A 118,572-nucleotide genomic window follows, 5' to 3' on the forward strand; every position below is an offset into this window, starting at 1 on the left:
CCACCCCACTGACCTGCTGGGATCAGCCAACACCCGACCCACGACTGGGCATCAGGGGCAGCTCAGGGCAGACCCAGCTGCTGCTGCCGCCTCCTGTGGTGCGAGGGCCACGAGCACCTAGCCCTGCTGACGGCTGCCCACACAGCAGGCTCCCCCTGCCCCGGCACCGTCGCCGGAGCTCACCCCCGTGCATGGAGCGCTCTGGCTTCACACAGGGCCATGGGGGCGGCAGTTCTGCCACACGATCGCCCCTGCTCGCTGCCACTCCCAGCCCAGCGGTGTCTGGGGCAGGGGCCAGACCTCCCGGTCCAGTGAGGGTCTCTCCGGGCTCCCCAGCACAGAGGTAACAAACCAGCCGGGGCCTCAGAGTGGCTGGGGCGCCGGGAACATGCCAGGGCAATAACGGGGCTCGGGGTCAGTGACCCTGCTCAGAGCAGCTGAGCCCAGCGTGGGGTTACAGCGCCCCCAGCAGGGCAAGGCAGGGCAGGGCGCAGACCAGACGTTGCTTCTGCTGCGAGGGGAGCGTGGCACCAGCACGGTCACCCATGAGCCCCTGCAGCCCCCCACACCAGCATCCTACAGGACTCCCCAGTGAAGGGATGGGAGACGTCAGCCCTCCCACGGCAGAGCCCTCCTGGCGGGAAGGACGGCAAGGGAGCAGCGCGAGGAGGGCACCGGGTTTATTTCTCAGCATGCTGGTTCAATGCTGCCGTCACTGTCCTGCTCAGCTCCGCACCAGCCGCAGCTGTGAGCCCGTCAGTGTCCGGAACAAGGGGGGCGCCGGTGGCTCCAAACAAACCTCGCACAATCAGTGTCCATCTCCTCCCTGCCTCTTCCGTGGGCCACGCGGAGCCCCTGCCTGCCCCAGAACCAGCAGCCCTGGGGGGGCAGGTGCCGGGGCCCTGCCTGGGAGGGTGCGTGGGGGGTGTTCAAGGCCTCACACTCGACGCTCTTTGTGGCGGTGCTTGCGGCCGGTCTGCGCGCCCCGCTGGGCCCCCTTCATCAGGCCCTGGAACTGCCCCTGCATCTTTGCCTTCTTCCTGTGGGGGGACAGGAGCAGAGCGCGCAGGTGAGAGCTGCCCAAAGTCAGCTTCACAGCAAGCCACAGAGCTGGGGGGTGGCGTCCAGCTACCCCAGCCCCGGCCTCCCCGGCAGCGAACACCCAGCTGCAGCGCCGACACATCTGGCAGAGCACAGGGGCCTGGAGCGAGCACAGGACTGGGCCCCAGGGCTCTCCTCCCAGCTTCGCTCCAGATCCACCCCAGCCTTGGCGTGGTCCCTCCCCGGCTGACACGCTGCGCGGGCTGCCAGGCGGGCACCCACCGTACCTTCTGTTGAGCTTGGCTCTGTTCAGCGGGATGTAGGCATAGGGGTCCAGCCGGCCTTTCTTCTTCACGTCACCTCGGCCTCTCTGGGGAGCACATGGGGGCGAGGAGGGATCAGAAACCAGCACACCGGGGTCAGGGCGGGGATGCTGACAGCCCCGGGTACGGAGCCCAGAAGGGGCAGCAAGGGACCTGGCTCGGACGGACGCAGCCACGAGGCCAGCGGGGGTCCTGCCCCATCCCTCAGCCCGGCCACAGCCACCTCCAGGGCCACAGTCCCAACCCCAGCCGGGCTGGGCCAGGCCAGACCACAAGGGCAGCGAGATAATCCCGGGGGACGGGCCCCAGGTTACACCACCCCTGGGCACCCCACGCCCATGGCCAGGGACACGCTGGCTTCAACGCAAGCTGCTCGGCTCCCAGCGGTGACATTGGCGACCTGCAGAGCTTCTCAGGCAGCACGGCCGCCGTGCCCCAGCCCCAGGCGTCGCAAACGGGGGGCGCCCTGCCACCTGCTCCCACCCAGGGCCGACGCCAAAGCCTCTGCACACGAGGCCCTGCAGCGGGGGGAGGGGAGGGAGAATCCTCACATTCTCCCCCCCCCGTGCTTCACTCCACCACAGCATGGTGCCCCCCTCCAGCCCCACGCTCGGGCCTTCTTACCTTGGCCTTGTAATCTGCCCCAAGGGCCGCCCCCGTGTCCAGCCGCCGGTGGATGCCGGAGCCCCCAGCTTGAAAACAGCAACAAACGTGCATCAGGGGCAGCGTTGGGGCTGAGATGGGGGAAGGGGCGTTCCAAGCAGGGTCTGTGCCCCGGCTGCAGGAACCAGCACAGAGCTGGGGAGCCGGCACCCCTGAGTTCTGGCCCGGGCCACGTGCCAGGTGGGGGCGATCCCAGGAGCTGGGAGGGCATCAGCGCCCGAGCCCAGCCTGGGAAACAGGCCCTGAGCCCAGTGCTCCTGCAGGGACCTGGAGTCCACCCCGGACCCAGCCCCAGCAGCAGGGGAGACGATGCCTCCAGCACATCCCACCCTCAGGGGGCCAGCCAGCCCCATGCATCCTGGGGGCAGCACCGCGCGGCCTAGAGTCACCTTTGTACTGCACCCGGGTCCCAGCCTCCGGCTCCTCGTCCTCCGCCTCCTCCCGGAACCGGCGCTTCTGAGCCTTCTTCTGCAGAGAGAGAGCAGCTCAGCCGGGAGCCGCTGGGCCCCGCAGCCCCACCGCGGAGAACGAGCCAGTGCCCGAGCCCCGAGGCCCAGTCACTCCCCGGCACAACGCCTGCTGGGCCCACGAGGCACGACTGGCCTGAGCCCGACCCCGACCCCAGGGGCAGGCGCTCAGCCCCCTACTTACGCTCTGGATCCTCACTTCCTGCACAAGGTCAGCCATCTCCTCGTCCACCCCTGGAGTAAAGAAGAGCACGGGTCAGGGCCAGGGCCAGGGCCAGGGCCAGGGCCAGGGCCAGGCACCGAGGCTGGGATTTCCTGCCCAGGCACAGCCAGACAGAGGGCGGCCTAGGGACGGACGCGGCTCCCCTTGGCTGGGATGCCCAGGAGGGACTGGGGGAGCCCCCGGGTGCCTGTGGCAGGAGGGGACGGGAGACCTGCCCGCTATGGCTGCCCCACATGAGCAGGTGGGCATGGCCAGGCAGCCCCACGGCCCGCAAGAGGTGCTGCCCTCCACCACCTGGAGTCGGCCCTGCCCTGCCCTGCCTGCAGCGATAGCCAGACGAGGGGCTGCACCAGACCCGATGCCCAGGCCCAGGAGCCAGTCAGGGCCCCCGCATGCCCGCTGAGGGCGCTGGGGCAAGGAGTGGCGGCTCTCACCGAGCCCTGCATGGCAGGAGAAGCTCCCTGCGAGGGGTGGGCGAGCCAGGTCCCTGCATTCCCAGCCCGGTCGGTACCTTTGGCTCCCTCATCGTCCTCGTCCTCGTCCTCATCCTCCGGGCCCTCGCGGATGATCAGCCGCCCGTCCGCCGACACCTTGAAGTCGCCGCTGGCTCTCCTGGCCCGGCTGCTGCCCGGCTTGGTAGCTGGTTCAGCCGAGAGACGAGGGGTTAGCAGGCCAGCAGGGAATGTGGCCACGCTCCCACCGTCCCCGGCTGCGGCACGGCCGTGGCTCTCCCCACTGCGCACAGCTCCCCCAAAGCCCGGGCCATGCCCCCCATCAGCCCGGCCTGCATGCACTGGGGGACAGGCCTGACCCAGGCAGCGTGGGCAGGCTGCAGGGCAATCCCACAGCCTGGCCCCAGGGCCCCCAGGCCACTCCTTACCCAGCACCCTCTGGGCCACGTTGGGGTCCAGGAAGTTGAGGGGTTCATCCCCTTCGCCCTCCTTCAGCCAGGCCTGGCTCTTCTGCCGGGCCTGCTTCCTCTGCTCCCTCCTGCCGCGCCTCTCCTCTTCCTCCTCCTCCTCGGAGCCCGAGTCGGCCAGGATATCCTCCATGCTGGGACGGGTGAGAGCGGGGAGAGGGCGCTGTGCCATGCCGCCCCAGGGCACAGGACCCGCCCCCAGCCCCGTGCCGCCCCACCACCACTCAGCACAGGACTGGGGCACAAGATCCCCTCCCTCACCACCACCACCATGGACCCTGGGACCTGATTCACCCCCTTGCCACCTCCTGAGGGGCCCAGGCGTCCCTGCCCCACAAGTCTCCCGAGGGAGAAGGCAGGCAGCGCCATGCCCAGCAGAGCGCTCCCCACATGCCACGCCCCAGGGCTCAGGGGCTGCCCCCCAATACCTGTCTCCCCTGGGCTGCGCCCCTGCTGTCTCCTCCTCGCCCACCGCTGCCGCCTGCTTCAGGGCCCGCTGCTTGCGGCTCCGGGCCTCGGCCTTGCGGATGTTGACCAGCACCTTGTGGTGCTCGGCGGGGAGCAGGCCCCGCACCAGCTCGAAGCTGGGGGGCAGAGGGAGCACGATCAGCGACCCACGGCCTGGCCCAGCCCTCCTCCGCCACACAATTCCCCCCCTGCCGCAGCTCCCGAACCAGCTCAAAGCTGCGGAGAGCGTGTGCTCTGTGACCCCAGGCCCAGCCCAGCCCCCCATACAGCCCCCCATCCAGCCCCACACAGAGCGGCCCCCCTCCAACATCCAGCCCCCCTCCCGCCACAGCCCCCACCCCAGCTTAAAGCCAGGGCAAAGCCTGTGCATGGACCCCCCCCCCCCCTCCACAGTGCAGCTGCTCCAGGCCCGCCCTGCCGCCCACAGGCTCAGCAGGCTGCGCCCCCCACATGAGAGCACGGCAGCCCCCCGGACCCGGCCCCGGCCCCGCTCACCCAAATTTGCGGATGAATTTGGTGAAGAGGTTTCTCAGCTTCATGCGGAAGTGACGCCTCATGTCGTCCGTCAGGTGCCCCACGGCCTCCAGCTGCCGGGACAGGGACTGTCACCCCTGCTCTGGGACAGCACCCCCCCACCCTGATCCGCTGCCCCCCCACGATCACCTCCCCCCCCGGGACAGCACCTCACCCCTGCTCTGGGACAGCACCCCCCCCACGTCACCTCCCCCCGGGACCTGCTGCTCGGGATAGCGATCACCTCCCCCCCGAGACACCCCTGCTGTGTAGCGCCCCCCTCAACACCCCCCCTCAGTCTGCCCCATCTCACCCCATCTCCCCCTGCCCCCCCCCCCGTCACAGCTCATCACCCCCACCCTCCCCAGACAGGGCTCATCACACCTGCACTGCCCCCCACCCCTCGCCTAGCCCCGCCCACCTGCCCCCCACAGCCTCCCCTGCCAGCAGGGTGCGGGAAGCTGGAGCTAGGTGGCTGCCTGGCAGCACCAGAGGCCACGGGGCGTGTGTCTACCACGCACTCAGAGCCCAGGCACCAGCTGTGGGCCAGGGCACCGCACCCCAGAGACTGTTCTGGGGCGGGAGGACAGGCCACGCATGGGCCCCACACAGGCGGGGCTGGAAGCCCCCCACACCCTCAGGGCCAGGACTGGCCCCCCATGGCCCAGCGGTGGGGTAGACAGCCAGAGCAAGGGAAGGGCCACTCCCGCTCTGCAGCGCGCGCCGCCCACCCAGGCCCCCCACCCGGGCCCCGGCTCTCACCATCGTGGGGACGTGCTTGGCCAGCTGCCCGACGTCCACCAGCAGCAGGGCCACCTTGAGGAAGCCCAGCGCAGCCTTGACCACGTCCCGCGTGCGCGAGCCCAGCAGCAGGCAGACGTTCTGCAGCAGCTGCTCCACCGCGCTCAGCCCCATGCGATCTGCAAGGGGCACAGGGCTCAGGCTGGGCCGTGGGTTCCCCCGCCAGCCCACACCCCCTGCCCCCCGGGCAAGCCGCGGCAGCGCCCCTGGGCACTGGGGGTGGAGAAGGGGGAGCCCGAGCTAGTGCCGGGGGAGGAAGCTGCTCCCCAGCTCCATGGGGCAGGGACAAGACCCAGGAGTCTCTGGCTCAGGAGACCCATGCCCAGCACCAGCTGTACTCATCTACACCCAACCTCGAGCAGGAGGGCGGGGCCTGCGGATGGGCGGGGCCTTCCCTCTAGCCCCACCTTCTGAGCAGCCCCTCGGCGCCCCCTAGTGTCTGACCCAGGGGCGCAGGGACCCCACATGGCTACATCCCGGCTGCTGCTAGGGGCCCTTCCACCCGCCCCCCACCCCCCCGGCACCCTTCTCCAGGCCCGACTGCGAGCGTCCACGGAGGTACCCTGGGGGCTAGAGACGCTTGGCTCAGCCCTGCTGCCAGGGGAGCTGCACGGCTTCCAGCCCCCCCCCACGGCCCAGCGCAGCCCCCAGGGTCAGAGGCCCCCTCACCTTGGAACTGGAAGAGGAGGCGGGTCAGCGCCAGCACCGTGCAGCTGATCATGGTGACCGAGCCCGTCAGCCCCGCGTAGATCAGGAGCAGGAACCGCTGCATGGCCTCTGGGCGGGAAGGGACGGCCCCTCGTTAGCTCAGCCCACCCCCAGGGCCTCTCGGCTCAGCGAATTCACAGCACAGGGCAGGGGAGTGGAAGGTGCCGGTTGCAGGGGCAGGCGGGGGCCATGCAGGGCAGGCCTTTGCACCCCACGGGGCCAGGACAGACAGACAGGCAGGCAGGGAGGGGGCTGGTCTGGCAGATTTAGCACTGGAGATCCTTACAGGGATAGGGAGATTGCAGGGGGGCCCAGAGCAGGCCCGGGGTGGTGGGGGCTGGGGGCAGGGCCCAGGGAGCGGGGGAAAATGCCTCACCTTGCGGTGTGGGGCCGAAGCGGAGGAAGGCCTGCCCCATCTCCACCAGCAGCAGGAAGGCGTTCTTGCGGGCCCCCACCGACACCTCCTTGGTGCAGAGAATCACCTGGCAGCAGAGACGCCTATCAGAACCTGCACCCCCCCAGCCTAGCCCCCACGCTCCTCCCCATCAGCCCTGCACCCCTCCAGCGCCCTCCCTCAGCACGCACCACGTTGGAGAAGCCCTTTGCAGGGAGCCCGCTCCCACCGGCCGGCCCAGCAGCAGGGCCACCCCACGTCCAGACCCCGCCCGTCCGCTGCGCCCTCACCTCCGGGACCAGGGCCGTGACGAAGTCCTCGTGCTCGGCCGTCAGCTGCTTCACGACGTGGAACAGGCACTTCAGCCGCGGCTGCAGGAAGGAGCGGGACAGCGGCATCACACTCTGAAGGACAAGCGCCCCCTGCCCCAGGCCGTGCCCTCCGCCCCCCACACACAGGTCCCTCTCCCCAGCCTGCGCCCGCCCCTGCCCCCCAGCGCTCTGCCCCAGCCCGCAGCTCACCCTCTTGGCGGGAGAGGCAGCGCTCTGCAGGGAGCCCAGCAGGTCCCTCTCCAGCTCCTCCAGCTGGCTGCGGACGAAGGCCTGGCAGGGGGCCCGGGAGGCAGCGCAGACCTCCTCCAGCACGCGGTAGGCCTTCTTCTGCACGCCGTGCTCCTTGCTCTGCGGGGAGACGGACCCCGCCAGCGTCAGCCACGGAGCCAGCGCCGCCCCCTCCACCGCGGGGCACCCGGCTGCAGAGCCGCTCCGCTCCACAGACCCAGGGAGAGCCGGCAGGAGCCACGCGCCCTCCAGTCAGCCCACATCCGTCCCAGGCCAGTGAGCGCACCGTGAGGGATGGAGGGAACAGGGAGCCGGACCCACCACGATGCCCTCGCAGGGCGCCCAGCCCCAGCCCCCGTCCCCCACCCGGGAGGGATCAGCCTGGGCGACGCACCTGCAGGGAGGGCCGGATGGTGCGGTACAGGGCGCTCAGGGAGGGCTCGTCGGCGTAGGGAGCCATGGCCACGATCAGGTCCAGAATGGAGAGTCTGCGGTGGAAAGGGGGCGTTAGCCGAGGGGCCGCGGGGGGTCCAGGACTCTGCCCGGCTCCCTGCTGGGGTGGGAGGTGCTCAGCGCTGAGCGCCCCCAACACACAGCGATACGCTGGCCGGGAGGGAGGCAGTTTCTAGCCACCAGAGGAGGCAGGCGCCAGACCAGCCCCCCGGTAGCAGTGGGGAAAACAACCCGACTGTCTGACAGTGCAGCTGGATGCGTCTGCGACGGCGATGAACTGCGGGGGCGTCCCCCCGTGCCTACGGCTTCACCCACAGAGGAGCTCAGCTGTGTCCAGGCCTGGGCTTGGAGGGGGAGCCCCCGTCTCCCTCCCAGGCTGCGGGGGGAGACAGCCCCCCAGGGCGCCCGGGGGCACGGCCAGGAGTGCGCCCACCCGCAGCATTACCTGGTGAACTCGGTGCTCTCGGGGCTGCTCAGCCTCTCGCTGGCTTTCTCCAGGAACCCGCACACCGTCTGCAGGGGGACGAGCCGCCGGACCGGGGTCAGTTCACGAGCCACACCCCTGCCTGCGCAGCCCCCCGCCCGTGAACCCCCGCCCGCGGCTGGCACACAGGAGGAGGCGAGCACGCTGCAGCCTCCGAGCAACGCGTGAGAACTCGGGCAGGGGAGCTTTGAGCACCCCAGGGTTCAATCCCCACTGCTGACAACCCCCAGGGTCCTTGCCGAGCCCCCGCCAGCCAGGGGGCCCTGCTGGAGAGCGTCCGACGGCGCAGGCTGCGCAGGGAATTCAATGCCCCCCGGGGCAGGCTCCTCCCCAGCACAGGTGGGGACGTCCCCTCCGTGCTCACCTGGCATCCCGGCTGAGCGCCGCCGTGCCTATGCCAGCAGCTGGCTGTGCGGGGGGGCCCCGATGGTGCCCCAGGGGAGGACTGGCCCCTGCAGGGGGCACAGCTGCCCCACGCTGCCAGGCTGCCCCTAGCCCCACCTCACCTGCTGCTCGGTGATGGTCAGGTAGGCGCGGACGGTGTCCAGCACCGAGCGCCGATGGGCCGCGCTGCCCCCCGCGTCCTCCGGCTGGCTGTACACGTTGAACAGGATAGGCAGGAAGTTCTTGGCAAAGCGGCCGACCTCAGCCCGCTCGGCGTCTAGGGGAGGGGCACACGGCAGTGAGGGTCTGCACCACGCACCCACCGCCCCACACGCGGCCCTAGAGACCCAGCTGCTCTCCCCTGGCAGCTTCACAGCTTGGCCCCCCACAATCCTGAGATCTGGGGGGTTGGGACCCCCAGCCAGGGTGGAAAAGACCATTAGACATTCCAGAATCCTGGGGGGGGGGGGTGTGTGTGTTGGCAGCTCCGTCCTGCTCCCCCATCCCAGCACTGGGCCACTCCACCGCCCGATGACCCAGCCCCCCGGCCGGGGACACCCGGCCCAGCCCTTACCCGTCTCACAGCCCTTGCTGATGAGCGTGCGCAGGGCCTGGCAGACAGTGAGCCGCAGGTCCGCCCGCTCGCTGATGGCTGTGCCCAGCATCCGCGCCAGCCCCTTGAAGGACGACACCACATCCGTGGGCCTGGTGCAGAAACCGGGCAGCAGGGTCCAGATCTGAAAGGTAAGAGAGGTGAGCAAAGGGGCAGCCGGGGACAGCAGCCCGACATGGCAGAGCTGCCCCCTGGCAAGGATCCAACCCGCCCCGCCCAGCCGCAGGCCCCACCCCGCGACCCCCATGGCCGGAGCCTCTCACCTGCCACTGCAGCGTGTCATAGATCTTGGACTCCAGCGTCTTCCCGGCCTGGGCCAGCTCTGTGGCTGCAGCAAAGAGACAAGGGGAGGTGAGCCCAGGGGATTCGTAGACCCCGCAGCCAGAAGGGCCCACTGTGACCATCTCATCCCAGCTGGATAGAGCCAGGGACCTGCCCCAGAATAACCCTGGAGCAGAGCTTTCAGAACCACCCCGGCAGGATTTAAACATGGCCCGTGACGGAGCATCCACCCGGACCAAGGGCGTTCCCAGGGGTAAGCAGGGGGCACCCTGCCATGGGGAAGCTCTGCTGACAGGGGCAGCAGGGTCCAAGAGGAGCAAAGACACCACCAGCCCCTGACCTCCAGGCCCCTCGGCAGCAGCCCCCGGGGCCATGCTGGTTCTGCGCCCCATGATGTTCTGGGGACACCCCCCTGCTCCCCAGCAGCTCACCTCCAGCCTCAGTAAGGGGACGCCCCACACCGCCGCCACTGCTGCTGTGCAGGGCTGAACGGAGGGGACGCCTGCAGCTCTGCTAACGCTGCCGCTCTCTCTCCACGGCCGCGTCAGCCCCGGGGGCCCTTCCCCTCTAGTTACCTCGGTTCTTCAGGGTGGCCGCCAGGGGCAGGAAATAGCTGGTGAAGAACCCGAGGCGCGTGCCCTGGACGTGGTCCCGGATGACTGGCAGGAGCCAGCTGCGGGGAAAATCCAGCGTCTCCCTGCAGAGGGGAATACACAGGTGAGCTGCAGCAGGGACATTTCCGCTGCCCCATCACAGATCCACAGGATCGATGCTTCGCCCCCCGCCTTGGAACAGCCTCTGGGATGACAAGTCACCGACTCAGACTAGACTCGAACGAACAGCAAGAATTGTATTAAGTCCCTCAGAAGCGGAAGGCTGCGAGCAGACAGCGGGGCCACTGGATGGCCGAGGTGCTAAAGGAGCAACTCCAGGCAGACTAGGCTGATGCAGAGAAGCTAAATGAATTCTCTGCGTCGGTCGTCACTGCAGAGGACGTGAGGGAGATTCCCAGACCTGAGTCTTTTTAGGTGACAGATCTGAGGAACTGCCCCAGACTGAGGTGTCGGTAGAGAAAACCTTGCAACAAATTGGTAAAACAAACAGTTATAAGTCACCGGGCCCCGATGGGATTCACCCCAGAGCTCTGCAGGAATTCAGAGACCAGACTGTAGATCTGCTAGCTGTGCCATGTAACCTATCATTCAAATCAGCTTCTGTCCCGGATGACGGGAGAATAGCTAACGTGATGCCAATTTTTAACAAAGGCTCCAGACAGAGGCGATCCCGGCAATTACAGGCTGGTAAGCCTCATTTCAGTACCAGGCAAACTGGCTGAAACTATAGTAAAGAACAGAATGATCAGACACAGACGAACACAATTACTGAGGAAAACTCAACATGGCTACTGTAACGGGAAATCATGCCTCACCAATCTACTAGAATTATCTGCGGTCATCAACAAGCATCTGGACAAGGGTGATCCAGGGGATCTAGTGCCTGGACTTTCAGATGGCCTTGGACAAGGTTCCTCACAAAAGGCTCATACACAAAGTACACTGTCCTGGGATTAAGATCCATTAAGCATGGTGCTGACGACCAGGGCATGGCCAGCTGGTGGTGAAGCAGGCAGGCTGGAGCGGAGAGACTCGGTCTAGGAGGCGGTGAAGCCACAGGGTTTACCCTGACGGAGGAGTGAGACCATGGGGGGCCTGGCTCGCTGACAGGTCCCACCCAGAGACTGTCTGAAGCTGGGGCTGTAAAACCAACCCTGCGGGTCCGCGACACCTGGGACCTGGTTCAGGTTGACCATGAGGGGTCACTACCGCTTGGCCAGGCCCCGCGTTTCCCCGACGGGTCCGTGCTTTAGCCTTCATCGCTCTGGGCTCGGCTAAGGGCTCTCACACCCCGACCATGACCATCACCAGCTCCCTTGGCTGGAGAAGGCCGCCCGTGTCCCTAGAAACACTCAGAGCATCGTCCCCTCAAGAGTGAGCACAAGCCAGCCGCGGGGACTGGCCTGGCCTGGCCGGATGTGCTGCAGGGGGTCCTGGGGACAGGCAGGGAACGCTGGTGCAGAAGGCCCGAACCTGGAGCCCTGCCCCTGCGGAGCTGAGAGAGGCCCTGGGGCCCGACCGGCAGGAGGCGTCACGCTGGGGCACGGACCAGACCCCGGGACTGTGGGTAAAGGTTCAAGGCTCCTGGTTTGGCCCGGCCAGGATCTGGTGCCTGGACCATCCATCCATTCGTTTGCAGGTGACGCCCAGGCCCAGCCCAGGCCCAGCCCCAGCCGGTGGCTGCCCCGCAAGCTGGCGTGGGGGCGGAGGGGGGCTGTACTCACTCTGTGCCGTCTATCTCCAGGTTCACGGCCTGCAGCAGCAGCTCGGGGCCCATGCTGGCCACCGCAGCCCCCACCGCCTGGTCCAGCTCGCTGGTGTGGGGGAAGTGCGGGGAGTGGCGCAGGTCGCACAGGGACTGCAGACACTGCAGGGCAGATGCGGGGTGGTCACCCGGGCACACAGAACCCCCCAGACGCCCCCTGGGCCCAGGAGCAGCCCACACCCCAGGGCAGGCGCGTGTCCTCCCCACCACCCCGCCGAGACACTCGCACGCAAGGCCGCAGCCTGAGGCCTCCTCAGAGCAGATCCCCTCCCCCTGCGCTTCAGCCTGTGGCTGTGGGGATGCAGCCACCCCTGGGGAGGAGCACAGCCAGCCAGAGCCCTGCACCGTGGTGGGTGGCTAGGGAAGCCAGAGCGAGCCTCCCCAGAGATCTCTAGCAGGCAGAGCACCCTGGGGAGGTGCTAGGTCTCCTGTGAAGGACTGTGCCCCAGGACAGAGCTTGGAACCCCCTTCACCCCGGGGGCGGGACGGGCAGCCCCTAGCCATAGCACCAGGGGCACTGGGATGCCATGCACGCGCTCACCCCCGGGCCAGCAGCTGCGAGACTGCTGGACTCCCCCCACCTCCGGAACGGCCCTTTCAAGCCCTGTCCTGGGCATCCCAACACCACCTCCGACGCCGACGTCTGGGAAGCCAGCTCGACCGACCGGCTCTCGGCACTGGCGATGCTGCGGGAAGCATTTGCAAGGCCCAGACCTGGAGCCCCGACCCCACGTCCGTGCCACCCAGCACTCGGCCTGCCGGGCCCCTGAGCCCCAGGCTCTCCCAGCCCCCTTACCTTCCTCATGAAGGGGTGGCACTGCTTCCCACAGGCCTCGAAGAAGGCCCGCAGCACCTGCAGCACGGAGGCCCACGCCGCGTGGAATCGGTATGTCAAGCCCTCCTCCACCGCCCTGCGCCAGGGAGAGAAAACCGGCTCAGCACCGCCCGGGGACACGGGCAGGATGTACCGCGCCCACACCCGGCAGGACGGGGCTCATCAAGGGACAGGCACAAGAGCACGGAGCTGGGGAGGGGCCGGGGCCAAGAGGCAGCCCCATCCCACCGCCAGGCAGGCACGCTGAGCCCCTCTCACCTGAACATCCGGCAAAGGTGGGAAGCGGGTCCAGAGGCGGAGGCAGAAACGGGCCCCAGCTCGGCCACGTGGGGGGCCACGCACTCGCGCAGCAGGGCCTGCAGGGGGCAGTCATGAAGGGAGGGGTTAGCCACAGCCCCCCAGGGCCACGCTGGCCACGGAGCGTGCAGCTCCCAGCACGCAGCGCTCCACCACGACCCGCCCACCACAGACCCAGCCCTGCCGCACGGCAGGGGCGGGAATAGCCACCCCCGGCCAGAACAGCCGGGCCAGGGAGGGGGAGCAGCTGCTCACGGTACCTTGAGGGTCTGGGTCGCAGCTGCCACCACCTGCGGGTGGGGGGAGAGGAAGCAGCTCACAGCGGCCGTGAAGAGGCGGGGCAGGTGCCCCCAGCACAGGTCCCTCTGCAGCCTGCGAGAGAGAAACTGTCCAGCACCCGCACATGCGGTCCCAGCAACCCCCGCCCCCAAAACTCTCTAGCCCCAGCTGCCCACTCCCAGGGCTCCCGCCAACACAGCACCCACACACGGAGCCTCCCAGCCCCAGCACCCCTCCCTCCCCCAGGGCCCCTGCCACCCCAGCACCCGGAGATGGAGCCCCCCCAGCCACAGAGCACCTGGAGACGGGGCCCCCGGCCCCAGTGCCCCCCCCACCCCAGGGCCCTCGCCGCCCAGCCCAGCTCGTTACCGGGCCAGGTTGCTGTGCGCCTTCTCCATGACCGCCAGCCAGGCCAGCAGGGGCTGCAGGTCGCTCTCGCTGGGCATGTAGTCGTACAGGGCCTGGCCGGGCAGAGCAGAGCAGACAGGCTGAGAAGAGCCCACCTCCTCCCCCAGCCCGTCCTGGCCCCCCAACCTGGGACCCCTCCGCCATGGCCCCCCTGCTCCCACTGTGGCCCCGGCTCCCACAACCCCCCACTGCTGCCCACCTGCACTCACCGTGACAATCTGGGCGTTGAGCTCAGCAGACAGGCAGGCTGGGCCGGGCTGGGCACAGAACAGGCTGTGGAAGGCCTGCATGGCGCAAGCCGTCACCAGCTGCAAAGGACAAAGCGTCAGGGAGCGAGACGGGAACGTGCCCCCAACCCCATGGCCTCTCCAGCCCCAGCCGTGGGCAGATCCCAGCTCCAGGGCCGCACTGGGGCCCGGGCCCCACGGGGAACGCCGCACCCCACAGGCAGACGGGGGAGGAACGGGCTGGAATTCCAGCCTGATCCCAGACGGAGCCCCGGCGTCCCCTGCCTGCACCCCGCTACCCTGCAGGGCCCCCGCTGACCCCACAGGGCTGGCCCGGGACAGCAGGGAGCAGGCGGTGTGCACAGCCCTGGCACGGCACAGCCAGGCAACAGCAACTAGCCAGCCCCGGGGCCCACGACGGTGACAGGCCCCCTCGCCCAGGACCCGGCCGGCTGCTCACCACGTGGCTGAGGGTCATGACTCGGAGCAATGTCTCGCAGCAGCTCTTCACCGCGACCAGGGGCAGGCAGGGCAGCAGGTCCCGGAGCAGGGTCAGGACATGCAGGGTGGTGGTGGACTCCTTGGTGCCTGGGAAGAGGGCAGAGATGCACACACAGAAGGTCCACCCTGCCTGGCCCCCCACGAGCGAGGCCCTCGCGACTGAAGCCTCGACACAGGGCTGCTGGGCCCCGACAGCCAGCACAGGAGCCGCCGAGCGGGATCAGGAACAGCAGCACACGGGCACAAGGCCAAAGAGACCAGCAGATCCCAGAGCCCTGTAGTCGCCCGGTAGCCCCATGGCCCCTCCCGGCCCCCTGCACTCCACCCTTAGCCCCACACGCCCGCTCCTGGCCCCCTGCTCTCCTCCCCTAGCCACACGCCCCCCACGAACCCTCTGGGCCCCCTGCTCTCCTCCCTTAGCCCCACATGTCCCGTGACCCCTCCAGGTCCCCATGCGTGGCTATCCATAGCCACGCAGCCCACAGCCCCCCACAGCTTCCCCACCTTGACACTCCCTCCAGCCCCTACCTCCAGCCTTCTCGATCTCCTGCACGCAGAACTTGGCTGTGGAGCGCGCGGCCGGGTGGTGCGCGGGAGCCGCGTCGCCGAACATGAACTCGCTGCCCTTCAGGACGGCGCAGACGCCGCGCTGGGCTTCCTTCCGCACCTGCCGGGCACGGGAGCAGGGTGAGTGGGGGGTGCCCTGGGTGCCCGCCAAGGAAGGAAGCTGCCAACACCCGCGAGAGCCAGTCCGCGCTGGGACACCCTGGGGCACACTTGTCTGCTTGGCCAGCCCCAGCCGGGCCAGGACCCCTGCGTCCCGGGCGCTGCACGGGCCAGGCAGCTCCAGAGAGACCCTGCAGGCTAGGGCAGAAAGGGGGCACCCTCCACCCAGACCCCACAGGGCCCGAGGGGCTCACCTTGGGCTTGGCATGGACCGTGAAGCTGAGCAAGCCATGGTAAACCTGCAGCGTGACGGGGTAGCTCCAGGCGGTCAGGTCCTGCTTCCGCAGCAGCGTGGCTAGGCAGGAGACGACCTACAGGGAGAGACCAGCAGGGACACCTCGGTACGGGCACCGAGCCAGGGCAACGGCCTGCTCCCCGCCGCCCCCCCAAAGCCAGGCTGGACCTGCCCTTCCCCAGCGGCTCCACACTGAGCAGCTTTCAATCCACAGGCGCCGAGGGCAGAGAGCCTGCCCCGGCTCACAGCCCCAGGGACCCCCCCGGCGGCACTCACCCAGCGCACAGCAGAGGTGGGGCCGCTGCCAGCCTGCGAGGCCATGATGTTCATGAACGCTTTGGAGGTGTCCGAGAACTTCTTGATCAGCACGGGCCCTGGCACCCTGCGGGCATGGAGAGGAGGGCGTGGGCACGGCTGGGCGCCCAGCAACGAGGGAGACAGCTGGGGGCTAAGGGAGGGGTCGTGGGCGAAGCACGGCACTGCCTCCGCCTCCCCCCATCCTGCCTGGAGAGCCAGCTTCGACTCCCAGCCCTTCCCCCACCCCGGCGCTGGAGGGCGAGGCCCCTTGCGACTAGGTCACCTGCCACACGGGCCGACGGGACCCCCGAGAGCTTGGCACTGAGCCCCCCAGGTGCCCCAGCTCGGCTCAGGGACACCAGCACATCAGCACCGCCCGGGCCCCTGGGCTCGGAACCTCCCTGTTAAAATGCCTCCTACAGCCACGGCCCAGCACCCAACGCCTTGCATTGTCACCTCCGCTTTGTTTCCATCCCCCGCCCCTCCCTCGCTCTGCCTGGGACCTGGTGCCCCCCACATCCTCCCCCCACCCCCGCGGGCAGTGAGACTTGCCCGGGCAGGCCGACTCACCGCTTCAGCACCAGGTTGAGCAGGTAAGCGACAGCAGCCAGCGACTCCGGCGACTCCACAGCCTCCAGCGTCGTCATCTGGCAACACAGCCAGGGTGAGCAAGGGCGGCCAGGCCTCCCCGGGCTGGGCAAGGGAGCTCCCACGAGGCAGCTGGCATCCCACAGCAGCCCCGGGACAGCAGCGCAGCCAGCCCAGCCTGGCGCTGCACCAGCAGCCGCTCGTGCATCGCTGGCCTATCCCCCCTCCCCCCACGGGTCCCCCAGCCACAGCAGGAGCCTAGCAGGTCCCTAGAACTCAAACATCCCAACACCTCTGTCTCCGTGAAGCTACACCCCTCACCCCGCCCCGGAGCCAGGCGTCAGCCCCAACAAGCTCAGCTGGTGTGCCGCGCGGGGGCCAGTGGAGGGATCCTTGCACGCCCACCCAAAGCTCTCCGACCGCGGCGTCCCAGGCCCTCCACAGCCCCTGGCGACCCCGGGGCAGCACCGTGCAGAGGGACAGTCGCTGCCCCTTCCACAGCCCCTCAGCACGGAGCAGGCTCCAGGCCAGCCAAAGCTGCCCCCACGCACACGGCCTCTCACCAGTGCAGCGAAGTATTCGGTCTCAGTCTCCTGGCCCCCCTGCGAGCGGATCACCTCCGTCACCGCCGCCAGCACCGCGCAGATCTGCAGAGAGCGCGCAGGAGGGAATGGAGTGGGTGAGCCCCAGGGACATTCCAGGGTGGCCAGCGCAGGCCGCATCGCACTCAGGAAGGCCCCAGAGCCCCCAGTTAGAGAAGAACACCCCCTCTCATCCCCCCGAAGCAAAGGCCAGAGTCCGTCCCCGCCCTCCCCCACGCTGAGCGCCCCGTCCCCCCCGTACCTCTTTGTGTGCGGCAGAGCTGGACTCCCAAAAGCGCTGCACCCTGCTGAAGGTGACGTTGGTGCAGTCGCTCAGGCCGCTCAGGAAGGTGCCCGAGGACTTCTCGGTGACAGCGGCGCCGTCGTCCGTCTCCATGCAGGGCTGGGCGCCCTGACCCGTCTGCTCCAGGCGCACGGACCCCGACTGCAGCTCATTGTGCAGCTTCAGGGCATCCACGGTCAGGTCACTCTTCTCTGCGGGACAGACGCGCTCAGTGCTGGCGAGACGGGCACCGCAGCCCCCCCAGGGCTTTGAAATCCCTGCCTTCCCCAGGCTAACCCCTCCCGCTGCCCTGCAGCCACACAGGAAACCCCCTCCCGCAGCTGCTCTGAGCCCAGGCCAGGCCTGCAGCGCATGCCCAGCTCTCACAGCTGCTCTGGGTCGGGGTTCCAGCATGCGGAACGAGGACCCTGGGCCAGAACCACAGAGACGGCAGAGCAGCGACGGACGGAGCAGAGAATCGATACGGCTCCACAGCTGTGTCTGTGCGCCCCAAGCCAGTCCAACCGGCCCAGCCCCCTCCCCAACCAGAGGCAGACCCTTATGAATGCTCGGCTGGGCTGTGTCGCAGGCCGGTGAGTGCCAGAGCCCCGTCGCCCTCTCCTACCCAGGACAACGCGGAGACGCATGCAGTGCCTAGCCTGCCTCCGCTGCCCACCCGGGCAGCTTGCAGCCCTAGCCACCCGTGGAACCGGGCGCTGCAAGGGCAGCACCTCCCCGTCCATGCCAAGAGCTGCTGCCTTTTGGGGACGAGACTTACAAGCCACCGAGCGAAACAAAGCCCCAAGCCAGCGCTACCAGCAGCACCCGCGGTTTTCAGCAAGCCCGGCTCACAGACCCCGTGTACTGGGCCGCTGAGGCTGTGCGGCCTGCGCTTCCCCTCCCGCAGCTCTGGCCACAGGAGTCGGTGCCACGGCGGGATCCCAGCGCTGCCCCAAGGACCCACCTGCCCACGGCGTTCTGAGACCCCAGGGGCACGTCCCTTCCCGCCAGGCTGGGCATCGCCCGCGGAGAAGCTGCGCAGTGGGGCCACGGAGAGACCCCGGCCAGGATCGGGGCCGCTGTGGGCTGCGTGCGGGAAGGCAGCCCTGACCCAGGGACAGCGACCTAAGCGCGCACCGCCTGCGGCCAGCCCGGACAGACGGACACAGACACCCGGGACAGACGGACACAGACACCCGGGACAGACGGACACAGACACCCCGGGACAGACGGACACAGACACCCCGGGACAGACGGACACAGACACCCCGGGACAGACGGACAGAGCCTGGGACACACCCCGGGACAGACGGACACAGACACCCCGGGACAGACGGAGCGGAGGGGGTCCCAGCTGGCCCCCGGCACAGCGCGGCTCGGCCCCTGCGGCCAGGCCCCGGACAGAGCACACCCGCCCGGCCCGAGCCCGAGGCGCCGGCAGCAGAGCCCAGGGCCTGCCCCCGAGGGGCGCCCTTGGCCCCGCGTCCCCCCGGCCCGGCCCGGCCCCGCTCACCCGCGGCCCGGCTGAAGAAGCGGCTGCGGGCGGCCAGGCGGTGTTGGCGGCTCGCGGGGTTGCTGTCGCTGCTGTGCCCCTTGCCCCAGCGCGGCAGCTTGCGGCCGGCCCCGGAGCGGAGCCTGCCGGCCTTGCCCATCCCGAGCCGGACGGACCGGACCGGACCGAGCCGAGCCGAGCCGGACCCAGAGCAGGGGCTGCAGCCACGCGGAGACCAGGCGCGTGCCGGCCACAACACGTCACCAGCTAGCGCGGCCAATCAAAGTAGCTCAGTTCACGCATGCGCCCTTCTGCCGGAAGTAGCGACTCTAGTCTTCTGCCCCCTGTGACCAGCTTCCCGGAAGCGGAAGAGTTCTCTCTCCTTCCCCCAAGGCATCATGGGAGTTGTAGTCTCCCAGGATCTCCCCCACTGTCAAACTCCCAAGGGCCTGCAGTGCAGGCTGCCTGCATTTCCCCGCTCCCCCCGCAGCACTGTCACAAAACAGGCTCCTGGGCTAGACGGGCCCCGGGTCGGACGCAGTGCGGCCATTCTTAGCTAGACCTCCTTCCTTCTCTGCACCTGCACCCCGGATACCCGGCTCCATCCTGGCTTGTTGCTAAGCGCTAGGGCTGAGAGGGCAACAACCAGCACCTGTCCTGAGCGTCGGCAGCCGTGGGGGCCCCTGGGGCTCATGCTGGGCACCCAAACGCTGTGACCACTTTCACGCGGGCTGGAGCGGCTCACGACCCCCCCGAGTGCCAACCCCAGGGCAGGCTGGCGAGCACAGGGCAGATGGCCCAGGCTGGGGTGCTCTATACTTAGATTTAGAAGAAGGAGATGAGCGTTGGCAGGGAGCTCAGGAGGTGTCTAGTCTAATCCCCCGGGTCCAGTTTGAATGGACTAGCTGGGGGAGCTCACGGAGGGAGACAGGCCTGCTGAGGGCTCAGAGGCGCGGGCCCAGGGAGCAGAGGTGTCAAAGGCTTATCCCAGGCAGGGAGCGTGGCCCTGCAGAGGGCTACCACTCTAAAGGGATCCCCAGGGTCCGGGGCAGAGCCGCACAGAGCGCTGGCCTGTGCTTCCCGGACAACTTGTATGGAAGAGGCTGCGCTGCACCCTTGGCTCGGAGCACATCTCTGCACGCCAGCTGCCTGGGGCTAGCCTAGAGGGGTTCCCAGGCAGGTGTCATCCTCCAGGGCTGTGTGCTAAGCAGTGGAGGGGGACAAGAAGCATGGGGGGGCCCCAGAAAGGGGCAGGCCAGGAGCTGGGGACAGGGCAGCGGTGCCGACTCCAGAAGCAGTGTGTTCTCAACCCCACCCAGGGAACCAGGCTGAAGGGGTCCCTGAGAGCCAAGGACAGACAACTCCCGCCGGGGGGGCTGCCATCCTGGGGGGCCCCCACTGTCACTGAGCCCTGCCAGGTGCATGGGGAGCTGTCGCGGGGGTGGCGAGAGCAGAGCTCAGCGGCCCAGTCTGCAGCCAAGCCAGACGTGGGGACTGCGAGCGGTCTAAGCGGTCAGGAAGAGCCTCTGTGCCGCAGCCCAGTCCCCCCCCCACTCCCCGGGTGGGGGGAGGCGGTTGGCTGGCTGGCTGGTGCAGGGGACTCTGCCAGCGTGGGGTGTCTGGCAGTCACACGGGCTCAGAGAAAGGCTTTGTGCTGCCAGGACAATAGAGCAACAGCCGGTCGCAGCCAGGGAGGCAGAAGGGGAAGGGGCAGCCGTGGGGGAGCCATGCCGAGATGCAGTGCCTCTGGAACTCTCCCACGCCGGGGGGGGGCTGGGGGCAGCTGGCATAGCGTGGGCTGCTGCAGGCCAGTTACCCCCCAGCCGCAGTAACTGAAGCCTTGTCCCCAGGGCACAGAGCTTGTTGTAGCAACGGTGAGCAGGGAGGGTTGGTCTCAGCTGGCTGGGCTGGCAACGCACAGCTGGGGAGAGGAGCTGAGATGCAGGGAGGCGTGGGGCAGGGACGGGCTGACGCACACAGAGGGGGCAGAGGAGCTCTAGGCAGGACGGCAGCCCCACCGCGGCAGCGCGTGGGCAGGGGACCGGCTGCTGGGGACCAGCTCGTTGGCAGCGACGTGGCCCGACCCGGGTAGCAGACCCCACGACCAGGCCCGTCTGCGATGGACAGCCCCAAAGGTGCCAGCCCCCGCCCGGGGAAGCGGGGCACCCGCCCGCCTGCAGGGCTCCCCTTCTCCCCGGAGCTGGGGCTGTCCCCCGTCAGCGGCTTGTGCGCAAACATGGGACATCTCAGCTGCTTGGAGAGGTACCCGCTCCCCGTCCCTGGCCTGCCTCCGGCTCCACGCCCTGCCGTAGGAGCGTGTGAGGGCGCAGGGAACAAGAGGGGGTCTGAGGATGGAGGTGGGGGGCTGGGCTGAGCTGGGGGCATTGGGCGGGGCATGGAGCATTTGGCTTACGTTGCTCTGTAATGACCCCTGATGGGCTCTGGCAGAGGCTGGGCCCGGCCACCCACACCAGAGGGCGCTCGCCATGAAGTGCCCCGTGGGGAGCAGACGGGGGGAGCTCATGCAGGGCAGATGCTGGTGGGGATCTATGGGGGTGACGAGAAGCCTGTCCCCATGTGCGCGGGGGGCGTGGGATGGGCCCAGGGCCTGGTACCAAGAGGGAGGCGATGACGGGAGAGAATGGTGACAACAGGCAAGGAGGGTGACGACGGGTGGCAGGGTGACAACAGGCGAGGAGGGTGATGAGGGGTGGCAGGGTGACAACAGGCGAGGAGGGTAACGACGGGTGGCAGGGTGACAACAGGTGAGGAGGGTGATGACGGGGTGCTCTCTCACACAGCGTCACCCCGAGGAGAAGGCTGAGGCTGTCCCCAGACGCCCTGACTCCAAGCCCCGCTGAGTCTCAGTCACCAGCACCTGCAGGAACAGCCACGCCCACAGGTCAGCACCTGCCCCTTGGCACAGCCCTGCCCGCCCCCAGCGAGTGCCCCCTGACCCGCTCTCTCTGTCGCAGGTGGTGCGCGGGAGCCCCCGCCCAGCCCCCGGGCCTGCAGCAGCAGCAGCAGCGAGGGCAGGTACCTGGAGGGGGGCGGCGGGGAGCAGGCATGTCGCTGGCTGGGGGGGCTCCCAGGCCATGGTGGGGGACAGTGCGGAGACCCCGGCTGTGTCTGTCCCAGGGGAGGGTCACTATGGGTCGCCTGCAGCTCGCCAGTCTCTGGGGCTGAGAGCCAGGCCCGGCCCGGGGGAGCAGTGGCTGGAAGGGGGGGTGTCCCCCTGGGATCCCCGACCCTGCTGCCCGTGGAGCCAGCCCTGCAGGATATGTCAGGCCGTCCACGCCGTTCGCATCCCCAGCACCCGCTCCTCGAGAGCTGCCCAGCCCCGCGGTGCCACTGCCCTGCGCTAGGCAGGCTCTGCACACACCAGCCTCTGCCTCCCAGCCACCTTTCCTCCGCCAGCCATGCCCCGCTGGGAGCATCACCGCAGGGTGGCTACAGCATCTGTTGGTGTGAGAGCCCCCCCCACACGAGGTGTTCCCCAGAGCCCTCCCTGGACACGCTGCTCCCCCTGCACACGTGCTGCTCTCCACAAGTCCCCCCGGGACACACTCTGCTCCCCAGAGCCCCCGGCACACTCTACTGCCCTGCAGGGAACTGCCCGGCCCGGCTCTCCCCCCCGGGCACCCCCACACTGCCTATGTGCCTGGCCGGGCGGCTGCTGCCGGCTTGGGGCCTCTCTCACCCGCGGGCTCTGCTTTCTCTTCTCAGCTGCAGTCAGGTGCCCTCGCGTTGCAGCCTGTCCCGCTCGGTGAGTACCCGGGCTGTGCCCGAGGGGCAGGGGAGGGGCCGTGCCGGGTAGGGGCAGGGCGGTGGGTCACTGTCCTATAGCCCATCCTCTGGGCTCACGGGCCCTGGGCCCGGGAATAACACCGCCATTCTGCAGCCCCAGTTCCCTGCCTGGGCGCTGCACTGCCGGGCACCGCCTCGCCCTGCACCGCTCCGGCTCAGGCCCTTCCACTTTCCTCGGATGTGCCCCTGGGCCAGCTCGTTCCCAGCCCCGAGGGGCGGGCACAGGGCCCCTTCAGCGCCTGCCTTCAGACCCTGCCCCACTTGGCTCTCCCAGCCCAGGGCTCACTCAGCAGGCAGGTGCCTGGGGCTCTGCGCAGGGGACGGGCTCCTAGGGCAGCGTGACGGGCGGTACAGAGGCTGGCAGTGCTGGTATGTATTCATACACCCTGCCTGGCACCGGCTCCCAGCACGACTGAGTTACTGCAGGGCAGCTGCTGAGCACTGAGGCAGGAGATGGACCGGGCCGCCCTAGCCCCTCTGCCCCGTGACTGCTCCCTGCCTGGCACCCCCGCCTGGCGCTCTGCTCCCACGCCGTGCCTGGCCCGGTCTGCAACCCCCCTGCACACGTCCTGCTCTGCACCTGCTCTGTCCCTGGCCCGGCTCCGACCCCAGCACGTTCTCCTTTCCCACTCGCCCCATGCCCTGGGTAGCCGTGTCATGGCTCCTTCCTTTCTGTCCCCGCAGAGCAAGCGGCTGCGAGGAGCCGACCGGAGAGCCGGGGAAGGAAGTGCCAGTCCCCAGGGCCTGGGCAAGGTGAGCGGGGCAGGGCTGTGTGATCTGCCCCCAGGCACTGAGCTGGACGGCTGGGACGCTTCAGGATTCAACCCAGAACAGGGAGGGGCTGCGTCACCATCTGCCCTGCAGCCCTGGCACCACAGCCAGCAGACACCAGGCCGGGCACACCCTGGCTGCCACCGCCCAGTTACTGTCCCCAGGGTCACCCCACCACTCCCAGGCCCCCGAACTGGCTGCCCCGCAGCGTCCACCCTCTCCGAGTCCGCGGCTCCTCACAGCAGCTCGTGGCCCCAGCCGGGGTTTGGCAAAGACTCTGGTGTGCAGCCCAGCGCTGGACTGGCTGCGTGTGAAGGCCAGGCGGGTTTATGAAATGCAAAGAGGGCAGGCGTGAGCGACGCCGGGGTGAGGGGTACAGACAGACGGGGGGACGCGCTAGCACAAGCACAGAGACGCTCTGCTGCCTGGAACGTCAGTGCCGCCCGTGCCAAGCACAGGCCAGCCCCTGGCGGAAGAACCCGCCGGGCTGGCATTCTAAGAGCTCTGGGCCCGAGGACGATGCCAGGCTGGCGTCTGTGCTGGCTTCTCTGCCCACGGGGTACTGCCTGGCACCAGGCCACCGGAACGCTGACACCGTGTTCACGTTTGCAGTCTCCTCCCTGCCTGCCGGCCAGTGAAGGGGTGTCTCCCCCCTCGTTAGGCTGGGGGCTTCGTTCATCTTTCATGTCAACGGCCTGACACCAGGCCTGGGGCTGTAGCTAGGGCGGCCCGGCTGGCTCCCGGCTGGTGACGGAGACCTAACTCCAACTCTCCACTGCCTTGGGGAGTCATCCCCCCCTTTGCTGGGTGTAAACGACTTCCCAAGGGGCAAAGCAGAGTCAGCCCCCCACTGTGACCAGGGGCAAGCCCCGTCCCCGCACGGCCCCCATTTCCCCATCTGTGACCTGGGGCAAACCCAGCCCCCAGGGGTGTGGGGCTCGCTCAGCTGTGTACAGACCAGTAACCCCTGCAGCCCGGGGGAGCCCCGCTCGCGTCTCTGCGTCAATGTCCAGGCGTGTGCGGGGCTGGCCCAGCCAGGCAGGTTCCCAGCAGCAGGCTGCAGCGGGTCGCGCTGGAGGGACGAACACACTGACGCTTGTGTCACCCAGCAGGTGCTGCGGACAAACCCGGCGACTCCGTTCCACAACCCGGACGGCCCAGCCCCGGGGAGGACGCAGCCCCAGGCAGGCAAGATGAGGAGGGTGAGGAAGAAGAGCGCAGACCCCCCAGCCCCGCCCTGCCTGTCAGTGACTGCTCAGCCCCCTGGAGCCATGGGCATCTCTCCGTCCTGTGCCCCCCACCCCACGGGAGCCGTCACAGGGGCTGGCTCTGCAGCCTGCTGGGGCAGCGCCAGCCCGGCTCAGCAGGCGCAGGGAAGGGGCCAGCGTCTGGCGCTTGCAGACAGGGCCCACCTGGCTGAGCCATGGCGCTGGTGTGACCCGAGAGCCGGCAGGGAGCAGGGACCGAGAGACGGAGCCGGGCACTCTGCCCTCCGTGCACGTGGGCACAGGGCGAGGCCAGAATGACAGGGGCTGGGGGAGGCAGGGCCAGAGGGAAGCCGGATGGGGTGGTGCTGCTGGCGCTGGGGCTGGGACCCACGGATTTGCCTCTCCCCCCAGCCCTGTGTCTCTCCCCAGGGAAGCTTTGGCCTCTCTCCTGCTCCAGCCCCTGGGATGGACAGCGCAGTGCTGACAGGGGATTTTTCCAGGGTGAGTGGATCGTGCCCCTCCCGTGAGCTCGCCAGCCCCGCAGCCCAGTCGCTCTGAGCTCTGCACGGGCCCATCCCCCTGAAAACCCCACTCCACTGCCTAGATCTCAGGCCCCCGCCCTGCACCCCAGCCTCTCCCCTGGGCCCTGCGAGGCAGCGCTGCTCTCCTCACCCCCGGCCCTTCCACCAGCCTACCTGTCCTGGAGGGACACTGGGGAGTGTTCCCAGCTCCCTAAGGTGAACACTCCTGCCCCCGGGGCAAGTTCCCAGCTAAGGTGAAGGTCTCCCCTCTCAGCTCCCGGGAGGGCTGGGGGACGTGTGTGGGGAGGGCTACGCCCCACTCCCGGGAGGGCAGGGAGTGTGTGTGGGGGGCTGCATCCTGCACCAGGGAGGGCTGGGTGTGTGCGCAGTGGCGGGAGGGGGGATACGTCTCCCCTCCCCAGGGAGAGTAGGGATGACCCTTCAGCTCTGTTTTTGTGCCCATGCCTGTCTCTGTTGGTACCCCCAGCCCTGCTCTCTGCCCCTGGAGGACGGCCAGCACCGGGATCTGCGTTACGTCAGCCCCGACACAGTAAGTGCATAATGCGCCCACTGCTGGGTAATAGCACAAGCGGACCCCATGCTTGTAGAACGAAGCGGACTCTTAAGAAGCACACCTCGGGGCAGCAGCCGCAGCTGGCATTCCAGCCACGTGCACAGACTGCCCTGCCCGTGTCCCCCCCATCGCCCCCCACTCCTCCCTCAGGGCCCTGCAGGTTGACACCTCTTTCCTCAAACCAATGTTTTGTTATTGTGTCTTTTGTGCTGACCTGTTGGTGCCAGAAGCGACTGGTCCATGGCCGCCCGGGAGACCTGGCCTTCACCCCAGCCCACCGGTGCCTGCCCAAGTGAGGCTGGTCTTCGAAGCAGCCTCCCACCTTGTGTGTGTTATCGCGGGGGGAAGGGTCTGTACCTGCTTCCCACCTGGCGCTGCCTTCCTTCTGCTGGGCCCGTGTCGCTCATACACCAGGGTTATGTCAGGCCGGCTGAGGGCGGAGACTCAGCCTGTGCACCCTGGTCCTGGCTCGACCCCGCAGCTGCCTCGGTTTTATCTCCCGTCCTCAGTCTGCAGCTCCCTCATGTGAACTCCTGCCCTTTGCCGCAGCTCTGCGTGGCTGGACCCCCTCTGCACCCCTGTGAGTAGGGCAGTGGCTCCCCACCAGGGGCACGTGTACCCCTGGGGTACGCAGAGCTCTTCGGGGGGACGTCAGCTCGTCTTGTTTGGACATGGTGGGGCGGGGCGGGAGCAGGATGAAAACAGCAGCCCTTCTGCACCGCACACACCATGAACGCCCTGGCCAGCGGCCGCCACTCTCCAGCCGCCCGCGCAGATGGCAGCGTCACATGGCGTGGCGTTGTCACCCTTCCTTCTGCACGGCTGCTGGTGGCGACGCTGCCCTCAGAGCTGGGTGTCCGGAGAGCTTTTAAGTCAGGTGACGCTTGCGGTGTGCCAGACAAACCAGCCTCCTGAAAGGGGCGCAGGCGCCCGGGAAGGTTGCGAACTCCCAGTGCAGAGGGCTTGGGCCCTTGGCTGCCCAGCGTGGTGTTCTCTCAACGGCTTCCCTCCTGCCCACCGCCCGCCCCCGGGCGACAGCCGCCTGCCCCTGCGGGGAAGCACGTCTGGCTCTGTGACTCAGTCGCTTTGCTGGGCGACGCGCTGGTCCCTGGGAGGCTATATTGCTGGGATCCAGCATTGCGCCGCCTGTCTGCCTGGTCTTTGCCGTGGGTCTCCCGGCTGTTGTCACTGCCAAGGGGCCGTCCCGTTGCCTGGTGGGTCCCTGGGGAAGACGTCTTGTGCTCCGGTTCCCCTTTGGTGCTGCGTCGTTTGGATTGTGCTGCGCGACCTACAGCTCGTTGTCCGAGCGCAGCGTGGCAGGGCCGCCAGACCTTGCAAAATGCACCTTCAGTTTCCCCATCACAGTTCTCGCCTGAGTGTCCTCCAGATGGCCGGACAGCGGAGCAGCGACCCACTGGGCCGCATCGCTCTGTCACTAGCAGAGGGCAGGTCTGGGCTGACTTTTCCCCGGGGGTTTCGTGTGGCTGCAGTCTCCTGCCGTGGGGATCGCCGTATTCCTTGTGCAGCTCACGCTGCGCCTGGCCGGCAGGGCCGCTCCCTGGCTCGTCTCAGGCAGGCTGCTGTCCTCAGGTGGGAACCGTCCACCCGTCTCTCGACATCAGCTCCTAAATCTGCCCGGTCCCCGTTAAACAAACCCCCTCTTGTGCACACAGCTCATCCCTTCCCTGGCAGTCAGGGGAGCCTCCTGGGGCAGCTCCGGTGTCTTGGCAATGCTGCCAGCGATGCTAAAGTCTGCATGTGCAGCTGGTGCCCAAAGGGGAACCCCTGGAACTGTTCCTTTCCAAAGGGCCCAGCCAGGAGCTCCCCTCCCACCTGAGCACATCCCCTTCCTGTGCCCGGCAGTGACTGGCATCCGTGCTGCTCCTAGACCTCCTTCTGCGTCCTCCCCACTGCGCGAGGGCCTGGCAGGCCTGCAGCCAGCACTGAGGACTGGTGCCTCCCCTGTGATTCTCACTGCCCTTTCCAGTGCCTGTCTTGTGTCTGCCCTGCCCACGCTGCATCACGGTGTGCTGCTGTCAGCAGGGCTCGGGCAGCTGATAAGCGGGGGCGGAAGCAACCGTCTGATCTGTCCATCCAGGCTGCCGCCCCAGTCGGGCCCAGTGGTCCATACACCCTCTCTCAGGCCCCACCAGTCTGTATCCCCCTCCTGGGGGTGTCACACCACCTTCCCCATGGCAGGTGTGCCGGGTTCCAGCCCCGGGACCCTAGGACAGGCAGTCCAGGGTCACTCCACCAGGCTCCTGGCTGCCGCCTCCGTGGCCTTCTGCCAATCCAGCCGGTCAGCAGGCCTCTCCCAGCCACAGCCTCTCTAGTTCACCTTCTCTCAAACGTACACACTGGAACCGACCCCCCCAGGCTGCACCCGACCTTTCCTGCCTCCGCGGTGCTCCTCGCTCTGTCTCTCCACCCGGGGCTCCCTGCAAGCCCAGATCTGCCTCTTATCAGGGCTGTGCACCGCCAGGGGCTGCTCTGGGTCTCTCCTGGTCTCTTGCCAGACGTCTCTGTGACCCGTCTGTGCCCAGGGCAGCCACCTGACAATGCCAAGGTCAGGGCAGGCTGCAAACGGAGAGCAGATTGTCTCAGCACTGGTGGGTGGCACTGAAGCCCGGCTTCCCAACCAGCCACAAACTGCGCTTCTGAATCCCCACAGAAGCCAGTCCACAAATACACACAGCCCCCTTTACTGCATTTCAGCTCCAGGCTCCCAAATCAGCACCAGGTCCAGCAAAGAGACCAGTTGTTTAAACTCTCTGCACTTTACTAAAAAGGTTCTCTCTGACCCCAAGGGGTCAGCCACAGCACCAGAGCAATGTGAGTTTGGATCTTACCTAAATCCTTTAGCCAATCCTTCAGTAACTAAAACTAAATTGTAAAAAGACAGAAATAAACCATAGGAGAAATGTTAAAGGGTTAAAGCAAATCAGATACATACAAATGATTGAAAGTCCATCTACATCAGGTTTCTGGAAGAAATGTGGAGTTGCAGGCTTGTGTAGTCCCTCTGGTGTACATCCAGTACCTGGATGCGCCTCAGTCTTTCAGTTCAGCTGCAAGTGAATTGATCCAGAGGCAGGTGTATGTCAGTAACTGGACAGGAACAAAGGCAAAATGGTTCCTCTGGTTTGATCTTATAAACCCTCTGTCTTTGGCCATGCGGCCTGTGGAAAGTTACAGGGGCTAAAATGGAGTCCAGAGTCACATGGGCCAATCCTGGTGACTCACTAGGTGATGCAGCTTGTGGAATTTCACAGGAACCAAAATGGAGTCCAGAGTCACAGGAGCAGGTTCTGGTGACTCAGTGGTGATGCTGGCCTCTCCCTCAGGGCCCCTTGCACCTGGGAATGCCTTAATGGACCATTATGCAGGCCATTGTTCTGCAGCCTTCCTGTCCCGGGTGTGTCCCAGGCAGCACCATTTGAAATACAGATCTCTCAACCATATCTAGAACTTCCATTTCCCACATCAGACATGAACATAGGTATTATCATCTTACTTAGCACACCATAACCTCCCTAGCAGTACCTGCCATGGCAGATCCCACGTGGAGTACTATGATTTTGACATACTGATGTCAAACAATATAACCGATGCTCCCCCCATCTACGCAGCATGACAGGCTCCACTCAGGCGAGGGTCCCAGGACAGTTCTGCCCTCGGGCTTCCTCCCTGATCCGCCCCGTCTCCCCACCCTGCGCCCAGCCAGGAACCGCGGAGTGCGTCCCTCCCTCCCTGCAGCCCCCCTCTGCTCCACAGACACTTCTAGCTGTACTGACCACCCACCACTGGGCCTGGGCCAGGTCTGGGGGATCAGGGGCAACTGGCCTCTCTTGTCCCAGTTAACTCTTTCAGAGCCACGACGGGGCACATCCCATCGCACCCTGTGCACGGATTCCCTGGTGCAGTGCTGGGGACTCTACACCCTCCTTCACCAGCACGAATAAACCAATAAAAAGGGCCCAGTGCCCAAAGCGAGGGGCCCTGGCAGGTGGGGGAGGACAAGCCCAGAACCCCCATGACACAGCATCTCGGGAGCTCACCCCTCGCCCCATCTCACCCCCCTCCCCAGGTGGCTTCCCTGCTGCGCGGCCGATTCGCGAGGGTGGTGGAGCAGTACGTCGTGGTGGACTGTCGCTACCCCTATGAATACGCTGGGGGGCATATAAAGGTAAGAGAGCCTCTCTCTGTCTGTCCTGCACCCTGCACCTTCAGCCAGGCAACGGGATGCCTGCTCTCCAGGGAATGAGCGCCCAGCTGCACCATTTCAGGGGGTGCCACAGACAGCAGGGCAGGAGGGCTGGCTGCATGGGGAGCTCCTGACCTCTCCCAGCTGGGGGTGCCGTGGGAGCAGGGCAGGAGGGCTGGCCGTGGGGGATGTGCCATGTCATTATTTTATTCAAATCCTAAAAGCCCCATGCCAGACCCTGGCCTGCCCAGGGGGGAAGGGACGCTCCCCCCGCCCTGAAGGTGAGAGGGGGAACACTGAGGCTCTGGCCCTGCCTGTCCTGCCTGCTGCCCCCTCCGACCCTCTGACCTCCTTGCTCTCATCCAGGGGGCCCTGAACGTGTACCGAGAAGAGCAGCTGGTGAAGTGGTTCCTGCCGGATCCCTTGGGCACGACCCCGTGTCCCCGCAGCAGCGTCCTGATCTTCCACTGCGAGTTCTCCTCCGAGAGAGGCCCCCGATTGTAGGTGCCTTGGGGGCCCGCCCGGCTCCCCCGACTCCCTCACCGCTCATCGACCTGCCCCCTGGATTGCCGCCCACCCTGGTCTCTGTGACAGAGAGGGGGCCATTTCCCTGCACCCACGCGCTGCAGAGTGGGGGCGCTGGGACGCATACCAGGCTGGGTCAGGTGGACCCCATGCAGCAGAGCACCTCGCTGAGCCATGCTCTCGGCCAGCCCTGCCCCAGGCGCAGGGCAGCAGGTGCAGGCTGAAGTTGCCAGTGCCCCCCAGAGGCTCTGTGTCCCCTCGGGGTCAGGCCCGTGCCTGGCTCCGGTGGCTGGGGCTGGCCAGTCTCGCTGGCTCCGTGAACCCCGCAGTGCCTCACGCTGCGCCCATGGACCCCACCCGCCCTCAGAGGCGACACGCTCACTTCAGCCAGTCGGACTCACCCGCCCTCGCCCCGTCCTGTGGGCTCTGGGAGCACAGAGGGGGTGTCACTGGAGTGACGATGGGGGGGGGGGGGGTCAGTGGTGAATTCTCTCTGTCATCGGGCAGGTGCCGCAGCCTGAGGAGAATGGACCGAGATGCCAACCGGTACCCGGAGCTCTGCTATCCGGAGCTCTATGTGCTGAGCGGGGGCTACAAGGAGTTTTACCAGCACTTCCAGGTACCCAGGGGCTGCTGTGGAGGGGCGGGAGGTGGCATAGCCTAGAACAGAACCCAGGAGTCCTGGCTCCCAACCCCTCCCCCACTCTAACCACTAGCCCCCCCTCCTCTCTCAGCTCAGCTAGAACCCAGCAGTCCTGGATCCCAGCCCCCTGCTCTAACCACTAGACCCCCCCTCCTCTCAGAGCCCAGGAGTCCTATCTCCCAGCCCCTTCCCCCCCACTGTAACCCACTCGGCCCCACTCATCTCCTCAGGGGAACATCACGTGCTCTCGCTCTCTCTAGGGTCTCTGCGAGCCCCAGGGCTACGTTCACATGCGGCACAAGGACTTCCGAGCCGAGCTGCGGAACTACCAGCGAAGGAGACAGCCTTGGAGCCTGCGCAGGATCCGCAAAGAGCTTTTCAAGCCCCTGGCTCTGAAGCAAACCCCTGTTCCCAGGGACTCCCCTCCCACAGCAACCCAGAGCCCATTCCTGACCCACAGCGAGGCACCCACGAACCCCAGCCCTCGCCTCTGAAATAGAGCTGCTGCCCCTTGCCCGCATCGCAGCTGTCATTTACAACTCTAGCCTTTATGGTGGCAAAGAAAACCTTCAAAATACGACTCTGAGAGTGTACCCGATGCAGCGATGTCTTCCTGAGTCTGCAGCCAGCCTGAAACAAGCGCTCTGGTGGGTTGAACTGCTCCATTCAACTCACTGGGTGTTGACTCTGGAACCTAGTGATGCTGATTTGATGTCAGCATTGCTAACTATTTCATTTCTGATCCAGAGACACAGGACAGAGGAGAAGCCACCATTTTATGGAGACCTGCGCAAGTCGCTTTTAGGGGTGTCACATTTTAGTACTTCAAAAGGGAGGAGCTTGGTTTTTGGGGGGAGCTTGGGTGAACAGCACTACTTCCCCTCAATTTGAGCCCTGCCCCTCCTCCAGGGCAGTGTTTGACAAGAGATTCACCCCAAGGCAGTGACTGACAGATTTCCCCTTACGGTAGGGAGGCTGACCAGATTTTTGGAATGAATCGGAGGACATATTTTTAGGGGCCGGGGTGGGGAAGTAGGGGGTAATTACTGCTTATGAGAAATAAATGTTATGTAAAAACAGATGTTATGAACATATTTTTATACATAGCTATAGCTAACTGAAATATGTCATATTTCTCATATTCAATCTGCAAACACAGAAAAAATACTTACCGGTCTCAGCCTTAAGGCTGCCAAGAGAATGGTAAGCTTGCGTTAATTGGGGTGTTTCTCGGAGGAATGTATCTGCTTGAGAATATCATTATTCTTGGTGAGTTTGTCCATGAATTCTAGACAGGACAGTTTAAAGTTCGTTTTCACAATGAGAATGGCTTTCACAGATCGTACATTGAATCTTGATTTCTCTGCCGTCCACATGTCATTCACCAGTGAGAACACGCTTTCAGCAGGTGCACTGGTGCCTGGAAGACAGAGCATCGCTTCAGCTAGTTTTTTCAGGTTAACGTGGGGTACCTCGGATTCTGTGACATGTGTCATGACTGCGTTCAAATTGTAAGCAACCAACACAGCAGCTGCATTCCATTCGCCTAGCTCCCTCTTAAAAATTCATTAAGAAAAATCACTTCCATCAAACAGAGAATCTTGATCAATTGTTACGTTTTGGCATTTCATTTGCAGAAGTTCGACTGCCTTCTCAATCTCAGATCTTGCAGGCAAAGCAGAGGTCATTTGTGTGTTATCCCCATGTGTGTTATGTATTTAACTGACACGTCAAAAAAGGACGAGAAACATTAAAGTATGATTCGTGTGTCGAGACCACAGCCCCGCTAGTAGTTTTCTCACTAAACCTAGCACAAGGTCTTCCTCGCAGACAGCTCCAGATTGTTAAGGATGTCAGCGGATTCCACTGCACAGTGAACTTCCCCCTCCAGCAATTCTATTGTGTCATGGAAAAGAGACAGATTAGCTTGAATGAAAGTGAGCCAGTTCAGTCATAGAGTCTTCAAATAGCTTCTGAAGACACTTTTTTTCTTAGAGAAAAAATGACGTAGGCGGCTTATATAATAGGACGACTCCTTCTAAATCAGGTACCATTGAGAGCCACCTGACATTGCTGTGCCCCAGGACGTTTTGGTATTCTTACCCCACAAACGCACAAAAGCTCCTCAGTCTTTCAACTTGAATACTGAAATTGTGAAAATATCTGCAAATCTTGGTCAGTATACGTTCAACATCCACCGGGATTGTACCCAGTGCAGTTCGGGCACTGTTGTGGACAGTATGAGTGGGACATCCGAGGGCTATCACCTCCCCTTGTAAGGCTGCCCTGACTTTAGTGTGCACATTTTCTCTCCCTTGCCTGCATAACCTGCCAACGTCTGTGTTTGTATTATCGGCAGAGAAAGCCACAGCCTTATTTTCCAGCTGAAACTTTTCTATAACAGCAAGTATCTCCGCTGCAGTTAGTTTGGCTGTTTCACCTTTTAGTTCAACAAAGTCAAGTAGCTTTGTCTCCAGGGACGTGCTTCCATCGTGTACCTGGAAGTGACGAACCAAGACAGGCAACGATTTTACATCTGTGGTTTGCTGCATCACCCGAAAGCGACACAAACTCATCATTGCCCAGAGCCCGTTTCAGTTCATCCGTTGCCCCAGGTGCGACAGATGCAGTCACAGACATTACAGGCTCCTGTTCAGGGCCTTGACCCCTGGAATCATGTGACTGGAACCGGAACCAGGCCCAGCCCCTGCGGGTGGGAAGGAAAGGCTGGAAATGTGCATACCCCGAGTGCGTGTGTGGGGCAGCGCTGCCGCCTGCCTGAGGCTGCAGAGAGCCTGAGCCCATTGCTGGCTGGGTGGCTGGGGAGAGGGCAGGACTGCGCTGTTCCTTCCCAGGGGGGCTAACTCCCAGACCCCCCCCCCCCCCCGCGGGGACCCTAGCCCCACCCAGCAGCGGTGGGAAAGGGACCCCGCCCCTTTGACAGGACAAGGGTCACAAGGCGGGCCCCACACCAGGAGGGTTCAACACAGCTGGTGTCTGCCAGGGATCGTGTACAGCGCCGTGCGCGCCGCGCTGCATTGTGGGTGTCCTTGGTGCGGCAGGGGTCGCGTGCCGCATGTTGCCTCTGATTGGCTGTCCTGCCCCCAAGAGGCGAGGCCCTGCGGCGGGCAGCCAATCAGACGGCTCAAATTCGGGAGGGGGCGGGAGCCGGGCAGCCAAATTCCCGTCCCTCGAGAACAATATCGCGAGAGTTTCTTGGCAGCCGTCCCGGTGCGTGGGGTGGGCGAGGCTACGGCTGAAGAGAGTGGGGCGGGGTGGCGGCCGTAGGGACATTGATATGGCGTCTCTGCTCCATACTTTACGGTAAGGCGGTTACGTCTACAGTGACGTCACGGAAGCTGAAGGTCACGTTGCCCTTCACGTGCGCTCCGTGCTCTCCGTGCTCCACCGGCGGCCCTCCAGGACGCACGCGCAACAGCTTCCCGCCCACATTGCGCATGCTCCAATTGGCGGGGGTGTTGCTCCGGGGGAATGCGGTGTGTGGCACGCAAGAGGGTGCGCATGCGTCCTGCCCCCACGCGGCGAAGGTTGGAGGGGGACGCCCGCGCGCGGCTCGCGCAGGAGCCAGTTTGCGGCTCGTTGCGCCTGCGTGATAGGGCCGGGGGGCGGGGCCGAGCGGACAGCGGGTGCAGAGGCGGAGCCGGGCCGCTTCCGGCGCACGCGCAGTGAGTCCGTTCCGCGCCGCGAGTGGCTGCAGAGCCGAGCCCCGTCCAGTCCCGCTGCGCCATGGCCGCCTACCGCCTCGTGCTGCTGCGGCACGGCGAGAGCGCCTGGAACCTGGAGAACCGCTTCAGCGGCTGGTACGACGCCGACCTCAGCCCGGCCGGCCGCCAGGAGGCGCAGCGCGGCGGCGAGGCGCTGAGAGGTACGGGCCGGGGCCGAACCGAACCGAACCGGACCGGGCCGGGGGGATCTGGGGGCACGGTGTCGGGCCGGGGGTATCGCGGGGGGGGGGGGGAGCAGTGCTGGGTTGGGCCGGGCCGGGCCGGGCCGGGCCGGGTCGGGGGTGGTACCGGGCCGGGAGGAGGAGTGCTGGGTTGGGCCGGGCCGGGCCCGGGTCGGGGGGTGGTACCGGGCCGGGAGGACCCGGGGGGGGCAGTGCTGGGCCAAGCCGCAGCCGGGGGCGGCCCCCGGGCAGGTGCGAGGCGGTGGGGCAGGGAAAGGTGCTGAGCCCCAGGGCGGCGGGGAAAGTGCAGCCCGTCACCCCGCGCCCCCCGTTCTGGGCAGCTTGCCGGGCGGGTCGGGGGAGCCCTCGGCGGCGTGTCCGGCGCGAGTAAAGCCGGCCGGTGCGTGCCAGGGCCCAGCCTGGAGCCGGCCCCGCCCCGGAGCATCTCGCCCCGAAGGGCGCCCCTCAGCCCGGACGCCGGGGTCCCGTTCCCAGCTCTGCCACGGACGCGCCAGCCGCTCGCCGCTGCACAGCGGAGCAGGACGGGCCGCTCTGCCGGGGGGCTGCGGGGGGCAGGACTGGCCCCTGTGCGCTTTCTGGGCTGCGGAAACCACCCTGGCGGGCCCGGCGGCCTAGGGCACTGGCAGAGCCCCGCGTGCTGGGACGAAGTGTTCAGAGCGGCTCTGACAGACGCTGTGGCAGGGCAGAGGCGGTGACCGGCCCGCCCAGCACGTGTCCCCATCCCTGGGCAGCCCCGGGGATGCTGTGCTCTGCCATGCTGCCTGTGCCGGGAGCAGGAGGCTGAGTCACTCAGGAGTGCTGCAGCAGGCCCGGCTCAGCCCTGGCTGGACCGCGCAGCGGGGAGCGGGGAGAAAGGAGGCGCAGTTCCCTCCCCCAGCCCTGTCAGAGAAGCAGAGTCATTGCAGGAAATTGCAGGACCCGTTTTATCCCTCTTGCTTGCTAGACTCGGCAGGAGGCAGCGGAAGGCCTGATTCATTCTGCCTGCAGCCGTGGGAGGCGCTGGGCCGGGGTGTCCGGGCTGGGACAGAGCTTGGTTTATCTCCTCACGTTGCCGGGGGAGAGATGCCCTGGAATAGAAAGTGTCTGAGCAGATCTCCGTGCTGCAGCCACCCTAGCCCAGCCCGAGCCACAGCCCACGTTGCTGCTCCCGGAGGTGGCCGGGTACCTGGGGGACGGGGGGACGTGTGCAGGGTGATGCTGGGTGAGAGGAGTCTGGTACCTGGCAGCTGTTGTATCACCCCCTTGCACTTCACCTTGGGACCCAGTCAGCACCTTTGTGCCACCCTATTCCACCTTCTCCTCAGAGCCCTGGGTATCTTCAGTGTGGGGCGTGGGTGTGGCGCTGTCCTTTGTACTGACGGGCCCCAGCCCGGCCTGCGTCAGCCGCTCGCACTGCATCCTGCTGCCCGCCACTGTAGCCGTCTGCTCCACGTGGAGGTACGGCTCGGCCTGAGGGTCCCTAGTCACCCACTCACTGCTGTGCAGGCCCAGAGCCTCCAGACGCTTTCAGTACGGAGATGGGTTCAAGTCAGGGATGGGCCTCCTCTGGTCAGGGAGCGGATATGTCCTCCAGCCCTGCCCCGTGAGCCTGCCGCTCTGCCCGCACGCTGCCCTGTCCTGCCACGGAGGGGAGCGCTCCCCTGAGCTCTGGAGAGGAAGCAATGGCGCCCAGATCTCCACGCCGCTGCGGTTACATAAGCATCCTGTCTTTCCGCTTCAGCGAGCCGAGCTGCCGTGCGATTGGCAGGCACAGCCTGGCCGGGCTGCAGAAGTGGGGCAGCGTGTGGAGGGGCCATTTAGCCCTCATCAGGCGCTGCGGGGAGCAGAGGACCTGCGGAGCCTCAGGGATTCGTCAGCGTAAAGCCCTTCTGAGGCAAAATCCTCCCTTTCCGTGGTGCCCCGTGACTCGCAGGCGGCTGCTCAGCCTGAGGACAGATCAATCCGGGCGCCTGAGACCAGATGACGGGAGCTAATGTGACCTCCCAGACCTGATGCTGTGGTGGAGCAGATTCACCCAGGTGCACGAAGCCTGTACCTCATTGCCTGCGGTGAAACCTGAGTGCGCTGGGGGACTGGTGGGCTGGGCGTAAAGCAGCGGCTGTAGACAGTGGAGCCTGGAGATGACCAGGAGCAGGGCTGGTCTCTGGTGGGTGGGGTGAGACAGCCTGACGCCGCGGCCGTGCTTGTTGGACTGAAAGAGGGAAGTGCTGCCACCATGAGACTCTGCCCGCGCCATCGTGTGGGCGCTGTGTGCTCATGGCTCGGGGTTCTCCTCCGTTCCAGATGCTGGCTACGAGTTCGACATCTGTTTCACCTCTGTCCAGAAGCGGGCAGTCCGCACCCTCTGGCTAGTGCTGGATGCCATTGACCAGATGTGGCTGCCCGTGGTGAGGACCTGGCGCCTCAATGAAAGGCACTATGGGGGCCTGACGGGCCTCAACAAGGCTGAGACAGCTGCCAAGCACGGGGAGGCCCAGGTGAAGATCTGGAGGCGTTCCTATGACATCCCACCACCTCCCATGGAGCCAGACCACCCCTTCTACAGCGCCATCAGCAAGGTAAGACGGGGCCCTCACAGCTCTGCCTTCGCCCGCTTCCCATGACAGGCGGATGTGGGGCCCCGAGCTGGGCTGGGGAGAAGGTTGGCTGGCCCATGGTCGCTGTTCTGTGTCCCTGTGTGAATAGGGCCGGGGGAGGGGGCACCACAGCACAGTTCTGCCCAGAGCTGGGCAACAGGTTTTGGATGCGTATTTTATTCGCTGAAAAATGCAGCTTTGGTTCGACCAAAACGATTTGCAGATTTGGCAAACAGTTTGGCCAAAAGAAATTCAGACTGGTCAGCGTGGAAACGTAGGTAGCGACTCCTGGGCGTGAAACGCTGTTCTCCACCCAAAACCATCTTCAGTTCCTTACTTTGACAAAACCCCCAAACTGTTTTAGCTCAGCCCAAAACGAAATCATTTCCCAGCTGGTTTGGCTCGATGGTCAGACCAGGCAGTTGCTGGCCCTGTGCCGCTCCTGTTCCCGCCGCTGCTGCTCTCAGCCTAAGGCTGGGCTGGAGGTGCACCTGACATGGCCCTGGGCGCCTCTTCCCCCTGCACCCCATTGTGGTCTCTGGCCCCATGTTCCGCCCTGGCTTTCTGCTGCCTTACTCCATGTCACCAGTGGCTATAATGATCTCTGCAGCCAAGCCCTCCCCCGCGCCACCCCTCCAGGATAACCCTGTGGGGACCCAGACCAGAACAGCAGAGTGGTGCCTGGGGCTCCCTGCAGGAAGGGAGCTCCCAGTTCCAGACTGTGGACTGTAGCAGTGAGCACACTGACAGTGCAGCTCCCCGGGAGTCAGCAGCACTTCACTAGCTAGGCACGCGGGACGTGCTGACAGCCAGCTCTTCCCCAGGACCGTCGGTACGCTGACCTGACCGAGGACCAGCTGCCCAGCTGCGAGAGCCTGAAGGACACCATTGCCCGGGCCCTGCCCTTCTGGAACGAAGAGATTGTCCCGCAGATCAAAGAGGGCAAGCGGGTTCTCGTCGCTGCCCACGGCAACAGCCTGCGAGGAATCGTTAAGCACCTGGAAGGTACGGCAGCCCTGTGGCCTCAGCATGGCCTGCAAATCAGTGGAGCAGCGGGCAGCTCGGCCCCGGGCTCAGCGAGGTGGCCGCAGCTGCTGGCACCGGGCGGGGGTGTCTGTCTGTCCCCAGTCCTCGGCCCATCACTTCCCTCTCCCCGAGCACTAACCTGGGGGCTGTCGATGGGACTCGGCCGAGCAGCGAGCGCTCCCTGCTGGCGCTCTCGGCCCCGGGTGCCTGACGTGGGGTGGGCAGCTCCCTGCCGAAGCAGCGCTGAGCGTGGGGCTCGGTGCCGGGCGCTCGGTGGGTGACTGGGCCTTGTGTTCGCAGGCATGTCTGAAGAGGCCATCATGGAGCTCAACCTGCCCACGGGCATCCCCATCGTCTACGAGCTGGACAAGAACCTGAAGCCCATCAAGCCTATGCAGTTCCTGGGGGACGAGGAGACCGTCCGCAAGGCCATGGAGGCTGTGGCAGCTCAGGGCAAAGCCAAGAAGTGAAGGCAGGCAGGGGAGGCTCATGAGCAGTAGATGAGCCCCCTTGCCCCTCCCCCCCCGCACCCCCGGACCACAGCCATAGAACAGAGCCAGCCCCTGGGACCTGCCTTTGCCACGTGGACCATGCAGCCCTCTCCAGCCACCCCTGCAAACCACAGTCTAGCTAACACCTACCAAGGCGCCTGGGAGCCTCTCCTCAGGCCAGGGAAACCCGACGACCACAGCCAGGAGTAACTGCCTCTGCACGCTCCAGCGAGCGCTGGGCTAGACAAGTGAGTCTGAAAGGCATCGGCCAGACAGTTACCGCGGCCGGGCTCCCCTCGCTGTCTGAGCTCACGGCGCAGCCCTGGTCATTGTCACGAGTTTTATTTAGTCATTTAATGATTTAGTCATTCCAGGCGGGGGAGCGGGGGGGGGACGAGTGTGAGTGCTGCTGTCAGCCAGGGACCAGCCGTGTCTGACAGGCCCTCGCAGGGTCTGTCCCCATTTCCTTTCCACAAGGCCCATGTCTGGAGCGCAGCTGCTGTAACTGTTCTGGGGGGGATGCCCGGGAGCCAGTGAGTCTGTACCGAGCTCTCCAATGGCCAACTCTAATTTATTGCCTCAAGCCCCGGGCTGGGGAGGGGAGCGTGTCCTTGCAGCTAGCACTGCCCTGTCCTCTAGATGGCCTGTGGCCACAGCCGCCTCCTCGCCTGCTGCGTAGTGCTGCTGTCTGTCCACCCACGTGCGTGTGTACCGGGCACTGGTGCGCTGGCCTCCCGGGAGCTGAGGTTTGCACTGGGTCTAGTGTAATGGTCCAATAGTTGTCTTGTGTCAGTACAATAAAGGAGTGATGTGCAATAGCTGCTGTGTCTGTCACTTCCCTGGGCAGGACCCGCTAGTGCCAGCTGGGGGCACAGGCAATGACAGAAGTGGGGTGAGCAGCCCCACAGGCACAGTCTGTGCAGGCCAGGCTCTAGGACCATATATACAGACCACAGACCAGGCCATTGTCTAGCCTAGTGGGGCCGCCTCATTAGGTCAGGTTTCCCTTTTGTTCTCATCCAGCCCTGGCACAGCCTCTGATCTCTTGCCCTGGGAATGGCAGTGGGATGAAGTGGACATATTCTTGGGGCTCCTGAGCACCGTGTGCGCGCCTGTCTCCCCCATATGTTACTCATGCTTTCCCTGAGGAGACCCAGCTGTGTGATCAGTGGAGAGACCATTAGACTCACAGAAGATGGGAGTTGGCAGGGATCTCAGGAGGTGCCTAGTCCATCCTCTCCTCACAGCAGGACCAACCCCAACTAAACCATCCCAGCCAGGGCTTTGTCAAGCCAGGCCTTAAAAACCTCTAAGGATGGAGGTTCCCCCACCTCCCTAGGTAACCCATTCCAGTGCTTCACCACCCTCCTAGGGAAAACTTTTTCCTAATATCCAACCTCGACCTCCCCAACTGCAACTTGAGGCCGTTAATCCTTGTTCTGTCACGTGCCACCACTGAGAACAGCCTAGCCCCATCCTCCCTGGAACCCCCTTTCAGGTAGCTGAAGGCTGCTATCAAATCCCCCCTCACTCTTCTCTTCTGCAGACTAAACAAGCCCAGTTCCTTCAGCCTCTCCTCATGAGTCTTGTGCTCCAGCCCCCTATCATTTTTGTTGCCCTCCACTGGACTCTCTCCAACTTCTCCACATCCTTTCTGTAGTGGGGGGCCCAAAACTGGACACAATACTCCAAATGAGACCTCACCAGTGCCAAACAGAGGGGAATAATCACTTCCCTCCATCTGCTGGCAATGCTCCTACTAATGCAGCCCAATATGCTATTAGCCTTCTTGGCAACCAGGGCACACTGCTGACTCATATCCAGCTTCTTATCCACTGTTACCCCCAGGTCCTTTTCTGCAGAACTGCTGCCCAGCTCGTCGGTCCCCAGTCTGTAGCTGTGCATGCGATTCTTCTGTCCTAAGTGCAGGACTCTGCACTTGTCCTTGTTGAACCTCATCTGATTTCTTTTGGCCCAATCCTCCAGTTTGTCTAGGTCACTCTGTATCCTATCCCTGCCCTCCAGGGTATCTACCACTCCCCCAGCTTAGTGTCGTCCGCAAACTTGCTGAGGGTGCAATCCAGCCCATCCTCCAGAGCATCGATGAAGATGTTGAACAAGAGGGCAGATGGGCCTTCGCCAGCCACATGTACACAGATCTAGGGGAAGGGGGTGGCTGGGGAAAGAGGCCAGTCCCCCGAGAGGGGCAGCCCTGCCAATGGGGCTCTCAGGTGGGCACTGGTGTAACTCCTAGATTAGCTGCTATGGTGTGATCCTGAGAACTAATAAACCCCTCTGAGTTCCCCACTGGCTGGGAATCGCTTCTGACTGCAAGGCGGGGGCATGGCCTTTGGGGGGCATGGAGGGCTCCCCAGAGCCCCAGCCAGGGGGCTCATAGGGGCAGCTTGGGCAGAGCAGGGATGCTGAAACAAGTCAGGAGGTGGCTGCTCAGCTGTGTGGAGACCAGAGGTGGGGTGAGGGACTCCGAGCAAGAGCATCCTGACTGGCTGCATCCCAAGAGATGCCTGGGCCGGGAGGCTCCATCACAGGCAGCAGCCCCCATTTCCCTTGGGCCTGATCCCCGCCCCTGCTGCTGGCTCTGTGCCTCCAGCTGCTCCTGGAGCCCAGAACAGCTGCTGCGAAGGGGCCTGGCTGGCTACACTGGTGCCAACAGAAAACAGCAGCAGGGCTGCTCACAGCTGGACCCGGCTGCTCCACAAATCCCATGCAGGGGAACGCAGCCGCTCGAGCTAGCAGCCCTCCGCGCTGCGGTTACTGCAGCCAGTGCCAGACTGCTGCCGGGGGAGCCAGACTGGTAGGAGGCTGCCCCAAAAAACCAGCACACAAAGGGGCTGCTGGTTCCCGCGTCGCTCCAGCCACAGCCAGGCTGTTGCCAGGGTGACACCGGGGCTGCGCAGGGGGTCTGGGGCTGCAGTTAGAGCAGAGAAGCAGCCCCCCTTGTGTCAGGCTCTGGGCCACTGCCGCTTCCCCGGGCCCCCAGCTCAGTTACAGAGGGGCAGAGGAGACGGGGGCTGGTATCGTAGACTGCAGGCAAGGGGGTCATGAAAACTGACTCCAGAAAGTGTAAGAGCCACTGTCAGACACCCCCTTCTCCAGGGAGGGCAGCTGCCCCCTGGCTGGGCCCTGGCTGCCCACACCCTTGAGGCTAGTTGAGTCTGGCCTCTCGCTCCTGGATGGTGGCGCACCTGCCCCTGCGTCAGTGCCCAGGGGAAAAGCCAGGGCTGGGCCATGCGGGCTGGATGCCCTGACGGATGAGGCGTGTGGATGCCAGCAGCCGCGTGCCAGGCAGCACCCACAACCAGCCCAGCCGTCCCCTCGCCAGCCCGAGAGGAGCACAGAGCCCTTCAGGAGAACGTTTATTGACAGCTGAGCCATTTAAAAAGTGAGTCAGAGCAGGGCCCTGGCACGCAGTGGGGGCAGCACTTGCAGAAGGGCCGGGGGGACCCGATCCTCCCCCACTGGCCTTAACACAATCCAAAAATCCAGCGGCTGCTCTGGACCAGCCTCCTGCCCTGGGGTGGACCAAGCCCCGGGTCCCTGGCCTGCAGGCTCTGCTTGAGGGGTGACAGCAGGAGAGCTGAGGCAGGCTGGCTCACAGCCCAAGCAGGCGCCGTGCCAGGGCCCCAAAGCAGGCTTCTCCCCGCCGTGGCGTGGTGCTGGCGGCTCAGGCTGGCCCGCTAGGTCTGCAGGAACTCGGGCTGCACGCGGGCCACCTTGCGGTGCTCCTTGGAGTGCGTCCGGGGGCACTGCATCTCACACCAGCTGATCGGCACCATCTGTGCCCCTAGCGCCAAGAACAACAGGTCACTGCTCAGCGTCCCCAGGGGCCGGGATCTCCCTGCGCCAGCAAGAGCCCTCTGCTCCCTGCTCGGGCCAGCCCCGTCCAGTGGAGAGGGACCGAGACTGAAGCACGTTCCAAGCAGCCATGGGACTGCGGCTCCCTCTGGGGAGAGCCCACCCCAGCCTCTGCCAGCACCATCCGTCAGAGCTGTGCACAGCCTCGCCTCCCCTGGCTGGAGATCGGAGGGGCCTGCCCCAGGCAATGGAGCCCAGCCACTCTAACCACTAGTGAGCAAGGCCAGCACCCGCTGCGCTGTCAGCTCCACGGCTGTTCACCGGCTCCACTGTCAACGCCTGGCCAGGGTCCACCCACTGCCCAGCAGCCAAAATCCTCTCCCCCCAGCGTCGGCCATGGGGACCGTGGGCCAGCGGGAAGGTGGAGGCGGGGGGCTGCGGGCCAGCTCACCCTGCCAGGCCTGGAAGTCAGCCGTGGCCTAGACAAGGCCAGCTCCTGGCTCTGTTTCAGGCCGGGGCAGCCAGCGGCTCTTACCTGCCTCGCTGTGAGCCACCACCACGCCCAGCTCGTTCTCCGCCGTGCTCAGCAGGTAGTTGGACTGCACGTCCCCCAGGGAGATCTAGGCGCAGGTAGGCTAAGGAAAAGGCTCCAGGGCCGGCCACTCCCCCCCCAACCCCCAGCAGTGCAGCTCAGGGAAGGATACCACTTTGGCCAGGACTATGTCCCCAGGACGGAAACTCTTGTACACTTCCACCTGCCAGAGAGAGCGCAACGTGCCGGTCAGTGTGGCGGGGGGAGAAGACAGTCCAAGCCGGAGAGCAGCCCTGGCCTGGACCAGTGCTGGTGGCGGGGAGGAGCCATAGAGCCCGTCGAGCCCCACTGCCCTTACAACAGCCCCAGCTCAATGGCCACAGGCTGCAGCAGCCTGGCTCACACCCCACCCCGCTCAGCCTCCCTGGCACCTATCCACCTAGCCCCACGCACTGCCCCCTGCTCAGCCCACGGCTGCCCCAGCGGCAGACGTAGGGAGCCCCAGCCCCAGCAGGCAGGTGGGGGTGGAAGGGGCTGGGAGAAGGGCCGCCAGCTGCTGAGCGCAGCGGTGTAACCCAAGCAGGCAGCACCCCACTGACCTTGTCTTTCTCCGTGGCTCGAATGTCTTCTCTCCTGCAAGAAGAGACAGAGGGATCCATGATCTGGGCAAGCAGCCGGCAGGCTGACCCTCCCCCGCTGGCCAGCAGGGCCCATGGCCACACCCAACTTCTTCAGAACTGCCCCAATGGGGCTTATCCATCCCCCACAGGTCTGGGGCAGCCCATTCTCCACGCCAGCAGGAGGGCCCGGGAGGCTGCCAGGTGCTGGGGCTGGGCGGAAGCACTAGCCTGCAGGGGCCGGTTCCTGGACAAGGAAGCACTGGGATTACAGAGGCCAGCCCCAGCACAGTTGAGCCGGCCCCGCTCCCCTTACATTCGCCGGGGGCGGGGTGGGGCAGGGCGGGGCGGGGTCCCAGGCCTACCGGATGGTGCCTCGGAAGGCGGATTTCAGCGGTGTGGCGCCGATGTAGAGGATGTGCACCTTGGCAAAGCGGGAGTTAACGCTGCAGACCTGTGGGCAGAGAGTGGGCGTGAGCTGCGGGCCCAGCGCTGCCCCGAGAGGTGCCCGCATACCGGGCAGTGAGAGCAGCAGCGACTGGCCCCTGTCCCTGCCTGGCTGGGCGCCACCCACGGCTCTATTCCCAGGGGTCTAACCCCACCCGGCCTTCTCCAGCCAATCAGGGCCTTGTTCTGCACCCCCAGCCCGATAGAGTCACTACTGCAGCAGGGTGGGGCGCGCCGTACCTGGCCGAACCTGCAACCCCTGGTCACCCTGAACCTCAGCCACCCCACCCCCCACCAGCCAGGCACCCCAGGTTTTAACGCCTGCACTGCAGCCCTGGGCACAGGACCCCCACCCCCCAGAGCAGAGTCTGGCCTGGCTGGAGGCTGCTGGAGAGCCAACCGCCCCTCGGGGCAGCCCGGCCGGCGCCAGGGAGGGCTGTGGGACCCGGCTCTATCGCGGGCGGCACCGAGGGGAGGCGGGTCCCACGGGCCGGGGGGGTTCGGCGGCTTCTTACCTTGCAGGTCACGACGGCCCCCACGTCGGGCAGGAGCTGGGACTCGGCGTCCCGCACCACGGACACCACGGGCAGCTGCGGGCGCAGAGGGGAGCCGCGGTTAGCCGGGGCCGGGCCGGGCCGGGCGTGTCCCCCCCCCGCAGCCAGCCGCGGCCCCACGGGGCGACCCCCCCACCCGCTCGCTGTGGGGCCCGGCCCGGCCCCGGGACCCCCCGCACTCACCGCTCCGTCCTCGCTCGGCGTCTCCCGCAGGCAGCCGGCCAGCGCGGCGCACACGTAGCCGTGCCGGGCGTAGGTGCCGCTGCCCGCCGCGCCCTCCTGCAGGCTGCAGAGCCGCTCGCCTAGGGACAGCGCCGTCAGCGGGGGGGAGGGGGGGGAGGATCGGGGGGGGACCGGGGGGGGGGAGAAGCCCGGCGGGAGGGGCGGACAGGCAGGGGGGGGTTGGGGGGCCCGGTGTGGGTGGGGGGGGCTGTGCGGGTCCCTCCGGGGGGGCCCGGCGCGGGGGGGGCAGTGGGGGGATTGGGGGGGCCCGGCGCGGGGGGGGGAGGGGCCGTAGCGCGCCCCGCTCACCTGGGACGCAGCACCGCACCGGGGCCATGCCTGCGGCTCCGAGTCCGGGGGGGGGGGGGGGGAGCGCCCCGGTGAAAGCCGCTTCCCCATTGGCTCCGGCGAGAAGGGGTGGTTGAAAGCGGCGGTGCCATGGGCCGGCTCTCGCACGTGATCTCCGCCCGCTTTGGGGGGGGGAGGGGGCGGAGACACGTGCCGTCTAGGGGGCGGGGCCTACTGCTCCCAGCGTGCCCCGCGAGGGGGGCTCCGCGCAGGCGCCGTGGGGCGAGAGTACCGGAGAGATGCTGGGCCGGGGTGACGGCTGATGGAGGCGGGGCGCGGGCCGGCGGGTAAGGGGGGGAGGGGCGTTCCGGGGGGTGTCTCAGCGGGGGAGGGGCGCGGTGTCGGGGGTTTGAGGGGGTCTGTCCGGGGGGGTCGGGGGTGCCCCGTGCCCCGCCCCCCCCGCCCCCCGCAGCGCCGGTGTTGGGGCGGTCAGTGTCCCTGTCGCGCTGCCCTCCGGGGGTCTGGCTGCCGGGGGCAGAGGCAGGCGCCAGCCTGTCCCGTGGTGCAGCCGGCAGCTCGGGGGGGTGGCAGCCGGCGGCTCTCGGGGCCCGCAAGCCCCCCCGTGCCCGGCGGCCCGGCCTGCCCGTGCCCCGGGGTCTCGTTCACCCCCGTCCCCCAGTCTGCCCACGACGCCCGGTTTCAGCGGGACACACACGCAGCGCGGTGTGGGGCCGGTCGGTGTCAGAGCTCAGAGCACGGGCCATGAGTGGGGCGGCCCGGAGGGAGCAGCGAGGATGCTGGGCGGGAGGCGGACGTGGGTCCGAGGCGGGCCGAGGCCCGGTCTGGGGCACCAAGTGCTGGCAGACGGGCGGCAGGGCGGTGACAGGCTGGGCCGAAGCTCATGCTGCCCCTTCCCCGGCCTGCGGTGCTCAGCCCTGCCCCAGGGGGTGACCCCAGGGGTGACCTGGGTGAGGGGGGCCCTGGGTGGCCTCGCCTGGTTAGCGCTGGGCTGCTGGGTCTGCTCTGGTGCGGGGCCTGGCTCGGGCGCCTCCTCGTTCCCGGGCCTGTGGGGGGGGCTCAGCAGGCTGGTGAGCCCACCCAGCGTGTCAGGCCCATTCACCCCATGCCCGCTGCACCCATTGTGGGGCCCCCCCAGGGTCTGTGCAAAGGGAAATCAGTCCAGCCTCGTCTCAGCTGGATGGGGGGGTGGAGAGATGGGTAAGTTGGGGGACGCCTCAGGCTGGGGCGAGAGGGAATAGCCCCCAGTGCTAGGTTCAGAGGGGGCTGGCGTGGGGGATGGTGTGGAGGTTTGCGGGGCTCCCCAGCACTACCCGGCGGCTGGGCTCTCGAGAAGTCGCCAGGCTCAGCTCCCGCCCTGGAGCCGGCCCGGCAGCCCTGCCTCAGCTCGGCTCTGGTTTCTTCACCCGCCCTGCTGGGAAAGGCGAGATGGGCCGGTGAACACCTGAGCCGGGAGCAGAGCACTCCGCGCTCACCCTCCCCCAGGCAGCGACCCAGGGCAGCCCCAGGGGCTGGGCGAACCGAAGGGCGCTGGCTGACCCGGGCTCCGCTCCGCAGGCGCTGCGCGACGGGGATGAGGAGGAGCCGCCGGCGGGCCTTCTCGGCGGTGATGCGCCTCTTTCTGAGGTGCCTGCGGGTGGGCCGGCGGCGCAGGTTCCGGCTGGCGGGGCGGGTGCAGCAGCTGTGGCGCTATGGGCACCTCTGCCTGCGCTCCCTGCTGTACAACTCCTTCACCAACAGCGACGTGCTGCTCGACTCCCTCTTCGAGCCCATCTACTGGCTGGTGGATCACGTCACCCGCTGGTTCGGTGTGGTGAGTGCCGGGCGGGGGCGTGAGGGAGTGCGTGGCGGGGGGGGGGGCACCCCTCTTCTCAGGGCCAGCAGCCAAGGGAGGGAGTCGGGCCGTATCCCCTCCCCACGCTGGAATCCAGCTGCCTGTGCCAGCCCCAGAGCCTGTCCTCCCCCCTGCTTGACGCTGGCCTGGGGGGTTCCCAGCCTGCCTTGCCTGTTCCTAGACCCTGCTCAGCGGAGCTGCTGCCAGAGAGGGGGACAAAGGAAATGTGGGGCCGCCGTGAGTCATGTCCCTGCCCCCCGGCTCAGGGAGGAGTGGGCAGGGGCTGGGCAAGCAGGGGCAGTGCGCACAGAGCCGGGGCTCAGCCCTCTCCTGTGTCCCCTGCAGGTGTTCGTGGCACTGGTGATCGTGCTGACGAGCTCCATCGTGGCCATTGTCTACGTCTGCCTGCTGCCCCTCATCCTGCAGACCTACCCGCCCGGCTGGATCTGCTGGCACCTCACCTACGGCCACTGGAACCTGCTCATGATCATCTTCCACTACGCCATGGCTATCACCACCCCGCCCGGGCACCCCCCGCAGGTAGGGCAGGGCTTGGGCTCCCCGTTGCTGCAGCCCCAGGGAGCACTGTGGGGGGGGGGATGACAGGAGCTGGCTGTGGGGCAGGGGGCTCCGGCTATTCCAGCCCGGGAGAGGTGCTGCGGACAATCAGCGAGGTTCTTGGTGCAGCTCCAGGAGCCGTGGACACACCTCGGTGGATTTCCCAGGGGCGTCTGGCCCGGCCCCTCGGAGCCGTGGGGCGAGCGGCTCTCAGGGTCAGGCCTGCGCTGGGACTGGCTCGCAGTCGCCGGTGAGCTGGGGTGGCAGCGTCTGCCAGTGACGCTCGCTCGGGGCAGGCGGGCAGCACCCTGGCCAAGGGACCCGGCGCTGAGCGGTGACAGCCCTGCCCGCGCTTCCCTCCGCAGGCCAAGAGCAACGCCGTGGCCGTCTCCATCTGCAAGAAATGCATCTCCCCCAAGCCTGCCCGCACGCACCACTGCAGCATCTGCAACAGGTAGGGGCCCCTCCTCCGGTCTCCCCAGCCCCCCGCCACTGGGCACCTGCGACACGTCGGGGCTCCCCGCCACCCCCTCTCTGACCCCCACCCGCAGCGGGTGAGCAGCTCCCCTTTCCCCCCTTGCTCTGCCGGCTTCCTGCCTCCGGCCCGGCGGGCTGTGCTGATGGGAGACCCCCGCTGGTGCCCGTCTATGCCCCATCGCGTGCTTGCTGCCTGGGGCACTCAGCGTGCGCTGTTCTCCTCCTGCCAGGTGTGTGCTGAAGATGGACCATCACTGCCGTATCCTTCCACACATACTGACCCTGCTGCCCCCCGCCCCGCACGGGGGAGCAGAAAGGGGGCAGGCGTTGTGCTGTCCTGGCACTTGGGGCCCGGTTGGGCGCGTCCCCGCAGGGCCAGCTTCTCATGCCCAAGTGGTGCTGATGAGGGGTGCAGGGGGTGCAGCAGGCAGGGCTGGGCTGATCAAGGGCAGGGTTTGCCCCCACACTGGTGCTCGTGGGTCCCGGCGCAGCTGCCGGTTAGTGACCCCGTCCTGTCAGACTGGCCCAGGCTGGGGCATGTCTGGTTTGTAGGTGACAGGTCCCAGCATGCAGGGTCAGGGAGCAGAGCCCGTCCCGTGGGGCGCAGCAGCTTAGCTCCTGGTTTAAACCCGGGGGCTGCTTTCCTGCCCGGAGGAGCACCCGCTGCAGGAGCACCCCTGGGCTTGGCGGCGTGGGTAGTGGGAGGCCTGTGGAGCTGGACCCTGGGCAGGGCAGTGGGGGGCATGGCCAGCCCGGCTCAGAGGGGCTCTGAGCCCCCGCTACACGTCTTTAACCCGGGCGCAGCGTGGCTGAATAACTGCGTGGGACACTACAACCATCGCTACTTCTTCTCCTTCTGCCTCTTCATGACCATGGGCTGCGTGTACTGCAGCGTCAGCAGCTGGGCCATGTTCCGGGAGGCCTACGCGGCCATTGAGGTGACCGGGCCCCCGTGGCCGGTGGGGAGGGGCTGAGCTGAGCTACCCCCTGGGCGACGCAGGCTGGCCGAGGGCGTCAGCTCTGGCCCTTGTCCTGTGCCCATCCCCCCTCGCTGGGCCAAGAGGAGCAGTCAGAGCTGGGGGTTACCCCTGCTGGGAGGCCAAGGCCCGGTGCCTGCTTTCACACTGCACTAGGTCCCCCCAGGCCCACTTACAGGGCAGAGGGGCACCCCTGGGCCACCCAGCCCGGGTGAGCAGGTCCGCAGGGTGCTGGGCACAGGGAGGGTGCTGGCGCCTCTGCGGGAGACGTGTAACTGGCACCGTGTTTTCCGTCCCCATAGAGAATGAAACTGCTTGAGAAGGCGAGACCGCAGCTGGCTGCCAACCAGGTGGGCTATCCCGCTCCCACGTGGGGCAGAGCTGTGCCGGGGGGCAGCCGCAGCCCCAGCTTCTGCAGCACGCTGCCCGGGAGCACGGCACGCTGGGCACTGGAGTCAGCCAGCTGCACCTCCTGGTTTGTGTTGAGGAGGGCCTGGATCTGGCCCACACCGGGCCGCGTGGGGAAGCTGGGCTGGGCCTCGCCACTGCCGGGCCATGGTCCCAGCGGGCGGCTCTGCCTCGTGTGCACAGCTCTGCCCCACATGCCCCTCGGCTTCCTGTTGTGGGGGGCGCAGCGGGCACCAGCTGTGTCGTTTGCTCTGAAATGCCTGCGAGCCCTGCTTGGCCGTCAGCAAAGGCCCCGTCCCCCTGGGCCAGCCACACGCCCAACGCTTTGTGCTCCTGCTGTCTGTCCGGCTGTGCCCTGTCTGTCCATCCAGCTGTGCTCTGCCTGCTGGGTTGGCTCCTTGGAGCCGGCCCCCTCTGGCTGCCCAGCCCTGGGGGGTGAAATAGCCCCTTAACGTGCCCTTCCTTGCAGACGTACCACCAGACGCCACCCCCCGCCTTCTCCTTCCGCCAGAGGGCCTTCCACAAGAGCATAGTCTACCTCTGGGTCCTGTGCAGGTAACCGGGCCGGGCCGGGCGGGCGGGCGTCCAGGGCTGGCTCCCAGGGCGAGCGCAGACACGTCGCCCCTCGCTGCCCTGCCGGCAGCACACAGGCAGGCAGCAGCCCTGGCCGGGGGGGTGGGGGGTGAGCGTGGCATAGCGTGCAGCGCGGCTCGTGTTGGCCGGGGAGCTGGGCTGGGCCTTTCCCGCTGGCACTGCAGCGAGACGAGCGCTGGGTGGGTGCTGCTCGTGGCCAAGCCTGCGGCGTTCCCAGGGCAGGGGGCGGCTGGCTCTGCCCTGCTGGGCCCCGCTGCCCCTCAGTGCCCCCCTCTCCTCTCCAGCTCGGTAGCGCTGGCCCTGGGTGCCCTCACGCTGTGGCACGCTGCCCTCATCAGCCGGGGGGAGACCAGCATCGAGAGACACATCAACAGGACGGAGAGGCAGAGGCTGCAGAAGAAGGGCAAGGTGAGCGCGGCCCTGCTCCGGGCTGGGGTGGGGGGCTGGGGGGCTGGCCACGCTTAGGGAAGGTGTCTTTGCAGGCACTGGCTGAGTGCGGGGTGCTAACGGTGCGGCGCCCCCCTTCTGTCGCAGGTGTTCAGGAACCCCTACAGCTACGGGGCCTGGGCCAACTGGAAGGTCTTCCTGGGAGTGGATGCCCGCAGGTGAGCTCCCTGCTGCGGGCTGGGTGGGGGGCAGGCAGCGCTAAGGGGCCGTGCTCAGAGAGCTGGGGTCACGCCTGGGGCAGGTCGCTGCAGGGCGCGTGCCACCCCCTCCTCTAGCACGCAGGGCATGGGGCCCACTAGTCACCCCTAGAGGACGGGCTGGGGGCCTGGGAGACTGGCCTGGGGCCACTGGCACGGTCCCGGGGGCTGGGGGCACCTTGTACTGCACCACGGGGGGCTCCAGGCTGGGTGGATCCCAGCCCAGCCCTTACAAAGCTGGCGTGGGGGGCAGAGGGGCTGGAACCCAGGACAGTCTCTCCCCTGTGTAGCGAGCAGCAGCCAGGGCTGGGCTGGTCCCTAAGGGGCTCTGTTCCTCCCCCAGCCACTGGGTCACCCGTGTCCTGCTGCCGTCCGCACACCTGCCCCACGGAACCGGTCTGAGCTGGGACCTTCCTCTGCGTGGGACAGAGCCGCGCGCACCTCTCCTGGCCCTCTAACGCAGGGGGGCAGAGGCCCTGCTCACAGGGCATGGTACCAGCCCCTCAGCGCAGGCCAGCCGAAGCTGCTGCCCCGTGGCTGCAGGCCCCGCTCTGCGTGGACACAGCTGCCTGTGGGGCAGCCAGCAGGAGGGAACGTGCTGGCCTGTTCCAGGCTCCTGGAACCTCCCAGGGGGAGGCTGGGCCCAGCTCTGCTCAGCAGGCTCGAGGCCCGGTCAGAGGAGCACCTTGGCCAGGTCCCAGCCCCACGGTGGCTGCTGGCAGCCTGGGGGTGACTATGCTGCTTTCTGTAGGGGGGGAGGGAGGGCAGGCAAGGTCCCGGTGGGGGTGACTCTCCTGGGGCTCAGCCCACACCCCAGGGTGGCTCCTGGGCGCCTGCACGTGGAGCAGGGCCCAGGGCATCCAGCTGTAGGGGACAGCGAACTGCCCAGCGGCGCTCAGGGCCCGGGGCTGGCAGCGCCACACAGGCCGGGGCCGCGCCCCTCCCGCCAGGGGTTTTAAATGCCGGAAATAAACATTTTTAAATAAAGCAGCTGTAGTTTTGCTTCCTTCTGCCCAGCCCTGTGCACACGCTGCCCCAGGCCGCTGGAGAGCAACGCTCCCAGCACAGCCCCACAGGACGGGGGGCAGCAGCACAGTCCCTGCCCTTCTGCTTGGCGGAGACAGCCACAGGCCTGACACCAGCTCGGAGGGTGCGGGGCAGAGGGCCCAGCTCTGGTGCAGGGGGACCTCAGCCAAGCCGGGGGGCAGCTGCTGGCCAGAGCACAGGCGTGGGGCAGGCCAGCTGTAGAAGGGCCCTCCCCCACCTGCAGGCCGCAGCAAGGCCCTGGCAACAGCAGGGCCCAGCCCCTGGAGGCAGCAGGAGGCAAATGGGGCCTAGAACCAGACTGGCCCAAGTGCCAGGCCCCCCTGTGGCCCCTGGGAGAGATGCAAAGAGCGCTGGGGCCCACTCCGGCCAGGCCAGGCCAGGCCAGGCACAGGGCACCTTGTGGGCTCAGGTGTGTCCCCCCCACCCCCCCCCACTAGGACGCAGCTGCAGCCCCCCCAGCCATCTTCCCACACTGCCATTAGCAAAACGTGTTTATTCGGCTGGCCCATGGACTCCACGCGCCACCGACACACGTGCACGGCCCCGGCGCCTCCACCTGCAACAGGGGGGCAGGCCCCACGTTCCCGCCGTGTCTGCCGCCCCACATCGACTCCCCCGCCAGACGCTGTGCGTGGGACAGGCTGGCCTCAGGCAGGGACTGCTGTGGGGTGCCGTCCTGCCAGCCCAGCCCCAGGCGCCAGCCCCCGGGGCCGTGGGCAGCTGCGAGGGAGGCTCGGTCCAGGGCAGCGGCTGAGCGGCTTGGCTGGATTGTCAGTCAGTGCAGGGGCTAGTGCGGCAGGGCCTCACCTGCCTGGGCTGCCCAGCAGGAACCTGCAGGGACGGAAGAGGCAGCACAATGAGGGGGTTCTCCAGGCTGCCCCCGCGGCGCCCCCCCACCACACCCCACACTCACCATTCCCCACGAGCCACCACCGCCTCCTTCCGCACCAGCCGCTTCATGTCGTCCAGGGGCTTGGCCAAGGCCCGGATCACCCGCGGTTTGTAAGGCAGCAGCTGCAGGGGAGAGTCGCCCGTCAGCCAGGGCCGGAGCCGGCCGTGCCGGGGAACGCGGCCAGCCTGGGCTCTGCGGGCCGCCTGAGGGCAGGTCTGCGCTGCTCGGGGCAGCATCCCCTCCCCACACATGCTGGGGGTCAGGGCAGAGTGGTGCCTGGGCCTGCTCCAGGCAGGCTGCCCCACAGGCACCCATAGCCCCCTCCTCACGCCCAGGGACCCCACCTCTGTGCAGCAGGCTCTACCCACGGCTGACTTGGGACATCCTTTTACACTGGGGCAGCCTGGCCCCGCTTCCCTGGTGTCCCCCTGAGCGCAGCGCGGCCAGACTTCCTCCGTCCAGCCGGCCGGTTACTGCCGGCACTTACCGCAGGGGGGGCAGGCTGGCCAGCGCGTGGACACACTGCAGCGCCGCGATGCGGACGGCCTGGAAGACAGAGCGGGGGGTGAGTGGGGGCAGGCAGCGGGGCGGGCAGCGGGAGGGAGGGGCAGGGCACGCACCATGGCGGGGCTGGCGGTCAGGCTCAGGAACCTGGTGACCAAGGTGTCGACGTGCAGGCTCATGACGTGCGGCGCCTCCAGCAGCAGCGGCTGCAGGCAGCGGAGGGTGGAGAGCTGCACCACGCGGTCCGGGCAGGATAGGGCCTCGAGCAGCAGAGACAGCAGCTGGGGGGACGCAGAGAGTGAGCGGCCTGGCGGCTCTGCACCCCCATCCCGCCCCGCCCCGTCCTGCCCCACACTCACCGTGGGCAGCTCCGGCACCAGCACCGGCCGGGGCAGGTGGTTCAGCACGTGGGACAGGCCCTTCAGGTAATTCGCCTGCACACCTGGGGAGAGCCGAGGGAAGCTGGTCACAGCCCGGCCGCCGCAGTGGCTGCCATGGGCAGGGGAGGGGTGAGCCAGCCTTGACGCCCAGAGGGGCGCAGCCCAGGCAGCGGGGTGGGGGGGGTCGCTCACCGGGGCCGGCGGCGTGGAAGGCCTGGACCAGTTTGGGCGCGTTGTCGGTGAAGAAGCGCTGGCGGAACATGATGCGCACGTCGGCGTGGCAGCCCCTGTGCAGCACGTCGGGGGAGTCGGCCATGAGCAGGGAGAAGCCGTCGGCCACCGCGGGGCCCAGCTCAGCGTCGCCCAGGAGGCCCAGCAACTGCAGTGGGGGGAAGAGGAACCGTGAGGCAGCAGCAGTCTGGGGCCGAGCAGGGGCCGGTGCCCCACGCCAGCAGGGCTGCGCCTAGCCAGAGGAGCGGTGTGAGCTCAGGGAGGGCAGCGGGCAGGGTGCCCAGGGCATGGCGTTCTGGCAGTGGACGGCTTCCCGCAGGGTTGCCGGTCCCGGAGCCCCACCAGGGCTGGCCGGCTGCTCACCTTGTCCGTCAGGCGGGAGCTCAGCGGATGGTAGCGCAGCAACAGGGCTTTGGTCACCTGCAGGGGCAGAGGGAAGAGTCAGCTGGCCCCAGGGGGCAGGGAGCGCCAGGCGGGCACAGCCCGGGGTTCTGTCCTTACCCAGAGCAGCAGGGTGAGGGCCTGGCTTCTGCATGGGCCCGTGGCCAGGGCAGCCTCCACCCTGTTCACCGCTGTCTGCAAGACCTCGTCCAGCTGCGGCCCTGGGGGGACAGACGAGACAGGCTGAGCGGATCCCCACGGTGGCCCGAGCGCACCGGGTCAGTGCTCGCCCCGCCCTTACCTGCTGGGTGCTTGTTCACCAGCCCTGCGAAGCACTTGGCAGCCACTGTGGCGGAGAAGGGGCAGTCGCAGGAGCAGCTCAGAGCCAGCAGCTCCCGCAGCAGCCGCTGCTGCTGGGGAATCGCCACCTGGAAGAGAGCAGAGCCCAGTCCAGACGCTGGGAGACCAACGCCCTTGCAGGGAGAGCGGTGCCCAGGGGCTCAAACCCCAAGCTGCCAGCCCCGGGGCGCTGCCCACGCCCCCTCCACACGGCACCCTGGACCCCCTGGCTCAACCCCACCCCCACCCCACGAATCCAGGGAGGGGTGCCATCCCCCGACTTACGTCCCTGGGCAAGGAGCAGACGAAGGCCATGAGGAGGGCGACGAGGCGTCTCTGTGCTGCGGTGCACGGCCCGCCCTGCAGGGGAAGAGCAGCGCCAGTGTTACCGAGAGCAGGCGACTCACCGGTGGCGTCGTGGCGGGGGATCTGCGGCAGTGCCGGGCTGGGTCGCACGTGCGCCGGGCCCATCGTGCGCTGCTCCAGGCGGTGACAGCGCTGTGCGGTCAACCGCCCCGGTTATTGCAGAGCATAGATTGCAGGACAAGGCGGAAGCAGAGTGGAGGACGGGCAGTGGAGCACCCCCAGGGACGACCGCCTCGAAGAACCTGTTACTGCGCAGGCTGAGTAGCCGTCTCTGCCTCGAGGAGCGTCCCTGCGGGTCCAGCGGGGCCCTCAGGGGGAGGAAGGGGAGCAGGGCTGCGGTCGCGGCAGCTGCTCTGCGGCATCGTGCTGGGTGGATGTCTGGGCTACGCCGGGGTTGCTGCTTTGCAGAGGTCCGTAAAGGGGGCACGGCTGGCGACGCTGACGGCATTCTAGCAGAATGTGCGCGGGTCCCCACGAGACCTGGAACTGTGGATGTTGGTAGCAGAAATGGATGCACCCGGATAGCCATTTGGAGAGTCTCTGATTTGCTACGGCCTGCCCTTTCGCCGGGTCTGTGACAGAGGAATCGCTGGTGATTTCCTGAAATTGGGCGGTGTGTCCATGCAGAAACTAGCGCTCTCCAGCCGTCTACGGCCGGCAAGCTGCTCCCGCTCCTGTCCGTGGGCACTTCTGGAATGAATGCAGGACGTGAACGGGTTGATTTAAATGGAAGGGGAGGCACCCTTGGGTAGGAACTCGGGGGCTGGTCTTAAGGTGGCTGCTTTCAAGAACAGTGTGTATGGGGGGGTGCCATGAGGGCCCCTAGCTCCCTCCTGCATCTAGCAGACATGATGGCGAGGAGGAAACCACCTTCATAGATGGATGAGTACAGACCACGTGGCTAGTGTTTCAAACGAGGTCCCTGCAAGACCCGCAGACTAGACTGAGGTCCCCTGGAGGAGCTGGAGTCCTTGTTTTGGGATAGGTGTTACGGATGCCCCTGAGGAAGCGTTGGGTTGTTGGCGGGTGACTGGAGACCCGTGGAAGGCTGTGATGGCTGCCGGGGGTACTCTGGGCTTCTGGGGAGTCCCAGCTTTTCAGTTCTAATACGCAGGCAATTCCCTTGGTAAGGGAGATGGGTTTATTCCGGCACCGTGTACTGAACCACTCCCATTTACGAGTACATCCTCCTTGTAGTGGGTCTTCTTCCTCCGACGCTGAGCTGGGCCCCGCGGTGGCCAACAGCTTCTCCCTGCTCATGGCCGACTCCCCCGACATGCTGCACAGGGGATTCTGGTGTGGACGAGACCACGAGCTCTTTGTGCCGGGAACGGGGAACCCGTCTGCGTGGTGATGGTCAGTGATGCCGCTGTCTGCAGCTGTGCCGAGCTGCTCGGTGCCAAGTGCCTCCTCGGCTCCGGGGGGACCGCGGCAGGGAGTTTTGATTTCCCTTTCGTGCCTCTGTCAGAGCTGCCCGCTTAGGGTCTTTCACTCTCGGAAACCCAGATGGTCCCGGCGTGTTGGAGTCAGACATCCCGGTCCCACCGGTACCCGTGGGGTCTCCAGGGTCGGAGACGCCGTTTCTTAGCTGGCTCTCGCAAAGGTAAAGTTGGAGCCCATTTTTCTGTGGCCTTCTTGGCCAGGTGCGCTTTAGCACGAGCTCTTACAGCAGGGCCCTGCGAGAGGCTGCCCGTGGCGACCGTTAGCCGGGGGGTCTTTGACTCGGGGTCCGAGGCTGGTCGCAGAGATTTCTGCAGCACGAGTAGCTGCAGCTGGAGATCTCTTGCCTTCCTGGCTCTGGCTGTGAGGTTCTGAGGGACGTGTCTCGCCCAGGCGCAGACACACTGTGCGTGTCCATCAGAGACCAGGATGGATAATCTGCACATCAGGCAGTGTTACAACCCGGGGAGCCAGGCAGCTTTTGTCCTGCACGGGGGGAGGGATGGACACATGCTATGCCAAGGGGTAGGAGGAAACAATTTAAATGTTCCTTTTTGAATAGCAGTCGGGGGGCGGTGAGTGCACGCATAAGTCACTAACGAACCGCTATCATTAGCCACTCACTCGAACTCTCTCACGCTGCCTGCTCCGACTCCAGCCAACGGCAGCGGAGAAGGAACCAGGGGATGGTTGGACGCACGGCGCCATGTAAGGGCCTGAGGCGGTGCGAGACAGCGACAGCGCACGTGTGACCCAGCCGGACACTGCCAATCTCGGATGACAAGCGCAGGGCACACGGCATGGAGCGGAGCGGAGCGCCCGCAGGGACGACACTCAGAGAGCTGCCCACGCCCAGCCCCCACTCACCTGGAAAGGCTGGAAGAGGCAGGGAAAGCTGTCCTGGGGCAGGAAGGAGACCTCTCCGTCTAGGAAGAGGGGCACCACCTGAGAGACACTCTGGGCAGCCAGCCTGCAGGAAGGGAGGGGGAGACAAGCAGGAGGAGCTCAGAGGTGCCAGCAGAGACCCCAGAGCTGCCATGGGGCTGGAGGCAGCCTCAGAGCCACGGCCCAGCAGGCCAGGAGAGCGGCACTCCCCCCCAAACTCAGCATCCCAGCGTCCCCCTCTGTGAAGGAAGAGCCCCTCCTAGCTCAACCCCCACTCCCCAAGAGGTAGAGCGGAGCAGCAGCGGGACAGGCACAGCTGTGACAAAGGGGGACATTTGTGTCGTGCCTCAGTTTCCCCTGTGCCGTGCTGTTACCCAGTGGGTGGGAAAGGCCTGTTTGCTCTCAGGGCAGGCAGACAATGGTTGGGGGGGGTCACCTGGCCCCCACATCAAATGGAGACGATGTCAAATCCAGTGCTCAGGACGTGGACACCGAGCACCCAGCACCCCGGGGACAGGGACCCCACCTCTCCACAGGGGCGGGGGCAGCACCCCCAGCTGGAGAACGCAGGGCTGGGGGGGGAGGTGGGGATCAGAGGTGGCTGCTGGAAGGAGTCGGGCTTTCACTGGGAATCTGACCCAGGAGGTTGGTCGGACAGTCAGACAGACAGAGCTTGAACCAAGGGGGTTCACCACAGCCTGGCTGGGCTCTGGGCTGCCAGCCTGGACCGTGCCGTAACCTTCGGTTCTCCGGGCGACCCTCCGGCCTTCCTGGGCCACATTCAGCTACCGGCTGCACCCGGCTGTGGCCGCGCTGGGCGAGCGTCGCTGCAAACGCCAGACGAGCGGCATTAATCCCTGACCCCGTGACACGCCTCCCCCCGCTGGGACGCCCTGTTCAGAGCCCCACGTCCGCCCACGGGGTGTCAGCATCACTCACTCAGGGCTCAGGTGGGTGGTGGCCGCGCTGACGACGGGCACCATGGCAGTTAAAGTGTCTTCCTCCAGCAGCAACTTCCCCGGGGGCGGATGGGCCTTCTCTGCAACCAGCAGCAAGGAAAGGGCCAGGTCAGGGCCTGCCCGCAGGGCCAGGGCGACACAACGGGGCCTGCTGCAGCTCCTAGCGCTCGGGTCAGGTGCCCCCCCCCCGGCACTGGCAGGGTTAGGAGAAGGGCTGCCAGGCTGGCACGGCCATCGACAAGGGCTGAGGTGACTGGGTGGGCGGGGAACTGCCCCCAATGGGCGAGACCTTCCCTTTGGCGCTCCGGGCTAGACGGGCACCTCCCCGAGTCCCTCCCAAGGGGCGCCCGCCTGGCAGGGGAGCTGGGTCCAGCCCCTCTGACTCCCCCTCCCCCGGTGCCCTCGTCCACGCGCGGGCCCAGGCCTCACCGTGCATGGCGGCCTGCACCGCCACCGCAAGCAGGGAGGGCACCACGGCCTGGTGATAGAACCAGCAGCTCTCGGCATCCCGCTGGCACTGCACTGCCACCCGCTGCAGGCTCTGGCACACGGCCACCACCTCGCGGGCATCAGCTGGCATGCTCCCTGCAGGACAGAGACCCATGAACCCCGGCATACACAGCGCCAACACACCTGTGCCCCGCCCCATCCCGCCCCCGGGCCACGCAGGGCCCAGCATGTGGCAGATGCCAAGCAACCTGCAGACACTTTATCCAGTGCCACTGAGGCAGCTGCCAGCTCTGCTGGTGCTCCTCGGCCCCGGCTATCACCACCCCGGGGCTCTGCTGCTGCTCCTCAACCCCGCCGGGAGGGGCTGCCTTACCTTTCTGCACCTGCCGGAGCCGCTGCAGCAGGACAGGAACGGTCTCTCGCACTATGCTGGGGTGCGTGGACACTGCCGCCAGGGCCTGCAGGCAGCACGCCCGCAGGGAACGCCCGCCCGCCTCCTCCCGCTCTGAAAGAAGTGCAACAGGGCTGAGGCAGAAGGCTCAGGGTGGGCATTGGTGGGGGAGCAGAGGGAACGGGGACCCGGCCCAACCTCCTCAGCCCGGGCCCCGGGGAGCACACCCAACGCGACCCTAGGAGCTGCTGCCCGGGGTGCCAGTGTGCACGGAGCCCCGGGGCCAGGCACAGCAGGAGGGCCCCAGCCCCAGGTGCGCCTGTGAACCCCGGGGGGCCTGGGCCGCAGGGACCAGTTCTGCGTCACATACCTAAGCGCCCTGCCCACGGGCCACTGACAGCCACGGAAACCCTGGCACCAAGGCGCATTGGGCCCCGTGCTCCATGTGGGCAGGGGGAGCAGACTGGGCACCCCACCCCCCCAGGGCAGTGGTTCCCAACCTGTGGCCCACACAGGGGCTCTCAAAGTGGCTCACTGCTCCCCCCCCCCCGCTGGCTGCAGAAGGGAGCCGCTGCCTACAGACCCAGGCGGAGCACGTTGCCGCGGGGCTACAAGATCAGTGCAGGCTCCTTGCTGTAGCCAAGGGGACAGGAGATCAGCGCTGCCCTCCCCCGGCTGGAGCAGGGCAAAGCGCTCCACACGGGTCCCTAGGTGCTGGGGTCCCTGCTGGAGCCAGAGGCAGGGCAGCACTGATCTCCCGTCCCCCTGGCCGCAGAAGGGAGCCACTGCCTGGGGAGCCAGGTGGAGCGCACGGGGCTACGGGACACGTGCGGTTTCCCTGCTGCAGCAGGGGGACGGGAGATGAGTGAGGAGGGAGGCAGCCTCCTCGCTGAACTCCTTCCGTCTGAGTGCAGTGGGGCAGGCAGGGGGCTGCTGGTGGAGACTGGTGACCCTTCAGGGTTGTAAAATGATATCTGTGGCCTTCGAGCCAAAAGGTTTGGGAACCCCTGGCCTAGGTGCTGGGGCGGGAATGGTGCCGGCAGCTTCCGCAGCCCAGAGCCGTGCGTGCTCCCTGCCACGGGCTGCGTGAGTTGAGGGCTGCTGCAGAGGGTCCCCCAGCACAGGCTGGTCCCCACGTGCCTGGCAAGGCTTGCCCAGCCTGCCCACTTCGCCGTCTGGTGCCAGGGTACCGGGAATCACCCCGCGAGGGGGGCCCAGCTCCGTTCAGCGTGGCACGGCCCTCTGCAGCGACGGATTCCCAGTCTCTCCCAGGGTGGAGGGGACAGGACCTTCCCCCAACCGGAGAGTCACACACCAAGCAGACCCCAGTACCTGACTGCAACTCCTCCGCTAGCCGCTGCACCATGCGCCCCGAGAAGGCCCCTGGGTAGAGGGGGGCCAGGGATCCTGCCGCCTCCATCGCTGCCATGCTGCCAGGGAGGAAGGGAAGAGGTGAGAGCCGCGGTCCCAGGAGAGCACGCCCAGCCTGCTCGCCCACATGCAGCGGAAGAAGGGCTCAGAGCCATGGGGAGACAGGCTGGGTTGGCAGCCCCACAACAAGGGAGCTGGTGGCTTTGCCCTGGAGTGGTTCTTGGGGGTGCAGGCCAAAGGCGTGCTGCGTTTGTTCTAGCCAGGCCTGCCCACAGGCAGGGTCCCCCCAGCAGCTCCTCACCAGCTCTGGGACTCATCCGCGTGTAAGATGAGCCGGGTCAGATGATCCACGACCAGCTCCACGTCAGAGGGAGCCAGGAGCCCTGAAACCAGACAAGGCTCAGTTCCCGCAGCTGAACGCCTGCTCCCGCCCCCTCTGCCTGCAGCACCAGCTATGATGAGGGAACAGGGGGGCACGGCCCAGCGCTGGTCAGGAACACCATGAGACACCCACCACTCACAGGGACCCCGCGCGCCCCCATGGCCAGCACCCTGGATGGAAGGGGCGAGGACTGCCCGTGCTGCGCCTGCTAGGCTCCTGACGGCCCGAGCCCCCCACGGCAGACCCCCGCCCTGAACTCCCTGCACCAGCGCACCCTCCTGTGCCCCCGAAGGGGGAGACAAACCTGGCAGCGAGCCCAGGACAGTCAGGGCTCGGATCCCCACCAACTGCAGCTGCACGCTGCGGTCCGTCAGCGCCGAGAACACCACAGAGCACAGCGGGGCGCGGGAACGCAGCAGGGCGCTCTCCTCTGGGGACGGAGACACAGCGTAAGAGCCGCTGGGCTCAAGTCCCAGCACAGCCACCCCGCAGGCACCCGGGAGAGGGGTGGATGCAAAGCCGCCCAGGCCCAGCACAGATTTCACAGGCCGTACACCTCACCCACTGCAGAAGTGCAGCCACCTCTGGGGTGGGACACAGCAGCTGCTTCATCTGCCCATCGCTTTAAAACAAGACTATTGACTTTGCTGCCCAGCCCGTCACTGCAGAGTCCAGGTGCCGGGCAGCACCGAGGACCCAGCTGGGAAGCAGGCAATGGCTCCCCCACGCTGGTGGGGTTGACAGCCTCACCTTCATCCTCAAGCCCCCACTTCTGCTGTAGCTCCAGGAAGCCCAGAAGCATCTCCAGGATTGTCCTCCGCTGGCTGCTCTACAAGGGAGCAAAGGCACAGCCCCGGTGAGAGCTCCTCCCAGACGCCCACGCCCCACAGCTGGGAGGGGGGCCCATACAGTGCAGAGAGCCGGGGTCTGCGCACACAGCCCTTGTGGCTGGGGCCCCCCGGTGCAGACTAGGCCCTGGCGGGCACCCCCACCTGTGGGTGTTGGTTGTACTGCTCCAGCAGCAGGGGCACGACGCTGCTGGTGATCCGGTGACCGGCGCGGAAGGAGGCGCCCGCCGCTGCCTGCAGGAGCTTGGCACTTGGCCACACCAGCTTCATATCCGGCTCGCACAGATGGTGCCTGCAGTCTGAGAGAGCAGGCGTCAGCCACCCCCCGCAGCCCCGGCAACGCTGCGGCTCTCTGCTCACTCAGCTCACAGACTTCCCTACACCCCAAACCCACGGGGTCACCCCACAGAGGTACTGCTCAGCAACGGGCACCCCTGCCAGCCCAGGCCCCGGCAGGGAAGGGAGCAAACCCTGGCAGCTCCCCAGGACTGTCCCCACAATCCATGCGTCCAGCCACATCCTGCTGGGGGCCCGTGAGGAGCCAGCATTCCCATAGGCCATGGGGGGGAGGGCAGAATACATAGGGGTGGGGAGAGCTGGGTGGGGACGTTCAGCCCACGCAGTCCCCAGACCGAGGTGTGGGGAGGGGGCCCGTGCAGGGCGCCTCCAGGGAGCACCTTGCAGGATGCCGCTCAGGAAGGAGTCCAGCAGGTCCTCGGTGTCCGAGCTGAGCAGGGAGCGGGACAGGCAGGCAGCCAGAGCATGCAGCGCAGCCAGAGCCTCCGCCTCCACCTTCTCGCTGGCCGTCTGGAACACCTGCGGGGGGGAGTCACACATGCCCAGACAACGGCCCCAGTCCCACTCGCTTTCCACCCACAGAAACAGAGCCAGGGACCCCCCCCAAACCCCAAAGAGCCCTGATCGGGTCTGGGCTTTTCCCAGGTTCCCCCCAGCCCTCGTGCTCCGGACGGGGCTGCCCGAGGCTCAGCCAGGGCCTCCCGCAGTGCTCTGGGGCTCTCCTGCGAGGACGACTCCTCTCCCCAGCTGGGAGCCCCTGTCCCCAAAGGTTCCCACGGGGCCCAGCTGCACTCACCTCCCTGCGCAGGGACGACCAGAGGCTGGGGAGGAATTCCTGCAGCTCCTTCTGCCCGTAGACGGCGCAGCAGGCGCTCTGCAGGATGGAGCCAGGCCAGATGTTAGGTGAGAGCCAGGCAGGGGGGCAAAGAGCAGGGATGCTGTCACCCCCACCCCCCGAGGGCTCGGCTTGCCAGGCTCGCTGTGGGAACAAGCACACTAGGGCCAGGGCCGGAGAGACGCAGCCGGCTGGACGCGTGCCCCAGACTGTCCCCAGGAGCAGGGCCGGGAGCTCCCACTCCCCTCCAAGCAACCCAGGCCTGTGGGGCAGAGGCAGCAGTGAGAGGAGCCCTGGCCCCGTACCAGAGTCTGCAGGGAGTCCAGCTTGGCGCTCTGCATCTCCGAGTCCATCTTCTCGATGAGCAGCGGCAGCAGGAACTGCAGAGCAAGAGGCGTTTAGTCTCCCTGGACCCCCTGCACCAGCTCCCTGTCTAGGACCCGGACAGAGGCGCAGCTGTGGATGCAGGGCCCCACCCAATGCCCGGGCGGGTGACATGGGGGGCCTCTGAGGGCTTGCGGCCCTTACAAGGGAGTCCCAGCCTGCCAGCTGCCATCTTCCTCCCAACAGCAGAGACAGCGCTGCTTCTCCAGAGCAGGCCTCTGCCCACTGCACTCAGCGTCAGCAACAAGCAGCCCGGAGTTCCCAGCTCCCAGGCCCAGCCATCCCCACTGGAAAGAAGGCATGCATTTGTGCTGGAGGGTCAACTCAAGGGGCAGGGGGATTCTCCGGCACTCACCATTTTAAATGGAGACGGGATGATTTTCTAGCGAACCGGCCCCAGGGATTATTGCAGGGCAGGCCTCTGGCCGGCGTCACACAGTTCAGATTAGATGACAGCAAGGGTCCCTTCCGGCCCTGGGATCTATCAATTCCCTCCTCCCACCAGACTGCATCACGCAGGGAGCCGGCTCTGCGCAGAGATGCCGCCCGCTGCTCTGGAGTGGCAGAGCACACAGCCCTGGGGTGGGGCCAGTGCCCGGAACAGCACGTCCGGCCTCTCACAACGCAGAGCCCAGGGCACGGGAATATCGGCCTCCCTCCCTCATGGAAGCTTGACACGCCACAGTGTAGCTGCTGCTCCCCACCCGGGAAGTGTCCTACCTCGGCAAACTGGGGCGTGGAGGCCAGCACAGCCCGGAGGCTCACAATCAGGTCCTCTCTCTGAATGCCATGAGGGTCACTGGGGGGCTGGAACAGAAGCACACAGAGCAGGAGGGCTGTTAAATAGCTTCCCCAACGAACAGAACAGTACGAGCACCAAAAACCATCACCATGGCTGAACAACGCAGTGAGAGAGGCAGCTAGAGAGAAAAAGGCATCTTTTAAAATTTGGGAATCAAATCCTACCCAGGAAAATAGAATGGAGCACAAACTCGGGCAAGTCAAGTGCCAAAGTATCATTGGGAAGGGGCGGCGGGGTGTCAAAAAGAATTTGAAAAGCAACTAACCAAAGACACACACACTAACCGCAAAAAAACCATTAAGAAGCAGGAAGCCTGTCAAACAGACAGTGGGGCGACTGGACAATCGAGGTGCTAAAGGGGCACTCAAGGAAGATAAGGCCATTGTGGAGAAATTCAATGAACTTTTTGCATCAGTCTTTCCAGCAGAGGATGTGAGGGAGAGTCTCAAACCTGAACCGTTCTTTTTACATGATAAATCTGAGAAACTGTCCCAGATTGAGGTGTCAGTGGAGGAGGTTTTAGAGCAAACTGATAAATTAAACAGTAACAAGTCATCAGGACCAGATGGCTCCACCCAAGAGTTCTGACGGAACTCAGATGTGAAATTGCAGAACTATTAATTGTGGTATGTAGCTGGTAAGTCTAACTTCAGTGCCAGGCAAACTGGTGGAAACCACAGTAAAGAACAGAATTACCAGACACCATGGCTGATATATGAGGGAAGAGTCAACATGGATCTGTAAAGGAAATCATGCCTCACCAATCTATTAGAATTATCTGAGAGCGTCAACAAGCACATGGACAATCCAGTGGATACAGTGTACCTGACTTTCAGAAAGCCCTTGACAAGGTCCCTCACCAATGGCTCTTACGTAAAGTGAGCAGTCAGGGGATAAGATCCATGATCCTCTCATGGATCAGTAACTGGATAAAATACAGGAAACAAAGGATAGGAAGAGATGATCAGTTTTCACAGTGAAACAAGGTAAATAGCAGTGATCCCCAGGGGTCTGTACTGGGACCAGCACTGTTCAACACTTCACAAATGATCTGGAAAAGGGGGTAAACTCTGAGGTGACAAAGTTTGCAGACAATACAAAATTACTCAAGATAATTAAGTCCAAAGCAGACTGCGAAGAGTTACAAAGGGATCTCACAAAACTGGGTGACTGGGCCACAAAACGGCAGATGAAATTCAGTGTTGATAAGTGCAAAGTAACACACATTGGAAAACATCATCCCAACGATACATACAAAATGATGGGGTCTAAATGAGCTGCTGCCACTCAAGAAAGATCTTGGAGTCATTGTGGATAGTTCTCTGAAAACATCCACACAATGTGCAGCGGCAGTCAAAAAGCTAACCGAATGTTACGAACCAGTAGCAAAGGGATAGATAATGAGACTGAAAATGTCGTAATGTCACTATATAAATCCCTGGCACACCCACAGCGTGAATCCTGTGTGCAGCTCTGGTCGCCCCAGCTCAAAAAAGACGAATTCGAATTGGAAAAGGTACAGAGAAGGGCAACAAAAATGCTGAGGGTATGGACCAGCTTCTGTTTGAGGAGAGATTAGAGAGACGGGGACTGAGCTTGGAAAAGAGACGACTGAGGGAGATGGCATGAAGCAAGCGACTAGGGCAGTGTCATTTACCGCCTCACAACACAAGAAGCAGCGGTCAGCCAATGACATGACCCGGCAGCAGGTTTAAAGCAAACATAAGGAAGTGCGTCACGCGGCGCACAGCCGGCCTGCAGAACTCGTGGCTCAGGGGTGTTGTGAAAGGCCAGAGTATATCTGGGTTCCAAAAAGACCTGGCTACAACGTGGAGGACAGGTTCATTAAGGGCTCCTAGCGAAGATGGTCAGGGAGGCAACCCCAGGCGCTGGGCGTCCCTAGCCTCTGGCTGCCAGAAGCTGGGAGTGCATGACGGGCTGGATCCCTCGCTAACTGCCCTGGTCTGTTCATTCCCTCTGCAGCACCTGGCGCCACGATTCTGGGGTAGATGGACCATTGGCCTGTCCCAGTTTGCCCATTTGTATGGCTCCCATCCTGCCTCAGGTGCCATTGGCAGGGGCCAGGCTGCACAAACCCAGATCCAGCCCGAGACCAGCAACACCAGTCAAACGAACCAGGCCTCTCTGACGCCCTCCTGCCCCCAAGGAAGGTCCTCAGTCATGGGCACTGAGAGCACAATGGGATTCTCGCCAGCTCTCACCTTGCCCTTCCTACCCCCAGCCGGGACACGGTCCCAGGGGATGCGCTAACTGGCAATGCAGAAGGTTGGGGGGGGGGGGTGTGAACGACTCACTCACTGGAGTAAAATCAATGGGGAAGTAGCAGGACGTCACTTCAAACAGCTCTTCCACGAAGGGACCTGCAGGGAGAGAGCAGAGAAGGCAGGAGTCAGCTCCAGGATTGTACCCAGAGCCAGCCCCATAGGAAACCAGGCCAGGTGCCCGAGGGGTGCATCACCCCAGGCCAGGAGCCAGCAACCCTGGAGCCAGCCTACATCAGCTCAGGACCCCAGCGGCCTCCAGGAGGCATGGGTACCTAGGGGGCAGGCCCCTCCAAAGGCAGGGGAGAGCGTCCACAGCCCCTTGGGAGCCTCCTGAGCCGCCTGCAGGGTCAGGGGCCACAGGGTGGCAGGGGCAGGCAGGCTCTTACCCAGCGCGTAGTCCCTGAGGATGAGATCGCGGACGATCTGGAAGGCAACCAGCAGATTGCGAGGGTCCTTCTCCCCGTCCATCACCTGGATGAAGCCGAAAGTGAAGTCGGTGCCCAGGCCCTTCAGCTCTGCAGAGGAAGGAGCATGCACAGCGATGGCCCCAGGGTCCCCACAGGCCGACGCTGGGCCAAGCCACGGAGCACTTCCAGAGGGCCAAATGGAACCCTCCCGCATGCCCCCAGCCCAGCAGGCCGCTGCCCCTCTCCGAACAACACCCCCTCCTCCCGCCCAGGAAGGCCACAGCGCTGCCCCTCTCCACTTACAGCGGGTCAGCCCACCCCCCGCCACCCCCTCACCTTCCTCTCTGGTGCGCATGAAGCTGGTGATGATGCTGTAGACCGTGTGGCGCTCCAGCTGCGGCAGGGACTGGGGGAGAATGGAGGAGTCAGTGGAACGCGCACATGGGCCGGAGCGGAGGGACAGCATGCCAACGGAGAAATCCATCCACCACGTCAGCGCCAGCCTCGCTGGACAGCAGGGCTCCAGCAGCTAGAACCCCGCCCCTGCTGCCCTCGGGTGCACAAAGCCTCTCGCCATGCGCGCACACGCTGCTCCGGTGACCACGCTGGGGGGAGCAGCGCTGTTTGCAGTGGCACATGTGCGCCCGAGCCAGGCACAGCACCAGGGCGATGCCAGCCTGAACCCAGCTAGGTCCAGGACCACGCGGGGCTGTGGAATCACGCCCACCCCACATCCCCCAACACAGCTGGACGACAGCACTGCTGAATGGGGGCTGGAGGGACTAAGCCGCCTGGTGCAGGGATGCCAACACAAAGGGTGTGCACACCCGGGGGCGGGAAGCTGGCATGGCACACAGGGGTGCGAGGGCATTAAAGCAGGGGGCCAGTCTACGCTTCCCCAGGACACAGCCTCAGGCTGGGCACCTGTCTCCCAGGAGAACAGCTGGAAGCCTCTTTGCTTGGAGGGTCCGCAGAACAGCCTGCTGGGCTCGATCCTGCCCTGGCCAGAAGGGAAGGGGGCACGGACCAGATGGGACCCAAGGCTCTGCTCTTGGAGACTTCCCCAGCCCTCGATGCTGTTCCCGCACACCCCAGGAGGCAGCAGGCTCCAAAGCGGCCCTCAGCCGCCAGCCAGCAGGGAGTGCCCAGGGACCAGCTCTGCCCTCCCCCAGGCTGCGGCGGAGCAGGAGCTGTGCCTCTAGCCCACAGGTCTGGCCCTTGCATAGCCTGACCCGCCAGACCATGCCCGCAACGCAACGTTGCCCAGCCCCTGCTGGTGCCATGGGGCCACTGACTGCAGCTGGAAAGGGCCCGCGAAGGGGTAGGGCAGACGGGGCTCTGGCCACCCACCTGCACGTGCACCTCCTGGAAGACGGCTTTGAGCACAGACACGGCCAGGCCCGGGGCCAGCACCTCGCACATGCTCTGGGGACACAGGGAGAGAAAAGCCGGGTAACAGCCCAGAACTGCCATCCATCAGCAGCAGATGATCTGCAGCAGAGCAGGGTGCGGTCACCCCCGGAGTGCCCCTGCGCTATCCCACACACCCAGGACACCCTGCACTCTGCAGAGCCCACAGGCTAATCACACTAACACTTTGGTCCCCTCCGCTCAGCCAATCCTGCCCCAGAGGGACCCTCCCCGGGGAGGAGCTAGTCTGTGTCCATTAACATGTAATGAAAGTGATCCAGTCTCATGCTTCAGGGTCTAAGATGCCCCTCCAAGGGGTCAGGAAGGAGTCTGCCCATCCCCTCCCCCCAGCATCATGCCCATGCATTAGAGGTCGCTTCAGCTTCTTCAGACGCATCCGACTGGCCACAGCCGACCGGCTCGTGGAGGAGATGCTGCAGCGCAGACAGAAGGGGGCTAACAGACTAGCAGGCCGCTATGCTCCCCCGGGCCCCAGACAGATGCACGCTGCTGGTTTCCAGCTCTGCCCTGGACCCTTCTCATGGCTGGCCAGCGAGGGGCTGCAGCAGCCAGAGAAGCCAGCTCACCAGCGCACGGAGTCCCTGCAGCACAGCGGGGATCACAAGGTGATGATCCTTCAGCCGGTTCTCATAGAACCGGACCAGCTGCGTCACTGCAAGGAAACCAAGGGCAGACGAGTTAGACCCCACAGCCGCCGCCCCGCAGGCTGAGCCCACACCCCTCTGAAGTGGCTGCAGGCTTTCTGCCATCGTCAGTGGCACCACCTACTCCAAGCAGCCAGGGAGACATTGCAGGGAGGGGAGCAGAGCCAGAGCGGAGGCCTGGGATTCCCCTCCCCTGGTTCCACAACACATTCCTTTGCCCTGAATCAGTCGGGGCCCTCGGGCTCTGCCGAGGAAGCAGCCGGGACGTGCCAGCTCACAGCACCCTGTGTCAGAGCCCTGTACGAGAGCGCGCCTTGGAAAACAAAGCGTGAGCAGCAGCGAGCCCAGGACACTTCCCCGCCCCACACAGCATGCCGATCTCGTGGGGCAGCTAGGGGCCTCACCCAGTGCTGCACTATGTGCCATCCAAACCAGCCCCCCCTCCCTGGGGCAGAGCCCAGCCGCCCACTCTGCAGTGGCTTTGTGCCGCTCAGACCCTTTGCCCAGACGTGATTATCTGGGCAAAGCCCTCCTGCCCCTTCCCCCTCCCCCAGGCCACACTGATCCCATCTCGGCTCCCAGCTCTAAACACGTGTCCCTGGGAGGGGGTGTCTACGCCACACAGGAGGGCAAAGGTTACAAAGAGCTGCAGGCCTCAGTTACCCCACAGGGTTGCACCTGGAGGGTGGGCCAAGCCCCCGAATGATGAAAGCAGCTGCGGACGGGTTGGGGCTATAGAGAGGCAGCAGGGAGCAAAGGGGCTGCAGGGAGGAGCTCTGCACTCACCACACCTGGAGGGAACGGGACGCAGGATGGCGAGGAGGGAGCCCCGGGAAAGGCTGAGTGGGGAGAAGTCCAGGGAGGCGGCAGTGAGGAGTCGGGGCAGGGACCTGGGGCTGGAACCCAGCGCAGCCGGCAGGCCCAGGCTCCCCTACCTGCCTCGGGGAAGGTGGCGTCAAGCCCCGAGACGGGGATGTGGATTGGTGGGAGCCCTGAGAGAGGGTGTATGGACCACTGGGCTTGGACCGGGCACTGGGATGGAGGGATCGGAGTTATTGTATTGGACTCTGGTACCCTGGCAGAGGTGGCACTGGACGGGCTAGGCCGAGAGCTGGGCCTCGAGAAGGGGCCGAACGTCGTGGGGCCAGAGTGACTGACCATAGGGGGCACAGGCCTGCTGCGCTACACCCAGATACAAGGGGGCGAGCCAGTGGTCCCCAACAGAATCCTTTTGTTGCCCCCAGTTCCCCCCCAGCAACTGCCCCCTCCTGCAGGATGCTGCCCACCCCACGGCCCAGACTTCCCCACTACGATCAGCTCCCGCCAGCTGCCAGGTCTCCCAGTCCGTTCTTCGCGCTGGCTGCTGCCTCTGACACCAGCTCTGCCTGGGTCCTCACCCAGCACGGGGCGCCCACGTTCCACCCCCACTCCACCAGCCCCAGATAATGTCGTCCTCACTCTGCCTCCCCCAGTCCCCTCATCCAATGAGCCCTGGTCTCCATACCTCCTTCTCTGCCAGCTGACATGGCAGGAACCGCCTCCCCGTGCCTTCTGCTCTGCCATGCCCCTCACCCAACGACCCCTCGCCCTCCTGTGCGTGACTCCAGACCCCATCCGAACGAGGCTGTTCAGGCAGCCGCTGGACGTTACTCTGTGGGCTGGAAGCTGCTGCGGGGCTGTCTGGTGCTAAGCAATCACCACACACTCTCGATCCACTCCCACCTTCCCCTGAGCAAACCCGGGCATGCGGCACCCATGCACACCCAGGGTCACCAGCAGTGTGTTTTAAGCCCTGGGTAAGCTAAATCGGTGACTCAAGCGCTCTTGGAAGGGGGTGAATGAGATGGCTGCGTGGGGCAAGGTCCAGCCTGGCCTCCCCTCCCCTCCTGTCCCTCCCGGGACACGCTGCAGCCTATCGTATGAATGCACTGCCCATGCTGAGCTGCGCCCCACTCCGGTGTCTGGGATGGAGTGACCCAGGGAGATGGGAGCAGCCGGGGGCTGGCACATCCCCTACCTTCTTCTTCTTGGAGCAGGGCGTGACACTGCAGCAGGACCTGGGACAGCAGCTGAAGGCCTCGCCCACGTGTCAGAGGCTCTGTGCTCTGGAGGCAGGACCTGAAAGGGGACAGGGCCCGTTCAGTGTGGACAAGCCAAGGGGTGCCAGAGTAGGGGCTGGCAGCGAGAACCACTCTTCTCTCTGCCCAGTTCTGATGCGGACTGCGTGGCCCTGGCCAAGTCTCTTCCCCTCCCTGTAACCTCCCTGCCAGCCCTCGGGGGAGGGGGACTGGAGGCCCTTGGCTCACTCCCGTCTGGCCAGGGCTATGGAGGGGGTAGCAGGGCCCCCACCAATGCAGAAACCTCCCTCCCCCGTTATCAGCCTCTGCCTGGAGCCAAGCAAAGGCGCGGCTCCCAGCTCTGCCTGGCCGCAGGGGCCGGGGAGCAGCACGCTGAACTGCAAACCCTCCGGGAGAAGGCCCAGCCAGCAGCTCACGCCAGGAGGGAGACGCGGGGTGGGGCAGTTCCTCTGGATCCGGCCAGGCAAAGACTTGCTGCCGACTCCTGCTCAGTCTGGCTCTCAGAATTCAGTCTCCTAAAGCAATCTGGCATGCCGGCACTGGGCAGGGGAGGCGCACTCGACCCCAGGAACAGGAGTGCTCACGGGGTCTCGGGCACCTACTGGCGCCAGGCCCAGGGAGCAGCGCAGAGCCCCTGCTGCCTCAAGCACTCCCACTACGGAGGGGAATCCCACTGCAAGCCCCTGACTTTCCCGAGCCGGAGGAGGAAGAGGGAGAATGCATGTAAAGTTCCTCTCACCCCAAGGCTTCCACGATCTCCAAGGTGGTCCAGCTTCCTGCTTTCACCCCTACGAAACAAGAGCCAAACGATGAGCCAGGGACCCCCCGACACCCCCAGCCAGACAGGACCACAGAGAGCAATGCTGGGCTGCTTCTCCTCCCCAGGGAAGGAGGCGCAGGCCTAGCGGATGGCACCAGGGCAGGGTGTTTCCCGGGCACCCCATTCAGTACTGGGGGATTATGGAGAACACGGTGCAGCCTGGCAAGCGCTGGGAGACTAAGCCAGCTGGACACAAGCCTCCTGAGGAGACGGGGGCTGGGGCGGGTGTTACAAAGCTGCTGCATCGCCCGCTGCAGGGTAACTCAGTGCCACACCAGGGTCTGAGCTCCAGTACCTCCTGGACCCCTCTTCAGACTCCCTCTGCAAACACCCCTGCAGGCTCACTGGGCCAAGGGGTGGAGTACTATTCAGTCCCCTGCCCGTGGCTGTGGGACCCAGGGGCTGGCTGCCATCAGCAGAAAAGTCCAGCCCGGGGATCCATCTTCGCTCAGAGTGAGGGACAGCCTCAGGATCCCCAGCTTGTTTCTAGCTTTGGATTGGATCCCTCAGGAAGGTCACATCACTTATCCATGCCTCAGTTTCCCTCTCAGTAAAGGCAGGGTAACAATCACCAGCAGGGGACTCACAAGGCCTCTTTAAATGTCTGTAATGCACTCAGAGAACTATGGCAGGACGGCGCCAGAGAAGAGCTACTATCGCACTACTGACGTCGTATGCTGGTGTGATTTGCTGTCCCGGAGAGCGTTCTGTGTGTGCTGTCAATTACTGCAGCACGGGGGATTACCTTAAACGCACTCCTCTGGTATTCCCAAGCAGCCAGGGCCCTATCCCGGGAGAAGACACTGCTCCCCTTCCTCCCCAACTCCAGGGGCCGCATCCTCACCACAAAGCAGTCTCCCTCAAGCCCGGGGTAGGGGACAGTGAATCCCTGTCAGTGCAGTATCATTACAATCAACCCTCTGTCCCCACAGATCCCTGCCTCCATGTGACTGGCTAGGCAGCCACCCCCAGAGCACGTCCTGGGTCACAAGTCTGTCCGTTTCCCAGGCTTTCAGGCCCTCGCTCTCGTCTGTCTCTCACCCTGCTGCAAACATGCATGAGATTCTTGCGAGACCAGTTAAGGTTACTGTTAAGTGGTCCCGTCTCGTTCTCCTGTTCGTGGGGGCCCTGCTCTCTGGGGCCCAAGGAGGAGACTGCGTGAGTCAGACCCTGAGAGAGGTGAGAGCTGCCCGAGGAAAAGAGCTGCCCAGCGGCCGCCAGCGAGGCGCCTGGAGAAAGCGGTTGTTGAGAACTGACCAAAGCTGGGGACCCCTGACGAGCAGGAGGCGGGGGCAGTGGCCCCTAGGAAAAGGGGAAGAACCAGCTTGGTCAGGGACAGCCGAGCCCAGAAGCAAAAGGATCCTTGTGGGAGGGTGGATCCAGCTGAGCAGGCGTAGGACTCACAGGCAGGGTGGAATGGGACACCATAGGACAAGGGGCCCCCTGGGCGAAGGCCAATGAAGGGTTGCAGGAAGCCTGGAGAGCAGGGCCCTGGATCAGGAGCAAAAGGGCCTGGGAACAAAATAATAGCACTGCCTGTCGGCTGGGTGACCTGATGTCAATGCCCCTGAAGAGGGGAATGGCAAAAGCGGCGGCACCTTTCTATTTTTATTGTGGGAACTAGAGATTGGTTTTTACCACAAGGTTTCTGGGGAATTATTACACAGGTGTACGTGAATAAATCACACCCAGAAGCAGGCTTCATACCAAACAATGTGAAACTTTGTTCCCGTCATGAGTGGAAGAAAGGGGAAACTGAAGTGGGCACACCTGTCATGCCACAGCCTGCTGCTGGAAGGCACCCACCCGTTAACCTGCACCTCACAAAACAGAGAGTCTGTAATTCAGGCCTGAGGAGCACCAGTAGAGCCCTGGGGGCAGGATCGGAATAGTGGGGGGTGCAGGTCAGAACTGACTGGCATGGGGAGAGCTAGGAGAAGCCCAGAACTGGAATAGCAGGGGGGTGCCATGGGTTGAAGGGCACTGCCAGAACTGTGTGCGGAGAAGCAGAAATGGATCAGCACAGGGGTGGGTTAGGACAGAATAAAGTTGCATCAGGAGCTCCAAGAATGAAACATGTCACATTTGCAAATTTTAAAAAAAGCTCAGCTGTCCAGTTTCCTTCCTTAAACTCTTTTAAAGGCCAGGAACACCACACCTGCAAGAACCCTAACCCTGAGCGACGAATCTCTCTGCACTTGCAAATGCAAGATTTAAAATAATCTCTGCAGAGAAGAGTCTGTTTCCTCATAAACAGGAAAAGGCTGAAGTACAGTGACTTAACCATGACCAGTTACGAATGCTTTTGAGGTTAAGATATGTGCTCATTCTACTATATTCTGAGGCCAGAGAGTTTGCTCAATTCTTGGGGGACCGGAGACTTGAGTATTTTCACCTAGTGCAAAGTAACCGCATTCCCCTGTCTGAAAGGCACCTTTTGCTGACTGTGTGGGCAGTGGATACTGCGATCGCGTTGAACATGGTATAGCTGTAAGGACAAGCAAGATCAGTTTGTGCTCAGCACTGTTTCAGAAACCATGGTTAACCTGTGAAACTTTTAGCATCATCAATAAATGGTGGTGGCAGCGAGTGTCAAAGGTTAATTATCCATTGTGTAAAACAGTATTTCCATGTATCGGTTTGTGCTACCTTTCAGCATTGCCCTTCTCGGGAGCTTTGAGGGCGAACAGAAGTGCAGGATTTATCTTCTCTGTACCATTTATTATCTGTCACTGCTCTAAACAAAACAGTCCCAGCCTTTTACTCTCTGAAACACGCCGCCTTTCCAGACCTCTAGTCACTGCTGCATCCTTTCATTTCTTTCAAACATGGTGGCCAGGAATGAGCACAGGACTCAAGGTGAGCGTGTGATGGATTTCTGTAATAGCAGTATCGTAGCGCGTGGGTAGTTCAAATTGTTCCTTCCAACAAACATCACCTTCAATTTCACTTGCCATCACCTTGGCCAATCACATTCTGCATCATCTGTTAGCTCACTGCTCACCCCCTGCTAAACTCCAACTCCCTGGTAAACATGACACAAACCAACAGTCCCCATATAGGCCTTTCAGGCACTCCGCTGCTAAGCCTCCATTGACCATGTCTCCCTACTGGTCTATTAACTCCTTCGCAAACCATTGCAAACGCATTCCCTAGACACAGCCACACACCCCTGAATCCTTAAGAGCCAAATTCCAGCTGCTGCAGAATCCCCTAATGTAACAGTCACCAAATTACTGGTACAAACAGAAAGGCAAGTTCTCTGGGGAACCAAGCAGCACACACCTTCTCAAGAGAATCATAGACAACCACAGAGAAACGCAGGGCCAGAAGGGACCTCAAGAAACCACAGGCCAGGCCAGGCCACTCTGCTCAGGCAGGACTAGACAAACCTAGACCATCCTGGACAGGTGTTTGCCCAACCTGTTCTTGAAAACCGCCAATGATGCAGATTCCACAATCTCCCTTGGAAGCCTGTTCCAAAGCTTAACTATCTCTGTAGTAGACTGAGCCCCTTGCTTTCGGTCCTCACATTGGTGCACATGGGGAACAGCTGATCACCATTCTCTAGAACAACCTGACCAGATCTGAAGACGACTATCAGTTTCCTCTCCGTCTTTTCTCAAGTAAACTTGCCTTTTTCTAACCTTCCTTCACCGCTCAGATTTTTTAAACCTTTTATGGTTTTTGTTGCTCCCCTCTGGGCTCTGTCTCCTCTACCTCTCTCCGGAAGCGTGACGCCCAGACCTGGACACTGCTTCGGCGGAGGCTTATCGGTGCCCAGGGCCGTGGGGACATTACTGGGCATCTTACACAGGAGATAACTAGCCCACCACGAGATGAGAGGTGCCGGGACAGGCAGCCAGGGACTGGGCCACATTAACCCCGGAATGGGCAGACTTCACCCAAGGTGCCGGGAGCGCGCCTAGCTTCCCTCTAGCCAGCTTTGCTCACCCTCCCCAGGCACGTGCCCATCACCATCCCAGCCCAGGTTCCCACCACACCCACTATCCGCCCACTGGCCCCAGGGCCCCGTCTCCCAGCATACTGCCCCACAGCCACCCAGCCCTGCCCTACATCTGCCCCAGCCCCACACACCCCCTCCCACACACTCCACTCCCAGCCCTGTCCTGCCCTGCCCACATCTGCCTCACCCCCAGCCCCACACTCACCACAGCCCCACACGCCCCACGCCCAGCCCTGTCCTGCCCTCATCCACCCCACACTCCACATCCACCCCACACTCCACATCCACCCAGCCCAGCCCAGTCCTGCCCCACCCCAGCCCCACACCCCGCCCCGCCCCACACACCCCACGCCCCACACCCAGCCTGCCCCACCCCGCAGCTCAATGACCAGCCCCTCGCTGGGCCCCGGCCCGCCGGTACCTGCTGCCACCTCGGCCGCGGGACCCTCCTGCTGCCCGGCCACGAAGTCCCGCACGCAGCCCCGCAGGCCGCCGCCCGCCCCCTCAGCCCCGGCCGCCGCCATGATGCGCTCTGGCGACCCCCAAGCGCCGGCGCATGCGCGCCAGAAACACCCCCCACCCCCGGAGCCCGGGCAAGACCGACCACGTGACAAACGGGGCCGGATGGGCGCGGAAATGCCACTGCGCGTGCGCCGAGGCGGGGTGAGTTCAGCGCCTGGGGGAGGAGCTTGGATAAAGGGCGGGGCTTGTGACTCGAGGGGCGGGGCAGACAGAGCGGAGGGGCTGAGGTGAAAGGGAGGGGGTGTCACCCTAAGCTCCACCCCCTTCCTCTCATTGGCCTGGCTTGGGTAGGGGGCGGGGCTTGGGGAAGGCGGAGCGGGGGGGCCCCCCCGGGGCTCGGCCACAGCCGGTCGGGCGGGCAGCGGCTGCAGGGCCCGGTCCGGGCAACCCCCGGCGGCCGGAGCCCCCGGAACCCCCGGGCGGCGCCTCCGCCATGGGCAGCTGCGTCGGGCGGCCGCGTGGGGAGCGGCCGGCGGCCCCGGGCCCCCCCCGCAAGCGAGCAGGTGAGCGGGGGGGCTGCAGGCGGGGGGGCGCCGGGGCGGCTGGGGGGGCTGCAGGCTGGGGGGGCGCCGGGACGGGGGGGTGGCTGTCTGTCTGGCTGGGGGGGCTGGCCCGGCCCGGCCCGCTGTTGGGACTCGGACCCGGCTCAGCCTCGGGCGGGCCGCCCGTTTGGCCCCCCAGCGGGGGCTCTGCTAGGGCGGGGGGCCCGGAGCGGCTCCCGGCTGCGTGTGCGGGACCCGGCTCCCCTGGCTGTGCGCAGCCCGCTCTGCCCGGCTTCCTCCCCGCCGGCTGGGACACCCTCGCCCGCTCTCCTGCCCGCCCTCCCTCCCTCCCTCCGGCGGGCTGGGGGCGGTTCTGTGACCGGTCGCTACATCCCTGGGCTCCCGTTTCAGGCTTGCGGCTCCTTGTCCGCCCAGTGCCCGCTGGGCACAGACCTGGCCTGGCAGCGCTGCCGCCCCGGTGCCGCCCCTCGCGGGAGTCAGGCAGCGTCCCTGTCCGGCGAGCAGGGCACAGACACGCTAGCCCTGGGAGAGAGCAGCCCAGCCCAGCCCAGGCCCCCCGACTTCATAGCTGGGTGTCAGGCCGCTCCGGGCCCCGGACAGCACCGAGCCGTCGCCATCCGTCCTCTGGGACGGCTCGGCCTGTGGCCTGTGCGCACCCACGTCAAACACGCTGTGGAAGAGCGCGGGGCAGAGACGGGACCGTTTCGTCCTAGCGCCTGTGCCAGCCAGAAACGCTGCGTTCGCTGCCCCAGAAATGGAGAAGTCCGCTCTTAGCTAGTGTCACTTCCCTGTGGGGACAGCTTTGCTGGGGAGGGGTGCAGAGCGCTAGCAATGAGCTGTCCCTTGTGTCCAGGAGCTGTGTTGGCAGCGAGGGTGCGCTCCGGTCTGGGCCGAGTATTGCGCTTTAGCGAGAGGCTGGTCTTCAAGAGACAAAAGCCGGGCAAGTCCGAGAGACAGCCGGCGCGTTGGCTGCCTCTTGTCCCGCCGTGCCTGGCTATGGCAGGACCTTCCAGCCCGGGCCGTGGGGTCGTCTCTTACGCCACAGCAGGCTGGTAGTGCTTTGCGCCCGGGCTGAGTCATCAGCCTCTCCTATCCTCATTGCCCAGGGAGCAGGATCCAGCCCTGGTGTGTGGTGTTGCCTGCTGCCTGGGGAGCCTTTCCCATGCGGAGCAGGGCTGGCTATGAATTGCCGGCTTTCATCCGGCCCAGAATGTTGTCTGAATCATCTTTCTGTGGGGGGAGTTTGGGGGGAGAAGGGAAGAACTAGCAGAGCTTTGGGATTACATGGGGAACATGAAATCCAAGTGCCCTTCATCCTCAGGACCCAGGCTGGCAATGACCAGGGGGCAAGGAGAAATACCCCCTTGGGGGTAGAATTGCACAGCCTTGCACCAGGCTTCACGTGACGCTTCACACGTTGGCTCCTGCTGGAGACAGAACCAGCGACTCAGGTGGGCCGCTGCTCTGTACAGCTGGGTGCTGGCGTGCCAGGCCATCTGCCTCAGCGTTTCCTGAAGACGATGCAGCAGATGCTGTCCCAGCGCTTTCTCGGTTTACAGGAAAATAGGGTCACCTCTGCCAGTGCTTCAGGTACCTTAAACCGTCACTCCGTGAGCAGCGGGGGATGTGTCCTGGGCACGCTCGGAGAGGCGTTCCTGTTGATGTGTTGTCAGGATTGTGCAAGTGCAAATAGTGTGGACTAGACTGAGCCACCTAGCAACAAAGCCAGATACCTGCACAACACTGATGATCTAAGGCCGGTCCCCAGGAAATAGCCGTGCAGCACGGACCTGCAGGCAGGCTGTCACCTGCTGAGAACCTGCCAGATCTTGGGCTAAGCAGGAGTGGGCTTGGTTACTTTGGATGGGAGACTTTCAGGGAAACCCAAATGCTGGGAGAAGTGGCGTTGTGCTAGTGATTGAGTAGCTTGCCCTTCTCTTCGGGGAGGAGACCCCAGCTGCTCCTGATCCTTAAAGATCCCCTGGGATTCTGGACAGTTGTTTTGTGAGCCCCGGTGTGCTGGCTGAATTCTAACCGGAGAACTGCTCTGTCTCGAAGTTCTCCTGCTGTTTCAGCTGAATGTGGTGTTCACGGCTTTGTGTCCGACGCTCTTGGACCCTTGCTGTTACACAGCTGCCAAGCCGCACCTCAGAGGTGGATGCCTTTCAGTGGTGGGCGAAGTGATTCTTGCATGTCCCTCCCTCCTTCAGAGAGGTGTTGTGATGTTTAGTTGGCAAAGCACCTGGGGACTGTGGGAGGCTCGATCAGCTGCAAGGTGTGACTGCATGTTACGCCTGTGATAAGCAGCTCCATACATTCCATGCACCTGCCCCCCCCCAGGACTGAGGGCTGGGTGGCTGCGGGGCTGACTCACCCCTTCCTTCCTGTCACAGTCCTCCCGTGCCATGCATCCAAGGTAACGCCCGCCCGGGTGTGTGTGTTTATAGGAAGCAGGAGAGGAAAAACAGGAAGTGGGAGTCAAGGGGTGCGGGGGAGCAGGGGCTGTGAGTGCCACCCCCCACCCACCCAAAGAGGAGAATCCCAGCATGGCTCCGGGACTGAGCACAGACAGGGCTGGAGCCAGAGTGCCCCGGGCCCCAGACTGGACCGGCCTCCAAATCCCTCGTGACCTGCCTCATAGCAGCTGGCATGGCGGGGGGGTAGGGGGACAATGGTGGGAAACGCCACTGGAATCAGCTGGTGGACCCCCGGCAGCCCCACGGGTTCTGCATACCTAGGCACGGAGGGGCCTGCTGTACCACTGGCAAAGCAAACTGCGCTCCTTGGCCTTCCCGGCCGCATGACCAGGGTGGTATGCGTGCTGCGGCCCGCCTGAGCAAGCGCTGTGCGTGCCGGCCATCTGGGCTCCGGTAGGCAGGAGCGGTTCGCAAAGGGACTGGCTGTGACCAGTGGGAGGATGGTACTTATGGGTCCTGTCAGCATTCAGCCCCCCGCCCCCCCCAGAGCCTGGCCGCCCGCGGTACCTGCAGCCTGGAGAGAGCATGGGGACGTCGTGGTTTAATGCGTAACGTAAAGGCCCTGCAGAGCGAGAGACGCCTGCCAGGTGCTCAGCACCCCAGGGACGGGTGCAGAATGAGCTGGGTAGGTGAGGCCTGGCTAGGGAGGCCGCAGCAGCTACTGGGCCAACGGGAGAGGGGTAGGGCCTAGCCACCGTCACTGGGGCGGTGGGGCTGGGCGGGAGCGTGGGGCAGCCGGTGAAAGCAGCGTTGGTTACCCAGGCTGTCCCCAGGGCCTGCTTCTCACCAGCCTCTGAACCGTGCCGTGCCAAGGGGCGCTCCCAGCTCGGGTCTCTGCTCGCCGCCTTTCCCCGGCGTGTGGCAGAGGCAAGGGGATTCGCTGGACCTAGCTCTGTTCTGCCCCCCGGCGAGCTTGTTGCTGGTGCCGTCGGCTCAGCCCTCCTAGGCCTCTCCAGCTCTGCGGCACGTGGCGCTGGGGTGTGCTGAGGAGAGCCGCCCCTCTCCAACGCAGCATCCGTGCCGCTGGAGGGCCCCGGCTGGTGCGGCTGCAGGGACGGCGCCCCACGCAGCTGCCAGCCTGCCCCTTCCCCTCCTGCCTCCTTTCCCCCAGGCCCTGCCTCCCCACCACAGCAGGCAGCAAACCCCCTAATTATCCCCTCGGCGGAGCCCTGCCGGCGCGTGGCTCCTCGCAGCCCCGCGGGCGCTAATTAGCCTGGGGTCCCGGCTCCCAGCCCGGGTTGTTTGCGCAGCTCTGTGGGCGTGGGAGCAGCTGCACAAACAGCTCCTTGCTGCGGAGCTCCCTGGGCCGGTCGCTGGGTGACCCGGCCCCGCTGGGATCTCAGGTGCCTGGCCTCCCAGGCGACCAGGCTGCTCCCCTGCAGGCTGAAGGTCTAGGCCTTGGCCCCCATGTAACTGCTGCTGTGACGCCCGGGTGCTGGCCTGCCCCATTCCCAGGCCGGGTCGGGAGGAGCAATTTGCTTTTCCAACTCCAGAGCTTAGCAATGGGCTGGTGCCTCTGAGCTGGGCCCTGCCTGGCCCCTCGGGGCATGCCCCAGGCTGCCCTTGGAAGGCGCACGCCGCCCCTTCGCCAGGGGCCCGCCTCCGCCAGGGGCAGCACTGGGGAGCAGAGCCCAGCCCGCGGGAGGCCTTGGCTCCTGGCAGGGGCTGGATAGATGCCGTTCAGGGCATTGGCAGTGACTGGCCTGGGCTGAGCCTTTTCAGCCAAAAGCCGGGGAGTCCTCGGGGGCAGGGGGGTGACCACGATGCACCATCCCACAGCCTAAGGTAGGGAAGCCCCTCAGGCTCCAGAGGAACCAGCTCTGCGTTCCTGCTGGCCCCAGCTGGGTCCCCTTCCGCTTTCCCAGCCTGGCACTTCCCCACCAGCTGTGCCGCCGGCTCCTGTCTTACTGAAGGGAAGGCGGGCGTCCAGGGCTGCCCGTTCCGGCGCTGGCCCCGGGGCACTGCCCTGCGTTCGGCGCTAGGAAGCTGAGAGCACAGAGCCCCCGGGGAGCGTCTCTCCCTGGGCGCGGGGCGGTCCCTGGAGCTGCGTGCATGGGAGGCAGGTCCGGTTCCTGGCCTCTGGCCCCGGTGCTCTTGCTGCATGCAGTGGCCTGGGGTGCAGCTCACGGGTGGCCTTGCCTTTAGTGGGGGGCAGCCCATGCAGGCTACAGGCCTCGCCAGGCTGACAGTCAGGGCGGAGCGTTGCGTGCTGGGATCTGTTCTTCCTGGGTCGCTCTGTCGGGCGCCCGGGGCGGTCTGCTGCTCCCAGCCCGGCGGGAGGGACTGGCACCGCAGCCAAACCTGCTTCCCCGTGGAGCAGGGAGCAGCCTCTCCGCCCTCCCGCAGCCCTGTGCTGAGCTCTGCTGCCCCGGGAGCGCCGTGCTGCTGTCCTGGCCAGAGGCTGCCCGGGGCTGTTCCAGGCGGGCTCACGGCGGGTTCGGAAGCTCCCTGCACCTACTGCAGACGGACAAGCTGTTCCCGGCTCAGCCCGCCCCTCAGCGCTGCCCCCGCCCCCACCTTCCTCAGCGGGGTCGCGGGACGGCTGCTGTCACCCCTGCTCGTGACATAGAAATGCCACGGCCAGGCCGGCGACCTCCACGCAGCGTGCTCTGTTCCCTGCCGGGCTCCCAGCCGGCAGTGACAGGAGGGGCCGTGCCCAGCCGCACAGCCATAGACTCAGCCGCTGCGCCTGAGAGGGGAGCCAGCCGGGGGCACTGCTCCCCTGGAGCCCCCCCTCAGAGCTGGTGTGCGCCGGGGGTGGTTGCTGGGGGCTCACGGCGTCCCGCCCTGCTCTGGGATCTCCCCACACCCCTGGGTACCTGCCTGGGGCTGCTGCCTGCTGGTGAGCGGGCACGGGGCGGAAGGGCTGAATTTCCATCTCCTCCTCACGTGCTGGGGAAGGCGGCATGTAAACCCCACGGCCTCACCCCCGGCCCCTGCCACAGCGGGACACGCTTCCCCCCGCGTGCCCTGCAGGAGCCCAGCCCCGGCCTGCCCTAGCCTTTGCTGCTGGGCTCGCCGGGGCAATGACTGCCAGCAGCGAAGGCTGTCTGATGTGGCTGGAGACCCGGCCGGTCAGCAGCCATTGTGTGGGGCCAGCCGGGGGCAGAGCTGAGCCCCTGCCCTCGCTGGTGAGTGCCAGGCTGGGGGGCCAGGGGCAGACACTGGGTCTCCACCTAGCCGCTCTCATTCCATAGGGGGCAGGGAGCAGCCGCACTTCGGGATCCGGCCGGGCTGCTGTCAGTGACGCCAGGGCTAGGAGGTCTTGCCCCTGCCCCGGTGGGGGGCGGAGGGCAAATTGCCGGCACCCTGGATCCTGTTGGCCTGGCCCCGAGCGCAGGAAGTGGCCCAATCTGTCTGGGTTTTCCTGCCTGAGGCCCGGGGTCTGCCCGGAACGAGGCGATTCAAGGCAGCGATAAGTAACTCCCGTGTCCCTGTCTCCCTGGGCACGACTCCCTGCGGGGGGCAGTGGCAGAGAGCTGCCAGGCCGTTCCCGCGGGCCCCTCTCTGCGAGCCGGAGCCGACCGTGGCACCTTGGGCCCGTGGGCAGGCTGAGCTGCCACTCGTCGGCCGGGGAGGCGCGTGCACGCCCCGTGGCCATGGGCTGGGGGCTGCGCTGTAGCCAGGCTTCCCTGTGGGTCCAGGGAGCGAGGCATGTCTCCTTCGCTGCCCCACACAGGTGCTACGCCAGGCTCCCCTGGCAGCGTGCCGGTGTTCCCTGCCCAGTCGGGACCGCACAGCTGGTGGGGAACTGCCAGGCCGGGAAAGCGGAAGGGGCTGGGCCAGGCTCCATCCCCCTTCGGAGGGGCCGGGGTGCCCAGCTCGCCCTGCCCCATGGGCAATGCTGGCACCCGTGGTGGGGTTCGAGGCCCCGGTCCCTCGGCGCTGGGTGCGGGAGGGCAGTGAGCACAGACTGCAGCAGTGCGGGGGGCTGGCCCAGCTGTGCCAGGGCAGGGGGTGTGTGGGGGGCTCCAGGGCCCCGGCTGAGCTCTGCTCCCCTCCCCCAGGCCGCAACGAGCCCCTGCGGAAGGAGCGGCCCAAGTGGAAGAGCGACTACCCCATGACGGACGGGCAGCTGCGCAGCAAGCGGGACGAGTTCTGGGACACGGCGCCCGCCTTCGAGGGCCGCACGGAGATCTGGGACGCCCTGAAGGCGGCTGCCTGCGCCGTGGAGGCCAACGACCATGGGCTGGCCCAGGCCATCATCGACGGCGCCAGCATCACCCTGCCCCACGGTAGGCGGGACGGGGCCGTGGGGTGGGCTGGGAGCACATGGGGGGCGGGGACGGGGACCCCTGGGCGGGGACGGGCCCGCGGTGCTGCAGGAGTGGCAACTGGGGGGGGGGGGGGGGGGGGTCCTGGTTCCCGCACAGCAGGGGGGACACAACTGGGGGCAGCTCATCCCGGGGACCAGGTGACACTAAGATGTCAGCGGGGAGGCCAGGGCGGGCTGGAGCCTGGCCAGGGCGGGGGTGACCCAGGAGTGGGCCCTGCCCTGGGGGTGCCCCAGGCAGGGAGGGGGTCACCCCGGGCTGCCATCGCCACCGCCACCTGGTGGCCAGTTGGCACATCACACCCCATGAGCGGGCTCCGGGGGTTCGAGCCCCGCTGGCCCCAGGGCCCAGGCAGGGCTCAGTGCTTAGGGATGGTCACTGACCGGTCACCCCTGGACCGAGACCCGGACCATCCGCCTGCAGAGGCTCTCTGGGCCCCAGCCCACAGCCAGCCAGCCCTGCTGTGGGGGCAGGGGCTCCCGGACCCCTCACCCCACACAGGGTCAGGGTCTCCCTCAGCTCAGATCCAGGCACGGGGGCAGGGGGCTTCTCCCTGACTTGGACGAAAAGCTGGGGAGGTCGGGGGGGCCTGACTGTGCCTAGTCCTGGACCCCCAGGTCCCCCCAGCCGGCTCCGTGGGGCTGAGCCATGGGGGCTGAGCCTGCGCTCCCCGTGGGGCAGGAGCACAGGGGCTCTGGGTGGTCGGACAGGAAAAGGAGGTGGGTTTGAGTGTGCTGGGCTGGAAAGCCATGGGGCTGAGGTCTGCGTTGCTGGTGGCTCCTGTGCGCTGTCCCTGCCTCCGGTCCCGTCGCTGCTTCCCCTCACCCTTTTGCCGGCATGGCCGGCTCCCGCGCAGGCTCCCTGACCGAGTGCTACGACGAGCTGGGGACCCGCTACCAGCTGCCCGTGTACTGCCTGGCGCCGCCCGTCAACCTCATCCTGGAGCGGAGCAGCGAGGAGAGCGCGGAGCCCCCGGAGCCGGCGCCCAGCGCCCGGCGCGAGTTCCCGCTCAGGGTGCGGCTCTCCACCGGCAAGGACCTGAAGCTGAGCGCCAGCATGGCCAGCACTGTCGGGCAGCTGAAGAAGCAGCTGCACGCGCAGGAGGGCATCGAGCCGGGCTGGCAGCGCTGGTTCTTCTCCGGCAAGCTGCTGACGGACCGCACGCCGCTGCACGAAACCAAGATCCAGAAGGACTTTGTCATCCAGGTGATCGTGAACCAGCCGCTGGCGCCCAGGAACTGAGCTGGGCTGGGGGCGGGCGCAGGGGACAGCTGGGGGGGGCCCTCAGAGCCAGCGAGCGGGGACGGCTCCTCCCCAGAGACGCTCGCTGGCCGGGCACGGCTGGCCACACAGCCCCGGGCAAGGCGGGACTCGCACTCGCCTCTGCTCTGCGTCGATCCTCCCCGCTCTCTTCGTGCCTGCTGCTGCTGTCCCCGGGGTGGGGGGCTCGCTGGCACCAGAACATGGCAGCCCCCACTCAAAGCCCCTTCCCGGGAGGAGGTCTGTACCCAGCAGGCTGCCCCATATCTCGTGTGAAGGCCTGTTGGGGTGGGCGGGGCCTGTCTCAACCAGTCCACACTTGGATGCTCTCGTAAAGCGGTTTCGAGGTTTGAGACCAAATTGCTTCCTGTGGGAGCCGCGTTCCCAGGGCGCAGGGAGCCTGCCATGCCCACAGTGCCTGGTGCCTCAGGCTGCCCTCCCGAGCCTGCTTCCACGGCGAGCAAGCGTGGGCACTAGCCCCTCCGCACGTCGCCCGGCCAGAGGCGCAGCCAGCGTCCCCCAGGCAGGCGGGGCGTGGGATGGGCTGGGGGCAGCTCTCCTGGCGTCTAAGGGTCTCTGCATATTTATCAATAAAGCCTTTTCGGCTGCCCCCAGCCCTGCTGCCTCCTGCGCCTGCTTTTGCGTCTGCCGGGGGCAGCCGGGCCAGGACGCATTGCGGGCCAGGGACTGGTCCTTCAACGCTGCCCCTCCAAGCCCAGCCACTGGCCCCTGCTGGGCGGGGTACCCGGCCTCACCCCTGCCCCTCCATCCCAGTAGCTCTGAGCCATCCCCCTGCTGCTTCTCCCCCTGCAATCTGGACTGGTGTGTCGCTGTGTCACCCCAATTCTCACTCCTGGGCCCCAACTTACCCCGCTGTGCTGTGTGAACCACCCACTCCTGGGTCGGCCCACACCCAGCCTCCCGCGAGTAATGGGTCCCTGGCCCAGTGAAGGAGTACTTCTGGCCAGCCACTCATGGGATAGACCCCAGCCACCACCCCCAGTCCCAGATGTGACCCTGAGAACTGCCGTCTGACAGGGTTCAGTGCTGCACCCTGCCAGCTCCTGTACACTTGTCTGTCAGTTTATCACAGACATTGCTAGGCACCAGCTCTGTCCCTGCGTGAGGTCTCTGCGCACACTCAACCCACACGCCCTGCGTTAGATAAAACAAACATAAGTTTATTGACGACAGCAAGATTTGAAGTGACCCTAAGTCCAAGTGATATAAACCAAGACATTAATCATGCGTCAAGGAGCTGCTCACAATTAACTGAAAGGTAACGCGCAGCCGGAACTGAGATGACCATTGCAGTGGTTTATCTGTGATGCCAGCTTACCCCACAGGCCGGCTGCGATGCCTCCAGCTACCAGGTCCCCCCGGGGTAGATTCTCAGTCTTTGGTGTGGCTGAGAAGATGGGTTCCCAGGGAGACTCGAGCCTGAGATAAAGACACCCCAGCTTTTAACACGTTTCCTCGACCCCTGGGTCAGGTGATCGGCCCTGTCCGGCCATGGGCGGCCAAAGCGCTCACAGGTGCTCAGGCCAGTCCAGCGTTCCTGTGTGCAGGGCTCTGCGGGGCTGTAACCCAGCTGTGTGTCTGTCTGCAGCTAGTCCAGCCTGTCAGACACACGTGGGGGCTATGACACAGCGGTTTCACATCTGTGCGTGTGTGACACTGCAGGAAATGTTCAGTGTGTCGTGGGCATCCCAGAAAGACCTGCCATGGCGCACTCTGCGTCAGCCACACACGGTTACACTGCCAGGGTGACCACGAATGAGACACAGATCACACCCTGCGGGTGCACATGGGGCACAGCGTGTCACACCTGCCCTGGGGCAACCTCGGGGCCCACGGCGTGACCCAGCTGCCCCACTCCACTCACCTGTGCAGCCCAGGACAGCCCGCCCTACATCTTGGGCTGCGGCTCCGTGGGGTAAGTGCTGCCGCCCTCGTCACATCCCATGAAAAGTGGGGGTTGGAGAGCCCCCCCCGCTTGGTGTTTCACCAGCCCCCAGCGTGTGGGGAGCAGAACCTGTGAGTCCCCAGTGACCCGCGCTGACCCCAGGCATGGCTTCTGCCAACACGGGTTAGCTCCCGTGTGTGACCTGCCCCTGGGCACAGCCCGTCCTGCCTCCCCGGGCCCCCCCTCGGCCCCTGCCCAGGCGGCCGCTGGCCTCATCTGCCAAATGGGGAAATGAAGCAGCGAGAGCTGAGCAATGTGCCCCGAGCCAGGAATAGCTCCCACCCGCCCCAGCCGGGCACTGCCCGCAGCCCGGCCCGCCTGGCTTAGCACCAACTATTCCTGGCTCCCCAGGCAGGCGGCCGGGGGGGGCAGGCCGGGCAGCGAGTCCTGGGCTGCGTCTGAGCCTGCAGCTGGCTCCTGGCACCTGAGATTATCCCTCAAAGCCGCCCGGAGTGGCCAAGGGGATCAGAGACGCTGCCCCCTTCTCACGTGGGGCCACATGTGCCACCCTGGGGCGTTCCTGAGCTGGCAGCCTCACAGAAACACCCACGGGCTGGGGGATTCTCAGGGGCTGGGGCAGCCCAGCCAGCCAGGGCCGTGCTGTGCCCATCTGGGGCTGGCACCGAGCGCCCCAGTGTGACCCAGCCTGCCCGGAGGAATGCGGGCAGCACCTGGCCCCGCGCTGTCTCCCCTGCGCAGCCGAGCGGGTGGAAGCGCTGGGCATGCTGGCCAGGCCGCAGGGCGCTTTAAGCCATGCCAGGCGCTGGTGAAGGTGACCGATGGCCGCGGGAGTGAGCGAATGCAGCCGGCTGAGCTCATGACAAAGGCTCCTGGTCATGTGGGCCAGGCCCACCTGTCGGCTCCCCGGGGCGGAGGGGCCGCTCCACCGGCAGCGCATAAAGCTCTGGTGCCGGCAGCAGCGTGAGCTCCGGGACAGGGCCCCAGGCGGCTCCGTGGCACGGCCAGCGTCCCTGCCCAGGAGAGGAGCCGGCTCGGGCGCACGCCAGCGCCTGGCAGGGGGCGTGTGGCGCGGCCCACGGAGGAGGCAGCCATGGAGCAGGGCGTGAAGTGGGCGACGGATCTGATTGACCAGAAGCTGGCGCAGGAGCAGGAATGGGAGGTGAGGGACTGGCGGGCAAAACGCGGGCCCAGGAGCTGGGCTGGGCTCTAGGGACCGGGGGGCTGGGCTGGGCTGGCAGCTCTCTGCAGGGCTGCATTACCGCTGATTTCTTGTGCCTGTCACCATGGGCCCAGGGCACCTTGGCTGGGTCCCAGCCCGGACTCACCAACCTCCAGGAGCCGGGGGCGAGGCAGGCGCGGTTCTGTCTGCGCTGGACCCAGGCCAGGGCTCAGCCCCTGCGGGGAGGGCAGCAAATCCCAGCCTGGGCAGCAGCCAGGGACCATGGGGGGCAGGCCCTGCCCCAGTGAGGGTTTTGGAAGCTCTTGAGACAGGCGGGTGTGGGGCGTAGGGTGTGGGGTGCAGCACGCAGGGGGGGTCACTCCCAGGCCAGCAGTGTCATGGGGTCTCCTGCTCGGGGTGGGACCCAGGCTTGGGGTGTCCCCGGTCGGGGTCCTCGGGGAGACGAGCCTGGTCCCGGCCAATGAGCGGACCCCGCTCAAGCCGCTGGCAGGCCCCCGTCCGTTATGGGGCTCCCCCTGTTTGGCAACTCAGGCTAAACCTGCTGCGGGTGCGGTGCCCATGGGGCAATGGGAGGAGGGGACCTACGCTGAGCCCCAAAGGTGGGGGAGGACTCCTGAGGGGGGCACAGGGTGTGGGGCTGGTCGAGGCTTAGCCTACAGCCCGCTGGCTTGTCTACTTGGCTTTACAGCGGCTCCAGAGCCAGGCCCCGGAGACGCCGCCCGTGGTGGCCAGAATGGACACACCGGAGCTGCAGGACGAGAAGCGCCGCGGCCCCGTCCACTGGGGCATCGAGGGGCTCAAGGTGAGCAGGCTCAGCCGCCCTGCTGGGGACCCCACAGATGGACCCCACGGCTGCCCCCAGAGCCGCCCCAGCCGGGCACACTGGGCCCTGCCATGCCCCATGCCCTGTCTAGCTTGCACGGTCCTGGCCCCTGCCTGCCCATCAGCCTGTGCCAGGAGCGTCCAGGTCTGGGCACTGAGGGGTACCCGGGCATGTGCTGGGCACGGGGTTCAGCAGGGAATTGGCCCCACGTCTGGGCTCTTCCCCTCCCCCTGGAGCACAAGACTTATGAGGAGAGGCTGAGGGAACTAGGCTTGTTTAGTTTGCAGAAGAGAAAAATGAGGGGGGATTTGATTGCGGCCTTTAACTACCTGAAAGGGGGTTCCAGGGAGGATGGGGCTAGGCTGTTCTCGGTGGTGGCAGATGACAGAACAAGGAGCAACGGTCTCAAGTTGCAGTGGAGGAGGTCTAGGTTGGACATTAGGAAAAAGTTTTTCCCTAGGAGGGTGGTGAAGCACTGGAATGGGTTACCTAGGGAGGTGGGGGAATCTCCATCCTTAGAGGTTTTTAAGGCCTGGCTTGACAAAGCCCTGGCTGAGATTATTTAGTTGGGGTTGGTCTTGCTTTGAGCAGGGGGTGGGACTAGATGACCTCCTGAGCTCCCTTCCAGCCCTATGATTCTCTGATTCTCAAAACCCAATCACTGGGCCTTTGCTACCTAGCAACCAACGACCATGGGTGGCCCGTTTCTCAGCAGAAACCCTGGCTGGGATGGTTTAGTTGGGGTTGGTCCTGCTGTGAGGAGGGGATGGAGTAGACACCTCCTGAGGTCCCTGTCAACCCTCATCTTCTCTGAGTCTATGATCCATGTCCAAGCTGCAGGCTGGGTCGGGGCCAGGTGAGGTGGGGGCGATGGGGTGCGGAGAAGGAACCCATGGCAGTCAGGAGGCAGTGCCAGCCAGAGGACCAGCCAGCCGCCTGTTGGACAGACAGAGGGGCAGGGGCTGGCCTGGATGGACCCGGGGGCAGGTCTGCCCTGCCCAAATTCTGGACACTGAAATCCGACTGCATCCCAGCAGCCCCTTGCTCAGAAGGCTGGGGGTGGGGGGGGGTCCCAGTGCTGTGCAGAGCCCCATGGGGACCCCAGCACAGGAGCGGGGCTGGGCTCTGCCCTTCTATGCTGATGCCCCCGCAGGCCTGCCTGGCTGGGGCTGGTCTCTGCACCCCCAAGCCACGCCACCTCCCATGGGGTGTGGGAGCAAACCGCGGGGTGTTGGGCAGGGACCTCCGCCCCCCTGCCAGGCAGCCGGCGCTGCCCCATGTGGCTTCCCTCTGTTGGGCTTGGGCCCTGCCTGGGCGGCTGGGGTCAGGCTGTCTGTGATGGGAGGGATCAGCTGGTTGGGGGTCAGGGCTGGGGCTGGGCGGTCAGCGAGGGGGAGGTAAGAGGCCAGAGGTCCGGACCAGGCATTCGGGGAGGGGTTAGGCTGAGGGTTTGATGAGGGCCAGGGGCTGGGTGGTTGCCAAGGGGCCAGAAAATTGAGAGGAGGTCGGGGGGTGGGTTGGGGGTCAGGACCAGGGGCCAGGCAGTCTGCGAGGGGCTGGGGTCCCTTCCCACATCCTGCTTGTTTAAAGCCAGGAAGTGGGCGCTACTGGGTAGGGACCCAGGCGTCCGGTGCCCCCAGCAGGCTGTGCCCACAGGGGCTCCAGCACCGCTTCGCCCGCGGGCCCCACGCTCAGCCGCCCCCTCTCCGCAGGGCCAAGGGCGGGAGCGGAAGAGCTCGCTGGACCTGCGCCGGGAGATCATCGGGGTGGGCGGCCTCCAGTACCTCATCGAGCTGCGCAAGACACGCAGGAAGCGCAAGGAGGAGAAAGCGGCGCCGGAGCCAGAGCCGGAGCCGGAGGAGATCGTAAGGGGGAGGGGAGGGCTCCGGGGGGAGCAAGGCCCACGGGCTAGCGGGGGCGACGTGTCCTCTGCCCAAGCCACGCAGGGTGTGGGTCTGTGCCAGCCGGGCTGTGGCACACAGAGTAGACTAGCCCCTTCCCAGTGAGAGCACCTGGGGGGCTGGGGCCAGGGCCATGGAGCTGCCCCATGGGCACAGGCCCCCTGAGCCGCCGTCCCGTCCATCCCGCAGGTGGGCCCCGTGGAGGAGGAGGCGTTCCTGCGGGCAGCCGTGGAGGGCAAGCTGCGTGTCATCGAGAAGTTCCTGGGGGACGGGGGCTCCCCTGACACCTGTGATGAGGTAACAGCCCCTCCCTCCCTCCCTCGCCCGGCCCAGCCACCCCGGAACCGGGCGGTGGATCTCGGGGCCCTGCCAGCCTGCGCCCGACACCGAGCAGGCCGGGCCCGTGGGCGGGACACGGCTCCCCCGTGGGCGGGCTGGTGGCCGTAGCTGCCCGGGCTGGTGTTGCAGCGTTGGCTCGGAGCGCTTTGACGCCTGTGTCTCTGCCGCCTCCCGCCCCAGTTCCACCGGACGGCCCTGCACCGCGCCTCGCTGGAAGGGCACGTGGAGATCCTGCACAGGCTGCTGGAGCGCGGCGCCGCAGTGGATTTCCAGGACCGGGTGAGACGGGCTCTCTGCCTGCCCGGGAAGCAGCGCCGTGCCCAGCACCGGGCCTGGCACCGGCCTGCAGCCCTCCGGCCAATCCGTCCCGGAGCAGGGGGCAGAGCAGTGCACTGGGGTGGGGGGCGTGGGGCCGGACAGCCCAGGGGGCACCCTGATGGGGGCAGGCTCTGCCAGGCTGCCACTGCCCGGCTCTTCCTCTGCACAGCTGTGCCAGGCACCGACCTGGTGACACCAACCCTGGCCATCTACACCTCGACTCACACCCAGAGCCAGCCTGGGAGGCCGACCCAGGGCTGCCCATGCACATTCTGCCCCACGGCAGGGGCTCCCCAGCTGCACCCCATCTCCCCCAGCCCCACATCCCCCGGGGCAGCCTGCTCCTGCTGCAGCTCTAGGGATCAGCAAGCTGGCCCCAGGGCTGGGAGTGGGGGGCTGGGAGCGGACTGGCCCATTGCTCACAGCGGGGGAGGGGAGCAGGGAGCGGACTGGCCCATTGCTCACAGCGGGGGAGGGGGAGCAGGGAGCGGACTGGCCCATTGCTCACAGTGGGGGAGGGGTGCAGGGAGCGGACTGGCCCATTGCGCACAGCGGGGGGGTGGATGCAGGGAGCGGACTGGCCCATTGCTCACAGCAGGGGAGGGGTGCAGGGAGCGGACTGGCCCATTGCTCACAGGATGGGGGGGTGGCGATGGCCTGAGCTGCTGGGCTCTTTCTGCTCCCCCTCCTCTACCCCAAGCCCCCCTGGCTCCTGGGGGAAGGGAGAGCGCCACCTGCCTTCTGCAGCAGCTCTGATTGGCTGCCCTTCCCCAGGAGGCGGGGTGGCGAGGCAGGCAGCCAATCCAAGGGTTTCCCGGGCTGGCGGCGGGCCTGGAGGGGGCAGTGCTAGTGTGGGTGAGGGGTGCAGGGTGGGGGGCTGGCAGGGGCAGGGGGCGCCGGCATTGCTGCTGCCGTCCTGAGCGGGGTCTGCCTCTTGCTGGTGCAGCTGGACTGCACGGCCCTGCACTGGGCCTGCCGGGGCGGGCACCTGGAGGCGGTGAAGCTGCTGCAGGACCGAGGCGCCAACCTCAACCTGAAAGATAAGGTGGGGCCGGCTGGGGCCATGGCAGCACTGGGGGGGGGGGGTGGCTGGCATAGGGTGGAGGGGGCCTGGCAATGGGTGTGGGGGGGCAGGGTTGTGATGGGTGGGTAGGGGTGGGGGGCCAGGACTCTGGTGAATTTGTGGGGGGGGCAGGGTGGGGTGGTGGGGGTTGGAGCAGGGCTGTGGTAGATTTGGTGGGGGGCAGGGCTGTGAGGGCAGGGGGCAGGGCTGTGGGGTGAGGTGGGGTGGGGGGCAGGGCTGTGAGGGCAGGGGGCAGGGCTGTGGGGTGAGGTGGGGTGGGGGGTGGTGAGGGCAGGGGGCAGGGCTGTGGGGTGGGGTGGGGGGGCAGGGCTGTGAGGACAGGGGGCAGGGCAGTGGCGTGGGGTGGGGGGGCAGGGCGGTGGCACTGGGGGGGCAGGGGGCCTGTGGGGTGGGTAGCGATGAGACTGCAGCACTTTGCTGTCTGGAGGGGTTGGTTTAAAGCACTGGGAGCTAACCCCGGTGCCCCCCCCCCCCCACACCTCCTATACTCAGCTCATGAGCACCCCACTGCACGTGGCGACCCGGACGGGGCAGGCAGATATCGTGGAGCATCTGATCAACGCTGGGGTGGACGTCAACTCCCGGGACAGGGTAAGAGCCCCCCCCACATCCCCCCCAAGCAGTGCTGCCCCCACACGGACATGGCCCCGCTGTTCCCCCCAGCAGTCCCCGTGGCACCAGGCCTGGCGCATGCGCGTGAGCTGCGCACTCAGGGCTCTGCCTTCCTGCCCCAGGGATCCAGGCCGGGCTCCTTTTGGGTGTGGGGGCGGGGCAGCTGCACCTATTGCCCCGGGGGGGCTGCAGGGCGGGGGTGCCTCGTGACGCCCACGCGCTCTGTGCCTCGCAGGAGGGAGATAGCGCCTTGCACGATGCCGTGCGCCTCAACCGCTACAAGATCATTAAGATGCTGATCCTCTATGGGGCGGACATGATGGCCCAGAACCTGGTGAGTGCGGCACGGGCTGGCCCCCCAGCGGGCCGGCTCCCCCTGCTGCTGCCTGGGCGAAGGGGGCGGGAGGGGGGCAGCCCCATGTGCTGCGATGAGAGCCTTGCTTCTGTGGCCAGCGGCGGATTCTCCTTCGGGAGGCAGAGCCTGGGGCGGGGAGAAGGGCCGCGGCTCAGTCCCCAGGGCCGCCCATGTGCCGTGCGGCGGGAACCTGACCCCTCTTCAGTACTTGGAGGGTGGCAGGTCACGGCATCTCCCACATGTCATGGTCTGGCCCCAGCTGGGCTGCTCCCTGCTGCTGATGTCTGTGGAGCAGGTGGGGCCAGCTCGTCTCACCCTCTGCCCCCTCTCTCCCCCCACAGGCAGGAAAGACCCCCACAGATCTGGTGCAGCTCTGGCAGGCAGACACCCGGCAGGCGCTGGAGAGGCAGGAGCCTGGCGAGACGGAGGCCCCGGTGTGAGGGCTGGGCCGCAGGGCGCTGGGCCGCAGGGCGCTGGGCCGGGGATGGCGCGGCTCTGGGGAATGGGACCCGTCGTGCAACTCAGCTGTGTGAGCCTAGGAATAAACCAGTAAATGAGTACGCAGGGTCCGGAGCAAGCTGGGGCTGCAGGGGCAGGTGTTACCCTGCCGGCCCGTATCGTCCCGCAGGGGCAGGGGGGGTTTGCTGGGCTGGGCCCGTGTCGTCCCTCGGGCTGGGCTGCGCCATTTTCTCTCTGGATTCTTTTTCCTTGCATCAGTCCCATCGGATGGGGTCTGCTCTCCTCATCCTGCCCTCCCCAGCGCTCTGGGCAGTGCCAGGCCCTCCATCGCTGGGGCAAACCAGGTACAACCCAGCCCAGTGAGAAGCTGGGTCACCCCTGCCCTCCAACCTGGGGGCCCTTCAAAACACCAGGCTGTTGTGTCTCCAGCCTGGACTGCCAGTGCCGCCACACAAACAGCCTCCAGTGTGCAAATCACACCCAGCTGTGTGTGCTGCAGCCAGCCCGGTTACACTGCAGAGTGACCCCTACGCCCCCAGCTTAGATCCCCCCCGAAATGTCGTCCTGCGCTACCCAGCCCTCTCCCAGACAAGACACCTGTACAGGCAGTCCGGTATGTCTGTCACAGAAATGTTACACGCACAACTTGCTGCCCCGAATGGAGTTTCCCAGCCACTTCACTTTAAACACACTGGAGTAGATAAAAGAGGTGTATTGACCTCAGCGGGAGCTGTGCAGTGTGTCCCAGGAATGGGGCCTGAAAGTCAGGAGGGTTCCAAGAAAATGAAGTGTAAACACGTCTGGTGCCGAACGTAACAAACGCTCCCAGATGGAAGCGAAGTGTCTCACCACCTGCCCCTTCTCTGGTGCGTTAGGTGCAGAGACTTGCGGGGCAGGACCCGGCCTCGGGGTGTTTGCCCCTCCTTTTTAGAGTTTGAGTCCCTCTTTGGAAAACCAGATTTGCAACAAGGGAACCAGGAGACAAAAAGTCAGTGGGGAAAGATGTTCCCTGCTGCCTTTTCCTCGCCTGTCTGAGCTTCCTTTGCTTCCCTTCCTGCTTCCTGAAATGCAGACTAAGCCGAGCCCAGACGCTTGGTGTGCGACAGATCGTGTGTTACCCGCCCACCCCCAACAGCGGCATTTCTAACTTCACACAACGTTGCCACAGGACAACACTGAGCAGCAAACCAGGAGTTCCCTGACAGGCACACCTGTGCGCAGGTGGGGGTGGGCGGTAATAAACACAGATTATTACAACAGTGGTAGGGTGTGGCCACGGCACATTCTGTCACAATCACCCCACTCCTCTGGGACGCCCCACCCCTCCCTCTTGAGTCGTCCTGTCTTTTTCCTTCAGTCTGACGTGATGGCCTCTCTTAGCCAGCGGGTCTCACGCACCCGTTCCTCACACGGGCTGTCTCCCCTACCCCCTCGTCCATCTGTGGGCGCATCTCCATGGAACAGAACGCGTGCTCACGCGGCTCCTTGGTGGCCTGGCTCTCAGTGCCGTGTGAAAGGTGGCCAGCCCAGCCGCAATTGCCTTCTCTTTTAACTGTCCGTGTGTGCGGGCTGGCGTAGCGGTGTAGGTCCAAGGCCATCGGAGAGCCCAGGCGGGGGCGGTGATCCCTTTTACTGGACCGGCGCCTGGCGGGGAGAGAGGCCAGCTCTCGAGATACACACAGCTCTGCCTCGGGGCTGGGAAAGGCACTCCGAGGTCCCAGCTCAACACCAGGTGAGGCAGATTGTTTAGCACAAGTCGTTAGCGTGCGCAGGTGTGACAGGAACACACCTGAGTGACAGACGTCACACTGGTGTAAGTGGTAGTGTGCACAGCTCCGCCGCTCCCAGGGGAGGTTCATTCTGTTGACGGGAGAGCGGCTACACCGGAGACCGTCCAATGGTGCAGCTGCATCAGCCCAGCTGGGTCTCAGCTGGCTAGTGTGGACGTGGCCTTAGCTGGGACGTGAGGGAACATGCCCTGTCGGGGCAGGGCAGCGCTGGAACAATGGCCTGAGGGGCCAGGGAGGCTCTGTCACGGGAAGTTTTGAAGAGCAGGTCGGACACCATCAGGGCTGGGCTAGATAATAAGTCCTGTCTAGCGCGGGGGCTGGACCAGCTGACCTCTCGAGGTCCCTTCCAGCCCCACCTTTCCCTGGTTTATGGCTTGTTACGAGTCTGAAACGCGCTGTCCCCCCTTTTCTGTCCTCTGACTGTGACGTGTTACCAGGCTGCTCCACTTTGCATTGTCTCGTCAGTGTGCGGGAACTCCTTACGCTGCCCGCTCTGTGCCCCACGTGCACAGCCCACGCCCTTCCCAGCTAGCATCTCCCGCTGGGCCTTGGTTCCTCCTTCCTACGTGCAGCACTTGGCATTTGTCTCTGCTGCGTTTCATCCGATGTCTGGAGTAAGACCAGGATTTCTCGCGGCTCGGCGAGATGTGCCCTGAAGGGGCCGGGCTCGTCTTTGGAAGGTGCTGGCAGGTTTCTTTGAGGAGAAGGACAGAGTTATGATCTGGAGTGATCAGAACAGGAGAGGGCAGCTTGTCTCTCACCAACAGGGGTTGGTCCAGTAACAGATATTCCCTCTGGCATCTTCCTGTCACACACAGCGCACGTCCCTCGCCCCCGTGGGGCCAGGCACTGAGAGGATCATTCTGCAGTGAAATGGCACCGTCCTCTCGGTTATTCCGCGGCGTACGCTGACCCCATCTCTCCGTTTGTAGCTGGCTGCACACAATGCGATCTCTGCAGCCGGCACACGCCAAGCTGCCGCCTCCTGGCCGGGTGCTGCCGGGAGGTGCCCAGGGCAGGGACGTGCTCTGGGCCGAGCCCGCCCGCACTGAGCGTCGCTCCGTTTTCAGTCTGGATTCCTTTTGCTGAACCCGTCAGTGCCGGTTATTCCAAACTGATCCTCCATGCCAGCATTTACAGGAGGCCCTATAATAACACACCAGTCCCAGCCCTGGTACTTACCCCCACCCCCGGTGTGGTGGTGACATGCAACCCCTGGCACGCGCACTGAGTCTGTGATAACCAGCTAGCCCGGCGGCTTGTGAGACCCTACCATAACAATCCAGGCCGTCTGGCTTCAGCGCTCCTGGGAGAGAGCCTACACGAACAAACCCTCCTACAGGACTTCAGCCGTTAGGGGAGGCCTTACCAGCAATGAACACTTGGAGCCCTGGGATGCGCATCTCTTGAAATACAAACTGTGAGTGCAAGTGTGACCAAGTGCAGGAATTCCTACTCTTTTCTCCGAGGGCTGTGTGCGTGCCTCAGTTTCCCCTGTGTGTTACTCATGTATGTCGGTGATGGCACCCGGGTCTGTGGTCATTGCAGAGGCCACGGGAGGGCGGATGGGCCCCCCCAGCCACACGTCCACAGACAATAGCCAGGGCCCCTCTGCCTGGGGTCAACCAGCTACAACAGGTTGTAACAGGCAGGGACGAGGAGGGGTGCCCACCCTGCCCAGGACAGAGCCGTAGGGCTGGGGAGGGGCGAGGGGTGTGTCTGGGGGCGGCTGGGTCAGTCCTCTGTGGGGTGGATCGGGGCAGAGTCTGAGAATGGGCTCTGGGGCTCCCCGGTCGGGCGCGGCTGTAACTCCTAGTTCAGCTGCTAGCAAAGTCTCTGTGCTGTGACCCCGAGAGCTCGTAACCCCCCCCGCCGGCTGGGAATCGCGTCCGGCTGCCAGGCGGGTGCCTGGCCCCGTGGGGAGGATAGGGCTCCCCAGGGTCCCGGCCGAGGGGACTCACTGCACAGATCTCAGGCAGAGCAGGGAGCTGGACTCTCTGAAGCCAGAGTCAGGGGGCAGCTGTGCGGGTGCAAGGGGACCTGAGGGGAGACCCACCCCCTTAGAGTCCTGCCTGGCTTCGCCCCGGGTGGTTCCAGAGCCCCGCTGCTGTGGGACTCGGTCACAGCCCTACAAGGTGTTTACAGAAGACCCTACAATAACAAACTAGTCCATGCTGCCCCAGATCCCGGGGGAGCCCCTGGAGTGCACGGCGCCCCAGCCCAGCTGCCCCAGGATCCCGAGGTAGGCAGAGTACACTCCTGCCTGCTGAGAGTGGCTGCAGGGGTAGCTACAGGCGGGCCCCGGGCCCCAGCCATGCCCTGCAGACTCAGGCGCCCCCTCCCCTCCGCCCGTGCGGCTGCGGCCCCTGGAAGGGAGCCAGAGGGGCTGCTCCGGACAGGGTTTGGCTGCCGTGGCCTGGAAATCTGCTGGGGACAGGGGCAGGCAGCATGGGCTGGGGCGAGCCCCGGGGGCCTGATCCTGAGAGAGGGCCCCACAGCTCCTTGAAGACACCCGCCAGCTAGGCCCCCAGACCCTGCACCGGTACCAGGCGCTGCGCCGCACCGCTGCCCGGCCCACGGTGCCCCCGGCAGGGCAGGGACGCTCCCCACCCAGGGGCCCTGGAAGAAGCAGCCCGGAGGGGCCTCCCGGGAGCAGCGACTCCCCGGCCAGGCCTGTCAATGATTAACAGCCCCTGTGCTGGAGGCCCCGTGGGGCAGCAGCACAGATCGCACCCCCGGCTCGCCATGGCACCACGGCCCGGGCGTCTCGCCCCTTTCGGGCTGGGGCTGGCAGCGCTGCGCCGGTGTCCCCTCGGGCGGGGCAGGGGGTTCAGCACCCCTCCCACGCCAGGGACCAGCCTGGACCTCCGGGGCATCTTCCCCCCCCTTGCCACCCCCTTCACAGCCCGGGCGGAGGTGGACTACGGCCGGCTGGAGAAGAACCTGCACCGCTACGCCGGGATCCCCTTCCGAGGTGAGGCCGGCCGGCGGGGAACCGGGCCCTGGGGGGCCACAGCTCAGCCCCCCCCAGCTCTCGGCTGGGCTCTGCACAGTGGGGCCTGGTTAGATCTGAGCAGGGCCAGCCCGGCTGGCACAGGGTGCTAAATCCCACAGACCCCCCCAGCCCTACTGATGTGCCCCCCGTCCCTCAGCCCTACCCTCCACACTCTGCCTTGCCTGTGTGCCCCATGTGCCTCCACCCCACACACCCCGGCCCTGCCTACACATCCCCACCCTGCCCCCCCACTCCACTCCTGCCCCTAAGGCTGTGGGGCATGCGACTCCTTGCCCCATTTAGTTCCTGGCTCTCTGCTGCGGCTGCCAGTGGGGCGGGTTAGCCCTGAGTATGGGGCAGGACAGCCCCCCCGGCTCCTGTCACGTGGGGCCCCTGAGCCGCCCGACAGAGCCCCATCGGGTCGGGGTAACGGGCTCGGCTGAGGGGGGTCGACAGCGTTAGTGGGACGGGAACCCCCACCCACGGCACACTGGCTTTTTCCTGCAGGGGCGAGCGGGGTCAGAGGCCCAGCTGGGTCTGGAGGGAGCCAGGCCCCTTGGCATGGGGGGGCTGGGCCCTGGGGCCGTGCCGGGCTGAGCCGTGGGGGTGGGTGGGCGCGAGGGGATAGGCCAAGGCGCCTTGGCTGGAACTGGCTGCGGGCTGCGGGCAGGGAACCTGGTCCCTGGAGGGGTCTGGGCGGCTGGAGGCCGACCCGGGGATGGAGCCAGTCGGGGGGAGAATCGGGGTCTGGCTCCACTGGCCTCTCGACCACCCACGAGACCCTCCAAACTGCCCAGCCCCCGAACGTGCAGAGGGCCCCAAAACGGCCCCCACCCTCACTGCTGAAACAGGCTGCCCTGCCTGCCCGCCACCAGCCCCGGAAAACAGCCCCTGTCCTGTCCCCCCCCCGCCCACCGGGGCCCCGGGTAGCTAGCAGACGGGCGCTTGGCTCCGGAACTGTAACGAGGCACTTCATTGCCCGGGCCGCGCACGCCAATTTCTGAGCCCTGCCCGTTTTCTTCCTCACTTTCCTGCCCCCGTGGCTTTGTCCCCTGGGCGCTGCCCCGCTCACCCTGCCCTGGCCCCAGCCCTGCCGTGCTCATGCAGACGCCCCCCGACGTCTGGGCCGCGCAGCCTCGGCCGTGCTGGGGTCGCCCTGCCCCGAGGGTCGCTCTCCCCCAGCGGGGAGAGGCCTGGCCCCACTCCCTGCTCACGGCTCCCGCCCCACAGCGCGACTGGCATGTCCTGGGCCCCCTGCGGAGAGCACTGCTCGGGCCGTGCTGCCTGGAACTGGCCCAGGGCAGTAGATGGCCGAGGGTTTGCCTTTGGGATTGGCCCCCCAGCAGTGCCCAGGCAGACGGGGGCACGCGGGGCAGGCTGCTGGCCCTCTGCCGCTCTAAGCCAAGCCCGGAGCCGGGGGCAGCGTCCCAGGGCAAGGTGCACGCTGCTCGGAGTCTCGGGCTCTCAGCACGCAGCTGCTGCTGGCTCCGTGCCCCGCTGCCTGCGCCCGGCCCTGTGCCCAGCCACTTCCACCCTCGGGAATCCTCTCGGAGATGCCCAGGCCCAGAGCCCGGCTGGTGCGGGCCCTGTGCTCTCCCCTGCCCCTGAGACTGGCCAGGCAGGGCCAGGTGCTTCCCTCACAATGCCCCCCTCACTGGTGACCCGGGCAGCTGGGACCCACGCCTGTGTCCTGCCCAGCATGGCCCCTGAGCCCCGGCCCCCTGCGCTCGCCTTGCCCTGACCGCAGGCAGGCCCATGGGCTCGGCCCAGGCCCCATGCGGCTGGAAGGCGGCGCTGGCGCTGGGCGCTGCCCTGCTGCTGGGCGCCAGCGCCCTGTTCCTGTGGAGGTGGCGGAGGGGCCCCGGGGGGGACCCGGCTCCGGAGCAGGCGCCGCACTGGATCAGGTCCTACTACAGCTGCTTCCCTGAGGAGAGCGAGGCAGGAGGGGCGGAGGAGAGGCCCCGCGGGCGCTGGCGGGCCTGGCAGCACCAGGAGGAGGGGAACCACCGGGGCGCCATGGCCCAGCACGCCAGGGAGAGCAACGGCCAGGGCAGGCGCCGAGCCGAGGCCCTGCTGCTGCGGGCCACCTCCCAGCGCCTGGGCCAGGCCGCAGCCGCCAGGCCCAACCCGGACGGGCTGACGGGCACCGAGGGAGGGAGCGCCCCGCTGCGGGCGCACGCCCCCATCCAGCGAGGCGGCGCCACGGCAGCTGCCACCCACGTGGGCCGCGCCAGGCTGGCCCATCGCCACCGGGACTGAGCCCCGGCCCAGGGGGCGGCTGGAGGGGAGCCGATCCTGCCCGAAGCACCGTGGTCCCCAGCACCCACCGGTCCCCAGGCTCCCTGCACCTCCACGCTGACAGCGGGGGCGGCTAGCCAGGCCCTGCCCTCCGCACGGGGCTGGCCGCAGGGCGGGACCCGCCGCTGGCGTCTCCGCACGTGAGGGGAAGCAGCCGAGGGCAGCACAACGGGTGTGACATGTGCCCCCTGCCCAGCACCCCGACCCGGCAGCCTCTCGCCCCCGGCACGCTGCAGCCTCCTGGCTCACGGGGCTGCGTGGGGGAAGATGGGGGCCCATTCCCGGGCAGCTGCAGCCGGCCGCCGAATGCAGCTCGTCCCCTGCCCACGGGCAATAAACTCTTTGCTAGCATCCCTGTGTGGGGTGATTTGTGAGGGGTGACGGGCGTGTGGGGGGTGAGCACATGGGGGAGAGTTGCTCCCTCGGGGATTCGTGACTGGGCCGGAGGAGGCCGTGTGCACTGGCGCACCCAGCTTCTCCGCCCGGCTCTGCCACTGCGTGTGAGTGTGACCCTGGGCCAGTCACTGCCCCCAGCCTTGTCTCGATGCGGCTCCAGGGAGGGCCTGGCTCCCACTGCTCTGGGCCACACATGGCGTGGCAGGGCCTGATCTTGGGGCTAGTGCTGCTGTGACCCATGTGGGGCCCCAAAGCAAAGGGGCTCTGTCGATTGCCCCCAGCTGTCGGACTCTGGGTTCTAGGCAGTCAGGCCTGGTGGTTGGAGCAGTGGCTGAAGCTGGACAGAGGGTCAGGATTGGGCTAAGCGCAGCGCTGAAACTGGGGTCTGGGGACAGGCCGTGGGTCAGTCCGTGGCCAAGCCAGGTCAGAGTCACAGGCAGACGGGTCAGGCAGTAGGAGGGCCAGGGGTGAGGAGATGGGTGTGGGGCTGGAGCAGGCTGCGGTCTCCTGGAAGAACTAGCAGGGGAAGTAGAAGTGGTGGTAACCGGGGCAGCAGTGACCATGAGATGGTCGAGTTCAGGATCCTGACAAAAGGAAGAAAGGAGAACAGCAGGATATGGACCATGGACTTCAGAAAAGCAGACTTTGACTCCCTCAGGGAGCTGATGGGCAGGATCCCCTCAGAGGCTAATATGAGGGGAAAGGAACCCAAGAGAGCTGGCTGTATTTTAAAGAAACCTTATTGAGGGCAGAGGAACAAACCATCCCAACGTGCAGCAAGAACAGCAAATAAGGCAGGCGTCCAGCTTGGCTTAACAGAGAAATCTTCGGTCAAAATACAAAAAGGAACTCACCAGAAGTGGAAGCTTGGACAGATGACTAGGGAGAAGTACAAAAATACTGCTGGAGCATGCAGGGGTGACACCAGGAAGGCAAATCACAATTGGAGTTGCAGCTAGCAAGGGACGTGAAGGGGAACAAGAAGGGTTTCTACAGGTAGGTTAGTAACAAGAAGAAGGTCAGGGAAAGTGGGGGCCCCTTACAGAATCGGGGAGGAAATCTGACAGAGGCTGTGGAGAAAGCTGAAGTACTCAATGCTTTTTTTGCCTCTGCCTTCACAGACAGTGTCAGCTCCCAGACTGCTGCACTGGGCAGCTCAGAATGAGGAGGAGGTGAGCAGCTCTCAGTGCTGAAGGAACAGGTCCAGGGCTATTTAGAAAGGCTGGACATGCACAAGTTCATGGGGTCAGATGCAATGTATCCGAGAGTGCTGAGGGAGTTGGCTGAGGTGATTGCAGAGCCACTAGCCATTATCTTTGAAAACTCGTGGCGATTGGGGGAGGTCCTGGATGATTGGAAAAAGGCAAATACAATGCCCATCTTCAAAAGAGGGAAGGAGGATCCGGGGAACTACAGACCGGTCAGCCTCACCTCAGTCCCCGAAAAATCATGGAGCAGGTCCTCAAGGAATCCATTTTAAGGCACTTGGAGGAGAGGAAGGTGATCAGGAACAGTCAGCATGGATTCACCAAGGGCAAGTCATGCCTGACCAACCTGACGCCTTCTATGATGAGGTGACTGGCTCTGTGGATGTAGGGAAGGCGGTGGACGTGATATACCTTGACTTTAGCAAAGCTTTTAATACGGTCTCCCAGAGTAATCTTATCAGCAAGTTAAAGAAGTATGGGTTGGATAAATGGACTATAAAATGGATAGAGAACTGGCTAGATCATCGGGCTCAACTGGTAATGATCAACGGCTCCATGTCTTGTTGGCAGCCGGTCACAAGCGGAGTGCCCCAGGGGTCGGTCCTGGGGCCGGTTTTGTTCAACATCTTCATTAATGATCTGGAGGATGGGGTTGAACGAGGACAAGTGCAGAGTCCTGCACTTAGGAAGGAAGAATCCCAGGCACAGCTACAGACTGGGGACTGACGAGCTAGGCAACAGTTCTGCAGAAAAGGACCTGGGGGTTACAGTGGATAAAAAGCTGGAGATGAGTCAGCAGTGTGCCCTGGTTGCCAAGAAGGCTCATAGCATATTGGGCTGCATTAGTAGGAGCATTGCCAGCAGATGGAGGGAAGTGATTATTCCCCTCTATTGAGCACTGGTGAGGCTGCATTTGGAGTATTGTGTCCAGTTTTGAGTCCCCCACTACAAAAAGGATGTGGACAAATTGGAGAGAGTCCAGCAGAGGGCAACAAAAATGATTTGAGGTGGCTGGAGCACAAGACTTATGAGGAGAGGCTGAAGGAACTGGGCTTGTTTAGTCTACAGAAGAGAAGAATGAGGGGGATTTGATAGCAGCCTTTAACTACCTGAAAGGGGGTTCCAGGGAGGATGGGGCTAGGCTGTTCTCAATGGTGGCAGATGACAGAACAAGGAGCAATGGTCTCAAGTTGCAGTGGGGGAGGTCTAGGTTGGATATTAGGAAAAACATTTCTCCTAGGAGGGTGGTGAAGCACTGGAATGGGTTACCTAGGGAGGTGGTGGAATCTCCATCCTTAGAGGTTTTTAAGGCCCGGCTTGACAAAGCCCTGGCTGGGATGGTTTAGTTGGGGTTGGCTTTGAGCATGGGGCGGGACTAGACACCTCCTGAGGTCCCTGCCAACCCTCATCTTCTGTGGTTCTATGGAGCTGGCAGGGCAGGGCACAGACAAGGCTGAATGAAGGGCCAGGATCGAGGCTGTGAGGTGCCGGGTGGGCTCCAGGCTGGTGGGGCTGTCACCCAGACTGGCCTGCGTGGTGGGAGGAACACCTGTGCTGGGATCACCTGTCCCTGCCCTGGGCTCTCCTGGAGGGGATGTCATGGCGGCTGCGTGGGCAGCCCTGGGCCAGCTGCAGGTTTGCCCCAGAGAACCACTCATGGGTCTGCCCAGTAAGGTCCCCCTGTGTCCCTGGGGGGGGTCTGGGCAGGCTCCTGGGAGGCCCCTAGACCTCGGTGAAAGGCCCCAGCGAGGGCATTGGTGTCCTGATGGCTCCGCTCCCAGCAAGACCCCCAGCTTGGCCCTGCCTCTGCACGGGGTGGGTCCCGGGAGAAGGGGGGGGGATTCCACTGTTGGGCTGCAAGGGGGGATGCCCCCTGGGGCTGGGCACCACCCGGAGCTGTGCATCACCCCACACTGCACCCCCCATTCCTTCTCAGGGCTGGGCACTGTCCCCCACACAGCCCCCTACCTCTCCACCATTCACCCCTGCTGGCCCAGCACTGGCCCCCTTGCGTGCAGGCTGGCCTGGGCCCATCGCGGGTGCGGGGGTGCCCTGACGGCGGGGTGCCCTGTCTTGCAGGCTTCGTGGTGCAGGGCTCCACGGGCGAGTGCCCCTACTTGACACCCCAGGAGCGACTGGCCGTGCTGAGCCGCGTGCGCCAGGCCGTGCCCCGCGACAGGCTGCTGCTGGCTGGGTCTGGATGCGAATGTGAGAGGCGGGGAACGGGGGCAGGGGGGCAATGAATGTCCCAGCTGTAGGCCACCCCCCCACCCGGGTCATGCCCCCTTCGTGCTGCACCCCCAGCCGCTGACCATGCTCTCCATCCCCCCCTCCCCACCCACAGGCCTGGCCCCTCCCCCGTCATCTCCCTCCCCCGCCAGGCCTGGGCCCTGCCCCTGTCTGGGTCCCTGCCCCAGGCCCGTGCGGTGATGCTCCAGCGCGGCCCAGCCTGACCTCCCGCTTCCCCGCAGCCACGCAGGGCACCGTTGCCATGACCGCCAGCGTGGCGGAGGCGGGCGCGGACGCTGCCCTCGTGGTCACCCCCTGCTACTACCGGGGCGCCATGACCAGCGCGGCCCTGATCCACCACTACAGCCAGGTACAGGGGGGCCTCGGGGAGGCTGGACATGGGGGGCCCTGCAGGGGGAGGGGCCTGTGGGGAAGGGGCGGGGCCTCTCGGCTGAGCACGTGTCACCGACTCTGGCCATGTTTCAGCATTGCAGTGAGAGCTGGAGCCCCGCCAGGGTAACACCCGAAGTTCCCGCCCCCCTAGGATATCTGAGCTGTCTGATTGGCTGTCTGCCCCATTCCCCCGCCTCCTGGGGCACAACAACCAATCAGAGCTCGCCCCTCAGTGATTGAAAGCCTCTTCCGGGGCGGGCAGGGGAGCAAAGAGCTCAGTGGCTCTGGATGGCCCCATCCGCCCCCCTGCCCCGCTGCCCCTGGGGGAGCTGAGCTGGGCTGGGGGGTCCCACAAGACGGAACCGGGGGGGGGGGGGGGGCAGGGGGCCTGGTCCCTGACCCCACATGGGGCATGGGCGGCTCTGGGTCTGCGCACATGGGGCCGGGCAACAACCGACACGCAACAGCACACGCGACATGACACGCTACACGTGAGCCACGCGACACGACACGCCGGCTCCGTCACACGCCTGCTCTCGGCCCTGCGGGCTGGCTTCGCAGGGCTGGCCTTGGGGGAGGGGGCAGGGCGTGGGAGAGCGAGATGCAGCCTCAGGCTCGGAACAGCCAACGCAGCCTCGTTTCTGTAGGCCCTACACAAACCAGAATGGCCGCTGTTTCCGTAGGCCCTGCACAGCCACGGTGCAGGCTCCCCTGAAGATCAGTGCGGTGGGCACAGGGCAGAGCTCCTGGCCTGGCCGCAGGCTGTGCCCCGTCCCGGCGCTCTGGCCCCATCCCCAGCGCCCCTCTCTGTGTCCGCAGGTGGCAGAGGCGTCGCCCGTCCCGGTGGTGCTGTACAGCGTCCCAGCCAACACGGGCCTGGAGCTGCCCCTGGAGGCCGTGCTCACCCTGGCTCAGCACCCCAACATCGTGGGCCTCAAGGACAGCGGGGGGGACGTGAGTGGGGGGGCAGGGGCTAGGCCTGAGCCGGGGAGAGCTTGCCCTGCCTGTGCCCCTGTGCCCCTGTGCCCGGCCCAGACTGGCCGGCTCCTGCTTCATAGAGGGGCATCCTGGCCCCGGCCCGGGGAGAGGGTGAAACCAGGGTCTGGGCCAGGGGCTCGCCAGGCGGACACGATTCTGGGAGACTGCTGGGCTCAAAGCAGCCGCTGGGGCGACAGGGCAGGAGGGGCCCAGAGGTTGGGGCTGGGCCCAGGGCACATCCCACCCAAGCCTGGGGATGCCTCCCGTGGCTCTGGGGACAGGGTGGTGGCTCTGCCAGCCGGGCACCAGCACAGCCCCTGAGCGGCTGCTAGGTGAGACCTTCGGATCCCACTGGGGTCCCCTCACACTGGGGCCGCCTGGGGCATCTGCACTGGTGGGGCCCAGCCCCCATCACCCCTCCCCACCCCAACTTCCTGCCCCAGCAACGCCATCCTCCCTTCCCGGCAGCCAAAAGTGCATTACAGGCACTAGTGACTGACCATCCCCCGCCATCAGACAGGCAGGGAAACTGAGGCATGGCACAACATGGGGAAGGAATTCACAGCAGAGCCAAGATAAGAACCCAGGAGTCCGGCCCCTTTCCTCGCCATCCTCATAGGCTCTCCCAAGAGCCAAGTGCCCCGGGGTGGAGCTTGTTAGTTAGTGCTGCTGGGGTGCTGTGGGTGGGCTGTTTGTGTAGGGCCTACCCCAATGGGCGTAGAAGCTACGGTGGTTTGCTTGGCGGCCTAGTTCCACTGTGGTCCTTGGTGCCCGTAGGGGCCTGGCCCTCTGTGCTGGGCACCTGGGGTGGGCCTGGCTCCCGGCAGGACGCTCTGTGTTTCCCCAGATTACCCGGCTGGGGCTGATTGTGCACAGGACCCGGACGGAGGATTTCCAGGTGCTGGTGGGCTCGGCTGGCTTCCTGCTGGCTGGCTACGCCGTAGGTAGGGGCAGCCTTTCCTCGGGGGAGGGTCACGCCCGAGGGCCCGGCGGGGGCCTGGTGATGGGGGCAGCAGGGGGTGTTGGCTACAGCCAGCTGCAGGGGGGAGTGGAGGGTTTGGGGGTGCAGGATGTGGAAGTGTCGGGGGCAGGGTGGGGTGCTGGGGAGGAGGGTGGCCAGGCCCTGGATCCTCTGCTCCCTGCTGACCCCCCGTCTCCCTGCCGTCAGGTGCCTGCGGGGGGGTCTGTGCGCTCGCCAACGTCCTGGGAGCCCCGCTCTGCCAGCTGGAGCGCCTGTGCCACGAGGGACGCTGGCAGGAGGCCCGGGACTTGCAGCTCCGCCTCATTGAGCCCAACGCAGCGGTGAGAGACGGCCCGGGCTGGGGAGCAGGAATCGGGTTGTTCCCTTGGAGCGTTGGGATGGAGGGGCACGGGCAGAGCTGGGGGAGGGGGAATCCCAGGGCTGAATCCCAGGGTGGGATGGAAGGCACAGGCAGCGCTGTGTGGTTCCACCCCGCGCTCTTACGCCTGGATGTGAGTCCTGTTCCCCGTTACCAGCAATCCCACGGTGGGGCAGGGTCTGGGCGCCCGGCAGTGGCAGGGGATGTGGGGAGACGTCCCCAGCTCCTGCTGTCCCGCGGAAGGCTGGACTGGAGGCCAAGCGAGGGCAGGCTGCCCAGTCCCTCCCCACCCCGATGGGAAGGGCCAGGAACAGCATGTGTTCTGGCACCAGACCGGCTGCCCCCCCCCTGCAGCATGGCTGCTGGCTCACACCCAGAGGGGCTGCACTGCAGCATCAGGGCCGGGCGCCAGGATCGGGGGAGCCCCCTGGGGCCAGGCAGGAGGCAGGTGATGGCTATAACATGAGGCCTCCACCCCCCACAGCTGTGCCAATGTTCCTGCAGCCTGAGCCCTGCTACCCCGGCTCGGGCCACTCTCCCACGCAGGTGGCCAGACTGTGCCGGGCGTCAGCCACGCTCAGCCGCCTGCTGCCAGCGCAGCCCTGGGCTCCAGCGAATACGCGGGGGCGGCTCGGGCCCCGCTCCTGGCACAGGCCGGCCGGGCTGGAGCTGGCCTCGCGACACCGGTCACCTGCTCCCGGGAACCCAGCCCCTGCTGCCCACCCTGAGATGCTTTTGCCCTGCCCAGGCTGCAGGCAGGGGCCTGGGGCGCTAGGTTGGGCGTGGAGGGGGCCAGCTCTGGGCAGCTGAGGGGGACCCGGGGGGGGCAGGCCAGCCACTCACTGTGTCTCTGGCTCCGGCAGGTCACCCGCAAGTTGGGGATCCCGGCGCTCAAGCAGGCCATGGACTGGTTCGGGTACCACGGCGGCCCCTGCCGCGCCCCCCTGCGCCCGCTGAGCGAGGCCGAGGTGCAGGAGCTGCGCAGGGACTTCAGTGCCAATGGCTGGCTGTGAGGGGGGAGGGGATCCATGCCCCCCCCCCCCCAATCACCTTCCCCTCACGGGCACCTTCCCTCTCACTGCTTCCCCACGAGCCCCCAAGCTGCCTGGGACCCCCAGCCTCCTCCTTGGGGCGGGGGTGTAGCCAGGGCCCAGCCCCCAAGCTCGCAAAGGGGGCACCCCCACCCTCACGAGCCCCCCGGCGACAGGACAGAGCCGACCCATGGGTCTCCCAATGAGATGGTGGAATAGATTCTGAGCTCCCTGCAGCCCCCCACCTCCCGTCACTGCCCCACGGAGAGGCCCTGGCTGGGCTTCCTGCCAGGTTGGCCCCCTCCCACGCCCTGGCCCCCAGGACCCTCCCGCTCAGCCCCTGCCCCCGGGGTTAGCTGGGGAAGGGAAACACCCATTAACCCTTCGCAGGCCACGGCCCCCTCGTGGGGTGGCAGAGGCAAACCCCGGCAAGAGGCAGCATGGCTCAGCTTTCGCTATCCCGCATCCTGCCGCTAGCCCGGGCACTGCCCCGTGCAATCACCCCCTCGGGGACCCGTGCCAGAGTGCTGGGCTGCCAGCCGGCCCCGCCCACAGCAGGGCCAGGGGGGCCCCCTGCTCTATTCCCCTCTCCCCAACTTCCCCTGCCCAGCACCAGGGGGTGACAGCCTCAGTGCCCCTCAGATTGCATGGGGGCTGCTGCAGTTGCTCCCTGGCCCTGCTTGTCCCCCAAGCCAGCTCCACGCCACCCCGGGGCAGCACCAGCGCACCCACGTGCCTGCGCCCTGCCGCCGTGGGGGCGGGGTGCACAACGTGGCCAGGACCCTGCAGGGCAGAGCCCAGGGGGCGGCTGTGACCTTGGCAACGCTGGATCTGGGCAGGAGGGCAGCCGTGTGCCCGCCGGCACCCAGCACGGTTATAACATCAGCCCGGCCCGGCTGTCGGTGGGTGTGGGGAGGGGCAGCTCCCCCACTGCACCGTGAGCTGTCAATAAAACCTGTCCTATGGCATCTGCATTGCACCCGCCTCACTCCTGGCACCCAGTGGTCTGGCGAGGGCACGACGCCTCGGCAGCGGGGGGAGGCCAGCAGGAACTTGGGGGGACCTGAGCTCCTGGCTTGGGCACCGATGGAGGTGTGCCCCCCACCAGCTGCCAGCTCCCCTGGGAGGGGCGGGGAAAGCAGCGTGGGCAGACAAAGCGCAGAGCAGGGGAGCGCTATGCCAGCACCTCAGTGCCTGCCCCGTGCTCTGAGAGGGAGGAGAGGTCCTGGCAGTGGGACATGCTGCCCTTTCCCCACGGAAAGCCAAGCCCCTGCCCCACGCACCAGGTGCCCAGGCCCAGTGTCCACAGGCAGAGCCGGGCTGCCCAGAACTGCCTGCCACCGCCACAGCCTCTGAAATGGGCCCAGGGCTTTGTGGCTTTGTCCCTCCCTTACTCTGCTACCAGGGGCAAGCTTTGCTATTGGGGATTTTGGGACTGCAGCTGGATTTGAGGCCTGGGTGCAGACAGGGGCTTCCTGGGGCCCTGGGACGGGTGGGGGGTGTAAGCCCCTGGGGGCGCCGGAGCTGAGCTGAGGAGTGCAGCGGGCTGAAGGGAGGGGCTGGCAGGGGCCCGGCGCTGGCTCGCAGGAGCTGCCCTCACAGAACCACACAGCAGGGCAGGTTTGGCACCGTGGTTTATTGGTGAGCCCGCGCAGGACGTCGCGGTGCAGGACACAGCAAGGCACGAGGGCGGCGTCACCACAGCCAGTGCAGACGGGGCTGTTCACAGGCACCCCGCTCTGCGAGGGGAGGGGAAGCTGTGCTGCCCAGCTCCCCAGCCGCAGCTGGGCCAGGCCCCGGGGCCCCCCTGTACCGGCAGAGCCAGCGCCAGCTCCCAGCAGAGAGACGGCTCTGGAGACATGCTGGGAGTCCTGGGTGCAGCTCTGCTGGAGCCCCCCTGCTGCCCGGTTAGCCCAGCCCTGGCTCCCCCCACAGCCCCTGCTCTTCCTAGGCCCCCGGGCTCCCGCCAGCTCTGCCAGGGCCCCTTCCCCTGACCTGCAGCCCCCGCCACCCCCATGCCACGCTCTAGCAGCGCCAGGTTTGAATGAAGACTAAGCCCCAACTCCCTTAAAGGGGCAGCGTCACAGGGGGGAGCGGCGCCCAGCGGCCTCAGGAGCCCTCGGCCCCGGCCCCACAGTGCAGCCCGGCGGGTGAGCACGGCCCCCAGGGAGCTGGCTGAGAAGCGGAACCGGGGGCACGGCTCGGGGCTGCGGCCATGCCCATGCAGTGCCCCCGGCCCTCTTCACGCTCACAGCCCCGCTCTCCCCGGACCTGGGCCAAGGCACTACGGCAGGCAACAGCCACCAGCCAGCCACGTCTCGCTGCCCAGGGCGTGGCTGGGGGAGCCTCGGGAGAGCGCTGGCCGTGGGCACGGGGCCAGGACCCCCAGAGAGTGGGGGGGGGGGGGGCCTTGCCCTGCCTCCAGCATTAGCAGAACTAGTGAGCAGGGGTAGGCAGACACCTAGTGAATTCAGGCCCGTGCCAGCTGCGTCCCCTCCTAACTGGGGAATGAGCCTTTCCCCACACAGTGCCAAGCCCTGGCAGACTGTCAGCTCCACCACGCAGACAGCAGGGCCTGGACAGTCCTGCGGGACCACTGGCCCCCAGGGCAGCGAGCAGAGCCCCAGGGAAAGGGGTCTCCCGCCTCCCCCCCGTGGGGAACAGCACGGGGAGCCCCGGGGATCCGGGACGTGAGCACTGGGAGGAAGTTCTGTAGCCAGTGGGGCCGGGGCCAAGGGGACCTGCCCTCGGAGCGTCTCCCCACCCCCTCTGGCCTGGCTGGGCACAGCGGCTCTCGCCCCGCAGGCTGGCGCCAGGGCGCTCTCGGAGGCCGGGCGGGCGGCGCGCTCACACCGCGAGGTTGTGTGCGGACTTGGAGGCACTTTGCGCTCTCTGGATCACGGCCGGGCACTTCTCCCGCCGCAGCAGCTTGTTGTTCTCAAAGAAGCCCTCGTTGCGGGGCGCCCCGTGGGAGCCGTCGGGGAACGTCAGGAGACCTGGGGGCAACAGTAGGGAGTCACGGGGAAGGGAGCCGCACACACCAGGGAGGGGGCAGGGTGGAGGGGGAAGCAGGGGCAGCGAGGGGAAGAGGGGGCCGTGCTGGAGAGCAGGGGGAGGCACTGGCAGGGGCGTTGGTCCCACTGGTCCTGCTGGGCGGGGCTGTGGCTGCTAGCGGGGGCTGCCCGGGCACTCACCAAAGCCGGCCACGCGCCCGCTCCTGAACTCGCCCTCGAAGGTCATGCTGTCGTAGCGCGTGAAGACTCCGACGCCATTGAACTTGCCCTGCACAAACTCCCCCTGGTACCTGCGCAGACAGACAGCCACGCAGCGTCAGGCACCCCGCACCGCTCGCGCCCCCCGCCGCCCGTCCCCGCTGCCGCACGGCCGCGGCCAGGCATGGGACGCCGGGGGCGATTCTTGCTGCCCGACGGAGCAGCACTGCCGGGGGAGGGCGGGGGAAGCAGGAGCAGACACAGGAGAGGATCTCTGTGGGGTGGGTGGTCACAGGTACACACACGCCTGCTGGCGGGGCAGGGACAGCACCGGCACCGCTCGGCCACTCTCAGTCCCCACGGAAGAGAAAGGCCAGGCCCTGCAGCGGCCCGTTGCCCCAGGCTCCCCGCGCTCTGGGGCAGAGGAGACCCCGGTGCGTGTGCCCGGCTGCAGCGAGGCACCGTACCCACCTGGAGCCGTCGGAGAAGGTCAGGACTCCACAGCCATGGAAGAGCCCGTTCTCAAAGTGACCCCGGTAGGTGCCGCCGTCTGCAAACGTCAGCTGGCCCACGCCGTGCCTGCGGCCTACGCAACGACAAGGGCGGGCAGCGTTACCAGCGCCCGCGGCCAGGGGAAGGGGCCACGCTGCCCGTCCGCCCAGAAGGGGAGCAGAGGGACAGCCGCAGCTCGCCCCGTGGAGGGCTGGGCAGGGCAGGGCACTGCTGGGACGTGGCCAGGGCTCGCGGGCACATCCCTCACCGAAGGGAAAACCCAGGGCTAGGCCAGCTGCCAGAGCCGGGGCTCAGGGAGTTCAGCATCCAGCTATCCACAGACAGAGCCCGCAACCCGGCACTCATGCTGCCCCGGGAAGCCAGGCCTGGGCTCGGAAGGTGCTCTTTGGGGTCGGCTGGTCTGAAAGACTTTGCAGCCCGTCTGGGTGGAGACAGGGGAGGGTGATGGCTGCAGCCCACTCACCTTCCTTCCACTCCCCGCAGTACTCCTCCCCGCTGGAGTAGGTGAAGGAGCCTTTGGTCAGGGTCATGGTGCCAGCTCCCAGGAAGGCAAGACGACACCTGCAAGGAAGGGGCAGGTGCTGGGGACAACGCAGGTGGCTGGCTGGGAATGGGGCCCAGGCCTGCAGCCTGCTGGGTGTGCCGGGCCCAGGACACGCTTCTTTGCCATGTTTGAGGCCTCCCCCTGACCCCGGAGCCCTGCTGCAGTCCAGGCCGAATGCTGCTGCGAGTTCCCTCCGCCCCAGGCACGTCCCACCCCGACTCCCCATGTTCCACACCCAGGTCAAGGCCCTTGTCCTCGCACTCAGGGCTTTGCCTCCACCTAGCACCAGCTGGCACGTCCCCGTTCCCGTCAGATCCCTCTCCTGCTCCGAGCTCCCTCCGATCTCCTCCCCATCCCAGCCCCGCTCCTAGGGAAGCCTGTCCCTAGGAACCCACCAGCTGGCCTGGCTTGCCAGGGATGCCCTCCTTGCATGGCGCTAGCCCACAGCATCGGTTCTGCAGCAGTCCCTCCAGTGACCTCATCTGGCATCTTCCACTGCCATGATGCACTCAGGGCACCAGCTGGCTGCTATCTGCCTAAAAGCCATCCCTGCTACCGAGGGGATGGAGGGAAGGAAGGAGCCCTGCAATTGTGCAGACCTCCATCCCCTGAGCAGAAAAGGCGCCTGCTTAGCCAGGAAGGTTAACGAGCTCCGGACTGAGAGCTGAGGAGGAACGGACGTCTTGCTGCGAGTTAGAGACTCTCCTTTCACCCGGATACCGCGTGGCAAAAGAAGCTGTTCAAAGCCAAGCTGCTGAGCCCCAAGGTCTATGCACGTGTCTGTAGAACAGCCACATCCCTCTCTGTGCATGGCTGGGGGAGCGTGTGAGCCACGTCTGCCCAGCATTTCAGTGCCAGCTCTCTGCTAGCTTCACAGCTTACAGAGTCAGAACCTTCCCAAAGCCCAAACGTCCTTGCCTAGGCCCACGCGTACATTTCCTGGGTTAGGAGCTGTATGTTTAATGCTGGGAAATGGTGTTGTTTTCACCTATATTTGTCATTTGAACGGTAAATGAAACGTCCTAAAATAACCCAAGCCAACACGGCGTGTACTTGGCCAGGCTGCCACCAGTCAGTGGAGCTGCAGCCTCAACACTAGCTTCATCTTGGGAGTGACTTTGACCCTTCCGGACTCACTATTCGACTGGAACAAATCCAGCGATTGGCACCGAGATCCAAAATGCTGCACCTTGGACGGCTGCCTTCCCAACGATCATACAGGTCTTAGAGGGAATTGTTGGGTTAAATAATCCTGGTCATTAGGTTAGTTTGCTTGCTACGAACCCACTTGCTGAAGGTGACTCGGTTCATGCATTTCACATTATGCTTTCTGCTGCATCGAGTTAATCAAATAGTCACCGGCTTTCTTCCCCAGGGATCAGGTCCCATCTGTGAAGTCCCCAAGTAAGTAAGGGGGGGACTGTGCCCCGCCTGGCGGTGGTCCCTAGAACTGCACTATAGCCTCCCGTCAATGGGGCCTGCACAGGGACACTGCTGGCTCTTGAGGGGAAAACTGACTTCTGTATTAACCACAACACAGAACCAAGCAGTGAAGGCCTGGGGATGAGTACCAGCCAGTCACGCTGCCCGCTGACCAGTTCTGCATAATAACTGTGAACTCCTCACGCCCCAGGGGCGAGGCAGGTCGAGAGGCAGGACGTTTGCACACAGCCAGGACGCGTATCAAAGGCCGAGGGGATCAAGCACCAAATACAAGTCTGGGGAGAGCACAATAAACCCGAACAGCTGGGCAAACGCCTTTTGTGAAAGGCTGGATTTGACAAGGAACTCCATGGCCGCTGGGATATCAGCCAGCTCCTCAAAAAGGCCCAGGGTCCTGGCACTGGGGACGTGCTGGAGGAGGAGGTGGCCTGACATGTCCACACTAGGTGCTAAGGCCCTTTGTGGCTCCCAGGGTAGACGTGGCTCGCAGCAGGGGCATGGTGAGGGAAAGCACTCCCCTGGATTCACTCGCTCACCAAAGGGCCCCGGGTGCAGGGCCCAGCCACATCCTGCGTGTGACTGACCCTCCCTCAGCCAGGCTGGCTTTCAGAGGCTGTGTGTCTCAGACTGCTGCTTGGGGCATCTCGCACATTCTGCCCCAGAGAAGGAGAGGAGGGGCCCAACGTCTTGCCCCACTCAGGCCTGGCTCAGAAGGGCACATGCTATGGGCTCCCGTCCCATGCCAGGCCTGGGATCAGACTGGACTCCAGGAAATGCCGAAGGCCCAAAGAGGAGACGTGAGTTTCAACCAACCAGCGAGACTGAGAACCTGGCCTCCCATGCCTCAGTGCAGTACTGGGAGGGGAGCTTCCAGCACCGGACTAACCACCCCCCTTTACTACGCCACCTCCTCCCGCCAGCACAACTAGAAATGCTGATCCCAGAGGAGCCAGGTGGGAGAACCAGGTCCTCCTGGGGATTTCCCATGCATTTCTTTGGGTCAGGCTCTTGGGCAGTAAGATCACGGAGGGCAGAGCAGAGATTTGCTGGTGTTGTTACCACCCATGTCACACTGGCCTCCAGGGCATGGAGAGCATCGAACAATGAGTCTACAAGTCCCAGCTGCACTGTCCCCTGGAGACAGAGGACTGTTCACCCGGCTCATTTCCCTGAAGAGAGGGAGTGGGGGAAAAGGACACTGCAGGTAGCTGATTGAGGAGTCACAAATCCACATACTCACAGCTCAAGGAGCACGCTGCTACCGTGAATGGCTAGGATGGCTTTAACCCTTCCCCTGGTTTCTCTGCTCCCCAGACATTGTTCTGGTGCCCAAAGCCTCGGAAGGGAAGCTGCCTGCTCTATTTTCATTGTCCACAATGCGGGAGGCAACACAGCCGCATCCATGGTGAAAAATCAGAGACCGTTTCCCTGGTTCCCCAATCTTGGGCAGGTGCCAGTGTTTGTCTCACAGGCACTTTGGGATTTTATCGTTTTACCTTCACAGCATCCACGGTCTCATTTTTTCCCTTTAGTTACTCAAGAAACCACAATTCCAAATCGCCATGATGCAATAAGTGACACTAGCACTCACTTCAGTTTGTAGAACCAAGAGCCAACACCCAAAGAGTCTGTGATTTTAATCAGCATTTCCATTCAAATCTAGAGAGGCTCACTGGAAAAAGCTGTTCCCAGGAGGACCAGGATTAGCATGTAATGGCACCACCAAGAGAAACCGGAGAGGTGTGTGCAATGCTTCCCAGGACACACGCTGCCCCTCTAGGTACCAGCTCTATAGTTCAAGCTGCAGGCCTTACAATGCAAGCCAAAGGAAAAGGATACCTGGTTTTGAAGAGGGAACGCACCAGCATCACACTCTGGGCCGGGGATGGACTGGTCCCACTGAGAGAAAAGATGCTCACTCGCTCATCTCCGTGGAAGGGGAGAGCCAGAGAACTCCTCAGCCAGCAGCGTGTATTGTTGGGAAGGACCAACGCTAGATTTCAGGGGCTGCTTGTCGAGAAGATAGATGGCCCTTAGTCAGTGCCAGGCGGGTAATTGAATGAGTGCTCTCTGCTGATGTCATTAACAGCCAGAGCTCTGCTCAAGCTCACAGGAACCGCCGCAGCAGCCGGATGAGAGGCCTGGGTGGGGGTGGAACACTGAGCAGCGCCAGTTTGGATGGCTCGGTGGGGAGCTGCACAGAATCCAGGCCCCAGAAATCTCACTGGAGTTCAGGATCCGAAGTTGGGAGAGAGAAAGTAACGGGGGAGAGAGAAACGGAGCTGCCTGGGGACCATGGATTGTCCTACCTGCCACAGAAAGGGGTCTGTGCCTCTGGCAACAATTCCACAGGAGAGTGCAGGTCAAAAAAGCAGCCATGGAGTCTGCCTTGCACGGGCAGGTGCTCAGCAGTAAATGCTTAAGGGATGCAGCGGTCCTTGCAGTGACAGACAGCCTCCCCCCACCCCGCCTCAGACAGTCAGCCTTGCCATCACATGCAAGAGGGGAAAGAGTCATTGGAACTCAGCCAGCCACCAGAGCGAGCAACCCGCCCCCCCACTTACCCCCCGAATCGGCACCCCACCCCCACTCCAGCCAATGCCTCCATCCATGAGCAGAGCCCGGCAACAGGAGACAGCCCCGGGCTGACCCACAGGTGCCCCTCTCAGGACAGGTGGGAAGCAATGACCTCGTCTGCGCTGGCCAGAGACTGGATCAATCCACCCCACCCCCAGCTTCCGGAAAAGTGTCACTCGGGTGACCCCACCTCACATAAACACCCCAACCCTGCATCCCTGCACCCTCCATCCCCCCTGCACCTCAACCCTGCATCCCTGCACCCTCCATCCCTGCACCCCACCCCTGCATCCCTGCACCCTCCATGCACCCCCCCCTGCATCCCTGCACCCTCCAACCCTGCATCCCCTGCACCCCAACCCTGCATCCCTGCACCCTCCATCTCCCCACCCCTGCACCCTCCATCCCTGCACCCTCCATCCCCCCCTGCACCCCAACCCTGCATCCCCCCTGCACCCCAACCCCTCCATCCCCCCACCCCTACACCCTCCATCCCCCCTGCACCCCCCCTCCATCCCCCCTGCACCCTCCATCCCTGCACCCCACCCCTGCATCCCTGCACCCCTCCATCCCTGCATCCCCCCACCCCTGCACCCCTCCATCCCCCTTGCACCCCACCCTCCATCCCTCCATCCCCCCCTGCACCCCACCCCCGCACCCTCCATCCCCCACCCCGGCCCGGCGGCGCAGAGGGGTCCCCTCACCTGGGCCCCGCGTTTCACCACCGGCGCTGCTTCCCACTGGGGGCCCCGGTCCCCATCGACGGCCGCCGGCGCCGCTGACTCCCCCTTCGGCGGCCCGGCTTTCCCCCACGCCCGGCCCTACCGAGCTACCATCTTGGCCAGCCACACGGGGCTCCATCCCCTCGTGTCGTTGGCTGTTACCATGACAACCTAGAGCAACACGGCCCCTCATTGGCCAGCTCCACAGGCGCTGTCACCGGCCGCCATCTTTATGCGGGGCAAAGACGCCACCCAAGGATCGTCACGGCAGGGAGCGGCGGGACCCTCCCCCCGCCCCGCCCGGGCGGCCATGTTTGTGCGGGGCGGGGGAATCCCTGCCCTGGAGAACTGCCCGCAGCGCCCCGCCCGCGCCCTGCCTGTCTGCCGGGACCCGCGGGAGCGGCCCCCCCTCGCACAGCGCGGCCCGGCCCCGCCCCCACGGGCTGGGCGGGGCTGGGGGCGGGGCCTGGGCTCTGCTGCCTCTTCTCCTCCCCCGGCTATTGAGGGGGGCCCAGAGGGAAGGGGGTCACCAGTGGGGGAGTCTGCCTGGGGCCTGTGTGTGCTCTCGTTGTGTGTCACGTTGTGTGCGGTGTGTGGGGGATTGTGGGCCTGAGTGTGCCTGTGGTGTGTGCTGTGCGTTGTGGGTCGTTGTGTGTCAGTGTGTAGTCGTTGTGTGTCGGTGTGTGTCAGTGTGTAGTCAGTGTGTGTCGGTGTGTAGTCACCTCACACCAGCGCCCAGGAACGTGGTTTTATTCTGCAAGGAAACAGGGCCCATCCGCCTCCTCGCTGCTGCCTGCCCCACGCTGCCCCCTCGCCCCCTGGACGGGCACTGCCCCACCTGCCTGCCAGGGCTCAGGGCAGAGCCTGTGTCCTGCACCCTGCGCAGGCTGGGGCCCACAGCGGGTAGTTCCCACGCACTGGCTGCTGTAGCAGCACCCTGCCCCGCGGGCTACACTGGGCTGCCCTGTACCGGGGGGCACTCGGGCCTGGAGACGGGCTGCCCTGTACCGGGGGGCACTCGGGCCTGGAGACGGGCTGCCCTGTACCGGGCCTGGAGGGGCCTCGGGGGGCCTGGAGACGGGCTGCCCACGGGCCGGCACTTCCTGTGACTCGGGGAAGCACTCTCAGAGTGAGTCACTTTCTTCTAACACTGACCACGGAACTTTATGGGTAGGAGGGAAACAGCGCCAGCCTGCGAGCCTGCTTCCCCCAGCCTCCTCCCGGCCTGCCCCCGCCTACAAAGATAAAGAAACAACCTGCACAGCCTCCAGGACTGCACGTTCCCTGGCAGACCCTGCGGGATCCCAGCAAACGTCTGCGTAGAGCCTGCGCTCTGGAGTGCAGAGGAGAGGTCACCTTTGCTCACAGA

General features: G+C 65.5%; 10 protein-coding genes across 14 annotated transcripts; 6 read left to right on the plus strand and 4 right to left on the minus strand.

The window, feature by feature from the left end:
- Positions 1 to 664: 664 nt before the first annotated feature.
- RRP12 (ribosomal RNA processing 12 homolog) lies at positions 665 to 18,687 on the minus strand. Its single transcript, XM_067537075.1, has 34 exons — positions 18,446 to 18,687; positions 16,912 to 17,144; positions 16,632 to 16,715; positions 16,051 to 16,127; positions 15,460 to 15,565; positions 15,143 to 15,259; positions 14,751 to 14,889; positions 14,182 to 14,309; positions 13,704 to 13,802; positions 13,456 to 13,547; positions 13,068 to 13,179; positions 12,769 to 12,866; positions 12,472 to 12,586; positions 11,635 to 11,777; positions 9,872 to 9,993; positions 9,278 to 9,342; positions 8,976 to 9,138; positions 8,524 to 8,678; positions 7,979 to 8,046; positions 7,475 to 7,568; positions 7,042 to 7,200; positions 6,811 to 6,891; positions 6,503 to 6,608; positions 6,088 to 6,195; positions 5,380 to 5,537; positions 4,600 to 4,691; positions 4,065 to 4,220; positions 3,598 to 3,770; positions 3,229 to 3,357; positions 2,679 to 2,728; positions 2,417 to 2,495; positions 1,989 to 2,056; positions 1,329 to 1,411; positions 665 to 1,040 (listed from the first exon to the last, which is right to left on the minus strand). Exons 1-34 carry the CDS (start codon positions 18,582 to 18,584, stop codon positions 938 to 940), a joined length of 3,894 nt encoding a protein of 1,297 aa, XP_067393176.1. The 5' UTR covers positions 18,585 to 18,687; the 3' UTR covers positions 665 to 937.
- Positions 18,688 to 20,152: 1,465 nt separating this feature from the next.
- LOC137146031 (M-phase inducer phosphatase 3-like) lies at positions 20,153 to 31,672 on the plus strand. Its single transcript, XM_067537097.1, has 11 exons — positions 20,153 to 20,686; positions 21,226 to 21,326; positions 21,400 to 21,460; positions 22,151 to 22,190; positions 22,916 to 22,984; positions 24,640 to 24,711; positions 25,219 to 25,281; positions 29,393 to 29,491; positions 29,876 to 30,009; positions 30,542 to 30,653; positions 30,938 to 31,672. The coding sequence occupies exons 1-11, from the start codon at positions 20,544 to 20,546 to the stop codon at positions 31,169 to 31,171; spliced, it is 1,128 nt and encodes a 375-aa protein (XP_067393198.1). The 5' UTR covers positions 20,153 to 20,543; the 3' UTR covers positions 31,172 to 31,672.
- A 2,648-nt stretch (positions 31,673 to 34,320) lies between these two features.
- PGAM1 (phosphoglycerate mutase 1) lies at positions 34,321 to 39,272 on the plus strand. The gene is made up of 4 exons (XM_067537064.1): positions 34,321 to 34,563; positions 36,889 to 37,163; positions 38,006 to 38,186; positions 38,508 to 39,272. The coding sequence occupies exons 1-4, from the start codon at positions 34,425 to 34,427 to the stop codon at positions 38,675 to 38,677; spliced, it is 765 nt and encodes a 254-aa protein (XP_067393165.1). The 5' UTR covers positions 34,321 to 34,424; the 3' UTR covers positions 38,678 to 39,272.
- A 2,788-nt stretch (positions 39,273 to 42,060) lies between these two features.
- EXOSC1 (exosome component 1) lies at positions 42,061 to 45,251 on the minus strand. The gene is made up of 8 exons (XM_067537207.1): positions 45,196 to 45,251; positions 44,848 to 44,966; positions 44,626 to 44,700; positions 44,029 to 44,117; positions 43,646 to 43,679; positions 43,219 to 43,269; positions 43,050 to 43,134; positions 42,061 to 42,503 (listed from the first exon to the last, which is right to left on the minus strand). The coding sequence occupies exons 1-8, from the start codon at positions 45,221 to 45,223 to the stop codon at positions 42,397 to 42,399; spliced, it is 588 nt and encodes a 195-aa protein (XP_067393308.1). The 5' UTR covers positions 45,224 to 45,251; the 3' UTR covers positions 42,061 to 42,396.
- A 145-nt stretch (positions 45,252 to 45,396) lies between these two features.
- ZDHHC16 (zinc finger DHHC-type palmitoyltransferase 16) lies at positions 45,397 to 51,880 on the plus strand. Of its 3 annotated transcripts, XM_067537205.1 has the most exons (11): positions 45,397 to 45,521; positions 46,750 to 47,005; positions 47,372 to 47,566; positions 47,950 to 48,038; positions 48,292 to 48,320; positions 48,866 to 48,999; positions 49,341 to 49,388; positions 49,916 to 50,001; positions 50,325 to 50,448; positions 50,575 to 50,645; positions 51,028 to 51,327. In XM_067537205.1, the coding sequence occupies exons 2-11, from the start codon at positions 46,766 to 46,768 to the stop codon at positions 51,140 to 51,142; spliced, it is 1,131 nt and encodes a 376-aa protein (XP_067393306.1). In that variant the 5' UTR covers positions 45,397 to 45,521; positions 46,750 to 46,765; the 3' UTR covers positions 51,143 to 51,327. The 3 variants fall into 3 exon arrangements, with proteins under 3 accessions (XP_067393306.1, XP_067393304.1, XP_067393307.1); XM_067537203.1 differs by lacking the exon at positions 50,575 to 50,645 and having other exon boundaries at positions 51,028 to 51,880; XM_067537206.1 differs by lacking the exon at positions 49,341 to 49,388.
- A 327-nt stretch (positions 51,881 to 52,207) lies between these two features.
- On the minus strand, positions 52,208 to 76,069 carry MMS19 (MMS19 homolog, cytosolic iron-sulfur assembly component). Its single transcript, XM_067537202.1, has 31 exons — positions 75,922 to 76,069; positions 71,453 to 71,501; positions 70,653 to 70,753; positions 68,558 to 68,643; positions 67,911 to 67,985; positions 66,897 to 66,966; positions 66,540 to 66,668; positions 66,188 to 66,249; positions 63,787 to 63,873; positions 62,988 to 63,062; positions 62,644 to 62,721; positions 62,228 to 62,366; positions 61,695 to 61,849; positions 61,453 to 61,531; positions 61,007 to 61,132; positions 60,622 to 60,703; positions 60,282 to 60,379; positions 58,932 to 59,063; positions 58,538 to 58,693; positions 58,089 to 58,188; positions 57,132 to 57,234; positions 54,744 to 54,818; positions 54,421 to 54,547; positions 54,240 to 54,340; positions 54,102 to 54,158; positions 53,700 to 53,886; positions 53,487 to 53,569; positions 53,244 to 53,408; positions 53,111 to 53,169; positions 52,645 to 52,745; positions 52,208 to 52,562 (listed from the first exon to the last, which is right to left on the minus strand). The coding sequence occupies exons 1-30, from the start codon at positions 76,022 to 76,024 to the stop codon at positions 52,721 to 52,723; spliced, it is 2,964 nt and encodes a 987-aa protein (XP_067393303.1). The 5' UTR covers positions 76,025 to 76,069; the 3' UTR covers positions 52,208 to 52,562; positions 52,645 to 52,720.
- A 268-nt stretch (positions 76,070 to 76,337) lies between these two features.
- UBTD1 (ubiquitin domain containing 1) lies at positions 76,338 to 85,362 on the plus strand. Its single transcript, XM_067536997.1, has 3 exons — positions 76,338 to 76,525; positions 83,010 to 83,237; positions 84,133 to 85,362. Exons 1-3 carry the CDS (start codon positions 76,456 to 76,458, stop codon positions 84,516 to 84,518), a joined length of 684 nt encoding a protein of 227 aa, XP_067393098.1. The 5' UTR covers positions 76,338 to 76,455; the 3' UTR covers positions 84,519 to 85,362.
- Positions 85,363 to 87,426: 2,064 nt separating this feature from the next.
- ANKRD2 (ankyrin repeat domain 2) lies at positions 87,427 to 93,619 on the plus strand. 2 transcript variants are annotated; one of them, XM_067537016.1, is made up of 9 exons: positions 87,427 to 87,622; positions 88,332 to 88,445; positions 90,179 to 90,331; positions 90,557 to 90,664; positions 90,887 to 90,985; positions 91,971 to 92,069; positions 92,601 to 92,699; positions 92,956 to 93,054; positions 93,417 to 93,619. In XM_067537016.1, the coding sequence occupies exons 1-9, from the start codon at positions 87,554 to 87,556 to the stop codon at positions 93,513 to 93,515; spliced, it is 939 nt and encodes a 312-aa protein (XP_067393117.1). In that variant the 5' UTR covers positions 87,427 to 87,553; the 3' UTR covers positions 93,516 to 93,619. The 2 variants fall into 2 exon arrangements, with proteins under 2 accessions (XP_067393117.1, XP_067393118.1); XM_067537017.1 differs by lacking the exon at positions 92,956 to 93,054.
- A 4,450-nt stretch (positions 93,620 to 98,069) lies between these two features.
- HOGA1 (4-hydroxy-2-oxoglutarate aldolase 1) lies at positions 98,070 to 108,304 on the plus strand. Its single transcript, XM_067537098.1, has 7 exons — positions 98,070 to 98,298; positions 104,301 to 104,429; positions 104,693 to 104,820; positions 105,663 to 105,797; positions 106,669 to 106,765; positions 106,990 to 107,123; positions 108,025 to 108,304. Exons 1-7 carry the CDS (start codon positions 98,070 to 98,072, stop codon positions 108,172 to 108,174), a joined length of 1,002 nt encoding a protein of 333 aa, XP_067393199.1. The 3' UTR covers positions 108,175 to 108,304.
- A 555-nt stretch (positions 108,305 to 108,859) lies between these two features.
- Positions 108,860 to 117,343, minus strand: MORN4 (MORN repeat containing 4). Of its 2 annotated transcripts, XM_067537087.1 has the most exons (5): positions 117,186 to 117,343; positions 112,381 to 112,478; positions 111,876 to 111,990; positions 111,387 to 111,496; positions 108,860 to 111,188 (listed from the first exon to the last, which is right to left on the minus strand). In XM_067537087.1, the coding sequence occupies exons 2-5, from the start codon at positions 112,445 to 112,447 to the stop codon at positions 111,040 to 111,042; spliced, it is 441 nt and encodes a 146-aa protein (XP_067393188.1). In that variant the 5' UTR covers positions 112,448 to 112,478; positions 117,186 to 117,343; the 3' UTR covers positions 108,860 to 111,039. The 2 variants fall into 2 exon arrangements, with proteins under 2 accessions (XP_067393188.1, XP_067393189.1); XM_067537088.1 differs by lacking the exon at positions 117,186 to 117,343 and having other exon boundaries at positions 112,381 to 112,498.
- Between the last annotated feature and the right edge of the window lie 1,229 nt (positions 117,344 to 118,572).

Source organism: Emydura macquarii, unplaced genomic scaffold (assembly GCF_026122565.2).
Source record: "Emydura macquarii macquarii isolate MOO-44397 ecotype Brisbane River unplaced genomic scaffold, CSIRO-AGI_Emac_v2 contig_3692, whole genome shotgun sequence".
In the NCBI taxonomy this organism is placed as follows: domain Eukaryota; kingdom Metazoa; phylum Chordata; order Testudines; family Chelidae; genus Emydura; species Emydura macquarii.

Coding starts and splice junctions, on each gene's coding strand:
- UBTD1 (XM_067536997.1), top strand. CDS start 76,456: ATGGGCAGCTGCGTCGGGCGGCCGCGTGGGGAGCGGCCGGCGGCCCCG. Junction 76,526..83,009: donor CCCCCCCCGCAAGCGAGCAG/GTGAGCGGGGGG, acceptor CCCCTCCCCCAG/GCCGCAACGAGCCCCTGCGG. Junction 83,238..84,132: donor CAGCATCACCCTGCCCCACG/GTAGGCGGGACG, acceptor GCTCCCGCGCAG/GCTCCCTGACCGAGTGCTAC.
- RRP12 (XM_067537075.1), bottom strand. CDS start 18,584: ATGGGCAAGGCCGGCAGGCTCCGCTCCGGGGCCGGCCGCAAGCTGCCG. Junction 9,994..11,634: donor CTGGAGATAGACGGCACAGA/GTGAGTACAGCC, acceptor TCCCCTCTGCAG/GGAGACGCTGGATTTTCCCC. Junction 6,196..6,502: donor CTTCGGCCCCACACCGCAAG/GTGAGGCATTTT, acceptor CTTCCCGCCCAG/AGGCCATGCAGCGGTTCCTG.
- HOGA1 (XM_067537098.1), top strand. CDS start 98,070: ATGGCACCACGGCCCGGGCGTCTCGCCCCTTTCGGGCTGGGGCTGGCA. Junction 104,821..105,662: donor TGATCCACCACTACAGCCAG/GTACAGGGGGGC, acceptor CTGTGTCCGCAG/GTGGCAGAGGCGTCGCCCGT. Junction 106,766..106,989: donor GCTGGCTGGCTACGCCGTAG/GTAGGGGCAGCC, acceptor CCCTGCCGTCAG/GTGCCTGCGGGGGGGTCTGT.
- MMS19 (XM_067537202.1), bottom strand. CDS start 76,024: ATGGCGGCGGCCGGGGCTGAGGGGGCGGGCGGCGGCCTGCGGGGCTGC. Junction 71,502..75,921: donor CGCGGCCGAGGTGGCAGCAG/GTACCGGCGGGC, acceptor CTTGTTTCGTAG/GGGTGAAAGCAGGAAGCTGG. Junction 61,133..61,452: donor GTGGGGGCTTGAGGATGAAG/GTGAGGCTGTCA, acceptor CTCCGTCCCCAG/AGGAGAGCGCCCTGCTGCGT.
- ZDHHC16 (XM_067537203.1), top strand. CDS start 46,766: ATGAGGAGGAGCCGCCGGCGGGCCTTCTCGGCGGTGATGCGCCTCTTT. Junction 49,000..49,340: donor AGGCCTACGCGGCCATTGAG/GTGACCGGGCCC, acceptor CCGTCCCCATAG/AGAATGAAACTGCTTGAGAA. Junction 49,389..49,915: donor CGCAGCTGGCTGCCAACCAG/GTGGGCTATCCC, acceptor CCTTCCTTGCAG/ACGTACCACCAGACGCCACC.
- ANKRD2 (XM_067537016.1), top strand. CDS start 87,554: ATGGAGCAGGGCGTGAAGTGGGCGACGGATCTGATTGACCAGAAGCTG. Junction 88,446..90,178: donor GGGGCATCGAGGGGCTCAAG/GTGAGCAGGCTC, acceptor CCCTCTCCGCAG/GGCCAAGGGCGGGAGCGGAA. Junction 90,986..91,970: donor CAGTGGATTTCCAGGACCGG/GTGAGACGGGCT, acceptor TTGCTGGTGCAG/CTGGACTGCACGGCCCTGCA.
- PGAM1 (XM_067537064.1), top strand. CDS start 34,425: ATGGCCGCCTACCGCCTCGTGCTGCTGCGGCACGGCGAGAGCGCCTGG. Junction 37,164..38,005: donor TCTACAGCGCCATCAGCAAG/GTAAGACGGGGC, acceptor GCTCTTCCCCAG/GACCGTCGGTACGCTGACCT. Junction 38,187..38,507: donor AATCGTTAAGCACCTGGAAG/GTACGGCAGCCC, acceptor TTGTGTTCGCAG/GCATGTCTGAAGAGGCCATC.
- LOC137146031 (XM_067537097.1), top strand. CDS start 20,544: ATGGACAGCCCCAAAGGTGCCAGCCCCCGCCCGGGGAAGCGGGGCACC. Junction 21,327..21,399: donor AGGAACAGCCACGCCCACAG/GTCAGCACCTGC, acceptor TCTCTGTCGCAG/GTGGTGCGCGGGAGCCCCCG. Junction 22,985..24,639: donor GTCCCCAGGGCCTGGGCAAG/GTGAGCGGGGCA, acceptor GTCTCTCCCCAG/GGAAGCTTTGGCCTCTCTCC.
- MORN4 (XM_067537087.1), bottom strand. CDS start 112,447: ATGACCCTGACCAAAGGCTCCTTCACCTACTCCAGCGGGGAGGAGTAC. Junction 111,991..112,380: donor CTGCGGGGAGTGGAAGGAAG/GTGAGTGGGCTG, acceptor GTCGTTGCGTAG/GCCGCAGGCACGGCGTGGGC. Junction 111,189..111,386: donor CGGGCGCGTGGCCGGCTTTG/GTGAGTGCCCGG, acceptor TGTTGCCCCCAG/GTCTCCTGACGTTCCCCGAC.
- EXOSC1 (XM_067537207.1), bottom strand. CDS start 45,223: ATGGCCCCGGTGCGGTGCTGCGTCCCAG. Junction 44,701..44,847: donor CGCCGAGCGAGGACGGAGCG/GTGAGTGCGGGG, acceptor CTGCGCCCGCAG/CTGCCCGTGGTGTCCGTGGT. Junction 44,118..44,625: donor GGGCCGTCGTGACCTGCAAG/GTAAGAAGCCGC, acceptor CTCTGCCCACAG/GTCTGCAGCGTTAACTCCCG.